Below are 144,179 nucleotides of genomic sequence, written 5' to 3' on the forward strand. Positions count from 1 at the left end.
TTCCTTCTCGTGTGTCTTTTTCTAACACAGAGGTTGGAAATCTAGAACCATGTTTCCTAGTCTTTCTTGCAGCTGGATTTCTAATTGTGAATTAGGGTCGACTAATTATACGCATTTGCGTCAGACTGGAAGTCAGAATTGAAGCAAAATCCACCTTGCCGTTGATTTCGCTGGAACCATTGGCAAACACGATTGTGGAGACACTGGGGCTTTTGGTCACTAATTTAATGGGTGCTAAGAGATAGTCAGAAGGGGGGTGACAGGCACTTCTTACTTCTCACATTTCAGGGACAGCAGTGTGTTCTCAGTCATTCCTTACAGCGGCAGCCTCCTGATTTCCGAGCTTCACGGCAGTGGCAGCTATGGAACCAAGTCAGCTCCTCCAGCTTTCCAAACAATGCAGTAAACACCTGCTTCTCTCTGTTCATTGCCTTTCTGCCTAAAATAGCTAGAGTGGTTTCTGTTTCCTGCAACTGAACCCTGCTGATACACACTGTTTTCCTTATTTCCCACTAACTGCTGGTCTTTGCAACTGCCAACACTTCAACTGATCCTTTAAGCTCTAAAATGAAAGTCTGAATACCCCCGTTCACTCCCTATCTCTCTTACCCAGCTTTATTTTTCTCCATAGTATTTATTACTGTCACTCAAAGATGATTTATTGGTTGACTGTCCATCCCTGCTGGAACAAGGACTTAGTTTTGTTCGTATCTGTACAGTTTCCTAACACTTAGAGAACACAATGGAGAGTGTCCAATGAGTGAATCTTTTCTTAACAGAACACTACTACTAAATTAATGTATCAGTAATAGACTCATCAACAATATACCCTCAATAACACCTCCTCATGAAGCTTCCACTTGGGTTTAGAAAATCCTCAAAGAACACAAAATGGTATCTGTTCTCTGGATCTTGGCATTAAATTTAGGGTGACTAACTCCTCCCAGCTTGCCTGAGACTTTCTCAGTTTCACCACTAAAGCCCCCCCACCCCACCCCACCCCACCCCCGGCCCAGTCCCCTGATCCCAGGGCTCCTTCAGTCCTGGGCAAACCAAGATGATTGGTGACCCTAATTAAATTCATGAGATGCTACAGAAAGGCATTTGGAATCACATTACTTTAAATCAACCTTGCACATAAAAGTTTGCAAACATCAATCTATTCAACCAGCCTGTGTCTTCATTCCCAGATCACAGCCGTGTTGCTGTGACCCCTGAAGCCATGGGGTGAAATTTGAGCAAAGGCTTGGAGTTGTAATTTGCACTTTTACTAAGATTCCTGTTTGCCTCTACCCTGGATGTGTTGGAGCTCAGCCTATGAATATGAAATGAAATCTCTTCTGTATTCCATTGTTACATTAAGACCACGATACGTGAACTTCCCAGAGAAAAAGGTACTGCAGGATTTATCGCATTAGATCCGAGTTTATAACCTCTTTGGGAGTCAGAACAGTGAACTCCACAGAGACGATTTATCAACGTTATTTCTAGGAGTGAATAAGGGCTTAGCCATCCCTAATCCAAAGGAACTCATCTCCTTTAGCTGCTAACATTATCCTGAAACTTCAGACAGCGCGTTCAAGCATAGAACTTGCTGATTCGAAATGTCATCACCTTTCAGCTGGTGCCTTGGGGAGAATTTGGAGAACATGAGCATCCTCAGATCTAGGCCCCAAGCTTTTGGTGGATGGAACATCTTGGGTATTCTCCTTCCCTGAGGATTCATGTGGATGGGTGTTGGGGTGTTTCAATTTTGAAACGTTCTTCTCAACCAAAACGGAAACTGAGAGATGCAGTCGCTCTGGAATTTTTTGCACCTGCAAAAACAGTTGTGTTATTACAATCAACTGTTGGTTGCTGCGCAGGCCATGGCATGTGATGGTGGTGTTTCTCCAGCCACGCGTGTAAGGGGTTCACCGAGCGGTGCTTGCACAATCCCGGCACAACACATTCCCCGGAGCCAGCATTCTCCATTCCCGTGTGTTTACAGAGCAGCTACAGAGCAAATGACCCAACTTCCAAAGAGCAGCTTTGCTTAGAGGAACAGAAGTGCACATGCAGCTTTCCGTCTAATGAAATTGGTCAAAGGACTCCAGAAAATGTTTTTCGGACTGTGTGCACTCTGAAATGTCCTGCATCTTGCTCCTTCCACAGCATGACTCAAGTTCTTGGACAGACTTAACATTTCTGCTAAAACCAGCTATTAGGCCTGGCCACTTCCTTCCTTCCAGGCACTATTTTCAGTAGCAGAGACACGGAGCCCCTGCACCTGTTGTTAGCACAGCCACAGAAGGAAACGCTACAAACCCTCATTTGCCCCCACAGCACAGCCAGGGATGCCCGAGCTGCAGCGGGGGGACGGGGTCAGTGTCCAGAAGGGCGCGCTGGGGCCCAGAGGCCAGGCAGCCTCAGGGTGTTAACATTTCACCCAGCACCTTCTTGGCACGCCGTGGGGCTCCTCTCCAGGTCTGGGGCTGGCCACGTTCCCGAGTCCCAGCCCTGTCCTTTTGACACAGGAATGGTCGATCTCTTAGGAGGAGGAGGAGATTCTGGGGGTGACTGCCAACCTTGTTCCTCATGTTGGGATGCAGGCATGACTGAGACACAGCCCCGAGAAGCCTACAGTCCCGTGGGCTGTGACACTCTTGGGAAGGGGTCCACTGTGGCCCGGGAACAGACGCAGAGCTGGCTCCCGGTGCCCTTGGCTGGTCAGATTCGCCTCCCGCTGGCTCTGATCATCGTGGCTCTGGGTACACCACTGGATGGAATTTTAGGATGAGGTAACTGAACACCACCAGGTAAAAACCAGTTTCTGTTTCCATTCTCTTTCCAAACCGAAACTGGTACTGAGACGGCATGCCAGGGACCCTTCTCGGCTACCTCGCTGCAAACCTCTTCCTCGCCTGCTCTTTGTCTTTCTTCAGTAGAAATTTGGCAGAAGAGTGGGGTTCTTATTTTCACCTTTTATCTGAGTCTGTTGGTCCACAGCTAGAATAACAGGGGCTTTTAAAACCTAATGAATTCAACGTTCAAAGAATAGCCTCAAGCAAATGGAATGTCTAATGTTCCCTCTCTCTGGTTTAGGGCAGGAGGCCATTGGGGCTTAACGTCTTTTTCATTCACATGCAAAATATTTCCAAAAGCACAAGTTTTAAAATTCAGAATGCTGAGACCAAATCTCTAATCTTCCTCATTCTTAAAATTTTTATCTCCTTAGTGGGTACCTGATAGTTTAGTATACTTTAGAAGTGAGGAGCAAAAAAGGGATACTGTTTGGGGGGGTTTGATGTCCAATGGATTTGTGTGGATTTCTTTCCATGTGTATTTCTTCTCCTCTATAAATACATTTGAACAGACTAAACACCTCCTTTGGCAGTCACTTCATCAAAACATTGAAAAAATGCTACGGTTGAGCATGGATTTATTTAGATACTTGCAAATGGTGTTCTGGAAGCCTTGTGCAGTTGGAGGATGTGCTGGGTTCTCTCGGCCTTCTGACTGGGAGAAAGATCCTGTCACTGGATTCACAGCTCATAGCTGTACACTGTTTCTGTTATCAGGGGAGAGCCCTGGATGCTGGCTGCAGAGAATGGAGATTATTGTTCCAGAAGTCGTTCCATCAAACTTGCTACTTAGACACACACACACACACACACAGCCTGTCATAAAAGCCTATCAGCTCACACAGACGCTAGCCAAACGGAGCACATGTCCCTTGTACTTCCTCTAACTGACAACAACAAGGTCTGAGGCTTGAGTCCCTGAGATGCCCCATCTCATTTGCTTTTCTTCCTCATGTCAACCCCCACCATTGTTTTCCTACGCAACTGGCTAGTAACACTTAGAAACAATACAGCCTTCCTCAGAAAGAATTTAAACAGGATTCTGTTTTCCACGGCCATGGATGATTATCTTTGGGACTTCAATTGTGCATTTCCAAATCCTGAACTTTCTTTCACCTGGTCAGGTTCTGGAAGTCTTGGTTACAACCACAGAGGTGGGGGACGCAAGCGGGGGTGGCGCAGAGCTGCGCAAAGGGGCAGGATGTGAGCTGGCTCCTCAGAGAAGCAAGCTGGGAAGAGAGAAGGGGACGGGGACCAGGAGCGACCCACAACCCAGTGACTGCCAGGCCACGTGGCTTAGGGCCACGTTCTGCTACGATTTTTTTTTTTAATTTATTTTAAAATGGGAGGACCAAATAAAAGGACTTAGATACAAGTCACAGAGAGCTGGACTCCTCTACTTAGGACTCTGAAGACGAGTAGGTTCTCTGGGACTTTTTTCACTAAGAAAGTGAGGCTCACCCATGAAATTGAGGTAAACACACGGTCCACAAAGTGCTCCTCGCAGAAGCAGTCAACCATCCAGATGTGGCATTTCAACACATCAACCAGGAAAATGCTTCAGTTAATTTCCGTTCAGAGCTGGATAATGTTATGACCACTCATTATGTCTGTAGCCACACATGGAGAAAAGCATAAAAACAGCTCACTGTCCTTTCATTGAAGGAACCTTTTCAAAAATTAACTTGGCAATCTCCTCCACAACCCTGGAGGTAGCAGACAGGCAGCTAAGCCTCAGTTTTCGGATTTTGTAGACATCTCGGAAGCAGGAGAGGTCAGCGCAGTGGCTTTGCCAAGGTCAGGGATACACCTTGAAATGACAAATGGGTGATGGAGTCTGGAGTTTTCTCATGCAAAAAGACATGTCCTATGTACTGAGGGCAGCTTCTCGGTCTAAGGGTCAGGTCCTGGAATGAGGACTGATGTAGACTAGGAACCCAACAGGTACCTCCTGTTACTGAAAACGTCTTGCCCTTGGGCCTGGTGTGTGACATAAATACAAAATTTTTGGGGGCGCCTGGGTGGCTCAGTAGGTTAAGCGTCCATCTTTGGCTCAGGTCATGATCTCAGTTTGTGAGTTCGAGCCCCGTGTCGGGCTCTGTGCTGACAGCTCAGAGCCTGGAGCCCACTTCAGATTCTGTGTCTCCCTCTCTCCCTGCCTCTCCCATGCTCACACTCTGTCTCTCAATAATAAATAAACTTTCTTAAAAATTTTTTTTTTAAAAATACAAAATTTTTGTCTTATGTATAAGCCTATGGGGAAGAACAGGAAAAGCACAGAGGTGGAGAAGCAGAGGGGGGAGCACGTAAATGACTGCCTCCACAGTCACACCAGACTTGGGCTTCATTCGTGCCCTTGATTACTACCCATGTGACCTTGAGTAAAGGCATTTTAAAAGTCACCATTTCTTCCATGTGAGATGGAGAGAAGTCCCTATCCTGGACACAACCTCGATGAGTGAGAAAGGGAACTCCTGTAAAACACGCAGCCTGGCACCTGGCTCACGGTGAGCATTCGAGAGAAGAGGCCATTTGGTCCTCAAGGTTAAGAACCCCCCGGGGTTTCTCGTGGTTGAAATGGGAGAAAGTTTTGATGCCCAAGAAGCAACGATACTTGGCCAGCCCTGTCCCATGGTGATGCTCCCAAGTAGACACAGACAAAGTCAGGCATGATGCCCATTAAAAATTTAACTATATATCATATTCATTTATTATCAATCCACAGGATAATTTGATTGCTACATGAGCTCATAAAAGCTTTTTCACCTTTACAAAATTAAAAAAAAAATGTGCCACAAGGATGTAATAACAACTGCTGATAAACAAGAAAAGGAATCTTAAAATTATAAATTTGCTGTAGAAAAGATAAAAAACAATTATATTTTCTTTAGAATTTTACCTTGAATAAAATATTCCCCTGTATAAAAAATAAAAAAGCTTGCTCTGGTTAGAATTAGAATATTTTTGTCTTCAAATCTGGGAATTTGCATAATATCTCCATGATAGTTTTCCTCTGTACCGCGTGGCATTCAAGCACAGCAGATTAGATTTTCTTTCTCTTTCTTTCTTTTTTTTTTTTTTTAAAGCAGTCTTAAAAATGGGACATCTGTGGAGAAGCTCTTTTTCTTCTTCTCCTCCTCAGGGATGCGGAACACAGCCTCTGTGGGGAGGACAAGGAGGAAAGGAAGTGGAGGGGACGGGCCGGGAGGCAGGACACAAAGGGCCGCGAAGGGGGAACGCTGAAATGTGCCGTGAAATAGAGCAAGATCACAAGAAGAAGGTCTATCTGTAAGTGCTTTAAGATAAGGTGCAGAAGCAGACTGCAACGTCGCTAGTGCTGCCCTATGTACATATTCACAAGAATACAAAATTCCAGCTAGTTCACATTTTCTCATCCGTTCTGAGGCATCCATTCCACTGTGCTGGCCTTGACCGCAGGCAATGCAGCACCGCGCTGCCCGTGTGGGTGTTGGTCCTATGACGTCCTTGAACTTGAGGGAGCAGCCCTGGGAGATCCAGCAGGCTCTAGAGACACGCGTCTACCAATGGGCTGGAGTCCTGAGTTAAAAAAGAAGCTCCAGTACTGGAGTTGGACACAGCAATCAATGTTCTATTGTCAAGGCTTTTTCCCTTAGATTTGTCTAAGATAGGTGTCAGAGAGAAAAATAAAATACAAACAAACAACAAAACACAGCCAAGACATCCCAACAACCACCGGGGGAAGTCAAAGGCTTAACAGCTCTTGACGCGGGCCTGGGTGATATCTGACGTTTTCTTGATGACGCTGGCCCGCGTCTCCCGGTCTGGCCGACTGCTGCTGGGCGCTGGGGTCACGGAGGGCGGGAGGGGGAGGTCTGGTAAAGTGGGCCACGAGCTGTTGTAAGGCACCGGACAGCTCTCCTCTTTGATGGTGACCTGGAGGTCAGGTTTGTTGGAAGTAACGAAGGTCGCCATGCTGGGCAGCAGGTAGGTGCTTCGTGTCCCCATGTTGCTGAGGTACTGTTTGCCTTCAATGTTCCTCTTCCGCCAGTGTGGTCGTCCCTTGCAAAGAAAAATAATCGAGAGATACATCTTTTTTCTTTGCCTTCCACCGAACGGCTTTCTATAAAGAGGCACCACTGTTCCCACGTGTCGGTGTGTTAAATGAATTTCTTAAGAGGCGTGGAATGAACAGAAGCTTAGCATCTCGACAGCCCTCAACTGACATCCATACCCAGCTATTCACATCCCAAGCAATGGTTTCTCTTCCCTTTTTATCAATTCCCATTTGCTACCTCCCAGAAAAAACAGGCAAGACTGTTCTATGAAGGCAGGAAAACAAGGCAGCAACTTGGGTTTCTGGTTCCCCTCTCCTCCAACCACCCAGCCTGATCATTCGGTTAGGTTTTAGGTCATCATGGCTGGTCTGTCATAGAGACTTGGTTCCTCACTCCTGGCCCAATCCAATCTTTGAGTCAATCTGCGTTTTCAGAGAAAGGGAAGTGAGGAACTCGGAGGGTAGAAGCCCTTCCGTTGTCTTCAAATGGGTATAGCTTAGAGCTCCAGTGTGACGAGCAAACAGGGGGCCTCCAAGGTGGCTTCGCTCAGAGGATGAGCTGGAATTTCTGACCTTGAAGAAACAGGGTTGGCATGTGAGCATCTACGCTTCCTGTCTTTGCAGAATTCCTGGACTCTATTTGAAGTATTTAGTACACTGGGAAATGACGAATTAAAAACAACCATTAGTCGGTCAGTCTCTCTACCTCAAATACAGACACAAAGCAGGCCCTTAGCAGGAATGCTTTCCATCACATTACAGCCGTTTCCTGCCATTGTGTGAGCCCAGCCTCGAGCAGGGAAATGGGAAGCAGGCGACTGGGAATCCAAACTGAACACACATCTAGCCTCGGCGCCGGATCACAGAGAGAGGGGACTCCAGGTAAAGGTGCCGATACATTTGCTTATTAGCACTTTCTGACAGTTACTTCCGGTCACTGCTCTTGGCCACTTGGACGTTCTATTTCTGCGGCTGAACTGGGATGTTTATAGTGGTGAGAATATCAACAGTTCCTGGCCTCCACTTGAGTTTCCTTTTCCTGCCGTCATAGCCTCTTTTTCTAATAGTAACATCTCACTCTCTTGCCTCCCGTTCAGGTCCCAAAGCTTAAATTTAGAATTCAAAATCCAAAAGTGTGGTCAATTTCATGTTATGTATATTTTAAGACACACACACACACACACACACACACACACACAATCCTCCAGGAAAACTCATGATCAAACGCAGAGCAGCTTAACCAGCAGCCGGGACACCGAGGTGCTGGATGGGAATGGGAATGGCTTCCCACAGCGTAGAGCAGCTTAACCAGCAGCCGGGACACCGAGGTGCTGGATGGGAATGGGAATGGCTTCCCACAGCGTCGGTTGGAGCCGAGTGGCGGCCGCCATGCTTACCTCGGCGCTCTCTTCATCACTGGGCACACTATCGGTAGTTTCGCTTTCTGTTCACAGAGAGAAAAACACAGGGCCATCATTCCTGCCGCTCCAACTGTCGTGAGGCTCAGGCAGTATTTGAAAAATATTATCAGCACTTCTTTTTTTTTTCCCCAAAAGAAATGGGTCAGCGAACTCATCTTCAACCCCTTTGTAAAGTTAAGCACTTGGGACTCGGGAGACATTGCAGTGGATTTTATGTCTCTGATTTTGGCCCTCCCGAGAAAAGTTTTAGAGTTGGGGGGTAGCTCCCTTTCTGGGGGCCAGGCTATGTTTTCTCATGGCCGCTGCCTCCCAGGATGGGGTGTTGGTCCCCAGGATGCCAATCTGCTCTCCGCTCCCTGCTGCGTCTGCCTCACCCCCTTTCCTCAGGGCTGATCCATCCACGCACCCCACTCGTGCTTTCTTTCCATCCTTGTCAGTTCACTCGAGTCCCGACTCAGAGCCTTCCTGGATTACCCCCACTTACTTGGATCTGGTCCTTCACCTCATGTCCCTTTCGTACTTCTATGTTGGGTTTATAAAGTTACATTTCCCACCCGGGTTACTGTGGTGGACAGATGCTAGGGGGGCTCCCATGATCCTCATCTCCTTCCTGGTGTTTACTTGCTCGTTGGGATTCCCTCCTCTGGAGCGTAGGTGGGACCTGAGACTTGGTTTGAAGCAACAGAACACAGTGAGCGATGGGATGTGTGTGGTTACGTTAAGGAGGACCGAATGCTGTCCCGTGAGGAGACTTTCTCCCTGGCTGGCTTTGAGGAAGCCATGTTGGGAAGGTTTGCATGACCAAAAAGTAAGAGCTGCTTCCAGCCAACAGCCAGCAAGAAACCGAAGTTCTCAGTTTGCCAACCTGCAAAGAACTACATTCCCCCCCCCCCACCCCAAACCATGTGAGCTTGGAAGAAGACTCTCCCCACCACTTCCGTCCTCAGACGAGCTAGCAGCCCTGGATCGCACCTTGGCCACAGGTCTGTGCAGGCAATATGCTGAGCAAAGAACCCCACTAAGCCATGCCTGCGCTCCTGACCCTCAGAAACTGGGGCGGGATAATGGATGTGTGTTGTTTTAAGCCACTGAGTCTGTGGTTATGTTGTTGTGCAGCGACAGATAACCAATTAGGTTGCCATCCCAATTCAGTCTGCCAGCTGTGAGACACACAGCAGGTTACTCAATTTCACAAAATGCAGCTTCCTCATCTGTAAAACAGGAGTCCTGACATCTTCCAAAGAGGATTGAGTGATGAATCAGCGAGAGGATATGTGGGAAAAGGCCTACCACAGGGCCTGGCCCACAGCATACACTCAATAAACGATAGCACACCTTTATCCTGAGTTCATCAGCCTTGCTCAACACTGGATTTGCACAACACGTAGATTAACACAGTCAAAGTCAATAGCAAGTGATTGATCACACATCACCTGTGCATACAGGATTTTTTTAAAGAAAGAAAAAAAATTAAACTAAAATGTTGAAAAATTATTTAAAATTTATTTAAAAATAATAAAATTAAAATAAATAATTAATTGATTAAATTTTTAGGTAAAAAAAAAAATTTCGTTTTTAAATAAAAAAATGATGGCGTGCGGCTCTTCAGTGTTCGCAGCATGGAGAAACGAAAGCACAGAGGGCAGAGAAATATACTGACCCTTAGAGATCTCGGAGTCAGGGTCATTCATTTACAGACAAGGCCTAGAGAACGCACAACAATGTACTTTTCTAGAGAGCTGTGTCAGCCGTGCTGGTGTCTTTGCACGTGGGTCTTGTTCAGCCCTGACTGAGATCGTCAGTCGGGGAGCAGCTCCTATTACCATACCGCCCCCCCCCCCCCCCCCCCCCCCCGCTTATGCAGAAAAGCTCATGTGTTCTAGCACCTTCTACCTCTTTCCATCCTAAATCTACTGAGGGACTGGCCTCCAGTCTCACATCTGGCGGGTGGCACAGCCAGGACCCCGATGGCTCCAGCCCAGACGAAGCCTTTTCACCCACCCGGAGCACCGGCCACAGAGCAGGATCTCGATGAAGTCAAGGTTAAAGAAGAAACGGATGAACTGGGCCACAGGTTCATTCATTCCTTAACCAGACAAATCAAGAATGTTGACCACATTGGGCCCACCCTGGAGCCTTTTTACACCTAGATCAGCCACTGTCCTCCAGTGACTGTCCCCCAGCCCCCCACCCCCAGGGCCTGAGTGATCCCCGAGGGCTGACCAGGAGCAACTACATAGGCTACGGGCCTCTCCTCTCCTCAGACTGACAAGACTTCCCTCCCCAACTGGGAGCAACAGCCACCGGGACAAGGCCGGGCCTCGGCCGCTAACGACGCTGGCTGGCAACACCAGGCACAAGAAACGTTTCCACACAAAAACAAGTTAAAAACAACAAAAAAGGAAAATTCCCCTGCTCACGGAACCCTTGGGCTAGCTCGGTCTCCCGAGGAGGCAGGACTCAGTATTGCCACTCCCAAGAAGAATGAGGAACAGAGATGTTGAGAAACCTGCCAGAGTTGTGGCCTGAGTCAGCACAGAAGAGAGAAAACAAAACTGTGCGTCTGAGCCCAGGGCCCCGGGCACCGAACGCAGCAGCCCTGCTTCCTGAAGCTCTCCTGCTCCTCCAGCTGAAATTTCAAGATCCCCTTTCCATTTTTAGGCTTAGCTTTCTTTGTGCTCCAAAGCCAAGGTTTCTCTTCCTTTCCTACATGTCTAGACCCCTTTTGCTCCTAAGTACCCTCCCTAAATGCCATCATCTTCGGTTCCTTTCCCCTTGAAATAAGAAGAAACAGATGCCAACAGGCATGTGTCGGGGGCTGGAGATATGTGAAAATGAGCAGTTACCACCAAGGTTCCGGGATTCCGCCACAGCCCGAGCCCCAGCTGCGGGACAGGTTGGAAGGCAGACCCTGGGGAGACTCCTTGGGAAGACCTCGCAGAGACCATGACCACCATCAGAATGTTAACTGCCTTTAAGTACCCAGTTTTCAACTGCAGGGAGACGGTCTGAGACAAGAAAAGACATACGTGTTCTGAACTTAATGCAAATGTCAGTGGAGAGCATGGTTTCTAGATTAAGATCACTTCTGAAGTAACTCCATTTCATAACACTATATAACAACAGCTCCATAATAGCAAGCTGGGATTTTTTAGTTGTCTAAAAGAATGGCCTTGAGTGCCTTTTACCTAGGAGCAGATGGATGCGTGAAGCTCCAGCCTGGGGACCCGAGACCCTTCTCTCTGGAATAACTACAGCTCTACTGGCTGCCCCAAATCACCAGCTCACAGTGTCTTTGAGGTGCACACAGGCCCATTTTCCTCTGTTTCCTTGGTTTTCCACACCATTAACATTCTCAAGACCCCCCCCCTTTTTTTTAATGTTTATTTTTTGAGAGAGAGAAAGAGAAAGAGAGAGTGCATGAGCAGGGGAGGGGCAGAGAGAGAAGGAGACACAGAATCTGAAGCAGGCTCCAGGCTCTTGAGCTGTCAGCACAGAGCCCGATGCAGGGCTCGAACTCACAATCCATGAGATCATGACTTGAGCCGAAGTCAGACACTTAACTGACTGAGCCACCCAGGCACCCTGAGATCCTTTTGTATGTGACAAATGTGTTCATTGGAGCTAATGCTTCTGGGTCAATGCTACTGCCCAATATCAGCCTGTACTGTTATTTTGTTTTCCCTTTTGATTAGTCTGGATTAATACAATGGAATAAAAAAAATTGGGAGTTGCTTGACCAGCACTAGTGACTAAGTACGTGCAGGGGTTCCTGGGTGGCTCAGTCAGTTGGGCGTCTGACTTTTTGGCTCAGGCCATGATCTCATGGTTTGTGGGTTCGAGCCCCACGTCGGGCTCTGCGCTGACAGCTCAGAGCCTGGAGCCTGCTTCAGATTCTGTGTCTCCTTCTCTCTCTGCCCCTCCCCCACTTGTGCTCTGTCTCTGTCTCTCAAAAAAAAAATTAAAAAAAAAATTTAAATAAAGTACGTGCAGAGCGGTAACAGGTTCGTGAGTAGCTCATTTCAACACGGTGGTCCCAGTTTCCCTGAAAGTGACTGGTGAGAGGGAAGGGGGTCAACCCTTGGGTAGGCTGATCTCTGAGGTTCTTCTTCCAGAGCTGTGGTTCTAGGATGATACTAGTCTTGGGTTCCCACTCCACTTTAGCACAGTTTTTACTGTCCAAACACCTCAGGAACATTATGGGGAGGAAAACAGTATGTCTTTACACAATATGTGCCATGTGCAATCATGCAATATGTGTAATGTTAAAGCCTTTTTGCATGCTGATACCCTGGTACATTTTCTGGAAGGCTCTTATTCCATAAGCTTTATTAATAAGATTGACAAGGATTTCTTTCCCTCCATCCTTTGCTCAACTCCCTGGAAAGCTCAATCAAAAGATTCAAATCAGAGTGTTCTTAATTTCAAAGCACTTTTATCTTTGCCCCACCCAACCAAATGCAAGCCTACTATGGTTTCCTTAAGGAAGTCTTCACTGCCAGTTCCAGGTCAATAGGCAATTTCCATTCTCTTGGTTATAACCAATCAATCCTTTGTATTATATTCTCTTCTCTAACTCTTCTCCATCCTCTCGTCCAGCCCTCCACAAAATATTGCTATGGCTTTCTTTTACTAAACCATCAATTACCTAATAAAATCCTGGTGCCATAGATACATCATGCAAGGCGCCACTTTATAATAAACCTTTAAATATAAAATGACCGTCCTCCAGAGTTTCCCAAGGTTGGTCTTTGGGATTATCTCTCCCCAGGGTGAAAGTTTTAAGAATCCAGCAAGAATTTTATATTGTCTTCAAACATCCAACACAAGTACCTCCACTCGAAGAAACCACCTCTTTTCTTGCTCGCCACAAAATTTAGACAGACTTGCAAAACTGAATGTGGTTTTGTAATACTACTGGATTAGATTTCAGTGATCAGTGAGGGTAAAAAAATAATAAACAACAGCCTCCGAATACCAGTTTCCTAAACAAGTGAATGAAAATGGTTGGAGGAAGTCGACAGTTGAATTCCAGTCCAAACAAAGGAATCTTATCATGAAAACACAAACAGCCTATCTGGGGAACAGAAAATAAGAAGAGTGAATTACAACCAAAAAGCTGCCTCTCCTAGCAGAAAGCTGTAAAACTCCTGTCAAAAAGACTTAAACCAGCCACCATCCGTAACAGGTACATTTCACGTCTGTAAGCTCCAGAAAAGCAGCCGTGATGAAACATTTTGGCTCTAGCCAATGAGCCTCACTCCAAAAGGTTCTGGAGAATTCAGACAATAAAAACAATGGAAAGAACCGAAGGCCAGACAGAAAAGCCAGGCTCCAACAACACCCCCCCAGCTGCCTGCCAGCCTGCACTGGAATCCTTCTTTTCAAATCTATGCAAAGATCCTGAAAAGGGTAATGAAATTTTCATTTCTCTCTGCACGGATCAGCTGTCCTTGGGATTCTTCTGCTAAGGCAAAATGCCACCGAGGGAAGAATAGCAAGAAAATGTCTTTCCGGAATCCTCAAGAAGTCTTCGGAAAGTCTTCAACAGATAAACAGAAACATCTATTCTAAAACTACGACCCTTAGGGGCGCCTGGGTGGCGCAGTCGGTTAAGCGTCCGACTTCAGCCAGGTCACGATCTCGCGGTCCGTGAGTTCGAGCCCCGCGTCGGGCTCTGGGCTGATGGCTCAGAGCCTGGAGCCTGTTTCCGATTCTGTGTCTCCCTCTCTCTCTGCCCCTCCCCCGTTCATGCTCTGTCTCTGTCCCAAAAATAAATAAACGTTGAAAAAAAAAATAAAAAATAAAACTACGACCCTTAAAACAACAAACCCACGGGGTGGAATAATGCCTGTAGCTCATGATATAGAAGAAAGTCACTCGTTTTTAGCCATAGCTATGTAAATATAAGCAAAGTAACCTAGTGTTATCTGAGCTGTAAAATTAAGGCATAAACATGCTGTTTGTTCTGCGTCTTCGGTGGGTCCTTGAGATCAGGGCTGTGGGTGCACACTGAACGGAAGAACCCTGTGCAGCTGTCCAGAGCAGCATAACAGGGGAGGGCGGGCAGGGTGGGGGGGGGGCAGTTAAGAACAGGCTTTGGGCACCAGCCACATGTAGGTGGACTCTATCTGTTTTACCAGTTGTTCGTCCCCGGACACGCTGCTTTACCCACACTGGCCTGAGTTTTGTCATTTTTAAAGAGGGAATAAGGATGATACCCAGGCTGACAGGGTTATTCTCATAATTAAACAAGTCAGCTGATACCAGGCCGTTAGCCCAGTTCCCGGGGCACGAGAAACTTGCAGCAAATAGTAGTTATTCTTCCTGGGGCCTGGCAAAGACCATAAAGGCACATGCAGGGGCTCAAAATGTGACAAATAAATAATGACAAGCTTATCCGGTTTGACAGATTAGAAGGTTCTTGTAGGCAAGGTTTGATCTCACATTCATTGTATGTTCTTAGCACAGAAGAAAGGTAGGCCCTTGAGGGCATTAAAGGAAACAAGCCAATCACAAGAGGAGGAATACCGTTTGATTCCACGCACATGAGGTACCCCCAACAGTAGCCAAGTTCACAGAAGCAGAATGCAGAATGGCGGTCGCTCTTGGTGGGCTGGGGGGAGGGGACCGGGGACTTCGTGCTTAATGGGGACAGAGTTTCAGTTTTGCGAGATGAACAAGTTCTGGAGACCGATGGCGGGGATGGCGACGACACAACACTGTGAAGGCACTTACCGCCGCTGCAATGTGCACTTAAAGGTAGCAAAAATGGTCAGTTCTGTGTTACGTCTATTTAGCCACGATTTTAAAACATAAGAAAAAAAAAAAAAAAAAAAAAAAAACCAAACAAACCCAGAAAGTTGATGTTCAGGAACTAAAAGGTTAGGTTAGTGGCTGATAATTCACAAGGAACCTGTCATGATCAACCCAATTCCAACACGACTGTGTGTCAGTCACGGGAGCAGCATCGTAACTAAAGGACACTGGGAAGGACTCCTCAACATTTATGAGCTGACTGTAGTTATTCATGATAGGACCTCTGCTTTCTTTTTGTAATGTTTGCAAGCAGTAACATCGACTCAGGATTTATATTTCCTAAATATAACCAAGTGCCCCCCAAATTAAACAGAGATCATCAGAGAGTATAAGATGATGTAATGTTGGCAGAGAAAGGACTCATCGGTTTGTTCTGTAAGGATCGAAGAACCAACTGAAACTCGTTCTAATCCTATGACTGTCTGAGTCTATTCCTGGGTCATTATGTGGCCCTTCTCTGGGGAATCAGATACCTGGCCTGATTAGAAGCTCTACTAAATTGAAAAAGAAGGGGAAAATATGTGGAAACAAGTAAACTTGCCGGAGTGGAATGAAGGTCCAGGACTCAAGGTTGAGTTCAAGTCCTGACCCAAACCCTCACTGGCCACGTGACCTAGAATAAGTGTTTCACTTGTAAAAATGAAGGAGCTGGAAGAAATGGTCCCTGAGGTTCTATCCAGTTTTTGGTCAAACTCAGATTCCACCGAACACACCCTTCCAGATTTCTGCAAACAAAATAGCCTTAGATGTACTACTTCTCCAAAGAAATAGTATTTGTTAGTCATGCACAAAGATGTTATGGGCGATCAAGTAAAGAAACGCTATGGCCATGACTTCTGGGAACAAAAGTACCCAAGGAGATGTTCATTGAGACAATAAAGCCAGAATAATTCCCAAGACGGAGGAGAGATCCTCTGCTGTGTGGAGGGTGGGTGGCCCCACCCTGAAGGGCTGCCCCACCTTGATCTGTGCCCAGTTCCAAAGCTCCCCTCCTGCCCCCTTACCTGCATAGGAAGACACGGGGGAAATCTGCAGAGGGTAGAGCTCGCTCATGCTGACCGGCTGTTCGTCACTCTCGGTGGTCACCTCTACAACCTGGCAAATGTCCGGAGGATTAGTGACAATCTCTTGATCCTCGATGTTGCTGTCCAGATGTGACTGTCCTACAACTTCAAAGAAAAGACAGCCATCAGGCGCCGATGCCCGATTCACGATTCTAACGTGTGCTCTCAAGAAAGAAAACCTTCCCCCAAAAAGCTGAATGGTCAGGAGTCAGATTCTCAGTCACCACATGTCATCGGCCAAGAAACTGAAGGACAGCTTTAGCTTTGGGTTAATGTCTCCAGAGAAGCAGCTTGCCAGTAACCTGGCTCCCCAGGGCTATTTCCAGCATGCTGGCCAATGGTGCTTACATGTGGCAATGTCCCAAACTCAATCCAATCACAGCCAAGCCTGCAGGACTGGAGGCTGCAACCAGACCTAGCCCCAGGGCCAGAAAGACAGTGCTTTGAACTTGACCCATTTCTTTCCTCTGTTCTTGCTCCGAAGGAAGCTGTTGTGCCATTTTCCAGGTCCTGGGTCCAGAGAGATATTACCAAATGTTATTATTAAGGAGAAAGGACCACCAAAATCCACTCCATTGTGTCATGTCCAGCTGTGGGTGCTCTGTTCACACTCCCAGCCCCTTCCTACCCTGCAGGCAACATGACCACTGGATGGAATATCTGAACAGTGGAACAGAATGGTTTCCCCAGCCCAACACACATTGGTAGCACCAGCTCCCCAGAACACTGACAAGATGATTTCCAACCACCTTGCCTCTGAATCCTGCCTCAACTTCCTTTTAATCAAATCTTTTAGTTTGAGGTCATTATAGAGTCACGTATAGTTGGAAGAAGTAATAGAGAGATCCTGTGTGCCCTTTATCCAGTTTCCTCCAATGCAAGCATCTTGCAAGATTATAGTACAATTCCTGGGGCGCCTGGTGGCTCAGTCGGTTAAGCATCTGACTCTTGGTTTCAGCTCAGGTCATGATCTCATGGTTCACGAGTTCGAGCCCCACATCAGGCTCTGCACTAATCATGCAGAGCCTGCTTGGGCTTCTCTCTCCCCCCTCTCTTTCTGCTCCTACCCCACTGGCACGCTCTCTCTCAAAATAAATAAACTTAAAAAAATTAAAATTTAAGACTACAGTACAATACCAGGATACCGACACTGATAACATTCTATGCATCTTGTTCAGATTTCCTCAGTCTTCCTGTGCGTGCGTGTGTGTGTGTGTGCGTGTACACACACACACACACGCAATTAGCTTTCTGCAATTTTATCACTTATGGAGTTTCATGTTTGCCAGCACAATCAAAATACAAAACACGTCCATCATCACAAGTATCTCCTACATTACTCTTTTATATCTACCTTCCTTCAGCCTCTCTTCCCCATGATCTCTAACCCCTGACATCCACTAACCTGTCCCCCATTTCCATAATTTTTGTCATTTCAAGGATGTTTCATAAATGAGCTCACACAGTAACCTTTTTATATTGGCTTTTTATTCAGTATAATTCCCTAGAGATTCACCTAAGTTGCTGTGGATACCAACAGTTGGTTCCTGTTCACTGCCGAGTAATATTCCCTGGTGTGGATATAGCACAGTCTGTTTAACTCTCCAGCCACGGAAGGAAGAGAGGAAAGGCACCCAAGAGGCTGGGGAAGGAGGCCGTTTTCGTGTTTTGGCTGTTACAAATAAGGCTGCTATGAATATGCGTGTTCAGGTTTTATATGAACCTAAGTTTCCATCCCTCTGGGATAAAAGCCCAAGACTGCAATTGCTGGGTCGTATGGTAACTTCATGTTTCATTCTACAAGGAACTGCCAAACTCTGGCTTGACGTGGCTGTACTGTTTCCCATTCCCACCAGCAATGTATGGATGACCTCATTTATGCACATTCTCGTCCGCTTCTGGCGTGGCCACTATTTTTCTGTCAGCCACTCTGATAGGTGTGCAGTGGTATCTTACTGTGGTTTTAATTTGAATGTCCCTAACGCCCTCCCCTACTTTCAAACAGAACTGACCTTAGACTTCTGTTGGCAACTGACTGGATGAAATATCCCTGAAAACCACCACCAATAAACCCATGGAAATAACAAAGGAATAACAGTGTTTTCCCAAGGGCCTCAAAATACTTTGCCGTCACAGTCAATGTTTTACTCGTGTAAGCTATTTTAACATTTCCACCCACGACCATCATCCTATGATCAACTAAGAAACTAACTCAGGCACAGAGAGGTAGACTGACTTCTCCAAAGTCACACAGTTTGTGGATTATGTACGGTGTCCATGTCCCTCGCATCTTCCCGACCATCAGGGTAGGCAAGAAGGCCGCCGTGTTCCAATCTTCTTGAGAAGTTTGCCATCATGGACAAATGCTTGTTTTAACCGCGCAAAGTATTTTCATTGCTCCGGTATTTTTGTTTAGAAATGAGTTCCTGTTTTAATTGCTTTTTTTGGAGGGAGATGAAATGACCAGCCCGACGTAGGGAGAACATGACCTGATTCTACTCGGAGAAGGCTTGAGAAGGGAGTGAGAATTCTCGGGTTCTGGAAGGAAGAGAGGAAAAGCACGCACGAGGCTGGGGAAGGAGATTTGGGGATGTGATAACCATCCACAAAGCCACAGCATTCAGAAGGGAAGGGAAATGGAATGTTGTCGAAGTTCTCCTGGAGGGGATAAAATTAAAGAAGAGGAAGGCAGACTATATATGGCAGGCAGACTCCCCAATTCTTATTTTATCTTTGGACTATCCTATTTGAGCAGGAAAGCATCAATTATGCAGTTCACCAGACACAGACTGAGTGCTGACACCGACCTCTCTCGAGTTTCTTCCGCCTCTTCTCACACAAAATGGCAGGAAAACGAGATTTCCCAAGTCCTAAAACCAGTCAGCAGATAGAAGCCAAACGGGGCGTGTGTACGAGGAGGGCTGGCTACAAGTAATACCCTGCACACTAAGGCAATTAGGCTCTTCTATGAATTAGATTTCCATCGAAGCCACGTTAACTTCCAATACTCCAAAATTCAATTCTCTCTCGCAATGTCATTGCAAATAGACGGCAAGCGAGCTGGGACTGTACCCAATGGCAGCAGCTCAAAAGCCTTCCTCTCTACAACAGCCCCGCAAACTCTCTGACCAGGAACTCTCGCCCTCCCAGCTTTTGCCCAGAATGCCCGACTCAGTCATTCAACATACGGAAGATTTGCTGAGCACCTACTTCGTAGGACAACTTGTCACATACTGGGGAGGGGCAGGACATGACCGAGCCAGCAAGGGCCTGGTTTGTGAGCTGTCTCGTAGGGCTCCTGGTCAGCACAGAAGGCTCGAGAGGTGAAGTTTAGGACAGTGTGAAAAGAAAAGACAGTAGAGAATTTTCTCCCAGTGGGAAGGATCAAAGGCTTCAGTGAGGCAGTAACACGGGTTGGAAGGGGAAGGTGAACAACAGGCAGCATTCAGAATGCCTCTGTCTTTCTGGAGCCTTTTCCTGACCATCCAGAACTGTCTGACCTCCCCTTCCAGAGCGCCCCTCACTCGCGGTCCCCACTGCTCGGCCAACACTAACAACATGACATGACCTGGAGACACTTCCTGACGTTCTGCCTCCTACTGCAAGTTAATTCTTTATGTCTCCTTTTAACTTTTTATTTGGATGCGTCATCTTCGCCACCAAATTGTGGCTCCTGAGAGAGCCGAGAACTGGGATTAGAACTTTGCGTATCAAGTCGTAGCCCAGGCTCGTGGCTGATGTCTGAGAGCAGCTGGTGAATTTCTGCTAAACAAAGAGATGAATGAACACGCAAGGCTCACCGACTGGAGCCGGAGTCCCAGAGGAGACCATGGCCGCTTGCAAAGGCCGGATGTGACAATGAATGTTTCCTAGCAAATGTCAGGACTTCTGGCGAGCCGGGCTTTTTAGAACGTAGATGAAATGATGAAGATAGGGCGGGCCATGGTTGCCAGAAGCTGGGGGTAAGGGGAGGAAATGCTTAGGGGTAATAAAATGTCGCAGGTCTTGAATATAGTGGAGGTTACACAACTGAGTGCACCGGCCAAGAAGAGGTTAATTGTACATTATTTCACTTAATATCTGAACATCATTGAGGTCCCAACCCGTAAGGTTCCAGCCCAAAAGAGAAACAGGAAAATCTCAACATCTGAGATGCTCTTTGGATGTGCTTTAGGCACAACCCCTAATCAACTGACCAATCTCTGTCTCTGTGTCTCTCTCCTGAGTTCCCCAAACCACTAGCCTTTGCCCCCAGTAACACCGACTCCTGACTCCTGACACCTGAAAAGAGGGGCAAGTAGCAGAACTGTTAGCAACCCCTAAGGCAAATAAAGTCACAAGTGGCACCCTGCTAGGCACCTGAATATCCTCTCTGATAAGTAATCGTACAAAGCCTAAGGCTTCCCAAGCACTTATCTTTGCCTTTCCCACTCACCCTGTACGTCCCATCTATAAGTCTCCACAGCCCCATGAGGAAGGCACAATTACTGTCCCCATTCTAGACACGAGGAAAAGGCATCATGAAGAGTTAAATATTAATTTGAAGCCAGACAGCCAGTAAGTGGCAAAACCAGCCATCAGATTCCACTTTCCCTGACCCCAAGGCTCAACTCAAGTACTCCCCGATATGGTCTCCCCAGCTAAGAGAGCTCAGGAAATTCTGACCGGGCGCCTCTGGCTTCCTAATAAGCCCATCTGAGGATAAAAACTTACGCATCTCACCTTAATGAGACTCTGGGCTCATAACCAGCAGTGGAATTGCTTTTCAACAGCTCTATATTGGGTGCCAAGGAAACTCTCCAATGGTTGGAGGGGCTTGAAATCCACCAAGCTTCTCCAGCACACCAGGGAAAGAGTCCCCCACAGCAATGTAATTTTATCTGGACCTAGTTGCTAAGAATTACAACAATATTATTCGTGGCTGGTTACTGATGAGCCAGTGTGGTTCCTTAAAGGGTCATCCCAACTTTATTAACAATTGTTGACTTAGTGGAGGGCTCCACCTGAGAACACAGTTGCCCCCATGCCTCACAGAAAGCTCTTAATAGCAGAGACTATTAGAAATGAAAACAAGGGCCTCTGAAGGCGGGGAGGCTGGGTCCTACCACTTTATAACTAAAGAAAGCTGAAACCCAGAGAGGCCAGACAAGTAACCGCCAAGGTCACCTAGGTAGCTGCAGGGACGAGAATAAAGCTAATTAGGGGAGGGGGGCACCTGGGTGACCCAGTCAGTTAAGCATCAGACTCTGCGCTGACAGTATGGAGACGACCTGGGATTCTCTCTCTCTCTCTCTCTCTCCCCCTGTCTCTGCCCCTCCCTCACTCCCGCTGTCTCTGTCTCCCTCAAAATAAGTAAATGAAACGTTAAAGCGTATCAGAGGGCACAGAAAATCAGGCCATCAGCGTGGTATTATGGAGAGAAATTTCTTCTTGGTCCTGTCTGAAAGTCTGAGAACTGAAACTGTTAATATTAGCTGCGACGATGAGGCACAGATTGGAGGCTACTTTTCTTACTCAGATCTTACTTAATCACAATATTATTTTACCACCTTCTAACTACACAGTGACTTTTCCACTAGGCTCATTTTGTGCTCTCAACAACCCCGTGAGGTAGGCAGGATCAGTATTATTATTTCTACCTTATATTTGAGGACATGGAGTCTCAGAGAGGTTAGGGAGTTTGCCCAAGGTCATGTGGCAAATAAATAAATAAAATAAAAAATCTGCAGAAGGAGGTCTAAAACCCAAGTCTTTCTAATCTAGGGTGTGTGTGTGTGTGTGTGTGTGTGTGTGTGTGTATGAATAAAATGCAGGCATGATCTGGGACAGATGTCCAAGAGCAATGGTGGGAAAGACCGTCACTACAGGGTTAATAACTTCAGAGAATGGAGTTCTGTCCTCGCACAGGCCAGACGGACCCCCTGCAGCCTGCACCCACCTCAACCGGTTGACGTAGGTCAGGGTGAAGCACGAGGGTGACGGGGCCGAGAAAACAGCACCACACGTTACCATCAAGGGGAGCAAATACTCCGCCCCAATAAAATCTCAGGAGAGTTGATCAACACATCACGAGGGTCACCAGTCTGGGAGCAGAAATGTGGGTGAGACGTGCCGGGGTAGCAGCTTACGCTTCCCAGCCGAACTGCCAAACGTCCGTTTCTTTCTGTGCTGCGCTGACAGAGCCCTAAGGGGCGCGCCACAGTGACAAAGCCAGAGCCACCTCGCTTGCACGCTGGACAGGCACGTGGAAGTCACAACATGCTGAATCATTCAAGTTCAAAACCAAATACATGGGGCGCCTGGGTGGCTCCGTCCGTTAAGCCTCCAACTTCGGCTCAGGTCATGATCTCGCGGTTCGTGGGTTCGAGCCCCGCGGCGGGCTCTGTGCTGACGGCTCGGAGCCTGGAGCCTGCTTCGGATTCTGTGCCTCCCTCTCTCCCTCCCTCTCTGTCCCTCCCCCGCTCACACTCTGTCTCTACGTCTCTCAAAAATAAACATTCAAAGTATATATACAAATAAAAGGGGTGGGCAAGGACCAGGTCACCAGGACTCTGTGGAGACAAGAGAGACTCAGATCTTCGTCTTGGGGACAATGGTGACATGGTGAGACTGGCATTGTTTTTTTAAAAAGTCACTCTGTGTGGAGAATGAATGGGGCGGGGGCGGAATGGAACCAGAGCGCTGCGACAGCAAAGGTGACTGGGACTGGTATCAGAAATAGAAAGAAGGGGCCGGATTTGAGAAACCCGAGGAGCTGATGATGGTTAATTATAAATGAGGTGGGAGTGGCAAGGCAGAGGGGAAGGTGAGAAACCTTTAGCCTCATGAAAGGATGGCAGGTTTCTTGGGCAAATCAAAACTTCTTAAGGTTGTGAAAAGACACAGCTCAGACTACTGCCGGAACTCTGCACGCTCATGGTGACGGAGAGTGTCCCGCACAGGCCCATCTCTGTGACCAGGCTTTTCCAGGCCGGGTCCACCGGAGAAAAATAAGGTGCACTATGGGTTCTGGGTCTGGGTTCGCGTCTCACGTGGGGTTTCATGTTGCTCTGCGTTTTCTAGTCCTAACAGAACCGGATGCCTTGTCTCGTGAGGGGGTGAACAGCTCAGCCCTCCCAGAAACAGGCAGGAGGCGCAGCCCCCCCCCCCCCACCCCGAGAAGGAGCACGGAAGACCTTCACTCCCTCTCCCTTGCCAGGGAATGCCTTCCACCTAAAGGTCCACCTCACGGAGCCCCTGAGAGGCTCAGCTGGTTAAGCATCCAACGTGTGATCTCAGTTCAGGTCAGGATCTCACAGTTAGTGAGTTCGAGCCCTGCGTCCGGCTCTACACTGACCGCTCGGAACCTGCTTGGGATTCTGTCTCTCCCTCTCTCTGCTCCTTCCCCTCTTGCACACACTCTCTCTCTCTCTCTCTCTCTATATATATATATATGAATAAATAAACTTTTAAAAATATGGAAAAAAATAAAGAGCCATCTCAAGCTATTATTTATCTTGTTGATGAAGTTTTGTTTTTTTTTTTTTTACATCTTAAGCACCAGGAAAAACAGAAAACAAAAGAAGGGTGAGCAAAGGAGCTGGGAAAAGATGAAGACATAATTCTACCGCCTAGCACCACCTTTGGTCGACCTCAAAGCATTAGGAATTCTGGTGCCAGAGGCTGCCAACCTTGAGTCATAACCATGAGGTCCTCGTGGGGACCCACGTCGCGAATCTGTTCTCTTCCAACGCAGGTCCTTCCTGGTGATACCTGAGCTCCTAAGCTTGTCCAAAAGAGCTACCAAGCTTTGCTTCCAAAGCCAGTCAAATTTGGAAGCAATTACCAAAAGAAGTACATACATCCCATAAGGTGCATTTGGGCAGACAAAATCCAGACAAAATTCAAATTACATTGTTTCCTAATTGTTATTCGTGACTAAGGGTTGCTGGATTTACTTTGGAGCCATGAATAGCCTCCTCTGTTACAGGGCAATCTTTGCTTTATTGAAGGGTGGGGTTACCTTTTATCAAGAAACACAATGGGGTTGTAAAGCACTGCCTGGGCAAGTCAGACAGAATGTCCGCACCTGCAAACTTTTTACACTGGCCCGGAGATGATTTCAATACAGCTCAGCAAAAGCGCTGCTAACCTGGGCAAGATGCCAGGGGGTATTGTCAGAACAATTCAACATGTTGCTGGCGTCTTCCGCTTCCTAAAAACAGAAGTCCTCCCCCCCTCCCCCACCCCACAAGACAGAATTCAATGCTAAAGAAAAGTAAAAATAAAAATAAAGGAGTTTTTTCCCCCCCACTCCTTAAAAGGAAAGCAGGGGTGGGTATTTGGGCTATCTTATACGCTAACCTGTGTGTTTAATCAGACAGGAGAGATGGAACATTAAAAGACAAATCCTGGGGCGCCTGGGTGGCTCGGTCGGTTGAGCGTCTGACTTCAGCTCAGTTCATGATCTCACAGTTGGTGAGCTCGAGCCCCACATCGGGCTCCCTGCCGTCAGCCTGTTGGCGTGGAGCCTGCTTCGGATTCTGCGTGTGTGTGTGTGTGTGTGTGTGTGTGTGTGTGTGTGTGTGTCTCTCCACCCCGCCCCCCGCCCCCCAATTACTCCCTCTTTCCCTCAAAAAAAATAAATAAGTAAAAAGACAAATCTTAAGTATTGAGACACTGTGCTCCCTTTTGCTGTGCACCACTAGGCACATCTGAAAGTGCATTCAGCAGTTATGGACAAGAAGGCAAGCCCAGGACCCAGCCTGCCGATGGCCACAAGTGTGCGTGTGCCTGTAAGCCTGCGTGTAACTAACCGTTATCATCTCTGGCAACAATAAAAGTCAAACAGAACAGCAATCAAGCAAGAGTCCCTGCGTCCGGGCCACGGTCCGTTCCCCGTTTCTCCTTCTCCACACTGAACTGGATTCACTTACAATAACCTCTACCCTGTCTGGAATAAAAATGTACTGGGTGGCTGGCCTCCACTGACTTGACGTATTGATTTTCAATCTATTTCCCTACCTAAGAGCTTACAGACAGTGTAAAAAATTGCTCTCATATCAAGTACTCATTTCAGTTCCCAATTTTAACCCTATCAACATAATGCTTATAAAAGTAGAATGAAAACATCTGGAAGTTTTCCTCATGGTGCCTAAACACAAAACTGGAATGAACCCCGGGTTTAGAAACAAATGAACTGAACGCGAGAAACGGTGTCAGTTTTCCATAAAGCGTTTTTAAAAGGTTAAGAGAAACCGAATCTCTCAAATTCCACAGTGGCCTCGGAATCAGAATCCCTGTGTCTCTCACCTCCGTCCACAAGTCACACAGGCTGGGAATGGCTAATTAATGATACGTGGGAGTGGAGACCAAAAAAAATCTGTGAAGGGTTTAAAAGTGGAGACAGAGCTACTGTTAACAAGGATCACCAATCACCCATTCCTTTAAAATGCTTGTATGGACCCACTTGGTATATTATTATACACCGTTGTGAGGGCCACCAACGAATTAAAGATATTCAAACTCCTTTTACTGCGTCCATTATTATTTTATTATTAGGCCAAGGAAGAGACTCATGTAATCAAGTTCTACACCAAACCGGGCCTCCAGTCTTTGCCCGGAAGTAAGGAAGTAATGACTCATTAAATTAGCACCAGCCCCTAGAGCACTAATCCTACCGAAAGGGCAAAGAACAATCAACCTGACAGAGAATTTACATGCCAAAGACTCAACCAAATGTTTAAGGGGGGAAAAAAGGCCAGAAAAACCCCTCTGATACCACTCCGGCTTTTGTTTGCCATTTTATCTGAGGCTGAATTCACCACATAAATGAAGGGTAGCGCAAAACCCACCAGCTCCCTGGAAATAGCTGAATCTTAAGAAAAAGTGCCTGGAGTCTTGGCAAATTAGCTTGTTGTTGCTGTTTCTTTTTAAAGGGCTCAATGGGGAAGGCTTTCCAGAGACCGCCTGCCTGCCGAGGAAGGGAAGCCTGGCAGGCAGGGCCATTATCTGCCCTGATACAGCGAGCTCACAACATATGCTCCCGTCCTTCCTTCACACTGCACTCTGCCAAAGCCCGCAGCGTTCAGGGGAGTCCCTGCATACATCATCCTACTTCCCAGTCGCCAGAACCCAGGGGGAAGGAGGGGCGAGTGACATTTACAGCATCCATCCGTAGCCTCCCATCAGTACTCGGCTAAGGATCCAGAAACGAAGGTACCTGGACAGGAGGTTTGCTCTCATGGTTCTGCGTGATCTCACTGGTTCTTACCGGCATCAGAAGCCCTGACAGGCTACAAAATGGAGAAGAGTTTAAGGGACGCAAAGGCGCCTGAGGGCAAAGCCTGGTTGTGGATTCTGGGGCTGGAGCTGGAAGACAAGGTCACGGGCCTCCACTCCTGCACAGAACCCCCACCGTCCACTCAGTGCAGTGGCCCAGTGGGACTTGGTTGAGATGAAATTCACACTGGTCACCTTCCTGCTGAAAACCCTCCAAGGGGTGGCGTTTACATTGCAGGTGTATGTAAAACGGTTGTGCACTTTACTGTCTGTTATACTTCAAGATAAAAATATATATACATATTTGGGGTGCCTGGGTGGCTCAATCGGTTAGGCGTCCGACTCTTGGTTTCAGTTCAGGTCATGACCTCACAGTTCATGGGTTCGAGCCCCGCATCGGGCTCTGTGCTGACAGCTCGGAGCCTGGAGCCTGCTTCGGGTTCTGTGTCTCCCTCTCTCTCTGCCCCTCCCCCACTCGCACTTTGTCTCTCTCTCAAAAATAAATAAACATTAAAAAAATTTTTTTAAATTAAATAAAATAATAAAAATTTAAAAATAAGTATTTTTTGAAACATACTCTCTGGCAGTTTGGGAATAAGATCCAGAGTCCTTCCCATGGCCTGCACAGGCCCCCAGGAGCCTACCCTGTGTCCCCCTCTGATGGGGGGGGGGACGTTCGGCCCCTCTGGATTTCCTCCTAGTCCTCCAAGTGGGTTCCTACACTGAGGTCCGTGTCCGACAGTTCTGGGGCCCGCCCCACGCGGCCCCTCCTCACCCACCCACTGCAGAGGAAATGCCACTCCTTCACGAAGCCCCCAATCTAAATTCGGCCCCGGATATTCCCTCTTGTTCTTTTCTTTGCAGCATTCTTCTCAAATGCGAGCGCCGTAGATATCTGTGGCGCTATGTGGTGACTGACCGTCCTTCCACAGAGACTGTCCTGCCCCCCAACCTATGTCTAGCTCGGAGTCTGGTATACAGAAGGCGCTCAAGAATCTCTGTGGAATCAAAGTGTGCCCTCTGACAACAGGTCTCTGTGCCTCAGTTCCTTCATTTGTAAGAACGAGCACCGCTTGTATGGGAGGTATGCCAGGGAGCAGGGGCAGAGAGGACCCACGAGGACAGTCTTCCCTCTCCTGGGTCCCAAGTTAAATGAATAACACTTTTGCCCACGTGACCGCTTACTGAAAGATGGAGAACTGCTGATCGTGAGCCACTGGGAGAAAAAAAAAAAAAAAACCCATTTCACCTACCGGACTCTCCGGGGAAGTCACTCTTGAGGCTGACCCATCGCAAGCTCCTTTATCTGACCTCGGAGGTCTTTCTTTTTCAGCCCTGAAATCTAGCGGCTGGAACTTTGCGTTTTCAGATGGTTCCAAGACCTCCTCCCCCTGACTATGTTATTTCAAATCACGTTTTACAAACTTCAGACCCCGGGGGGCTGCTTGTGTGTATGAAAAATGAGATGTCAAAACAGTTTACCTATGATGTTCACCGTACTATCCACTTCATTTTTTATAGCTGAAGTCAGGACGGCATACTCAGGAGAAAGATCACTTACTCCATTACTAAGCCCCAAAGATGACTCAACTGGTTCTTGCTAGGAAGAAGAAAAGAAAAAAGAATTGAGAACACTTCCTTTTCCCTCCTTTTTCTTAGCTTCAACTCTACCCTCTGTCTATTTCTTTAACGCTAGGGTCATGTTCGTCTCCTGAACGCGTTCCCTGCTCATTTAAATCAGCCTGAAGCTAAAGAAGCATGTTTCTGCATAGACGAGACCTACCACGTACGGCCTTCTCTTCTTTTCCTTCTAGGAAAGGGTCCCAGCAAGCTGGTTTGTGTTTATGAAATGCTTACACCTGTAGAGGACGGTCTGGGGGTTGAGCAGGGCTGCGTAACTGTCTGGGTACCATGTGCCTAGCTGCTAGATCTTCCTTCTCTGAGAGACGGGGTGCTCAAGAGGGCGAACTCCTGGCTTTCTAAGGGGAGGAATCATGCCACGTCTTCTGCAATTATTTCCGAGGAAAAGGTCCGCCTCAACCATTGCGCCAAGAACAGGAACCCAGGGGACTCTGTGAACGACTTCTCCTCAGGTAAGGTTTGCCCTGGGCCCTGGTCACCTGAGCACCCTGCTCTGGGCCGGTGGCAGACAACACGGGCCAGACAAAGTGGAAGGCTTCCTCCCCGCCACAGGAGTCCAGTGGGGCAACCCCACGCCCAGGGCTTACACGTAAATGCCTTTCGAGTGAGTGAACGTCCTGGGCCGCCCGAGAGGCTACTTGTTCATGCTATTGAAACAATGCAACAAATTCCTTTTCCTTAGTGTAGCTCTCCATTCTGCTTTATTCAAGCCCACCGGAGCCCTCCGACCTCTGAGAAAGCCAACCAACTTTGGGGGAGCCAGTGCTGAGGTACCTATGGACTTTCAGCATTTTGATGAGACAGCTTTTCCTCAAGGTCAGGTTGCATGTGCATCTATGATCAATCGAGCCAGACAAAAAAAAAAAAGCCACACAGGACAACCCCTTTGGGAAACCAGAATGAAGAGTGGGGGCAGAAAGAACACAAGACGGGAGCAGAAGGTCATCAGAGATAGACATGCCTGTGCTTTGAAAAATCCAGAGTGGTGGCACGTCCAAGGCATGCCGACTAGTCTTACCCATTTATTTACATGCTACCTGGAATCAGGGATGAACACCCCCTCCCCAAAAGTCTTAGGGAAGGAGGAAGAAATTAACCTCTTCCTTCATGACCCCACCTGGCAGACTCCCACCATGGTAACTCACTCTAACCTCGAAGGCACCACCTCACCACGTAGCTCAGTCCTAATAAACTTCCATGCTGCACGGCCGACAAGAGGCCCCAAAGGGCAAACAGGAGAAGGGCCCAGGATAGTCCCCCCTGGCACAGTCTTACCCCTTTCTCCCTTTCTCCTGCAGCGCCTTGCATCTCCCCCTTTGTACAAGTCCAAACAGGAACTCTGCCCGTTCTGGGGAACACTCGCTTGCCTGTGACACGAGTCTCCATCGTTTCTCTTCCTTTACTGCCAAACTCCTGAACAGGTGTCTGCCTTTCCCACCGTGGCCTCCTCACCCGTACCCTTGTTAGAGCCTGGGGTGGGGCCACCACCCCAGCCGCGGGCTCAAGCTCCCGGCTCCTGAGGGGCCGGGAGGACACGCGTGTTGTCTGTCAGGCTTTGCGGTCACACGGACCTGGGCTCAAAGCCTGGTTCCTCCACCTTGTACTGGATGCAGGACCTCATTTAACCCTCTTCAAGCCTCTTCTAGGGCACTGTAGACAGCTGTAAGCTGAGGACAATAAGGGACCCATGTCCCAGGGATGATGTGAAAATTAAATGAGACAAATATGCCCCTAGCACTTAGCATCAAATAAATGCTTTCTATTATTCAAGATCACCAATACAACTGCTCGCGACTGCAATGACCTGTCCTTAAGTCCCGTCCCTCAACCCCACACTCCGACATCCAACTGGGGGGAACGCACTATCCCTCCTGACAATGTGACCGTCTGGTGTTAATCCCCCAGCTTCTGACGCCACCTGCCTCTCTCGCTGCTTTCTCGGCGGCCCCCTTTCCACATCTCCCTCCCTGGCCACGCCCCTCTATCCATTCTTCCGCAATTGCCCAAAAGGAACTATGTGCAGAACATCTTAAGGAACTAGGAAAGGAACTGCTAATCTTTATGGCTCTCTTAGGTTGTCAAGTTATTTTTTACTCACTCTGCTTCTAGGTTGCTTATAAAAGTAATGAGGCAGCCAGACGTGCATAGATTTAAAGACCTAAATTATTCTGATCTCAGCTGAAGGCCTCTCAAGTGCTTCGCATGATCTACAGTTTAATTAGTGGCAAGTGATACTTCTATCAACTTTACACTTGAGAAAACTATGACTCAGAGACTAAATTAATTTTCCAAGATCACACTACTTTTAGCCTAAGGAGATACAAGAACCGAACTCCGTCTTTGGTCACGCAACATGATCCTATTCCAGGAGCTTTCTGTCTTAATCAACCCTGCGCTAATCCCCACAGAGATTCAGACAGAAGTATTTTCAACACTGTGTTACTTCCCGCCCCATCCCTACCCTGTGTCCCGCGCTACGTCTCTAACGCAACAAACAGCACGCTCTTCCAACGGAGATGAGTCAGACTATTTCGAACATCCTACTTCAGAAATGCCCTGTTACTTTTGAAATCTTCAGCGCAAACCATGTCGCTGGTATCATCACTCTGGAAGGACAGTAAGAGTACACTGTAGAGTGAGATGTAGCCAGCGCCTGTCCGGAAGGTCTCCACGCAGGGCGCAAAACAAAGGGATCTTCACTGTACTTAGTCAAACCTAAACTATATACTTTTAAAAAAAGGCGGGGGAGGCACCTGGGTGGCTCACTCAGTTAAGCCTCTGACTTCAGCTCAGTGATGTCATGATCTCATGGTCTGTGAGTTCGAGCCCTGCATCCGGCTCTGTGCTGACAGCTCAGAGCCCGGAACCTGCTTCAGATTCTGTGTCTCCCTCTCTCTCTCTCTGCCTTTCCCCGGCTCATGCTCTCTCGCTCTCTCTCAGAAATAAACAAACATTAACAAATTTTTTTTTAAAAAGCAAAGGAGTCAAACTAAGCAAGGGGGTGCACAGTTCTCTATGGAACACGTGCATAGAGGTCTTTGTCCAGCATCTCCTGGTCCCATATGGTGCCCCATGCCTGCCCTGTCCCCTGCCTTGCTGTACCATCTCAGGGCCAGATAAATCCTGAACCAGCCTCCTCTTTCAGTTCCCTTTCTTAGTTTAGAGATAGGCTGTCCTGTGAATCAGCTAGTTTTGGTTTCCAACCTGCCCCAAAGAAAATCAAAGATTATGCTTAGGTTCAGACCCCTCCACGGTGCATTCACTCTGCCAAATATTTATGCCCAAGAACCTTTTTTCTCAGTATAGAATCTAAAGTTTGGTCTGCAGTTGAAAGGGATTTTAGGCAAAAGCAAACTGTCACAAGAGAGAGTGCGAGGGCAGGGGCCGTCCTCTTTAGACCTCTAAAGTAACACATCTTTGGTTGGTCTCAAAAGCTGTACTTGCTGGAGGGGTTTGGGGATGGACCGAGTCAGAGGCCAGCAAGGGGCACTCAGCCCTTTGCTCCATGCCAGTTCCATCTCATTCCTGTGCCACAGCCCCTTGTCCAGACGTCCCTCTCCTCGAGGCCAAATACAATGGCCGTATGACCATTTCCATGGGCAATCCAGCCCCCGACTGCCAGAAATGCCCGAATTCATCTGTACAAAGCCTGTCTCCTGGACGCCACATTGAAGGACATCTCTGGGTCTCTCTACTACCTAAAATTTCAGGTTGATGGCTGGGCTCCATAAATGCCCAGGGGACTCCACACTCCACACCATGAAGCCGCTAAGAGCAGGAACTCTAATAAACAGGTTGACGCCTCCCGCGCAGTCCTACGACACCTTCCTTCCTTCCCTAGAACTAGAACTTCCCTCGAATTTCATTCTCTTCCTACTCTCACTGCAACCTCCCTTTGACTTCTCTCCTTGGCTCCCTTTTCTCTTCGTCTTGTCCTTGGGTTTCTGCTTTCATCTCATACAGCTCCTCCTTGGAGAAGACATCTGTTGTCAAGGCCTCCAGTGTCGTTCTTGAGTACATGACCACACTCCTGCGCTCCCACGCTTACCTGAGCTCTGGGGCCTGCTAGATCCGACTTTTCTACCTGACACTGGCTGCAGAGGGGTCTCTGTCATCTCAGATTCAACGCGTCCCAAGTTAAACTCACCCTCTTCTCCACAAAACATGCTCCACTCCCAACATTCCCTTCTGTCTTAATAAGGGAAGACAGACAGGACTGGACTCAGGGTCTGGACTCAGGGTCTCCTCTCTGACCCACTCCTGTCTTCACCCTCTACCTCCCGTCCAAACTCTCCTCCTCTCCGTTCCAACTGCCACCACCTTCATCTACACTTGCCCAGTGTGGTCTCCTCTCCTCCGTTCCTTCCTACTCCCAAATATCAACTCCATCGTGCTCTGATCTTACCCCAGGAGTTCAACCATGCCTTGTTGCACAACATCATCCAGAGAGGTTATTCAACCCCCCAGCCTTGGCACTGTGCTCTGAGCGGTACCCTCGAGAGCTATCAAGAGTGGGAGGAGGCACCTGGGGCAAGCCCTCTCCCCTGCTCCATCCAGGGCAGCTCTCATTACCTGTTCAAGTGGGTTGTCAGCCTGTGTTTTCACCTGATTAAGGTTTAAAAACTGAAGACCTCTTCTGACCAAGGAAGGGATAGCTCCAGTATCAGCCTGCCAGGTGGTCTTCGGACAGTGACAAGGGAGCATGTTGGTTTTAATCCAGCTCAAGTCACCGTTAGAGCCAACAGCTCGGTTAGAAAGTTGTGCTAGGGGTGCCTGGGTGGCTCACTTGGTTAAGCATCCGACTCTCGGTCTTGGCTCAGGTCAGGATCTAACAACGGTTTGTGAGTTCGAGCCCAACATCGGGCTCCGTGCTGACAGCGAGGAGCCTGCTTGGGATTCTCCCTCTCCCTCTTGCTGCCCTCCCCCACTCGCTCTCTCTGTCTCTCTCACAAAAATAAGGAAATAAATTTAAAAAAAATAAAGAAAGAAAGTTGTGCTAAAAACAGGGGCACCTGGGTGGCTCAGTCAGTTAAAGCGTCTGACTTCAGCTCAGCTCGTGATCTCGCGGTTCGTGAGTTCGAGCCCCGCGTCGGGCTCTGTGCTGACAGCTCAGAGCCTGCAGCCTGCTTCGGATTCTGCATCTCCTCTCTCTGCCCCTCCCTCACTTGCGCTGTCTCTCTCAAAATAAATAAACATTAGAAAAAATGTTTTTAAAAAAAACCAAATACCTGCTTTTCTGTAACTTCTACCCAGAGGTCTGCAGTCAGAACTAATACAGACCAGGCCTGGTCTTGACCAAGTGGCTTTAGAGGAACCTCCTCAAATATAGTTCCCATCATAGCACCAATGCTTTGATCTGGAAGCACTTTACAGTTTCAAAGCATGTCTGTTTCATCTGCAAACAATCCAGTGAGGCAGGAAGTATTAATTTCTAATCCTCCTCACCCACAGTCTTTGTTTCCCACTGTTGCCTCACACAGACTCCTGCTCTAATTAAGCCAGTTTCCTGACTCATCCAGGGAACACCAAACAGCAACTCTGACTTCCCGGCCTTCGTTTGATGCTCCTGGTGCCGGGGATTGACGACCATTTTATTTGATCCCTGCCCCAAAGCCTGGCTCGGGTCCCACAGCTTCTGAAAGGCCAAGAGGCACCAGGTGTGGTGAAAGAGTGTGGGTTCCAAAGCTAGAGCGACCCGGATTCAAATCCCAGTTTCAAAAGCCGTGCTACCTTAGGGAAATTACTCACCCCCCTGTGCTTCCATTTCCTCATAACCTGCCCATCACAGGGAGAGCTCAATGACATAATAAGTAGAGCTCAGAACTTGGTAGAACCTGGCTCTAAAATGTCAGCTACCACCCCCCTGTTTACCCACTTCTCTCCTTATTGATCTTGGCCTTGTGATGTTTTTGAAACGCATATACGCACTGAGGATGCGCAACACAGTATTGCTCACTACTGTGTGTCTCAGTCTTGCTTCCTTAGATGGTTACCTCCACTCAGGCAAGGCCTGGTTCCAGGAAAACACGGTCCACTGAGCTCAGAGCATACATATTCACAAAGAGAACATTGAGGAACATCGAGGCAGAGTTTCTGCACCTACTGCGTAGCCGATGGGCCTCAGTTTCCCAGTGTCAGGGAAGCTCCTGGCTGAGAGAACACAGAGCAAGGACAGAAACTGCCTGACCTACCCAAGAAAGATGCTGACACTTAGCCCACACGTTCAAAACATCATTTGCTAGTTAAGACTTCAACTTGAACTCAATGAAGACGGGAAGGAGCCTGTCTCAATAGCAAATTCTCCTTCCCGGTTACTAGACACAAGGCAAACTTTCTCTGTGCAAGAAACCTATCTGGCCTACCCAGGTGTACACTGCACAGGACACATTAACTCAGAGCTCAGGCACTGTGACAAAAGTAACGTATTAACAGCTCAGTAAGGATAAAGCCCTTGAACTGTACGATTCCGGGCAACCTGGAGAGTTAACTTCGGAAACAATCTACACAAACGTTTCAGGAAACACACTGGCTTTGGCAGTCATGAGCCACAGAACTTGGGAAGGTTACTGGCCTTATCTATACTCTGCTGCTACACTGTGGGACAGGCGCAAGCAGATTTAAGTTCAAAAGGTAGGCTGTGCTTACGGCTGATGAATCGCCTGCCTTCTGCCGAAGGAACAAGGTCTGTCTGAGGGACAAGTCTCAGGTATTAGCCATACCGTCATCAGTGGAAGACTGCACAGTATGCACTTGGCTGGGATAGAACCTCACCTACACAGCTGCACGTAAGAGGAAAGCTCTTTCTCGCTCCCCTGGACCACTATGGCCACACCTTGCCCGGGGCCGTCCCTTCCACAACTGAGCGGCCATATGGAAGATACCGCCATTGCTGACGTGACTGAAGACGTCTTCTCTGATGAGAACAGCAAGGGTCATCAATTCTAAGAAGCGCATCTCCACAGCCCTAAAATAGGATTGCCTGGTAATCAATTGTGGGCCATGGTTTCACTGCAAGCAGTTTTTCTTGCTTGGAAATACCTAAGATAATGGCGTATCATATAATCACTGGCGTCTGTTTTTCGATGGAGTATGGTAGGTATGTTTGAGCAAGGTTTATTGAAAGTGAACATCTGTTACTCCCTTCTTATTGTCTATTAACAGAGATTTTGAAATTAAATCTGCGTTGCAATGTAAACCCCCCCCGCTCCCACCTCACACCTTGTATTTATTTGTGCATCTATTTAGTGATCAAATATGTATTAAGTATCTGTTCCCTACCAGGCACTGAGCTAGATGCTATGAAAACAGTGAAGATATGACAGTCATACCTAAGATTGTAGCAAATTCTTCAAACTCACATATTTGTGGGGAAGTTCAACCTTTCTGACTCAACAACATTAATTAAAATGTAGGCCCTAAAAAAAAAAAAAAAATCCAAACTCCGGGAAACTTCAAACTAATGACTAGGTTTTATCAACTGCAAGGAAAAATAAATTTTTTTAAAGTGATGTTAAGGAAGATCTATATGTTAAAAAACACTTGTAAGACATACCACCAACCAAAGTGTGTGAACTGTATACGGATTCTAATTCAAGTAAACAGACTGTACAAAAATTACATCATTTAAGAAACAACTGGGAATCTGAACACTCACCAGATATTTGATGCGCTTGAGGAATTACTGTTAATTTTTCAGATGCAATAATGATACTGTGTTGATAACAATTTTTAAAGAGTGCCCATATTTGGAAAGTATATCCTGAAATAGTTATGGGGGGAAAATGATATGATGTGGATTCTGCTTCAGAATAGTGAGCTGAACCATATAAAATGGTTTTTGGGAATCAAAAATGGCTATCTATGGGGCACTGGGGTGGCTCAGTCGGTTGAGCATCCGACTTTAGCTCAGGTCATGATCTCACCGTTCATGAGTTCGAGCTACATATCAGGTTCACTGCTGTCAGCACGGAGCCCACTCTGGATCCTCTGTCCCCCTTTCTCTCTGTCCCTCCCCCACTTGCACTCTCTCTTTCAAAAATAAACCTTTAAAAAAAATGGTTGCCTGAAATCTGCAATTTCATATGGGATGGGGGGGGAAGTGATGGGGCCACGACTGAAATTAAAGGGCCATGAGCTGATTAATGTGGAAATTAGGGTGATGGTTGCAGAGTAAATTTTACTCAGTTGTCTCCTTCCTGTGTGGATAAACATTTTCTACAATAAATAGTTAAAACTGGGGCACCTGGGTGGTTCAGTCAGTTAAGCTTCCAACTTCGGCTCAGGTCATGATCTTGCGGTCCGTGAGTTCAAGCCCCGTATCAGGCTCTGTGCTGACCTCTCAGAGCCTGGAGGCTGCTTCGGATTCTGTGTCTCCCTTGCTCTCTGCCCCTCCCCTGCTCATGCTCTGTCCGTCTCTCAAAAAATGAATTGTTTAAAAAAAATTTTTTTAAGTTAAAACAAAATTAGGTCTTAGTACCACTCTGTATTCAAAATAAGTCAGAAAGTAAAAATATTTAGAGTGAAACTGGAGGTTGCCTAAAATACACTGCCTAAAATGTTTGTCTTCCACTGTGAATGGAAGGTGAGTATGTCCAACACTTTAACAGTTTATCTCAGCTTCCCCTCAAAGTCCATCTACCTTCACAAGATTAACTTTATAGCAGAAGTAAATAGTCTTGTTTTCTTTTTCTTTCTATTTTACTAACTGGCTTGCTTTTAAACATCGTGCTGGGGGCACCTGGGTGGCGCAGTCGGTTAAGCGTCCGACTTCAGCCAGGTCACGATCTCGCGATCCGTGAGTTCGAGCCCCGCGTCAGGCTCTGGGCTGATGGCTCAGAGCCTGGAGCCTGTTTCCGATTCTGTGTCTCCCTCTCTCTCTGCCCCTCCCCCGTTCATGCTCTGTCTCTCTCTGTCCCAAAAATAAATAAACGTTGAAAAAAAAAAATTTTTTTTTTAAAAATAAAAAAATAAAAAAAAAATAAACATCGTGCTGTCTGGACACTCTGGATTTTTTCTTTGACAGTGATTCTGGGTTAGGAATCAGAATACTTGGCATCACCTTTAAGGTCAGTTCTAAATGACCATGTGACTTCGGCCACATGACCTACACAGCCTTTGGGCCCACGTCACTCTACTCCCTCTAGCCTCAGTTTCTCTACCTGCAAACGGAGTGCAGTGAACCCTAAGACAATCTTCTCTTCGATGGTCTATAGGCCTGGGAATGTAGTGTCTGCTCCTTGCTTGTCGACTGAAACTCATCCTCCATTTTCCGGGGACATCTGGCTCTTCTCTGGCTATTTAACAAGGGCTACGCAATCTAGGCACAAAGATCCTCGGGCCACAGGGGATTCCAGACTACACAGCCTACTGAAAAGCTCACACACACAAACACACCCCTATGGAAAACCCCTGGGAGTCCTGAGAAGTAGTTCTGGGCCGGGGGAGGTTACAGAAAGAATCTCCTGAGAACCACACTAACAGGGTGTTCCAATGGGCCACTGTGCCCCCAACCTAACGGCCTGTCATGGAATATACACATAATGTATAGATGCTACATTTTAATATAAGTCTATAATACTTAATATACATTACATATATTTAATAGCCTAAAAATATGCTTCATGTGATCAGATAGTAGCTGGTTGCTGGAGCTCAGCTGAAACTAAGTGACCAGCTGGCAACAGTCTTGGGGACCAGATGGAGGCTGGAGTCCAGCTCAGTGTGAATTTGTGACTTCATTCATAAACTGCTCAGTGGAATTGCATTAAGCAGGGGATATGCGTGCTGGAGTCTACACGAGGGGACATGCCAAAGAGGATACATGAAAAGCACATAAAACACGACAGCCAAAGAAGAAAGGTTAAATACTTCACAGAGATCCCATGACTTGTTTTCATGAGACACAATAGGAATCATTAATACGGTCACAACTTTGGCTTTCTCTCTGAACAACCAAAGATTACCTTGATATGCTTCACTCTGTCTTCTTTTTCTGTCTTTGGTTTCTTTCCTGTGGCAACAAATAGAATAGTTTTGAATTAACTCATGAAGAACGTACAGGGAAGACATTTCCCCTCAATTCTTTCTGAAACTCTCACTGAACCTGTACATGTTTTAATCTACACGTGGCAAAATTCCAAATGTTTCTTTGACTGTCTTTGGTGACCGGACAGTCACTTTCCCCAGCCAGGTAAAGGCAGGACCATCATCCACAGTGTGAACTACTGTTCCATCCTTGGAGTGACTACAGATGTGGAAATAACGAAATCACAATGGTACTACAATATATACTCAGTGATCACGGTTTTCATCAGTAAATTTCTTTATCTACCTTTCTTAGAAGGTCTTTCAGACAACGGCAACATCCGGTATACTCTGAAGGCATTGTTTCCTTTCTTTATACTTTTATCCTTGACTTCTTCAATGTCAGGCAAGGAGTTCATGGCACATCGAAAATTCGCCTTCCATGTTTTTGGATCAGGTTTATCTACTCCTGGTTGATGCTTTCCTAACAAAAGAGCCAAAAGAATGAAGGTTAAGAAAAAGAGGGGAAGGGGTGCCTGGGTGACTCAGTCAGTTGAGCGCCCGACTTCAGCTCAGGTCACGATCTCATGGTTTGTGAGTTCGAGCCCCGCGTCAGGTTCTGTGCGGACAGCTCAGAGCCTGGAGCCTTCTAAGGATTCTGTCTCTGTCTCTCTGCCCTCCCCACCCCTCTCAAAAATAAATATTAAAAAAAATTATTAAAAAAAAGAAAAAGAGGGGGAAAATATAGAGTAGAAATGCCTGGAAACACAGGAATGCTGGCTAGGTAGTGCAGAGAACCCTTTTAATTCCAGGCTCTACTTACAGCGGCCAACCATCCTGGTTTGCCTGGGACTGGGACTGAATTCCTGGGATGTGAGAATTTTTGTTTTAAAATATGGACAGGGGGCGCCTGGGTGGCGCAGTCAGTTAAGCGTCCGACTTCAGCCAGGTCACGATCTCGCGGTCCGGGAGTTCGAGCCCCATGTCAGGCTCTGGGCTGATGGCTCAGAGCCTGGAGCCTGTTTCCGATTCTGTGTCTCCCTCTCTCTCTGCCCCTCCCCCGTTCATGCTCTGTCTCTCTCTGTCCCAAAAATAAATAAACGTTGAAAAAAAAAATTAAAAAAAAAATAATAATAAATAAATAAATAAATAAATAAATAAATAAAATCTGGACAGTCCTGGGAAAACTGGGACAAACTGGTCACTCTGGCTCTACCAAACAGCTTGAGAAAACCCTCATAACGGTAGAAGAAAGGAGAATCAAGGTACGTAACAGAGAAGGCTGGAAGGCCAGGAGGCCAACAAACCCAGATAACTGGAGTGTCTCTTTTTCATCTGACTCAAATATTAATCAGAACGTCGATTCCTGTAAATAGCTCCCTACTGAAATTTTGTTATAAAATGTCCAACTCTTGATTTCGGCCCAGGTCACGATCTCACAGTTCATGGGACTGAGCCCCGCGTTGGGCTCTGTTCTGAAAGCATGGAGTCTGCTTGGGATTCTCTCTCTCCCTCCCTCCCTCCCTCCCTCTCTCTCTCTCTCTCTATGCCCTTTCCTCGCTCTCTCTTTCTCTCTCACAATAAATAAATAAACTTTAATAAATAAATATATATATCCTTGACTACCCTTTGGAGAGATAAATCCAACTCAACCTTACCTGCCAGAACAAATAAGTTCTATATTCCCCTGGTGCACACCTAGTGCGCCATAGTCAGAATCCCACATTTACAGGAAATTTAAGGACTAAGTTTCCCCAGCACGGGCACAGCATCACTTCTGAATGATGAAGTGTGTACCCCACGTGTCCTGGATGTGCCTGGGGACACGTCACCAGCTTTTCAGAGCTATCTTCACGAAGCCATAAGCCATATATGTGCAGTGAGAAAAAAAACACAAAACGATGGTTAACACTGTATTACTGTAAAATCGAGATTTGCTAAGAGAATAGAATGTCAATGTTCTCACCAAAAACAAAAATTAAAGGTAAATATGAGAAGTGATGGGTGGGTTCATTAATGTGATGGGAGGGAATCCTTTCACGGTGCATACATCAAATCATCACATTGCATGCCTTAAATATCTCACAATTTTATTTGTCAATCTATACCTCAATTTAGGAAAAACGGGGTGCCTGGGTGGCTCAGTCGGTTGAGCATCCGACTTCGGCTCAGGTCATGATCTCACGGTTCGTGAGTTCGAGCCCTGCATCGGGCTCTGTGCCGATGGCTCAGAGCCCGGAGCCTGCTTCAGATGCTGTGTCTCCCTCTCTCTCTGACCCTCCCCCACACATACTCTGTCTCTGTCTGTCTCTCTCTCGAGAATAAATAAACATTAAAAAAGAGAGAAAGAAAGAAAGAAAGAAAAAGAAGACATGTAAGCAACAACCAACAACAGCGTCTGCCTCTAGAGACGATGCGGGGCGTTTGCTACCTGTGTGGATGGCCCAGTTTCTAAAGAGTGGTGCATCTTTTTCCACATCCCACCCATGTCTAGCCGCATGCATCCAAGGGATCTGGAAAATCTTCTTTTCCTGAAAAACAAAAGCGAAAAAGCAACTGCAACCACGGGGTTCAGGCCACCTTTGCGGGAGGTTTGTAAGTCGTGGCTAGTAAGATTCTCTACTAAGTGTCACTGGGTTTGCTAAGTGTCTGCAGTAAAATCCACCCGTAAACGCACCTCCCCACCGGGCCCCAAATCTTGATGGCCTAATCGGGAAAGATTCAGAGTCATGTGGAGTCTGGCAGCATAGGAATGTACTCCAAGGTCAACGTGATGGTCTGGGGATATGCCAATGCGTTCTGTTACCTGCGTCATTTTTCCTTAAAGGACCACATATTAACTGGTCACTGACTGCAACTTCTAAAGCTTATTATTACCATTGGTTTCCATCATTTGCCAAAGAGGAACTCTGGTTGCCTTAGGCAAATTAAAAAGTAGGCAAATTTCCAAAATGACACCCATTTGTGCTGCTAAAAGGGAAATCAGGGTTATCTGGGGTCACTGGCACAGAGACTAACTACCTCAATCTACTGTGTAGCCAACAGAAATCGAAGATGTGGTCTAATGTCCTAACCCCTAAGTGTCTACTGCCCTGCAAGGAACATCAAGATGTACAAACAAAGACGTATTGAGTGTGCAGAGATGATACTACTTTTCTGGAGAAGTCTCTCGGTGCAATTCTCACAGTAGACCCCTTCCACCTCTCTTACAGCCCGAGAGGCAACTCAGAATAGCTGGAATCAACCCTGGCAAACACAGGATTAGAAACCAGAGCTTTGGGAACAAAGCCATGCCCGTGACTGGACAGGACCAGCAATTATTGTGTTCCCCTGGCACTTTACATCTGACTGTCCACGTGTTCCCATGGTCTCAGTTTTGTTCTCTGTGAGAACCTACGGAGCTCCACATGTTATTATTTCTCTTTCACAGTTGAGGAAACTGAGCAACAGAATTACATTCTATAGCCAAGGAAATTACTGTAGTGTCTGAATTCAAAACCACGTCACGTGATCCCACAATCACTTAATCACATCACACATTGTCTCCCAGTGGTCAGATTCAGATTTCCAATCCTATGACGCATCTGTTGTCTTGGATTCTGTGGAAACGAAGCCCAGGAAAACTATATTTTTTGAAGCCCTAAAGGTAGTTCTGGTAGTTTCTAGGTATGGAGATCCCTGCACAATACACTGGGGAAGGGAAGAAGATGTCAGTAGGGATTTTCCACCACCTTGGTTTCATACAACGAAAGACAGAAAGGGTCCCAACTGACCCAAAAGGGACTCAGTGCCTCTCTATAGAGCCAATCACAAAGCCTGAACTAAAAATATTTCAGAACATTTGAGAGTTCCCCAAAACCTGTTAAAATTAAAAAGAACTGAAAGTCAGAGGCTTTTCATAAACCCCTCCTTGTTCATTCTGTATCATCCACCGAGATTGCATGGTTTCAGGTTAGCTGTCTCCAAAGGGCAGTGATGAGCAAAGGTCTGAGTGAAATTTTATTTTTTAATGTAGATGAAAATCAGAGGGCAAAATCATTTTAATGTCATTTTTGATGTTCACATGAAAATGGAAAAAAAAAGAAAAGAAATGTATTTCAGTGAAAGAACTTCTCCTCAAGAGAACAACCAGAATCCAAAGGCTTATGCTTAAAGACCTAAACCCTTCATGGAATTTGCTGTTGCACCTTTCTGTAGGTCCAAGGAGTTCTGGAGGTCAGTCACCCAAGCTGAAATCTATCTCATTAAGCACAAAGGATTCTGGTATATAGATCTTCTCAAGCATTTGTGTCCATGCAGGCACGCGCGTGCACACACACACACACACACACACCCTACCAAACCTAGTACCACAGAAATTATGCCCAAATCACAAAACCACAAACATAATGACTAAACCTAGCAATTATCCACCATGGATCCCTAGATCCTCTTTAATAGGCAAAGAGTCTGAATGGACCTTTGTTGAAAGCAGATAAATAACATGGCCAATAAGCACATAAAGACCCCTAGCATCACCAATCATTAGGCCAATGCAAATCAAAACAACAATGAGATACCACTTCCTACCCCAGGATGGCCAGATAAAATCAAAAAACAAGTAGTAAGTTATTGGTAAGGATGTGGAGAAACTGGAACCCTCACACATTGCTGGTGGGAATGTCAAATAGGGTAGACACAGTAGAAATCAGTTTGGCTAGTCCTCAAAAAGTTAAACACAGAGTTCCCACATGACCCAGTAATTTCACTCAAAAAAAAATCACAAACCGGTGTTCAAACAAATATTTATACATGAATGTTCAAAACAGTGCTACTCACAACAGCCAAATGTCCATCAACTGATGAATGGATAAAGAAAATATTGTACATGCATCAAATGGAATATTATTCAGCCACAAAAAGGAATGTACTATTGACACAAGCTACAACATGAATGAACCTTGAACATTACACTAAGTGAAAGAAGCCTTCTACAAAAGGCCGCCTATTGAATGGCTCCATTTATATGAAATGACCAGAAAAGGCGAATCCAAAGAGACAGAAAGCAGACTAGTTGATGCCTTGCACAAGGAAAGGATTTGCAGTGCCTTGCAATGGAAAGTGACTGCTTAATGGGCACAGTGTCGTCCTCTTGGGGTGATGAAAATTCTGGAATTGTAGTGACGATGGTTGTGTAACATTGTGAGTATACTTAATGCCACTGAACTGTACATTTTAAAATGGTTAAAGTGGTAAATTAAAAAAAATACATGTAACTTTTTTAAAGTGTATTTATTTACTTTGAGATAGAGCGTGAGTGGAGGAGGGGCAGAGAGAAAGGGAGAGAGAATCCTAAGCAGGCTCTATGCTGTCAGGCTCTATGCTGTGATGAAAATTCTGGAATTGTAGTGACGATGGTTGTGTAACATTGTGAGTATACTTAATGCCACTGAATTGTACATTTTAAAATGGTTAAAGTGGTAAATTAAAAAAAAATACATGTAACTTTTTTAAAGTGTATTTATTTACTTTGAGATAGAGTGTGAGTGGAGGAGGGGCAGAGAGAAAGGGAGAGAGAATCCTAAGCAGGCTCTATGCTGTCAGCACAGAGCCCAATGAGGAGCTTGATCTCACAAACCATGAGATCATGACCTGAGTTGAGATCAAGAGTTGGACACTTACCCAGCTAAGCCACCCAAGTATCCCCAAAAAACTACATGTTACTTTTAACTACTTTTTCCTGTTGCAAAAAATAAACAACTAATAAACATATCACATATATCTTTTTTTTTAAAGACTATGTTAAAAGATAAAGAAGGGGAGATTCATTTTAAAACTGGAAGAGATTCTGGGGGCACCTGGGTGGCTCAGTCAGTTGAGCACCCGACTTCGCCTCAGATCATGATCTCGTGGCTTGTGAGTTTGAGCCCCGCATTGGGCTCTGTGCTGACATCTCAGAACCTGGAGCCTGCTTTGGATTCTGTGTCTCCCTCTCTCTCTGCCCCTCTCCCACTCATACTCGCTCTCTCTCTTTCTCAAAAATAAAAACATTAAAAAAAAATGTAACGCACTGGAAGAGATTCTGACGAGTAAACATTCTGGTCATAGATCTTTATGTCCCAAAGGTGATAATGACATTGCTCCATGTCTGTGTAGACTCTGGGACATCAGTACTTGCTATGAGAAGCCCTGAGTGTCCCATCCACATAGGATGTGCCTACCATGTATGGAAGGATGGCATGTTACAGACTCTACCAGTGCTTATACAGAGAGAGGACTCTGCCTACCTACCTGAGGGCAAGAGGGAGAAGCACTGCTTGAACTGAGAAGAACATTTAAGATTACCTTGAGTAATGCAGAACAAACATACCTTGGCCCCAAGTGGAAACTAGCTCATTTAACTTCCTCTGCTTCTTCTCTCCTCCACTGTCTATAAGATGTTCCAATCTACTCTGCTGTTTTTGTTTGGACTCCTTACCTTGATCTGAGGTGGACTGATATTTATATAAACACAAGCCTGCTTGTGAATGAAAGGATAAGGTCTGAAACTACCTAGGGACACCGTACGCTTGGAGAGTGGCCTTGGCCCCGGGGTCCAGGTAGGTCTCCCACATGAAATGAGAACTCCAAGAACCAGAGTGGGAATCAATCAGAGCTACAAAGCAAACAATGAGCCTGGATGTGGCTGCCTCCTTCCCTCCTCAAAAAATGGCCCAGAGAAACCACAAACAAGCGTTTGGACCAATCCAGAAATGACCTGGTCTCTTCCACAAGTCAATGGCAAAAAGGGAAAAAAAGGAGGAGCTACCGTTCATTATCATGACAATCAGGAGACACTTCGAATCAGACCAACCAAACACAACCTGTGAGCCTTCTCTGGATTCTGACTGAACAAATAAACTGTAGAAACACATTTTGGGAATAGTCGAGGCATTTCGGATATGGACGGTGCAGTGATGATGTTAAAAAATTACGATTAATTATGATTTATTTATGGTTATACAATTGATAATGGTATGGTGAACATATAGAAAATGGTTTTAAGTCTTATACATGTATGCTGTCAGGGAGTTGCTTTCAAATACCACACACACACACAAATTTTTTAAATGTTAACAATTGTTGGGGCATCTGGATGGCTCAGTTGGTTGAGAGCCTGACTTTGGCTCAGGACATGATCTCGCGGTTCGTGAGTTTGAGCCCCACATCAGGTTGCTGTCAGCCAGCTGTCAGCGTGCAGCCTGCTTCTATCTTCTGCCTCCCCCTCTCTCTCTGCCCTCCCCGCTCGTGCTCGCTCTCTCAAAAATAAATAAGACATTTTTAACAAATGTTAATAATGGTTACATCTAGAGGCGAGTTTTAAAACTACACGGGATTTTGCTACACTCTTCTCTCTAGCCATTATACCATTTAAACCTACTGTGTATGTGTGCAAATGCTCCTAATAAAAAGTGACGGGACCTGGGGTGCCTGGGTGGCTCAGTCCGTTGAGTGTCCCACTCTTAATTTCAGCTCAGGTCATGATCCCAGGGTTGTGGGATCGAGCCCCCCAGAGGGCTCCATGCTGACTATGGAGCCTACTTAAGATTCTCTCTTTTCCTCTGCCCCTCCCCCTCCTCTTTCTACACAAATATCAAAAAAAAGTAACGGGCGGGAGGGAGGCCCAGCACCCAGCCAGCGAGCAGTAACAACCGAGACCTTCCTGGCCTGCCCTCCAGGGCCTTCCAGCACGGAGTACCCCCCCATCAACGCCAACACATTCTGAACAACGCAGCTAAGGCCTAAGTGAGTAACAGAGCCCCACGGACAGGGCCGTTTTCTAAGAGTCCCCACCAGTCTTCAGCAGGAGAAGAGATTTTATGACGACCTCAAGCCACAGAACGCAAGCAGGAATTTCAGGCAGAATGCTTGTGAAGGAGAAGGAAAGAACAGCAAGGTCTCAAATATTTAGGTGGGCAGACGAATGCCAAAGCCTAAGTTAGCAGAAACCTAGACAAAGATGTCCCGAGGAGGTGGAGGTACGGAGAGAAAAGGTCCTGATGCCACCCGAGGTGCACAGTGCCGGTGACAGCCCTGCCTGAGCACACAGACAACCTTGCAGATGCTCTGCCCAGGCGGGTGGGCGGCCCGAATGACCGGTCCCCAGGGCGCACGTGGCCTCCTGTGCCTCAGAGGCCTCACTGCGGCAGCCACGGCCCGCTCAGGCGGAGGGCCAGCAGGGGGGCCAGACGAGGCGGCCGAGGGGTCTCCTTTCCCGCTCCGCCAGGGAAGAGAACTCACAAGCCAGGAGCCAGCTGAGCGGAGCTCAACAGGGAGGGCCACCTGACAGGGGTGGAGCGTTCGCTGCACAGAGAAGAATCCATTTCCTTTGCGGTCCTCTCTCAGGAAAATCACCGACGAAGTAGATGGAAGAAAAGGTGTCGCGGTGGAGTCCCAGTGAGGAAGCAGTCCCAAGAGGGTGGATTTGCTTCTCACAGGCTGTCCCCAAACTGCCATAGACGGGGCAGCGTATAGCCCAGGACCGTGCTGGAGGCCGGAAACCCAGGGCCAAGAGGTCAGCAGGGTCGCATCTCCTTCAGAGGCTGTAAGGACAGTCCTCCCTTGACACGTTCAGCTTCGGGTGGGGTCAGGCGCTCCTTGGCTTAGTGGATCCGTCTCTCCAATCTCTGCCTCTGTCTTCACTCCGTCTTCTGCTCTGTGTGGGTCTTCTCCTCTCCGCCTCTTCTATGGACACTTGTCACCGCACTGGCCCAGCTGGATCTCATCTTGAGATCTTTAACTCTTCCCAAAGACCCTTTCTCCCAGCAAGGACACGTCCACAGGTTCCGGGGGTAAGGAAGTGGATATATGGTTTGCAGGGGGGCAGGGGTGGGGGCACAATTCAGCCCTACTAAAAGGACAGTTCACTGCACCATATCAAATGCCTCCTCATACAGGGGACGCAATGACACGTGAAGTTTGCTATTGCATCAAACCAGCCAAACTGGTGGGTATATTTTTGTACGAGGAAAAAAAAAAAAAAAGTACTTCTCTTCAGAAATCAGAAATCAGGAACTTCTGTGTTAATTTCATACTCTGATCAATATAGGCAAAGTTACTTGTTCTTTAAAACGTACTCCTACCAGGGTGCCGGGGTGGTTCCGTTGGGTAAGCCTCCAACTTCCGCTCAGGTCATGATCTCACAGCTCATGAGTCTGAGCCCTACGTCGGGCTCTGTGCTGACAGCTCGGAGCCTGGAGGCTGCTTTGGATTCCGTGTCTCCCTCTCTCTCTGTCCCTCCACTACCAGCTCTCTGTCTCTGTCTCTGTCTCTCTCAAAGATGAATAAACATTAAAAAAAATTTTTTTTAATATAATCCTACTTAATGACTCTGCACCTTGGCTTCCTGGTCTGTAAAACGGAAAACCTAACAGTATCTACCCCATTGTGGGGATTACGTGAGTTCATGCACGTATCTTGCTTAAAGGAGTAGCTGTTGTTACTATTATTATTGAGTACCCCACATTTCTTCAACTCTCCTCGATGACAGACTCCCCTCTCCTTATAATTCCACTTGTGCCCCTGCTGGCCACGGAGGCCAAGGCCCAACCTGATTTATTTGGAGCAGGCTAATTACAAAACCCCTCCAGGATACAAATCTAAAACGCTAGAGATACAGCAAGCCTAGAAAAACATTTTATTTGCCATGCGACGTTAAGATACACGACAGCTCCCATGAAGTGGACATATGGTTTACTTAAGTGATTTCTATTTACTTTTTACCCCACCTTGTTTCAGAAAGGAGCCACTGAAACTGATGCGCTCAAATACAATACATTTAAAATAAGTGAACAAAAAAAGTGGATGAGGAAAAAAGAAATAAGGCTTGACAGCTATCTGAAAAGCAAAGATGAAGCCAGGAGTGATCTTAGTCAACACAATCATGCTGTAGTATCCTGCACACTTGTGAGAAGAGGGCCACAATCAGGCTCTAAGCACTCAACCATGTGATAAAAGATGAAGCCTGACCAGCTGAATTATTCATTGGGTCCTTAAGATTAAAATGAGTGGGGAGGCAGAAGAGAAAAAGGAAATTTACTCAGAAGAACTGAGATATTCCTGGTAGGGGGAGAGAAACTTCTCTCTTGGGCCCTCTGAAAGACAGCGTGATATGTTAGATGCTTTTCTAGCTGTTAACTATATATTTTCAGGTGTTCTTTATTTTGACATCCGCTCTCTTCCTGATTCACTCCCAACAGGTAGGATCAATTAGATTGAGAGTTTGGGGTTGATAAAGTCAGAGAGTATTTATGTATATGTGTGGGTTGTAAACGACAGACTACTTTTTTAGGACAAGTAGGCACACGGTGTTTCACAATAAAAAGAAAAGACAGGGGCACTTGGGTGACTCAGCTGGTTAAGTGTCCGACTCTTGGTTTCGGCTCAGGTCATGATCTTGCTGTCTCGTAGGTCAGAGCCCCACATCGGGCTCTGTGCTGGCAGTGCAAGGCCAGCTTGCGATTCTCTCTCTCTTGCCCTTTCTCTCTGCCCCTCCCCCACTCATACTGTCTCTGTCTCTCAACAATAAATAAATAAACTTAAAAAAAAAAGAAAGAGATGTTTTTAAAGACAAAACCAAGAGTCTTCTCCATAGAGAATACTGAGAAGAAAGCCAATATGCCCCATTCCCAATGTAAAACCCAAGAATTTCCACGTCCTCTGATCCTAGAAAGCCAGGAGAAGCGAGAGAAAAATTCAGAGAAGGAAGAGGGTAAGAATCATTAAAGAAAAACACAGATCATTTTGGGTGGGTTGGTTTTGTAATTAACAAGCATCAGATTCTGAACACAAGGAATACAATTTTACTTTCTGGCAGTCTATGTGTATGTGGTTTTAGTAAGGACCCCCTCCTCCTCCTCTTCCTCCTCCTCCTCTCTCTCTGTCTCTCTGTCTCTCTGTCTCTCTGTCTCTCTCTCTCTCTCTCTCTCTCACACACACACACACACACACACACAAGCACCAAACACACTTACCTTGTTAAGCCACTTCAGCCCCGGTATTGTATTTGAATTTATCTGTTCCTCCAGCCATGGGCGCATTCGCATCCTTTCCACGGGCATGGTACCCTTCTGCAAAGAGAAGCACAGTTATTAGGCAATTCTGCCACTGCCTGCCATGTCTGCACTAGAAAGTTCTAGACCCCTGCCTGACCGTCCTCCACGATCCCCCTCCTTTGCCCAAAACCACGCAGCTGATGTGTACATGGGGACTGGAGGGCTAGGGCGGGCACTGGGGGCTCTGCATCGAGCCCACCTGCCCACCCTGGGCACGCTTACTCCGCAGGAGCCGGCTCAGTGGGTCAGTGGTTTGAGCCAGGCCTGCTCTTGGCGGAGACGGTTCCAGGGACGTAGGACGCCTGGGCTGGCAGAAATTCTGCGGGCTCAAAGGCCCGGACAGCCCTGAGTGACCTGGCCTAACGCAAGGTCTTAAGCCCCCCGCCCCAACCTGGCCGTGTTTATAGCAGACGCCTTCCGTGTATTACCAGGCCGGTAATGGGAGGACCGGTATCTTACAAATACCTCTGGGCATTATCCTTCTAAGAGCCCAGGAGGGACAGGGCAAAACCGTTGTGGGTAAGAGTTCTTAGAACCAATTCGTTGCTCCTGGGAATCTGGGCTGCCAAAATGCTTTGAAGCCCCGATCTTTGCACTTTAAAGCCTAAAAGAATCAGTTCACTTGGCTCCAAGGTCTTTCACCAGCGAGCTCTCCCGTTCGGACATATGCTGTCGGCTTCCGGGGCACAGCAGCGTCTTGCTCTGGCTTCTGCTCTGCGCTCACTCATGCATTCTCTTGCCCCCTCCCTCATCGGTCTTCCTTTACAAGTGTGCACGGCACCCCACCCCCCTGCCCTGAGACCACCCTCCCCTTCCCTCTGCAAACAGCTGCATGGTCTCAGCGCGGTTCCTCTACCGGCCCACATAAGGCCTCTCTCCCCTCCTTCCAGACACCTTTCTAGATACTCTTTCTTCCCTTGCCCACTTAAAACATCCAGAGTGGAATCACTAACAAAGTACTGCCTGCCACTCCTGCATCCTGTTTGCACACCAATCTAAATTTGAGATGGGATTCAAAAGCAAAGAGGAGGCCAACTCAAGCCCCCACTCTATAAAGCTTCACGGGCAGTGTGACATTATCCTCTTTTCAACCCTTCGTGGCATCTTCCTTCTTTTACTCATTTCCTCCTCCAAAAATGAGCTCTGAAAATTCTACCGAGATGAATTTGCATTGAGATGGGCGAAGTTTCAGTTACACTCTCTTGCAGCTTGCTGAGGACTTCTCTCCTCTGTGCCTCCCCCAGCTCATCCCAGAGTGCAAGCATCACCACGTGAACCAGGTGGGACCGCGCCCTTGGCCTCTCGAGCCTAATTACATTCTAGAACCTGCATTTCCCTTGCACATCTCTCCCAGTTCAGATGCACTCACGGTTGCAGATGCCTCGGGCTCTGCTCTCTCAACACACCGTGCTCTCTGCTCCTCCCTCCCCTGCCTTGTCCATCCTGACCCAGCCTCCAAGACCCTTCTGCCCTCCTCCTCCACGGGCCTCCCCGAACCACTCCAGCCTGAATAAATCCCTCCCCTCCCCGACTTCCCCAACAGTCACTGATCTTACGCTGCTGCTCGTTTGAGAATTAAACATTGCTTTAGGGCGGCTCTCTGCTGTCTTTATTCTTATCCAACTCTTACCTTAACTATAAACTTTCCCACTGCATACCCGCCCTCTCCCTGACCAACCCGTAAATTCTTTGAGAGGAGGAATTCTACCTCTCATAAGTCTTTTATATTCCTACAAAGCCAGAACGCTGCCTTCCACGCAGGAGATGTTCAAACAAGATCCAGGCCAGCTCGAAAGGTGGCCAGGCTGGGCTGCCATCGCAGATTGGCCCCCATCCGCTCCCGTGGAGGCTCTGGGCCACTCTTTGAGACACGTAACAGGAGCCGCAGGGACAGGCCCAAAGGAGCTCCCAACACAGCGGTTCTTAATGGCCCTGAAGTCACTCCACTCGCTTTCATTCATCCACCCACTCAGAGACATTTATTGAGAACGATACTCCAGGAACAGGAAAAGGTAAGACATCCTCTAGCATCTAGAACTCCCAGCCGAACAGGAAACAGGTAAGAAGACATTTCCATACCAAATGAAGAGTCCTGGGTACCGAATGATACTAGGAAGCAGTCAGCAAGAGAGAGGGTGCCAGACACAGGCTGGTCCCGCGGGGCCTAGAAAACCATGCCTGGGCCTGTGGCCATCATCCCAAGACTGAAGGGGAAACTGGAGACTGATGCAGATAAATGCCATGATCCATTTTGTTAACAGGAAAGGTAAGAGTGGATTACAGAATGCAGACCAGCGCTCACCAGCCTTAATGTGCACACAAATCTTCATTTGGAAGATGAAGCCCTGTGAGTCTATGTTTCTTTTTTTAATTTTATTTATTTATGCTGAGAGAGAGAGAGAGAGAGAGAGAGAGAGAGAGAGAGAGAATGAGCAGGGGAGGGGCAGACAGAGAGGGAGACAGAGAATCCCGAGCAGGCTCCGTGCTGTCAGCACACAGAGCCCGACGCAGCACTTAAACTCATGAACCGTGAGATCGTGACCTGAGCCATGATCAAGAGTCGGACACTTAACTGACTGAGCCACCCAGGCACCCGTGATTCCATTTTTCTAATAAACTCTTGGGTCCTGGAATCAGACTCGAAGGAGCAAGGCTCTAGATTGCCTTTTACTTTTAATTATCAGCCACCTGCTCTTCTGTGACTTCCTGCACAGTCTGGTCCTTCTGACAGGCAGACCTCCTCCACCGGTCTTAGCGTCTCAGGTTGTGGTTCATCCCTTATTCATTCACATTCTGCACCTTCCTAACAAACCTCACGCTATTACTTACCGAGCCAAAATGCTATGGAAATTACACATGTAAAACATTTTCTAAATCTTTAATCAGGACTGTCATTAATCATAAGCAGGTCTGTAGGAAAGGCAAACACATGCAAGTATTGCCTTATCAGAGTAGGACAAACTCTGTGACAAAGGGCTTCACTTGGGCCGCCTGGGTGGCTCAGTCGGTTAAGCATCCGACTTCAGCTCAGGTCACGATCTCCCAGTTTGCGGGTTCGAGCCCCACATCAGGCTCTGTGCGGACAGCTCAGAGCCTGGAGCCTGCTTCGGATTCTGTGCCTCCCTCTCTCTCTGCCCCTCTCACACTCTCTCTTAAAAAAAAAAAAATAAACAAACATTAAAAAAAATTTTTTAAAGGGTTTCACTTATTTCAGTTTCTATGTTTTGTTATGTTTTAAACAGCTAGGACATGGGGCGCCTGGGTGGCGCAGTCGGTTAAGCGTCCGACTTCAGCCAGGTCACAATCTCGCGGTCCGTGAGTTCGAGCCCCGCATCGGGCTCTGGGCTGATGGCTCAGAGCCTGGAGCCTGTTTCCGATTCTGTGTCTCCCTCTCTCTCTGCCCCTCCCCCGTTCATGCTCTGTCTCTCTCTGTCCCAAAAATAAATAAACGCTGAAAAAAAAAAATTTAAAAAAAACAAAACAAAACAAAACAAAAAAAAACAGCTAGGACATCCCTGATGTTAAACAAGAAAGACCTGATCCTTTTACCTGAAGATACTTCCTCTATTTATACTTGATTTTATAGCCCGGCCCCACTTCCCCCACTAAAAAAGTAATGAATTACCAGTGGTGTTGCCACATGATACGGAAGAAAACAGGTGTTATTGACACAGATTTCCCATGACGATCAGAAGTTGAGTGTGCACCCTGACTTCTGTGAAAGAAGCAAAAGTAGAATTCTCTTCTGGGCTTAGCCCCAGAAACTCATCATTTAGTGTGAACTAAAAATAAATTATACTTCTAGAGATTAAAAGGCAGGGATGACAGTCACAGAGGGTCAGAGACTGAATACGGAGAAAAGATGCTTACTCGGCATGTATTTTCCAGCTTCTGTCCAGGAAATTCACAGTGACAGATTGGTCTTCCTTCTGTAAGGCAAGTTTCCCGTAGGCACCAGTTCCCATGGCCCATATGAAACTCTAACAGAGTTGAGGAAGGCACAGGACTGGTTAGAAAAGACACAGAGGGGCTATTTTTGTCAAGAAAACCAAAGTATGCCAGAAATCAACACACTTGTGTTCCAGTCCTGACTTTGCCATTATTAGCGGGTGCCCTTGCACTAGTCACTCAAACCCTCCGGTCCACACTTCGATCATCTAGGAAAATGAAGAGGTTTCAAAAAGATAATATGCCAAGTTATCCATGACTCCAGGAATCCTTTTGTAACATGAAGGCTCATCATCTGATGTATCTTTTTTTGGTAAGCTTCTATCTATTCTTGTACACTGGGTTGTTTTTAAAAGTGAAATGCTGGGGTGCCTGGGTGGCTCAGTCGGTTGAACGTCTGACTTTGGCTCAGGTCACGATCTCGCAGTTGGCGAGTTTGAGCCCCTCGCCAGGCTCTGTGCCGACAGCTCAGAGCCTGGAGCCTGCTTCGGATTCTGGGTCTCCCTCTCTCTCTGCCCCTCCCCCACTCATGCTCGCTCTCTCTCTCTCTCTCTCTCTCTGTGTGTCTCAAAAATAAACATTAAAAAAATTTTTTTAATTTAAAAGTGAAACGCTGAAGTCTTGAGGTTCCATTAACCTAAAATACAGAGCATCTACCATCAAGCCCGACAAAAGGCACTTTCTAAAGCCACCTATCATTATACCTTCTAGATACGGGGTTGGTCTCATCTTCAAAACCATGGAATCAGCCTATAAATCAGTTCAGTACATGGCGGGTATTTAGGGCACCGCGATGCTGCATAAACGCAAACAAGCTATTTCCTGGAACACAGTGACTGAACTCATAGCAAGTGAACAGCCCCCATGAAGATGACACTGTTATGGTCCTGCTTAGGGCCATTAACAGTGATCTTAAATTTTAACCTGAATCACTGAAGTTTGGATCTTGGAATGGTAACAGAAATGGCTACTATTTACTGAGCACATACTATATGCCAAGTCTTAAAACCAGAGTTTTCTAGGAGTTCCTCATGTAATTTTTATAACCCTGGAAGGCAGGGACTTTAAAATTACATATCACAGATGAGAGGACAGGTAAAGGAACTGTTCAACGCAACCCGCTGGTAAGTAGGAGAGCCAAGGCTCTCATTCATGTCTCTCTGAAATGCCCAGATTCAGAAACCCTAACACCTGCTTTTTTTCTTACTCTAGAAAGCACTCAGTTATGATGGTCTTTTAACCGTTCTACGTACTGAGCCTTTCCCAACCCCTGTCTGCTTTGCATACCACTGACATATTAAATTTCCTAAAATACCACTTAAATCATGTTAATGTTCTTTTCTAGAGACTTCTAAACATCCCTGCTGGATTTAAGATAATAAAATCCTTGGCTGAGTGGAGGAGGGGTGCACTTCTGATAATGACAAAATGGGTAATTCAGACCTAACTCCCAAGGTGAATAACAAGAAAACCTGTACAAAACATGTGTGTGTGTGTGTGTTTTTAATCCGTTCAGAAGAATCAGAGAGCTAACAAGGTAGTAAAGAATTAGGACGGCAGGGTCTGGGAGAAGAATGAAACCCGGGAAGGTAAGCCTGATGTTTGGGGCACTCTTTTCCCAGCCTGGGGGCATCTGCTGACCCCAGAACTAGGGGGATAAAAACTGAAGATCAGGACCCAACTAGGAAAAGGGAGTCCTGGAAACCACACACACACACACACACACACACACACACACACACACACACACAGAAGCTTGTTTGGGATAAAACTAAATGGAAAGAGACTGACCTCAGAGACTGAAGCCTAGCTCTGAATCACCTCAATCCCTGTGCAAATTAAAATGATCTGGAACTCCCAGAAGCAAATGTAAATTATATCTTGAGGAAGACAACATCATCCTAGGATTTATATTATCTCTGGAGTTTTTCATACGCAACGGTGAGCGTTCAATCAATCTGGCTGAGAACACAAGGATAAATAAAAAATCAATGAAATATGGACAACAAAAAGAGACCCACAGGGATTCTGACACAGGTCTTTCACAGATACAACGGAGACGCAGATACCAAAAGTTTTCAGACACAGTCTTTAAAACAAGAATGCCTAACTTGTTCAAGGAAATAAAAACAAGACAGAAAATGTTCGCAAAAACCTAGAACCTAAAAAAGAAATTCTAAAACTAAAGGGCAAGGGCACCTGGGTGGCCCATTCAGTTAAGCACTGATTAACTTGATTTTGGCTCAGGTTTGCGGGTTCGAGCCCTGACTCATGGTTTGCGGGTTCGAGCCCTGACTTGGATTCTGTGCTAACAGTGTGGAGCCTGCTTGGGATTCTCCCTCTCTCCCTCTCTCTGCCCCCGCTTTTCAAAATCAGTAAATAACTCAAAAAAATAAAAAAATAAAACTAAAGAGCAAATAATTAAAATTAAGAACTCAACAGACGGGTGTACCAACATATTAGACATCATAAAAAAAAAAAATCAGTGAACCAGAACAGAAGTCAGAAGGAAATAAACAGAATGAAGCACTTAGAGGCAGAAGAGTGGAGAATGTTACAAAGAACATAAAATCCATAGGAGATTCTATTTTAGATCTAAAAAGATGTAAAACATGGGCAGTTTGTAGTTCCACGAAGACACGAGAAAGAATGAGGCAAAAAGCGATGTTTGGAGACCATGACCAATTATCTTAATAACTTGCTACAAACCCCAAACAGACAAACACGAATGAAACCACACCTAAGCATACTATAGTATGTTTGCTGAAAACCAAAACTATAGCGAAAAATCTTAAAAAGAGCTGGGGGAGGGGGTGGGGGGAGGGTGGGGAATGGGCATCACCTTTAAAGAGCAAAGAACAACACCCCCAAGACCCAGAAGCCTTACAGTTACTACTACTCAACAGAAACCAGGGAAGACAGAAGACAATGGAAAGGTGTCTCTAAAAGTACTGAAAGAAACAGCTATTTTTAAAAGTTTATAGACGGCGAGTATTTCCTTCAAGAATGAAGTGGAAATAAAAGCATCTTCACTCAGAGAAAAACAGAGCGTTTCCACCAGCAGCCCCACAGCTCATCTCCCAGTTGCAAGGGCACAGGAGATAGGTCAAAACTGGGGAGCAGGGAAGTCAGGAGGGTTGGTGTTGTTCAGCTAGCTAACATCAGGGCTTCAGCATGAGTCCGTGTCGCAGAAGCTGACCGCAGCAATGCTCCATCCCATTTCTTCTGCAGCTGAGACATGTATTTGTCACCTAACAGCCCTCCCTACGTAACCATGTGCCCACCCCTCTTACCAACCTATGGGAGGGTTACCCCCCTCACAAAAGCTAGCTCAACTCTCTTTTCATCCACTAACCTTCCCTCACAGCTCTATGGCAGCTCGTGTGGGCAGTATCCAGTCGTCCAGTGTATCAACAAATACTTATTACACATGTTATTGCAGGGAACTCTGCTAAATGCTATGGTCGACTCAGAGACATGTGAGGCATGATCACTACCCTCAAGGAATTAGTAAGTTAACTGGGGGTATGTGACATAAATCATATAAAGCTACCTAATAATACTATAATTATAATAATAAAAGACTGCAATGGAGATCAGAAGGCAGTATATGATTAATTGCCAACTATGCGAACCAGTTTCACGAGGAATATATAAATCATTACTGGATGGGTTTGTAAGGGAAAGCTGTGCGGCAAAGGGAGTACTTATAGGATGGGGAAGAATCGCCTAGGCAAAGTGGCAAGCAAGCCTGGCAAAGGTGAAGTTGGTAGAAACAGCCAAGGTCAGGACCGGGGAAGATGTGTTTGCTGCCGTGGGCGGAGCAACTGACTTAGACACCACCGTGGGTGGAGCTTCGTGCGAGTCCGCGAGCAGGTGAGCAGCGTGGGCTGGCTGGTTTGCAGAAATCATCACGAACCCACACACCGGCCCTAATAAGTTAAATATTGTTGTCCCCGTTTTAGAGAGGGGAAAAAGCATAGCTTGAGAAAGTAACTTAAAAAAAAAGAAAAAAGAAAATCATGTCCGAGTCACCCAAGCCCCTTTGAACCCCCTATTGCCCAGCTTGTTTAGAGGCTATAAGACTGCTGAGCGCCTGCTTGAGACTAGCCGTGACCCAAGCAGCACCCATACGGGGGCAAACTGAAGCAAGGAGAAGAGCCCGAGCTGCTTCTCTGGTCCGAAATGGTGGCTATGGGAATGCAAGGGAAATAAAGCCAAGTGACAATACAGGTGTTAAGAATGTAATAGCAATTTGTACTAGTAAGTTTTTCTGCACATCTGGTAATCTTTCCCCAGATTGCAAGCTCCTCTTGCATGATAGTCTACACCCCTCACATTGACTTTTGTACCTTTTTGGCAAAAGTTAATTTCCAGTTCAAAATTATGTGAGTTGAGAGAGCTGAAAGCTGGAGTTGAAAACTGAAAATTATCACCATCATCACCATCATTATCCCCGTCACCCATTGAAGTGCTTCCTAGGAATCAGACACTAAGCCAGGGGCTTCTCATGCATGATTTCATTGAATCTGCAAACAAACTATAGGAGGTATAGTATCTTAGCTCCTGTTTTCCAGATGAGGAAATGAAGCTGGTCACCAAGCTGCAGAGCTATTAAGTGGTAAAGCTGGGATTCAAATCCAAAGATGTCAAAAGCCTCTAGACCAGTGTTTTTCAAACACTGGGTCACGAAATCAACTTACTGGATTAAGATCAGCAATTTTAATGTAGGTGAACACAGAACACAAACTCTGAGAGTCCCCCAAATAAGAGTAAGCTTGTTTTCTTGGAATTTTTGTTTCAATTTTCAATTATATTATACTGGTACCATGGTCAAAAAGAGTATAAAAAGCAGGGGCACCCGGGTGGCTCCAGTCTGTGGAGCGTCCGACTTCGGCTCAGGTCATGATCTCACGGTTCATGAGTTCAAGCCCCACATCGGGCTCTCTGCTGTCATTGCCAGCCTGCTTCAGATCTGCTGTTGCCCACCCCCCTCTCTGCACCTCCCCCACTTGTGCTCTCTCTCTCTCTCTCTCTCAAAAATAAACATTTAAAATAAAGTATAAAAAGCATTACACTGGGCAGAACCACTCCCCAGGTGTGCACACAGATGTGTGTGAGCATGTGGCGGGGTGGGGGGGTGCGGCGAGGGGAGAAGGGGAAGGTCATGTGGAAAGCAGGAAGCAGAAGAAAAGGATATAGCAAACCTTAGAACCAGAAGGACTCCCGGAAGACAGAGAAATTTAACAGCAAGTACCCGGTATGAAAACAACCACGTGAGTGATTATTACAATGGATATAAATAATCAGAGTGAGGTAACAGGACTCCGTATCTGAAGGCGGGGCTGGAGGCCCACCCATTTGGCCATACTCGGTACTCAGTGCTTCTCTGCCTACAGTATTCAAATCACTCTGCATAGGCCAGTGGGGCCCCAGAGGATGAAGTCCAACAACTACCACTCAGGAAATCAGGAAGACGTGTTAACACTGGGATGAGTGCTGGACACAGAAAAAACATGCCTCTCAGTGGACATGTTATCTGCACCAATGCGAAACCAATTTCGAAACGTTTTGTTAAATGTCAGGAGACGGACACCTGGGTGGCTCAGTCGGTTGAGTGTCCGGCTCTTGGTTTCAGCTCACACTTGGTGAGTTGAGCCCTGCGTTGGACTCTGTGCCGACAGTGCGGAGCCTGCTTGAGGTTCTCTCTCTCTCCCGATCTCTCTGCCCCTCCCCTGCTTGCTGTCTCGCTCTCTCAAAATTAATAAATAAACATTAAAAGAATAAATAAACTTCAGGAGAGTTAATACACAATGGCAATCAAAGCAACTGTGTGATATCACTCATCACTGATGTAATCCTTATTTCGTGCACTTGGCTGTTTCCTTTTATCGAACTTTCGAAAGATGCGTGTCATAGATTCATTTAATAATTTTAGTTTCTAGCCCAGTTTTTCTCAAGGTTTTTAAGCAATTCAACCATGAATTCTCCTACTATGTGGATTTTTCAGGAACTCAACCTTGAACGATGGGGCAGGATTACTGGGAAAGGCTCTCCTTGAGGTATCATAAACCATAGTTACATTTTTCTATACTATTCCATTCTCCTATACCAGATCCCCAAACTGCCTGTGCACATTATTACCTAGGGAATTAAAAAAGCAAACAAACGAACAAACAAAAAGACTCCTTGGCCCCATCTTAGACTCACTGCAATAGCATTTCCAAGTTCTTCTTGTTATCCTAGGGCAATTTGAATACGCAGCTAAGTGTAGGTATCACTGTCATTCAGTACCCATAAGCTCCACGGCCTTCCGGATTCCATATGTTTAACAAACATCTCCAAATGAGTCATAGGAAAATGAGGGCGCCAATGACGAGTAGCTTTCATCATGAATGGAATATGAATGCACATGAAATTAAAATTCGAAAATGCCTTTAAATATCACTGAACAAGTTGCCCACGCTGAGAATCACCCAAATTACGGTTTTGCATATCTGCCACCCTACCCACAATTTTTTTCTTGGACATGTTTTCTGTATCCTTTAGAGAAGATATTACCATAGCTACTTGACAAAAACTTCCCTGTCTTTGACCACAAGCTGGTCTGGGACCTGAAACAGTGGGACTGAGCCTCTGATAGTAACTTGCACTGCACCACTTCAACCGAAACTGACTTCTGGCCTCCACCTGGGTGCTCGAAAGACACCAAAATATACGACTGGTTTTCCGTCCTGCAGGTGAGCCAACGGTCATTCTAGGAAACGGTTCTCAATGCAGCCCAAAGCAATCAGGAAGTCCTCCATCCAGAGAGAGCAAGCCTTGAGAAACACGGACCGTGCTCCGTGTATGCAAACGTGCGCTTTTCGGAGAGGGGGCACAGAACCCTGCCGTCCATCTCTGCCCAAGGAGCCCTGCTCCCCGGGCCCCTCTCCCCAGAGCACCTTCTCCGGCCCCGTTCTCTGCCCAACCCAGCTGCCCCAGCGCTTCTCCACTGCAGATGGGTCTCACTTCCTCCCTCCTGTTTGCTCAGGCGCCACAAACCCATGCTTGGGCTGAATGATGCCCAGTCCTGACCATCCACGACACCTCACCTGAGCATGCAGATTCCTGCACATCTTTTTTGCTTCTCCCTCATCAGCTCCTGTGGCTGTTCCCCACAGGAGCAATCGGAGATCTTTCCATCTTCACGCTACCGAATTCACTTCCACACCCATCAATTCCGGCAAAGGGTCTTGCCTCTAACCTCAGGGAGGAAAACAGAAGCCACCAGGCTCTTTCTGAATTTCTGACTCCCCTCCCTCTTCAAACTTATCTGGACTTCCGTGACCTCCTTTCTCCCTTCTCTACACCGGGCAGGTGGTAATGCCGCTCTCTGCAAGGGGAATACGGAAGGTTTAAGAGGAGAAATAGGGGCGCCTGGGTGGCTCAGTCGGTTAAGCGTCCGACTTCAGCCAGGTCACGATCTCGCGGTCCGGGAGTTCGAGCCCCGCGTCGGGCTCTGGGCGGATGGCTCAGAGCCTGGAGGCTGTTTCCGATTCTGTGTCTCCCTCTCTCTCTGCCCCTCCCCCGTTCATGCTCTGTCTCTCTCTGTCTCAAAAATGAATAAACGTTAAAAAAAAAAAATTTAAAAAAAAAAATAAAAGAGGAGAAATATTGAGATTGGTTTTGGGTCTACTGGCTTTGGGATATCTTTGGGATATCGGGGGGAAAAAAAGTGTTGGGTGGGCAATTCGATCCATGGGGTTAGAGCTCAGGAGAAAGACCTAGCCTGAAAATAGCCATCCACCCCTATACAGCTAGTTCAAATGCCATTCCTTCTACAAAGCCTATCTTTACCAAATCCTGCCTCCAATATATATCCTCTGCTCCTGTCAAGCTGGAACCTTGTGTTTACGTCGCCACGTATCTTAACATGTAGATCTGTGTAGCCTTGCACTTTACATCCCAGCAGGCACCTGCCAGGCCTATCCAGCCATTCGGGACACGTTCTGTATCTACACAGTCCGACAAGGGAGCCATCAGCCACGTGTGGCTACTGAACACCTGAAATGTGGCCAGTGTGAATGAGGAACCATTTGTCCCCAAACAAAGACACATAGTTTCAAGGCCACTTCCAGTTTTCCAAATCACAGTGAGTAGTCAGGTGGCTGGTAAAAACAAAATATCTGCCTAGGACACCCTGGTGGGGTTTTTGAAGAGGCAGGTTAGCCACCTGACGTTGAAACTGTTCTATTTTGAGAAGAGCCTGGGTTGTTTTTTTTTTTGTTCGGTTTTATTTTCTTGTTTGGTTTTGTTTTTTGTGTGTGTGGTTTTGTTTTTTGTTTTGTTGGGTTGTTTTTTTGTTTTGTTTTGTTTTGTTTTGTTTTTGAGAGAAGACTGACTCACACTCTATAAGCTTAATCACCTTTGGGGAGGCAACCTGTTGGTTAAGTGAAGGGAGCTTCTGTGTAATTCTTATCCCTGTTTGGACTTGCTAAGCCCTTGAACACACCAGCAGCTGGCAGGTACCGAGCACACAGTATCCCATGCTACACTCCAAGGCCACGAACAATAGCTGATGAGTATTATGTGCTTAACACTGTCAGGCAAGTTCCCAGCTTGTTAGGAGTATTAGTTCTCTCGATTCACCACGATCCTGTAAGGTAGGCGCTGCTAAAATCCCCATTTTACAGATGAGGAAACTGAGACACAGAAGGTTAATAAGTAACTTGCCCAAGGTCCCAGAGCTACTGGGTGGTTGAGTTCAGATTTAAACAGATGGAGTCTTCGGCCCTTACGTGGTCTTTGGACCATGAGGCCAAACTGGGGTCCACATAAAGAGGCATGGAGGGCCCAGCGCCTCCCAGTCTGCACGGAGAGCCTGCGCTGAAGGGGCTCCCAGCCAGGGCTGAGAGAGCCGGCAGCTCCAGCTGTCCTCGTTGGGCCGGATGCGTAGACTGCAGCTCTCGGCCTCCAGTGCCCAGCACCACCCCCATCGATTCACACTTCCTGCCCCTCGTAGTACCTTCCTGGCTGGTGGAAACCAGTGAGACCAACTGCATATCCTGTCCGGCCAGACCTTTATTTCTGTAATGTGTACTAGGAAAACAGTATTTCCCCACTCCAAAATAAAACTGTCTTGCCGCCTTCCACCCCTCCCACTCCTCTTTAAGAAAGCAACAGAGGAGAACCAGAGGGTTTGCTCTCTGTCTGTCCGTCCCTGGGTGTATTCTCCAGTTGTTTCTGCTTCTGCCACACGGCAGGGTCACCTGGCCCAGAGCACAGGCCACCTGGGTCCTGGGGCGGTCCTCAGAAAGAAGGGGAGGAAGAAAGTGCACCCTGCCCAGCCTATAACTGCTCAGCCCCAAGAACTATTTCAGGAGCGCAAAAAAAGCCCCTCTTGGACAAGCTGTGCTCCAACGCCGCGATGGACGTTTCGCGTTAACATTTTTGTAAGGTACCGAAACCACTATGGTGGTCAACATTTGGGGTATTTGTCAGTTTCTATCCCCTCAGTGTGCATGAAGAGCAATTGTGGGCCGTGAGGGCATTTTGCTTCTCCCTTATTTTTAGCATTAGGAGCTCTGGGGAGGGCCAGACGTGTAAACGCCACGCCAAGCCCGCATACATCTCCCCGCACCCTGTTTGTCCTACACCCCTCCGCACCAACTCCCTTCTCTCTTGGAATTGAGGGCCAGTTTTATTTTATTTTTTTTTTTAATTTTTTTTTTCAACGTTTATTTATTTTTGGGACAGAGAGAGACAGAGCATGAACGGGGGAAGAGCAGAGAGAGAGGGAGACACAGAATCGGAAACAGGCTCCAGGCTCTGAGCCATCAGCCCAGAGCCTGACGCGGGGCTCGAACTCCCGGACCGCGAGATCGTGACCTGGCTGAAGTCGGACGCTTAACCGACTGCGCCACCCAGGCGCCCCTGAGGGCCAGTTTTAAATCTACCCTTCCCCAACAGCTTTCCCTGACCATTACAGGTTCAACTATTACCACAGCAGTCATTCTGTTCATACTGATAGGGCGGCTTCAAGGAATAGTTGGATGTTAACAATAACTGATCTTGTCTGACTCTTGGCTAACTAATTTGACCTAGAACTTCCTAATAAATGATTATGATCTCCACGGGGCCTAGCACTGTCTTTATTTGTCAGCGAGTAGGACGGTGCCACGATGCAGGATTGACTGGCACAATGACTCAGGGACAGCACGGCCACCCTTGAGCAGAGTGGAGATCAGGGAAGGCCTTGGAGGCTCCTTTGTCCACCAAGGTGGGCAAGGGGTGAGCCTGTCGCTAGGGCTACATCCTTATCACCATGCCCTAGATGAGGCTAGGACTGGGGAGTTGTGACCCTGAGTGAGAAATCCCCCCGCCATTCCCCTAAAAACTCATAAATCTCTTTGTCTCCACCACTTTCTCCACAACTGTAGGGGCCACTCAGGTCTAGGAGTATTTCACTCGGCAAGACAGCCTCTCCCCAGGGCAAAGCGTTAGGAACCAAACGCAAAGGGTAGCAGAGCCCCACATCCCTAGGCCTCAGTTTTCTCATCTGTAAAATGGGGCTAACTTCCTTAGGGTTTGTGGTAGCACTAAGATGTGTAAAGTGCCTGGCCTACTATCTGATCAACAGTGGGTGTTTAATAATTAATAGTTTCCGCAGACACAAATATTCGGTCAAGGATTATTCGATGGAGCATTATCTACAAAGCAAAAACTTTACATTGATCCAAATACCAGACAGTAGGGAGATGGTTAAATAACATGTGGTGGACTCAAATAATGAAACAGTGTGACTCTGGAAGGGTATTTCCTTTGTATGGGATGATGATCAGAAGATATACGTTAATATAGAGTTACTACATGTAATTATATGTCCCATAGATTTTTATATGTTCTATGTAAGTGTATGTATGTTAACATAGTTCAGAATATAATACAAGCTAAAAAGTGAAAAAAAAAGCAGGGAGCAGAGGTCATTTTTCGATTATCAGGGCAACACGCTTCCCGGATGTGCTGGTCCGTGGGCAGCGTCCCCATGGCTGCTGAGCCCGGGCGCTGACACAGGGCTCTCTTGATGACAGCCAGACCTCATGCTCCACAAGGACTCCAGCCGACTCTCTCAGAGGCCAGCACCGCCTAGTACGGGACTGACAATGCACACCAAGACACAACTGTCTGGCCTGGAACTGGGTGGCTAGGGGCCAGGGGAGCCCCCCACCCCAGGGGCACCAGACCAGGTGAGGACGGTTGCCCAACGGTGAGTAAAAAGCTGTAATACGTTACAGCATAGGGTGTCTTGAGGGGCACAGTCCCCATGGGGCCTCGTAAAGTCACATGCTAATGAGTGCCATCCTGTGTTCATTCCAAGTCCTGAAAAGCCTTAATGTCGGCAGAGTACTCTAGTTTTGGATTTGAGAAGAAGTAGAATATGGCAATAATGAACTTCTCAAAGCTACAGAGGTTCCTTCTATCCTCCCTCCCTCCTCCCCCACTCCATGAATGATTGAGTCCAAAAGTCCATTAGGTGGAATGGAGTAAAGCAGATGTACTGTGTTGAATGGGGTTTCCCCCCAAATTCACATCCACCCAGAACCTGTGAATGTAACCTTATTTGGAAATAGGGTCTTGACAGATATAATCAAGTTATAGCAAGGTGATACTAGATTGATTAGGATGGGCCCTAAATCCAAGAGGACTGGTGTCCTTACAAGAAGAGGGAAATCTGGACACAGACACACACAGAGGAGGAGGCCAGATGAAGACAGAGACAGGGATGGGGGCGATGCGATGGGTCTACAAGCCAAAGAACGCCAAGGACTCCCAGCCACCACCAAAGCGAGGAAAGAAGCATGGAGCAGATTCTCCCTTAGAGCCCCCGGAAGGAACCAACTCTGCCAACACCCTGATTTCAGACTTCCAGCCTCCAGAACCGGGAGACAATACGTTTCTGTTGTATAAGCCACCCAGCCTGTGGTACTTTGTTATGGTCCTAATGATCTGAAGACATTAGGAGAGCGGAACAGAGGCATGCTAGTGAGGACTACTGGCATAAAGAGGGTGTCCCCTTGGGTGGAAGGAGGTGCTGGCCAGGTGGGGCAATGAGGATAGACACGGGGACAGTGGGGGACAGCAGCCCAGAGTGGGGTGTCAGGGTCCAAGTGGGGTGAGTGGGCTCCTGTCCAGGGACAGCAGTCTTGTCTGGGAGCACAGAAGCCTAAGGAATGAGACGGGGAGGGCAACTTCATTGCAGTGGGGCGGCTGAAGGGATGTGAGTTTAGATACACGCAGGCAACTGAGTAAATTAATTAATACAGTAGGGGAAATGGAAGCCAGGTTTCTCACTTTTGGAGAAGGAAGTTCAAACAGAGAAAGAAGTCTAGAATAATCTTGGGTGTTGGAATAGAATAAGGACTGAGTTCATATATCTCAATAAACACAGAAATAAATATAGATGTAAAAATATGTGTGTGTACATATATACACGTACATACAAATATGTGTATGTACACGTAGTACACTATTCCCTAACCCTGCCCACTACGAGGGTCTGGGGGCAGCAATACACCACTGGTGATAAGCACACATAACACCCAAATCGTGGTTTCTAAATACCACTCTCCACTAAAAGGAATCAGGGCTTCTTGGAAACATGGCTGATTGCAGGTCTAGGGCAGGGAAAGCAGAAGACGAGACGGAACCATCCTGGGGGGGTCAGAAAGTAAGGACGTGTCCAAAGAACACCGAGAACATCAAGAGAACAGGACGATCCACATGAAGGCTCCCAGCGGCCAATCGGAGACAATCTGAATGTCAAAACAATGACAAAAGCGTGTTACAGTCCATTGGATAAAATAGGAATCAGTGAAAAATAGAGAGGAGGAAGCTTTTCTACAAAGCAGCAGGGCAGGTAGTAAGTGTGGAAAGAGTATGGAACTAAAAATCACCATGCAGCAGCTATCAGAGAAGTAATTCTGCTGCCAGGAAACATCAGTGGATGCTAAAACCAGTGAGTTAAAAGGCTGGTGAGAAATGGGACCCTTACACGGTCTCGAAGGACATCCCACAAAATATCTACCACAAAGGAAAAAAAGAATAACCAAAGAGAAGCCTGACAAATACCTCCTCGGCCAAATGGTTGAATGAACATCACGAAGAAAGGAACACAGCACAGTCACTCACCACCGGAGAGGACGCAATGAGGAAAGAGCACCACGTCTGTGATATTCCTGCATAAACTCCGTAGCCTAAATCTGACCGCGAGTGAACTGTCACCAAGCCCCACCTGATGGGTTATCTATACGGTAACAGGCTCGTAACTGTCAAAAATGTCAAGATCACAGACGTTACGGGAAGATTAAGGAGACATGACCCCTGAGCCTGAATCGGATCCCTGTGCCATGGGGTCACTGTTAAGATCACTGGCCAACCCGGATGGGGTCTGTGGCTCAGGTGGCGCTAAGGGTAACGGCCTGATTCGAACAGGGGCGCTGCGGTCATTCATGTTAGAGAGGACCCTTGTTTGCAGGAAGATACGCTCAAGCATTCGGGAGTGACGGGACGTCCTGCTGGCAAGTTACTCTCCAAAGGTTCAGAAAAGCAGTTCTCTGTAGTGTTCTTGCAACGTTAGTGCAAGTCTGAAATGAGCTGCAAGGAAAAAGCCTCGGCCAGAAAGACCAGAGCAAAGTACATAAGTGATTTACAGTCCAGAGGGGGAAACAGCAGCAAACACGGCATTTTTCTGCAAATACAACAAATTCTAGAAAATTCCCTCTCTGGTGCTTCAATGAAACTGCTGGAGTTTTGTTTTTTGTGGTTTTTTGTTTTTTGTTTTTTCAATCCAGGCACCACGACAGGATTAACTACACACATCAGTCACGTTACGCAACGAGGCAACAATGATCTTAACGAGAAGCCTGGAAGCTTCATTTCCTGGGGAAGACGAGGGATGATGGTCCATAACTCATTTAAATTGCAGGTTGTCTGGAAAACCAGAAGCGACCAAGGGCCAGTGTGCACATGTGAGAGAAGGCTCTCAGCGTTCAGCATGAAACATATGCCTCCTAATCTTTGTGCTAATATTTAACAGCAGTTATCAGTTCTCTCAACTTGGAAACACGAGGGTGGTTTCCCAGAGACACTGCCTCACCCGTTGGGTGAAGTTAGCGGCCAAGGAAAGCAGTCAGAAGCGCCCACTGCCTTTTTTCAGATACGCGGCATTCAGAGGCCCCACACCACCACGTTCTCTGGAGGACACTTCAGGCCAGCTCTTGGTTGTCACCCGGTGGCCCCCAAAGCTGGCATTCCCAGCCGGGCTTCATCCCTGCTGTGAGGACGGCTCCCCCCTCCCTCAGTCTGTCAGGCACTTGGCTCGAGAAACACCCACCATGAGTAAGGGTTTTGCTTCCTGTTTCTCATTTGCAATTTTTCCTCATCTTGCAGAATTCGGAAGCCTGAATAACCTTCAGTTCTACTTGCTCGAACTTGGCGGAACATTTCACTAACTACTTTGGCCCCAGAGTACTGAGCAGAGCGCATATTTACTATTCTCCAGGAGAGTAACTCGAACACTGTGGGGATAGAAAGTGCCACGACCGTAGGTCGGGAACAATTCCTTCCTTCAGCACAGTCAGGACCGAGCAGCTCTGTGAGCTCGGCCCCGCCCTCCAACCCCAATCTGGTAGCTACCCTGCAGCCAGAACACCCCTGTAAAAGCACAGATACGATCCGTTCAGAGCCCCTTGTTCCACAGGCCCGGCTCTGGTGTCATCTCCCTCCATTGTCCTTACTCCCAGCACCTCCAGTGGCGGGTCTGTCCCCCGGGCCTCCTTCCCGGTCTCAAGAGCAAGACCGTCCCCTTTCACTGAGTAACCTCACACGCGTCCCGTCTTAGCTCCGAGACCACTTCCTCAACAAGCCTCCCTAAGTCTCTGAAGGTCAGGCCAGGCCCCCGAATCTGTCTGCCCGACTTGACGAGAATCTCCACGAGGCCCGAGACCCTATCTGCCCGCTCACCACTCTGTACCCAGGTCCTAGGGTATGGCAAAGGCCGAGGCTCGATAAAGAAACCACCAATATACTGCAGATGCTGGGCATCAGCGATGATGAAAGGGGGAACAGAGAGGCACTCGCGAACTAGTAAAAGAAGGCTGTACACAAGCAATTACGACCAGGAAACAATGATTTGCCATCATAAAAAGATGCATATAAAGGCTGTGGGGAATCGCATCTAAGAAAGCTGTAAGATAGACCTTTTTAAAATAAATACCTTTGGGGCGCCTGGGTGGCTTGGTCGGTTAAGCGTCCGACTTCGGCTCGGGTCATGATCTCACGGTCCGTGAGTTCGAGCCCCGCGTCGGGCTCTGTGCTGACAGCTCAGAGCCTGGAGCCTGTTTCAGATTCTGTGTCTCCCTTTCTCTCTGCCCCTCCCCTGTTCATGCTCTGTCTCTCTCTGTCTCAAAAATAAATAAATGTTAAAAAAAGAAATTAAAAAAATAATAATAATAAAATAAATAAATACCTTTAAAATAAAATACCTTTTTGATTTCTTATCAACAATGTTTCAAGTCACCTTAGGGTGGTCTAGATATAACCTAGAACCTCGTTTATTTTAAAGCCGTATACAGGAGAACTCACTGGAAACTTACTGACGTCCATCAGCACCAAACTGCTCATTACCAAGAACTCACAGACGGTCAGGATGGCGACCAAATCATGGATTGTCCAAAATGGAACAATTCTCTCTCTCTTCTTTTTTTTTTAAGTTCTATTTATTTTGAGAGAAGGCGCTAGCAAGGGAGGGGCAGAGAGAGAGGGGGAAGTCCCAAGCAGGCACCACACCCATCATGCAGAGCCTGACGCGGGGCTTGGACTCACAAACCATGAGATCATGACCTGAGCTGAAACCAGGAGTGGGATGCTTAACCAACTGAGCTACCCAGGTGCCCCCAAAATGGAACGCTTCGAAGTGTAAATGGGGCCTTATAAATAGTCATACCTTGCCTCTAACCAGATGTAAAGAGGAACTGCCCCTAGGAAAACCAGGATGCGGGGCTGTTCCGCTTATAGGAGATAGCTGCTCTTTTATTCAAAATCCTTAGACCAGATAGGTTTCAGAACTCAGCAGTATGGGGATATCAGAAATATGGTGCATATACCCTATAGAACAAGAACACCCCCAGCAATATCTAGAGAACCCCTTAATCCGCACAGTAATATTCTGCAGTAAAACGTGAACATTCACACTGATTGGGATTAGTGAAAGCTACGAATAGCTCTGTGCCAATTCAGGGCAGACCATCCTGCCAAATGAGTCATGACAAAAACTTTCAGTTTTCAGGGTTTTTGGGATTGCAAATAAGGGATGCGGGCTCTGTAATTAATTTCAAGTTATTTCTATCCTTGGAATATATTAGCGTTCCCACGTCACACAAGGAAATCAGCATCTTCTTCCTTAAGCTGTACTTACGTTATAAATTAATCTGGCACACACTCTACTTAAATTAGTGAATAATAGCATATTTTTGTCCTGAAATCGAAAAGTTTAATGCAAACTTCCTTTGCATGAAAGTAGGATATTTTTATAACATTTGAAATCTTAAGTAACCACTTAAAAATTATTATTGCCTTTATGCTACATCTACCTAGCAATATGGATATGTTTCTCCTTTTCCGATCTAATGTATAAAATATTTATTTATAAAATAAGAAAAGCCTTAAATAGAGATTCAAATTTCTCTCAGGGGTGCCTGGGTGGCTCAGTTGGTTCAGCATCTGACGTCAGCTCAGATCCTGATCTCACGGTTCCAGAGTTCAGGCCCCGCGTCAGGCTCTGTGCTGACAGTGTGGAGCTTCAGATTCTCTGTCTCCCCTTTCTCTACCTGTCCCACACTTGCTCTCTCTCTCTCTCTCTCTCTCAAAATAAATAAATAAACATTTTTTAAAAATTTCTTTTGGGCACCTGGGTGGCTCAGTCGGTTAAGCGTCCGACTTCAGCTCAGGTCACGATCTCATGGGCCGTGAGTTCGAGCCCCACGTCGGGCTCTGGGCTGATGGCTCAGAGCCTGGAGCCTGCTTCCGATTCTGTGTCTTCCTCTCTCTCTGCCCCTCCCCCGTTCATGCTCTGTCTCTGTCTCAAAAATAAATAAAACGTTAAAAAAATTTTTTTTTTTAATTTCTTTCAAACATCCTCCCTAGGGTTCCTTTACAATGACAATAGTAATGACATTGTTCCTTCTCCTATAGCATTTTAAACATTTCATTTCCACAATTAAATTTATTACCAAAAATAATTTTATGAGTACCAAGTTAGAGCAAGTTTATTTATTTTGTTTTTGTTTATTTATTTATTTGTTTCGTTTTGAGTGGAGTATGAGTGGGTACACGAACCATTCTCCCATTTCACAGAAGCCCTACTGCTCTGTGGCCACCATCTTGGGAAACACAAGGACTAAATACCTACAGTGGCACAAATGCAAACTGACTCAAAGAATTGTCTGGAAAGTTTACCTGCACCATTTTTAAAAATCACTTAAAACCATTTTGAATGAAAGCACAGATATCATTGCAATGTGAGAAGTACAATACACACTGGGTTGCTCGGGGTCTGTGGAATGTGGGCAGAAATTCAGTTCACAGATCCGTGGGCACATGTGAAGAAAGCAAACACACTAAGGCTAACAACGGTCAAGGTGAAGACCTCCCAGAGACCTTCCCCCCATAAGGGCCAAAGCACTTATATCAGTGTTTACATTTACTGACTTGAATTGTGCATAAATATATGCATTTTTGGAGGCATTTTTTTGGCCTCCAAAAAAAACCACTCTTCTGATTTTTCAGATCACGATGGTGGTAGGGATATCCATAGAGCACCCGTGATGCACCTGCTATTAAAGTCTATGCTTTATACACATGATCTCATTAACTCTCACAGTAACCCTATGAGGTAAGCACTCTAATCATTACCATTTGAGGAAGAAGAAGCTATGGCTTCGCCCTGGCCCGAGCTGATTCCCCATCACAGCTCCACTATAATGAGAACCGAGTGTCCACAAGTAGGCTTCAACCTTGAGTGGACAGTGCTCATCTATGCGTGCCCTTTGGGCCCTCAGACATAAATGCTAGAAAGCTGGTGTCCAAGCTTCACTTGGATACCGCGCTGGTTCTGACAGCTGCTTCCACAAGTCAGGAACATTTCGGGAACGTGAGCGTTAAAGTCACCCTGGGGGCTGCAGATCAGAAAGGAAGCACACAGCCACAGTTGTCGCATTTCCCAACACTTTCTGTTTCATTTGCTCTTTGCTCTGAGGGAGGTGCAATGAAGAATACAAATCACCCACAAGCAAGGATGGAACAAGATAAGTGAGCTGTCTGGGGCTTTTTCTAAATGAGGAAGTCTTCTGACCCTGTATGACCCCAGGGCTGCAATGATGACAACACTTTGGGGGGAGGGGGTGTGATCTATCCCACCAGGTCCACCAGCAAAGATAAACATGGGTTTTAAACCTGGAGTCCCTAAGACCGAACTTTGTAAAACCTTCGCCTCCATCCGACCCCGTCCCTCTGGTGATGTTGGCAACCTCATGATGGCAGGAGGCAAGGGGACAATGAGGTTACAAGGGTAGGAGGTTTAATCCCGCCTCCAGCCTTTTTTAGCCTGCAGAATGAGGCAGGGGAGAACTGAGGAAAGTGGCCACTGAACTATACAGTTTCCTTAGGAACGTACAGACCATTAGGCACCTGGGTGACTCAGTCGGTTAAGCGTCCAACTCTTGGTTTTGGCTCAGGTCACAACCTCAGAGTTGGAGAGTTGGAGCCCCACACCGGGCTCTGCACTGACAGTGCGGAGCCTACTTGGGATTCCCTCTCTCCTCTCTCTCTCTTTCTCTCTCTCTCTCTCTCTCTCTCTCGTCCCTACCATGCTTGCTTTCTCTCAAAATAAATAAGTAAACTTAAAAAATAAAAAGAATGTACAGACCAAAGGTTTTGGTTCAGGGAAATCATTCTGCACCTATCCTTTCTAATGCATCAAGAACGAGGGTTCAAGAGATTATATCCATACCTAGGGATTCATCGAAGGAAGGGGCTCATCACAGCATCACGTTGTTAATTTTCTCACACCGGCTGCTGTGGAAGTAACAGAGCACAAAAGGCAACAGTGTGCAATGTGGAGTCTGGCTGAGATGCTGGGTTCCAAATCCTAGCTCAATCATTCAATAGCTGCGTGACGGACAGGTAGCTGACCCTATCTGTTCTCTCCTTTGCAAGGAGTAGGTGAAGAAACACGTAAAACATCTAGAATAACTCTTTATAGCTCACATGGGTTATGGTATAAAAAGGTATAAAATTTCCAGACAGCAGCTTGGCTATAGGTATCAAAAATTTTAAGTGGCATCCTTTGACCCAGCCACGTCGCTTCTAGGAATGTTTCCCAAGCAATTTAAACAATCATGTGTGAGATGTGTAGTCTTAAAAAAAAAAAAAAAAAAACTGTAATAATCATGAAATCTGTTGCAAATACAAAGATAATATTCTTTCTTGTAAAAAAAAAAAAAGGCTGTGTGCAGATAAATTATTTCCCAGATACATCTGAATTATGAAAATCTAAGAACAGTTTTAAATCCATCACCTTTTTTGAGTATTTTCCAGAAGAACTCATAGAAGGTGATACGGACCTAAAAGGGCAGAAATCACGCTGTGACTACTGGTCGTGTTCCGGACGCCAGTACCTAGATGGCATCCAATTCTGCAATTCAGCAAAGCGAGAATCATGGACAGATTTCAAAGCATATGGACTCCGGCTCGTACTGCATGTTCAAACCTTCTTTCCATATGGAAAACAGGAAAACAAGCGACCCTAATTTTCCCTTAATCAGCATGTCCTCTGAGCACTGCCTTTGCAGAACAGGAGTAACACTCGGAAAGGCACAGCATCTCCTTTCGGGACTTAAGAGCTCGCTTAAGACTGCCTCTCTTTCCATGGATACGTTGGTGGCCGTGAAGCCACCCATTTAGGCCAGCCCAAAAAAGGCATCGCGTAGTCCTCAAGGGACGCCAGGAATGTAGGAGAGACATTTAATAAGACAGTGCACGTGAGAAAAGTGTGAACAACAAAGTGGGTAAATGAGACACACACACTAGCTCGGGGAGAAGGAGCAGGGCAGGGAGTCAGGCAGGACCTGAATTCCCTGAATTGTTTTTTCTTTTTTTTTTTTTTAAGTTTATTTATTTATTTTGAGGGGGAGGGGAGGGGAGGGGAGGGGCAGAGAGAGGGGAGAGAGAGAGAGAGAGAGAGAGAGAGAGAGAGAGAGAGAGAGAGAGAATCCCAAGCGGGCTCTGTGCTGGTGACACACAGAGCCCGGACTCGAAGGACAGAATCCCAGGACTCTGGAATCATGACCCAAGCCAACATAAAGAGTCACATGCTCAACCTGACAGAGCCACCCAGGCGCCCCTCCCTGAATGGCTGTTACCACTCAAGTCCTCTTCACTCAGCAGACCAACAATGGGTGTGTTTTGACACACTGTGGATACAGCAAAGACAAAGGGAAAGGGGCGGGAGGAAGGAAGAGAGGGCCGTGCTTTCGGTGCTTAGCTCTGAAAAGGCAAGTTAACAGGGATTTTCAGAAGGACCAGCCTACTGGAACCTTCTAAGAAAACCTATCTGCATAAAATGACACAACTGTTTGCTGCCATCTGATTTCAAATCCATTACTGGCAGACTGTGATGAAAATCAACGCCTTCCCCAAAAACAGTTGCCTGGAAATGATTTGCTCTGCAAACGGCTGACTTTGAAGGGCACTGTCTATCTTTCCCCCTGGCTGAGAATAAATACTTCCCTCCCTCGGTCTACATCCACAGGCTGTGCCTGGACAGTCTCCTTCCTGCTGCCACTTTTCCTTTGAAGATCTTCTTTGAGTTGTCCCCTCAGCCAGTAAGCTCTCAACAAAGGTATTACTATGGGGATGATGATGACGATCTGCTATTATCATCATTATTACAGAGCCATTCAATTCAGCTCTTTATGTTCAAATCAGGTGGAGACCTAACACATAACCAACTCCGGCACTGGAGCATTCATGAGTTTGCTTCCATCGATAAGGTATCCTGATGGCCAATGAATTCCATTAGCGTCGAGCCAAAACTGCTACCCAGTCTAAGTACAGAAATACCCCTGAGCCAAGAACAAATATGTCTCCACCAGCTGCAGAACGGTCTTCAAATATTTCTAAACAACACTTCCTGGACAAGTTCCGGATCGAACCGGAAGCTGAATCTGGTGCCCACTGTGTGGTCACCATTCCCTCCTCCTGCCAACCCCTCCCAGGGCCATACTGGTTGCCTTCCCTCTCCTTGCTGAAGCAGGATGAGCTCCGCAGCTTAGGTTTGGTGCCGAGCACATGTGGATCCGAACCTCACCACTCACAACCTGTTAACTTCTCCAGATCTCGGGTTCCTCATCTATAAATAGAGATCTTAAAGGCGACGTGGCGACATCTCTGAGCAAGAGCTAGATGAGGAGGAAGACGGGATGACTGCTTTGGCCTCCTCTAAGACGTCCCCCCGCAAAATTTCAAACATGGAGCCAGGCCTCCATCCAGTAGAGTGGACAAAGACAGATTCTCTCACAAAGGAGCGGGGGAGTACCCAGGGTCCATCTTCCGGGATACTAGCACGGTCCCCACCGTGCACAGTGGCGGCCAGATTAATCTTCCGAACCATTGTCTCCCCTGGCACAAAATCCTTCAGCGGCTCCATGAGGCCCACGGAATAAAATCTGGGCCATAACTCAGCCTGTCCTACCTTTCAGGCTTCATATCCCACCGCCTCCTCCCAAAGCTCACAGCTTCACGAACTTGAAAACAGGCATATCCCTGTATAAAGTCCTTGTGAGCAGGAATCTCATCTTATTCATCTTTAAACCTTCACAAGTATCAAGCACAGTGCCTTGCAAATAACGATATGCAGTAATTAGTAATTATTTATTGATCGGTGTTGGGGAAGGTCATGGAAAAGACGAGACCGCCAGCTGACCTGTGAGCGGGACCTCACCAATAGGAGGCTCCTCGCCCCCTCCTCTGTCCTTGGAATGTGGCTTCTGCTTGCCTTTCCTGCTCCCAGAAGCTCCTCCAAGGACACAGCCTTGAGATGGTGATGTCATGGTGAGAACACCTGCATGGTATACTGACTGAACCCAGTTAAGGCCTCTATGTAAACTTCGAAGGTCTGGCGGGCAGGTGCAGGGATCTAATCATCTTGCTGCAGCCAAGACAAGCCTCACAGGAAGTGCCCTTTGCTTATTAAAACTGCCACCTACCTCCTCCCTCATCTGTCTCTGCCCTCTGAGTTCAGGGGCCAATTCCAGATTATACCAGGGAAGCTCGCGAGAAGGTTGCAAACCAGGGATAAGAAAGTGGAAAAATCCCTCCCGGAGAACCCACGGTTGGCATGGATTGGGGAGGAAAAAACAGATGATATGAACTATGTGATGTGATGGAAAAAACTTACTATGAATAAGTGGTAAGTAAGTAGGGGGAAAACTGACTGCGAAAAGCATGCGACATAAAGAAGAATAATTTTGCTACGTTCGTGACATTTTCCAGATAAATCGAGCTCAGTATGTTAACAAACTTTTGAAATATATTTACTCAACTTTTCATTTAAAAAATCCTGGGGCGCCTGGGTGGCTGAGTCGGTTGAGCGTCCGACTTCGGCTCCGGTCATGATCTCACGGTCTATGGGTTCGAGCCCCGCATCGGGCTCCGTGCTGACGGCTCAGAGCCTACTTCAGGTTGCGTCTCCCTCTCTCTGCCTCTCCCCCACTCTCACTTTGTCTCATGCTGTCTCTCAAAAATAAATAAATGTAAAAAAAAATTTTTTTAATAAAATAATTTTATTGGAGCACCTGGGTGGCTCAGTCAGTTGAGCGTCCGACTTCAGCTCACATCATGAATTTAAGCCCCACGTCGGACTCTCTGCTGTCAATGCAAAGCCCACTGCGGATCCTCTTGTCTCCCTGTCTCTCTCTGTCCCTTCCCTGCTCTCACTGTCCCTCTCTCTCAAAAAGTAAATAACATTTAGGGGCACCTGGGTGGCTCAGCCAGGTAAGCAGCTGACTCTTGGATCCAGCTCAGGTGATTATCTCACGGTTCGTGGGTTCAAGCCCTGCATCGGGCTCTGTGCTGACAGTGGGAACCCTGCTTGGGATTCTCTGTCTCCCTCTCTCTCTGCCCCTCCCTGCTCTGTCTCTCTGTCTCTCTCTCTCTCTCTCTCTCTCTCTCTCTCTCTCTTCAAAAAAATAAATAAACATTAAAAAAAAAATCTTACCAAGCCAGGTACTCTAAAAAGCCCTATGTGCCAAGCGCAATGACCAGCTTGGACGGGGGGTGATACAAAGGTGATGAGGGCATGATCTCCATCCTCAGAGTTGACACAGCAGTGATGGACTCAGGCACATAAGCAACCAACTCCAAAATGAGGCATCTCGTCCTGAAGGTGACTCTAGGGAAACAAACTGATGACGGTGGAACTTTCGACGGGGCACTTCAGGATGTCTTCCATCCCATGACAACTCAACAGCAGCATTCAACACCACCGGCTCCTGGTTCGCTCTCTGCAACAGACTCCCCCACCCTCAACGCCATCTCATTAGCTTCACAAGAATGTGCCCCTGAGTTTTATAAAGGTGACTTTTTTGTGGAGGGCATTCCGGGGGTGTTTTACTGGGAAAAACCCAGAAGAGCTAACTCTGGGAGACTTCAAAGAAGAGGGGCCATCTGAACTGGGCTTGGAGAGATCAGAGATCCTCAGGTGAAAAGAAAGGAAGAACATTCCAGACAAGAGGAAGAACAACAACAGAGGCAAGAGGGAGGAAGTGTACGTGGCAGGATTGAACCGGTAACAGGGAGAGGCTGTGCCACAGGGAAAGGGTAGAAGCGGGAGAGACACAGCCGGAAAGCCCGTCCAAGACTGGCTAATTAACAGAGAGCCATTTGTTCGTGCACCTTAACAAGGGTCCCTGTTGACCGATGAGGGGAAACACCCCATACACCCCTGGGCACACGTGAACATGGCTGGTGTGCTTTCCACCTGCTGTCCCGTCCTGTTCTTTCCTAGGCAACACAGCACACGAGCCCTGCTAGCTCTAAGGTACTACACGGGCCCGTGGGTGGATGGGAGATAACAAACGGAGAACTAGGTCAATCATTACAATTTAATTCAACCAATATTTATCGAGTGCTGGGTGTACGCGAGTCATTTTGCTGAGCCCTGAGGAACCCATGACGGTACTCCAAAGTTTATCATCAGAGTCGAGAAGGCAGCCATGAATAACAGATGCAGAATGTGATATCTGTAATATAACCCAGAAAAATCTAAGGCCTTTGAATAAGATCTTCAAACCTTATCCCTCCAATGAAGCGGAGAGCCCAGCAAATCTCCATCATGCTATCAGTGCAGCCAGTCAACCAAGCTGACGTGGCCTCCACACCCGATGGTGCTGCCATTTTGGCTTCAGCCGTGCGGAGGGAATGCAGATGGGAAGGGGTCTCAGCGAGGTGCAGCCAAGACCACCAGTTTCCTCTGGGCTTCCCAAGTGCCCGTAGTTTGGGCTTGACCCTAACGATCCATGCCCCAGCCCTTCCATGGCCTTCCGTGGGCGTAACTCAGAGACCGTGAACGAGCATACCTCACACCTGGACAGGGAGGAGCCTCCTAAGCCACAAGCCAGTCTCACCACCCAGGGGAGAGCAAGATCCCCATCACACGTGAGCCAACAGGACGCCCGTCCTGAAAACTTCCGCTGTGCTCATGCATGGTTTCGGGGCACCTCACCATCCAGTCTCTCGGTGCTCCAACTTGGGTCTCTCATCCATATTAAGGACAACGGTCTACTGTGGACCTGTGCATAATCCCTTCCCTGTCTTTATAAACCAAACCAAAACAAACAAAAGAGAGTACAAAAAAATATTTTCATGCCTGTGCATTACTTCCTCTTAGAAACGTATCAAAGCACCCCAAAGATAGGCCTGGTTATCATCAAAAACACAATCTGGCCCCTTCTGCAAGGCCCACGGTGCGTAGGAATGACCAATGCATGCCCCCTTACATCTCCTGTCAAAAGCGACAGGCTCTCGGCCCTGCCACCCCCGGGCCACAGTAATTACCTACCGTTTTCCAAAACGTAAGGGGAAAATGTTCCCAATCCTTTCAATCACCTTCCACCCCCCCCCCCCCCGAAAACTTGCTCTGTCCTCAAAACAAAGCCTTTCTCTACTGGGAAACATGGGAGCACAGAACTTGAGGTAGCTGTGGCCGCCCAGACTGTCCCTGTCACTCCCAGGATCCATCTAACCCCACCACATCAGACCACGCCCCATGTGCCAAGAACGGAAGGACTTTTCAACCCATCTCACCTTTGCTCTTCCTCTTCTGTCAACCAAAGATGCCCCGCTCGCCCTTTGGCCACCAGTCGACACTGCCATCGGCCATCGTCTTTCTGGCAGGTGGGAAGTAGGGAGTGAAGCACACCCCGTTTCGCTGGCCAAAGACACAGCGCCTTGGGCTTGCTATGCTTTTATGAAGCACACATTTCATTCTTTCTGTCACTACAGATGGTTATCTACACGCCTGTCTCTCTAAGTAAATGATAAGCTCTTTGAGAACACGAAATTGTCAATTTTACATCTCCGCAGCCCAGTTCAAAAATGTCTCCCGAAGGAATTAAATCTCCTGAGAGTTTCCTTTAAAATACGTGCTTGCAGGGGCGCCTGGGTGGCTCAGTCGGTTAAGCGTCCGACTTCAGCTCAGGTCATGATCTCGCGGTCCGTGAGTTCAAGCCCCGCATCGGGCTCGGTGCTGACAGCTCGGAGCCTGGAGCCTGCTTCAGATTCTGTGTCTCCCTCTCTCTCTGACCCTCCCCCGTTCATGCTCTCTCTCTGTCTCAAAAATAAATAAATGTTAAAAAAAAAAATTTTTTTTTTAATTTTTTTTTAAAAATAAAATAAAATACGTGCTTGCAGAAAGGGGTCTTCAACTTGATTTCGTCATTATCATATTTGTTTTCCTAGTACTTGAGGCTAATTTTGAGGACTTTTTTTTAAAGCCTGGGTCCCACACCAGAGGGAATATAAGTTTCCCCCCTCTGCCTTACGTCAGAGACATTATGTATCTTCTTCCCAATTATTTTACAATTCACTCTTAGTTATGATCCATATGTTATCTTGCCAGGTCGTGTGATTTAATGAAAACCAACTCTGCACAAGGATCAGGTGAGATGAAAAATTTGAGCACAACATAAAAGCAACCCAACAATAAATTTGCTATTGTACAGTTGTGGTATTTCACTGAATTTCCTCATCCACTGTAGCTCTCGTAAGAACAAATAAATGGTTCCTCATTTGGTCGATAATTCACAACAAATACACAAATGTGTTCATTTTCCTTTACAGATCTGTTATTAGAGCAATAAATTTGTCTTCATCCACACAAGTAGTAGTAGTAAACCATTATTGGATGTATTATATTTAAATGCTCATGCTCCAAATGCTATTCTAAGGCTGCTTTTACTCAATTTTATTTTCATGTTTATTTATTTATTTGGCGAGAGAGAAACAGAGAGCAAGTGGGAGAGGGGCAGAGAGAGGGGGAGACAGAGGATCCCAAGCAGGCTCCAGGCTGTCCGCACACAGCCCGATGCGGGGCTCGAACCCACAAACGGCCAGATCGTGACAGGCTACTTTCACTCACTTTTATCCTCATACCACAATGGTGATGAACCTGTGAGCAGCCACGACAATTAATTCACTACCATATTCAGGCACTGCTGTGCTTCCTCCAACCAGAAATCTTAGAATTCAAAGTACAACACACAAAAAAAGTTAATTCTTTACTATAGAGTCCAACAAAACATACCAAGTACTTCATCTGGCCACCAGATCCTGGGCAGGTCACTTGATTTCTCCAGCTAAAAAACCGATGGAGCAGACTATAATCTCTAAGGAAACTTCCAATTCTAGTATTATATGAGATTAAGTACTTTTATCTGATTCCCTATTTACCAATCCACCCAAATTTACTTCCTACAACATAATTTAATTCCTCAATAGGTGCTTTATCAACAATGTTGCTTTTACAACATCGCAAAAAAATTTTTTAACTTCCTTTTAATGTTGATTTATTTTTGAGAGAGAGACAGAGAGCAGGCAGGGGAGGGGCAGAGAGAGAGGGAGACACAGAATCCGAAGCAGGCTCCAGGCTCTGAGCTGTCAGCCCAGAGCCTGACGCGGGGCTCGAACTCACGAAGGGCAAGATCGTGACCTGGCTGAAGTCGGACGCTTAACCCAACAGAGCCACTGAGGCACGCCATCATGACAAAATTTTTTAAATGACTTTGTGCCGTATGGTACTCACACTATGAAGATGGGGGAATGATTATCAGTTCTGAAGACCATCTAGCATGTCATTTGGGAACCCACAAAAAGAATGACATAATCCTACAACTCAGCAACAAAAAAACCAAATAACTGATTCAAAAATGGGCAAAGGATTTAAGCAGATATTTCTCCAAAGGAAATCTACAAATAATGAAGCACATGAAAAGATGCTCAACACCACCACCTAGTAGGGAAATGCAAATCAGAAGCCCAAGGAGATACTGTTTCACATCCATCAGGAGGGCTATAGAAAGAAAGAAAGAAAGAAAGAAAGAAAGAAAGAAAGAAAGAAAGAAAGAAGAAAGAAAGAAAGAAAGAAAGAAAGAAAGAAAGAAAGAAAGAAAGAAAGAAAAACAGAAAATAACAAATGTTGGCCAGGATGTGGAGAAACTGGAACCTTCATGCATTACTAGAAGGGCGTAAAATGGAATTGCCACTGTGGACAAGTTGGGTGGTTTGTCAAAATTTTGAAACCTGGAATTACCAGATGATCCACTGCATTGAAAGAATGGAAAGCAGGAACCAGGCCTGATACTTTTTACAGGAATGATTACTGCTGCTAAATGGTAATAATAACAATCCAGGCAACAGATGGACGGAAAAACAAAATGTGGGACTATTACTCAGTCTTAAAAAGGTATGAAGTTCTGGCACATGCTACAACACAGATGAACCTGGAAAGCACTCTAAGTGGGGAAAAAAAAAAAAACAGTCACAAAAGGACAAATATTGTAGGATTCCACGTATATGAGGTAGCTAGAGTGATCAAATTCATAGATAGAAAGTACGATGGTTGTTGCCAGGGGCTGAGGGCAGCGGGGTTCTTGTTCACTCAGTACAGAGTTTCTGGGCGCCTGGATGGCTCAGGTAGTTAAGCATCTGACTTCAGCTCAGGTCATGAGCTCGCGATTCGTGAGTTCGAGCCCAGCATCAGGGTCTGTGCTAATAGCTCACAGCCTGGAGCCTGCTTCAGATTCTGTGTCTCCCTCTCTCTGCCCCTCCCCTGCTCCTGCTCTGTCTCTCTCAAAATTAAGTAAACATTAAAAAAAATAAAAACAAAAATAGGCACAGAGTTTCTGTTGGAGATATTAGTAAGTCCTTGGGTGGACAGTGATGACACCTGCGAACACTGTAAACGCACTTAACGCCACTGGATTATATGCTTAAAGAGGTTTGTAACGGTACATAACTTTTACCACAATAAAAAGAAATAAGAAGGCAGGCATTTGTGAATTCACTGCTTACTCCACTATTGCCTTTGGTCCCATCATGCATGACAGTTAGTCTTTGATTCCAGGCAACTTGAAGTATTGACTGGCCACATGCACACGTGCGCGCATGTGTGTAACTGTGTGCACACACACACACATGCACACACCCAAAGAATGAGAGAGCAAGAGAGGCAAAATGAGGATTTTCAAATTTTAGTAAGGGCCAACTTCCCCTTCATGGCGAGGATACCTCAAACCAAGTGAGGACAAAGCCTCTCCTGGACGTACAAAGAAAGGGCTAGATTCTCCCAGCACCGACCTCCGGGGCGAGAGCACAGCAGTAAAATTTATTAGCAGCACTGCTGGCTACGGGGTCTACCTTGAGGGAAAAGGAAGTAGACGGCGGAGATAGCTATCAGGACTTACCCACATGGTTTTCCTGAATGACAAAAGACACCAGACAACAGTTGAATTCTACACGCCAAACGAAATGTGAAAGAACCGTGGAAAAACGACAGTAACGACAAAGCAGTATGTTGTTCTATGCCTAGGATAGAAGAATCTGTCTTTTAGAAAATAAAATGGATACGCCCGGCCAAAATTTTGTCATATTAGCACTGTTGCTTCCCCTACAATCTGAGCCGACGCCACATGGCCCATGGAGGACTCTCGAAGGTCCAAGACACATGTCCAAGAGCACCTTCCAGAACTGGGGTCTTAGACGCCTGACTGCTTGACTGTGTTTTATCTAGCTGTTAAAATTAGCTATATCCTTACAGCTATATCCTCATGGCGATATCCTCTGCCTAGCTACCTCAAATCCAAGCTCATTACTTTTTTACCTTTTTGCACCTCCCTCTCCACAGAGTTAGCACTGAGTCAATAGCTGTGAAACACGTCACTCAATGATCAAAATAGTCCATTGCTCCGGTGGAATAGCTCATCTCAACCCAAATTGCAACCTGACTTTAAAGAAATTTAAAAAAAGGGGGGGGGGGGCGCCTGGGTGGCTCAGTCGGTTGGGCGTCCGACTTTGGCTCAGGTCACGATCTCACGTTCCATGAGTTCGAGCCCCACGTCGGGCTCTGTGCTGACAGCTCAGAGCCTGGAGCCTGCTTCAGATTCTGTGTCTCGCTCTTTCTCTCTCCTCCCCCGCTCATGCTCTGTCTCTCTCTTTTCAAAAATAAATAAACGTTAAAAAAATTTTTTTAAAAACACGTTTTTAAGACCTAATGTATGAAAAGCACCTGTAAGAGAGGCAAATCCTCTCCTACACTATTTAAAATTCATCCAGACTTCTCGAATCACCAGTATGACCAATTATTTACAACTCACACCCAAAAGTGGAAATAGCAGTTCATCTACATTCCCTACAGGGGCCTCCTTTGCAGGAGCCCCATTTCTACTTTTACCCTATAATGGAAGAAAGAAAGGAGGGCAATGCTGTCGGTGTTGGTCCCTGGGAACACCCAGGACACCCCACAAGTCCACAGTGTCCTTCTGGGGCAACAGCTTCCCTTCTGACTTCTCTGTCTCCAGTCTATCCTGAGGAGCTTAACTTTCAAGGTCAGCTAAACAATGCACATTGAGTTAAGTTTTCCCATATGAACAAAATCCCAACATTCCCCAAAAAGAGTCCATAAAGATTTACCTTCAGGATTACTATTTTAAAGTGAGATTATACTTTCCTGTTCTTCTGTCAGTTGCAAATCCCCAAACCTACTAGAATTCACTTAAAACTAATCTACAGTGTTTTCATTGGAAGAAAGCAATCAGAAAAGCTCGGACCCACTGAGCAGCTGGGAATTTCTTTGCTGAAGGTTTGGTTTAGTCTTTATTTTTCTAGCTGCTGGCCCTGCTAACATGATTCAGTGAAGGTCGTATTTAATCTCGCAGAGAAAAGCTACCTAAGCAGTTCTTTGGTAGGCTTCAGTAAAAATAAATTGCCTTGGCTCTGTGGAGAAGTCTGTTGCTTCAAACCAACAATGATAGTCAAAGGGAACAAATGAAGGCAACTGTAAAATACTGTACTTGATTTCAAAAGAATTTCACCGCATATACATTATGGCTAAGTGTCTGTTAATAATAAAGTTATCGTCAATGACTAACCCACCAAGAAAGTAGCAGCTCCCAAATACGCATCTCCAGTTTATCAGTGAGCGTAGCTTATTTACATGTACAGAAAGCTGTTAGTATACTCATCAGAACTTCAATGTCAAAGAAAGGGACAGGGCGCCTGGGTGGCTCAGTCGGTTAAGCGTCCGACTCTTGATTTCAACTCAGGTCGTGATCTCATCATTCATGGGATTGGGCCCCGTGTCCGGCTCCACGCTTAAAGCAGGAAGCCTGCTTGGGATTCTCTCTCCCTCTCTCTGCCCTTCCCCTGCTAGTGCACGTGCACGCACGCCCTCTTTTCAAATAAATAAATAAACATTTTTTAAAAAGAAGAAAGGGACTGGTAAGATTTTTGTCAAGTCCTGGGTACAAAGGAAGAAAAAAAACCACAGTTTTTCACCTTCAAAATGTTGAACACCTAATACAAAGTGACAAATCCTAATGCAAAGTGACAAATCTCAACGTTTATGTGCTCAATACATATGCCATTTGGTTTTGAACACAAAGTAGACAGATCTATGTCGCCCATTCCAAACTGGAATTCAGCCTTGTGAGCTAACCTTTGCTTCAGGGCTGAAAATCAAACCAACAAATATTTATCTAGTTCTTACTGCGTATCAAGTACTGGTGGGGAATGCAAAGAAATATAACACGATCCCTAGCTCACAAATAATTTGCCATGTAGGTGTTATAAGTGGAAAAACCCAAGGAATCAACTATTCTCTTAACAGTTCCAGAGGCTAGAAAAGATTCAAGGTGTTTGTGACTGATCGCCATGGAATGGTACATATGGCAGGTGACCTCTAAAGAAACTTGGAGCGGTTTACTACCTTAGGCTGAAGAGATCGGGGTGGTGGGGGGGGGGGGGGGGAAGGGAGTTGCAAGCAGTTATCACCAAATGACCAAATCACCAAAAGGACCACTCGAATCTGCTCTCCCTCAGTCTTCTTAGGTTTAGTCCTTGGATTACAACTTTTCCCCATACTTCCCCCTTCACACCTTGCTTCATTTCCTAATCCTGCACCACCTAACGTGACAGCCACACGTGGCTACTGCACTCTTGAAACGTGACCAGGCTAAATTCGGATGTGCCACACAGGTTTGTGAAAGACACGCTGAATCTTGAAGATTCAGTATGCAAAAAAAACAAAACCAAAAACAACAAACCAAATGACCTCATTAATAATTTCATATGAACCCCATGTTGAAATGGTAATATTTTGGACATCCTAACCTAAATAAAATATTACGGAAGTTAATTTCACCGCTTTCTTTTTACTTTCCTGACATGGCTACTAGAAAATGAAAAATTACGCACGTGGCTCATGTGTTATTTGTATTGGACAGTGTTGTCCTAATCAATACTTTTCTCTTTTTCAAGCTATGCTTTGGTATTCTGCCTCTGAAGTGGTAATGGTGGCACCCGTTAACAATTCAAAATTTGTAACAATCCAAAAATATCTCCAGTAGCTACAAAGGGATCGGAACTAAGTTTTTTCTCAGACACAAATTAGGGATTTGGAGGATTCTGCCGTTGTGAAAAGTCTTCAGTCACACTCTGAGTCATAGCAAAAGTCGTTCTCCAATAAAGGGTGTTGTGTGAGGAAATAAAACTTCCCTGGATTCTTCAGTGCTTCTGTGAGACACTTTAGCCACCCAGGACACAGGAATGTATGCAATATAAAGATAGAGAATGTATGGGATATAAAGATAGGGGATGTTTTTGGATTTTTTTTTTTCAGGTTAGTTAACATACCGTGTGGTCTTTGCTTCAGGAGTAGAACCCAGTGATTCACCTCTTACATACGACACCCAGAGCTCATCCCCAAAAGTGCCCTCCAAGATAGGGAATGTTCGCATCCACTTCCCCTAGAAACACTTTATTTTTCACACGCCATGAAAATTGGATCTGTAGCCATTCGTCTAAATGAATTGCTCTGATCCAATAGGACAATTTAACCCTTATCTGCTCAAGAGGGCCAAAGGGATACAGCCTAGACTAGGTCCCTGGGTTAAGTTCCCAGGGTGCCAGGACATTACAAAAGGAATGAAACCCAGATCTTAGAACACCTCGAGAAAAAAAAACCTTACATTCCAAAAGGTTAGGATTAGAACCCTGAATCCTTTCCATTCCCTCTCAAAGGAGCAAAGGTGGTTGTTGTTGGGTCCCCGCCCCCCGTCTGTTTTTCCCTTGGCTGAGGAGACGGATGGTTGCTCTGATGTCACCTACAGAGTGTAGCCCACACCCACGTTCCACCTGTTTTCCCAGCATCACCGGAGGCTCTGGGTATGGGTGATTATCACTGCAACATCATTCTGGCTGTTGTCCTGGCCATAGAGATGGATAAAGAATTCTTCGACCCCAGTGTCTTGTTTCTGCAGCATTCACATACAGAAAAGACATATCTGCGAAGTGGGGTAACATCTCTGACCCTCCCCGGTTTTTGACAAAACAGCGGGCCCCACCCTCACCGAGGAGCTGTCAATCTCAGTGACTTCAAGTAACAAGAGCTGAATCCAGACAAGGGCATCTCTCAGCCCTGGCTGGGAGAGCCCAGATTCTAGAGCCTGGCTCCAAACGTCAAGGCAGAAAGAGCTCAAGAATGGCCAAGTCCACATACAACATCCCCCTCGGTCGTGTCCTGATCTTACATTTATCAGAGATGACATCAGAGGGGACACTACAGAGTCGTCTTGAGAATATTTTTCTGGTTATAGAAGCCAATGGTGCTGTTACCTTAATTTGCAAAACACAAGTGTTTCAAGTGGGGAAAAAAGCCAAACACCCTCAATCCCACCATCAAAATATTTTCTTCTAGTTTTTTTCTTTAGTGATGTATATACAAATACACACACACATTTTTTTAATGGAATTAGAGTCACCATTCAGTATCTCTTTTTCTCCACTCAACATTCCTCACAAGCATTTTTCCATCATTAAATGCAAAAAACATGAATTTTCCAAGCTATCTGTACTCACTGTCTGGATGTGCCATAATTCACTTACATGTATTCCCACTGTTGGGTATTTAGGTTGTTTCCAAATTCTCACTATGACAAAAGCTAATTCAATAAACATGCTTGTACATAAATCTTTGTCCCATTTCTGGTTTCTCCACGTGACTAGGTTCCTAGAAGTGGCATTACTGGAACAGAGAGTTTAACATCTTTAAAGCTTCAAGCATGTAACACCAGATAGAATTCCAGAAACTTCCTTGCCGTGTCCAATCCCAATTGCAATACAGAGTGCTTAGTTTCCAAATCAGTGACCTGCCGGACCCAGCTTCGGCACGCATAGCTCAGGCTTAACGTGGGTCAGTTATTCCTTTGGGAAACACCGAAGTAGCCCGTTCTGATTTCCTGATCCCCGATGACCTCCTACAACCCGACAAGAATAAAACAGCAGCAAGGAAGACCAGCATGGGGCTAAGAGAGCTATTACAACATGTCTAAAAATTTTTATCACCGTGTATCTTCCTCTCGGGGGTCCATGGTTGTCTCCAAAGGCAATTTTCGATGGAGTCTGAGGTCTCGAGTGGGGGTGTCAATGCCTCCAAGTGCTCTGGCTCCAGCACTACGACCTCCAAGGTGGCTTCAACCACGCCCAAGTGGTAACTGTCCACAACCTCTTGTGCGCTTGCCTGAAGTCGCCTGATGCCCTAGCGGTTCTCCCATCAGACTTAACCTTCCCCAGGATAAAAAGCCTTCATTCCAAAGTCGGATGTGGACGGTCCTCCAGTACTTCAACTTACCCTTGAGTCAGTATCCATGAACTACCAACTTGCTCCTTGCCACCCCAAAACCCCTTCAGTGATATGTGCAGACAGACAGAAAATCCACCTGCCTGATTCCTTCTTCTCTCTCTCTCTCTCTCTCTCTCTCCCACACGAGAATTCAGGAGGCACGATTCCACCCTACACCTATTCTCTTTTTCATCCCCTCACCGCCCCCCCCAAAACCATCACCTTCCAATTCCCTCCCACTCCCATCCCATCCATCCGTGCACCCACTGCACCCTACCCAGGTGCTGGGACACTGTTCTCCCCAGTGTTAATTTTCCTCACCCTGTTCAGTAATTCTAGGGTAAGGAGGAAAAAAAAAAAAAAGCTCTCTTCAAAAATAACACGTTAGATATTGCTGGAAAAAAAAAAGCCATCTGTATGCAGTCCCTTCTCACTCAAAAATGTCAATCTCATGAAATGGGAAAGTCAGCAGGATTCTAAGAGTATGGGGCCAGGACAGTGTATTCTATCTATAAAACATTTCTTTAGATCGTGCACAAACCTGACATTTATTAGCTCAAATGAAATTGGAAGCTCATCTTTCCTTCCATCACACTGAGTGTGCAAGCGTAGCAACAGATTGCTAAGTACGCCTGAAAAGAAATTATTTATGAAGATTATACAGCAAGTAGTTAACTCTCAAAAAATATTGCTTTAATGAAAACTGGCCAGAACTTCATCACACAAAATCCCAGACGAAGATATCTCGTTGAACTACATCAGCCTTGCCCTTGAGATAAACATGCTCAGAATCCCTCCTCAGAAAGAATTGCACAAGCCGTGTTTCTCATAAAAATGGGGAGAATGAGGCCTGCATAGGGCAGGAGGCAGCGGGGACATTTTTGCTGGACTCAAGTTTTGTTTATCAACGCCGAACACCAGCAGAGGTTCTGTGCTAGTTTCAGAACTCAGAAAACCTAAGGGGCCAGGAGTTTGTCTTAAAAAAGGCTGTCTGGGGTCTAAAACGTCAAGGTTCTCTACTTCGGGCTGAAATGAGATCAACCAGACTGGATGCTATTTCTCCCAAGTCAGTCAGGAGTTCTGACCAGAAGTCTTCTACAGTTCTGAATAATAAAAACAGAAATCCAAGTCTTCCTAAGGAAACACGATTTATTTCATAGACAGAGGGAGAAAATCATTTAAAAAGGATGCTCGAAGGTGCTGCCCAAGGGGCCTCGCGGAGTCCTCTCCAGTGAAAACTGTATTATCTTATTCATTATATTATAGAAATTATAATAGAAATTATATAGAAATTATAGAGCATATAGAGCTTGGTGCCTGAGGGCTGGATTTCCTGCTTGGGTTTTTCCCTAGGTATTTTATATAAAATATTGGCTTCAGGTTTAAATCTGGAACCTATGGATAATTTATCAATCTTTAAAAAAAAAAAAAAATCAAGATTTATCCAAACTTCCTCACTTTCATTCCTACCAGCCACCCCCTTGAGGGCCAACCCTCAACCCTACCTTGGACAGACATTGTGCACCAAATATTGATCTCACTCAGGAGAAAAGTAGGGCACATAGGGGGCAAACGGGCAGAAAGCCCTGACCTCCGACCCTATGTGAGAAGAATATGGTATCCCATACAGATGAAAAGAACTGATTTTATTATAGTAAAATTTTATTATATATTTTTATTATATATTTTATTTTATAATATATGACTTTATTATATATTATTATATAAAATATATAGTATAATAATATATGTAATAGTAACTAACACTTCTTAGCAGTTATATTATTTTTATGTATTACTTTATATACCTTAAAAATTTTTTAATATTTATTTTTGGGGGGGGGGCAGAAGAGGGAGAAACAGAGAGAGAGGGAGACACATCATATGAAGCAGGCTCCAGGCTCTGAGCTGTCAGCACAGAGCCCAGTGCAGGGCTCGAGTCCACAAACCGTGACATCATGACCCTGGATGCTTAACCAGTTGAGCCACCCAGGTGCCCCTACTTTATATACTTTTACATATATATACTGTCTATTTTATTTATTTTCCCATACATAGTGTTGGGTACGCAGTAAGCATTCAATGAATGAAAGTTAACCAGCTCCCATTAAAGGTGTTACAGCAAAATGCTAAAATTAGCTAGGGGCATACCTGTAATAAAAATAATGAATTTTTAAAGAGTGTGAAGCAATGGTGAAGAAAATTCAGACCAAAGCATACTGAGCCTGAGAAGATTTATAACATATGTGGGGGTGGGGGGGGGGGGGGGGCGCGAGGCGGGGAGAAAGGTTGGGGGGAGAGAGAAAGACATCAGTCCAATCACTGTTATTTCCATATCATTTGGTCTCCATGGATACCATCTAACTTCTCTTCTGACAGGAAAAAATTCACTGACATTATATTTCACTGTTAAATTCTTTGGTGCTTTACATAAAATAGCTATTCTGTGTTTAATTCCTTGCCATTACCCATATTATACTCTCAGGAGAAGTAAATCCCTTTTTGCTGAAAATTCTGTAGGAGAATGCCAGTATTTAATCCACAGTCTTGATTTCCTGGCTTTTTCACATTAATAATAATGACGGAATTCTGAAAGTTAATGCCTCACACATTTGTAGACTGCTGTAACTTATACAACCTTCTTTCATACACAGTATCTCATCTGTTCCCCAAAGCAACCCTATCAGATATGCAGTTAAGTATTATTATCACCTTCCATAGAACTAACCCCAAAAGGCAATCACTGTTATTTATCTTTTCGTTGTGTTATTACCAGCTCACCAACTACAAGCAATTTCTCAAGAAGGTAAAGGAAGTTGTCTTCCTGTTCCCAGTTGAACTCAGGGAGCCTAGCACAGTGTCTGACACATAGTGAATGTCTCACGAATATTTATTAAATGAATAAATAAAGTCCTTTATCTTCTCTGAGTCCTTTTTGGGATAAAGCACAAAACAGAACCATGTCCCAGATACCCCATTTAGAGTTCTGTTCTCTATCAAAAGGAAATTGTGTGAAAATGCTCTCGAAACCACAGAGCTTATATTCGATAATCCTAAGAATAAAAGTACAATGTCCTTGCAAAAGTACCATGAAACAACGATGGATGCACATCTCAAGTTAAACATCCAAAGTCTCAAATTTTCCACGACTAGTTGTAAGTTTAACACCCTCAACTAGCTTTATCATATTGAATATTTGCCTAATACAGCACTTCAGAAAGCACAGTAAGAGAAGAGTGGGGCCATAGTTCACAGAGCTGCGCTTAGCACAACCATTTCTTTGCCACAATTTGCTTCCAATTTAACTACAAACTCTTACTTTCGATTACGGTGACATTTTTACAGGTAAGTAAGTCTGAACTAGGCAAAATTATCTTGAACTTTTGAAGATCAAAAGAAAAAAAGACAACTCGCGTTGGATGAAATATATAAATGTTTAATATTAAGAAGGAATTACAAGCCATCACAGAACAGGGCTCCTGAATCTAAGAGGCCAGAATCTAACTTCTTACACAACAGGCTGTTATAAATTATAATCATTCACTAATAACAGCGACATTCCGGACTTTGCCACATCAATCGATAGATGTTCCAAGATTACCCCTTAGCAATGCCAGTTTAATTTCTAAACATTCCATCTCCGAGGTTTCCTTAGAAAAGACAAGTTTTTCCAAGACTTTTTAGGTTTCTATGTCCATCCCTCTCCCGTCCAAAAAAGGAAGGATGGGCGTTGAGAAAAGGAGAGAATCCTGAATCTGCGTGAAAGCTGCCGTGAAACAGGGATCACCCTCAAGGTCCTGGCAAGGAAGCGCGCGTCTAACATCAAGACGATCCACCTTTCGAACTCAAGTCTGTCACCAGACCCCTTCCTGCACCTGCCCTGAAAGCACCAAAAAGTGCAGGCTCCTAAGTTCCAATGTTACTTGCAATCGGGCTGAAAACTAATAAATGACTGCAGGCTTGACAGCAACCTTGGTGATTCCTGAAAATCCACAACAGGAAATGTAACTATCCTCCACCCTCCCTAGCCATTCATCAAAAGCAGACCGAGTCACAGCAACAGGGAGGCCAGTGGCGGAAGGCAAATGCCAGCACTTTTCCTCATTTAGAAACACTGCCTTCTTCCCAACCGGTAACCAAGGACGAGGAGCACAACCCACCGCCCGCACCGGAGGGAGGGGCTGAGGAGGGACGGAGCGGGTAACATGTCCCCAAGTTCCAAACACTCTACTCTGGGACTGAAAATGAGTGCTAGCCACGCCGCTAAAATGTGGCAACCTCGCCTGCCAGTCCCAGGGGGCACATCTGCAGCCGGTGACCGAGGCTTCTGCCTACAACCACGGACCCGGGCGCCTCACCTGGTGCCCGGAACACTGTCTTTGCGCCCGGCTCGGGCTGCCAGCCTCCTCCCCTTCTCCCCCTCTAACCGGGCAAGGGGGTAGGGCGGCAAACGTACCAAGACGTGGGGCCAAAGACAGATGCCGGCGCGTCCTGGCGAGGGGCTGAGTTACCTCCAGAGGCCCTTCGAACTTGCGGAGGCTTCCCGAGCCCCTCTCGCGGGCCGGCCCCCAGGCCGGGGCACTGAGCGCGGCCGCAGGCGGGCGGGCGCCACGATTGGCCGAGGCGGGCAGCGCTCGGTGGGCGAGCCCGGCCCGCGAGGCGGAAAGGAAGTGGCGGCCACGGCCGTGCACCAACCACGTTCGGCCGGCGGGCGAATGCCACTCGGCGCCCAGAGCGGGGTCGGAGGGCGCGGGGCGGGCACTCGCGTCCCCACCCCGCCGCGGCCCGCGCGCCCCAGGACCCCCAGGGGACGCCCGCCCCCACGCCTGCCAGCAGGGCGCCGCTCGGTCCCCGGAGGCTCCCCGCCCCCACCTCGCCCGCTCCGTAGCCGAGGCAGGTCAGGCCCAGCGCGCCAGGCCGGCCCGGGGGCGCCTGCGGGGACCCGGAGGCGCCCGGCGCTAGGCCGCGGCCGGGGCGGATGACCCCTTCCGCGCGGCGCCCTACCGGGACGCGCCGCCGGAACCCCCCGCGCGCCTGGACAAGTGCAGTGACAAAGCCCCAGGGCCAGGCCGGACGCTGGCCGGCGGGAAGGAGGACGCGGCGTCCCTCCGGAGCGGCGGTGGCGGCAGCGGCCCAGCTCCCGGGAAGCCGGGCGTGCCGGCCAGGCCCGGCGCCCACGCCCGCTCGGAGCCCGCCCGCCGCCCCCCCGGCCGCTGGCACCCGACGCCCGCGACCGTTCCCCGAGTCCCGCGGGCCGGCGAGCCCTGGGACCGCCGCGGGGCGCCCCACCAAGTTTCCTTTGGCCGCGGCGCCAGGCGCCTCTCCCGGCCGGGGCGCGGGGCGCAGGCAGCCGGGTGGACGGCGGGCTCCGGCTTATTCACGCTGGAGCTGCCCGGAGAGAGGCGCCGCCGCCGGACACCGTGAAGGACCCGCTCCCCTCCTTCGGATCTGGTGGCCACGGCGTCTGTAAACACACACACACGCACACACATGCACACGGTAATTTTGTTTTAAAAGGAGGCCCCACTCCGGCGGACCTGCACCCACACACACAACACCTGGGGCGCAGAATCACACAGAGCAGGTCTGTGTCCATGGAGCCAACCTCTCCGCATCTGCAAATCCAAAAGTGAAATTAAACCTCCACCAACCTCCTCCTCCTCCTCCTCCCTCTCTACCTCCTCCTCCTCCTTGCAGCCTCAGCAGCCCCAGTAGCAGCAGCAACAGCAGCAGAACCTGCTTCCCCTAAAATCAGATGATCCGTAAGAGCTCCGACTGTTCCTCCAAAAATCGGCATTAATATTTATGAACCCCAGCATTCTCCGTCTGCAAAACACTGTGTCAAACCATCAGGACACGCGCACACACACATCCCCTCCAGTCCTCACAAACATGCCCTCGAGAAAAACACACACGCACAGTCACAACTATTATTTGAAAAAATGTTACCTCTCAGTGTGCTTTTTCACACTACCAATACAATTCCGCAAGGTTTAAGTGTTGCTAGGGTGTGTGAAATGGAAATGAAAGCCCGTCAGTTGAATAATCGCAGGAGCAAAACTAAAAGTTACTCCCCGGCTTGCCTGAGAACAGTCCAGATCGAAAGCAAAACAAGGAGAGGAAACTGCGAAGAGCTGAGGCTGGAAATCCCCCCACCCCCCGCCCTCCTCCCTGCCTGGCTCCCTCCCTCCCTCCCTCGCCTCCCTCCCTCCCTCGCCTCCCCCCTCCGCCCTCCTCCCTCCGCCCTTCCTCCCCAGTGTTTGTTTCAAGCTTGTGCAACCCGGAGGTGGAGGCGGAGGGAGGGCGCGAGCGGCCGGGCCGGGAGGTGCGGAAGTTCGCCGCGGCTGTTCATTGGCAGGCCGAGCCGCTTTCATCATTTCTCGGAAAAGTCAATTTCATTTTCACTTCCCCACGGCGCGGCGGCGGGAGCAACAAGCGGCTGCTCGTGAGTCTGCCGTTGGCACACCGGGACGCTCACACTCGCCGCGCTCACACTCGAGGCGGGGTGGGGGGACGTGGGGGTCCCGGGGCGACCGGGAGACCGCTTCGTTTCAGGGCCGAAGCTCGCGGCTGTAGGAGAGGAGAGCAGGTACCCGACGCTCCCTCCATCCTCAGGGTTACCTGAAGGTTGGGAAGGAAGGAGGAGGAGGGCGGCAGGGGGAGCCAAGGGGCTCTTGCCAGCCTGTTGGTGGGGCAGGTGTCAGTGGTGTTTAGAACCAATGTGTTCAGAGCGGATGAAAATTCACTCTGCAACGCCGCCCGCCTCAAAGGAATAAAAGGAACTGACGAGACAGCAATACTTAGATATTAATTCAAGAACTGGGCCAGCGAGGACTTGGCGACCTTAACCTTATTTGAACCCTCATCAGTGGTTGAGGGTGGAACCATTTGAAGGATGCTGCCATCTCGGGCACCACCTGGCGCTCTGTTTGGGGGCGATAAGGAAGGCCTTCCCCTAGTCCGTCAACAGCAGCACACTCCAGACTGAGTTCTCGCCAGTGCAACAGAAGTTACCTAATGCAGGATGAGATGCGCGAGGGTGTGAATTAATTGTATTTCAAGATGTCTTCATCGTGGCTGGTCCAGGAGAGAAGCTTTGTACTGTGGCACTTCCAGCCAGATTCAAATCCGGCCTCTTTTAACTTATTAGCTGGGCATGCTCCCTCTTGTTGCATAACCTAAGGCCTTAGTTTTCAATGCTGTGAAATGGGGATAAATGATAAAATGCAAGAATACAGGTACAGCACCTGTCACCTTCAGGGTGTGTTAGTTCAGACTAATACAGTTCATTTGGGACCTACCACTTTTGGGGACTTTGCTTTCAAGTTTATTTATTTTGAGGAGGGGGGGAGGGAGGGAGAAAGAACGAGTGGGGGGAGGGTCAGAGAGAGGAGGCGCAGAGGATTCCAAGAGAGCAGGCTTGGTGCTGACAGCAGAACAATCCATGAGATTGTGACCTGAGCCAAAGTCAGAGGCTTAACCTGCTGAGCCACCCAGGCGCCGGGGAGGGGTGGGGGTGGGGGTGGGGGGGTCCTTTGCTTTAAAAGCATCAATTCTCATCTAATTATACCTGTTTCTTCCCCCAGGTGCAGTTTAATCAGCTTCTCCCAAACTGATCTGCCTAACAAAGAAAGACCCTTCCTGGGAGGCCATAGTTATGTACAGGCAAACACTTTTCTAAAAACATAACTCCAACATCCCTCTTTGCCACAGAAGTATTGAGTTCTAGGGACTGGAAAAAGAAAGCATCTGAAGACGCCTGTGTGGTTAGGCGACAGCCAGCCGAGTGTTTAGGATTCTGTCTTCTACGTGATCTCAGCAATAGATACACACATTCCTTCTCATCCTCTCGCCTCTAATACCATCTGCCATAGCTACTCGCTTTCACATAACAGTGACCACGACAGGCAGTTGGAGTCGTCCTATACAGAGTATGTAGGGCGGTTGTCACTCTTTGCCCACCTACAGACCCAAGTTAAAAACCCCAGCATCCATTCAATCGGTAGCATCCTGCTGGCTTGTTACTACTCCCAAATCCGGACCCGGCCCTCCCCATCTGCCCTGTATTCCCTTCATTCAGTGATGAACCCGCCTCCAGCTGTGCTCCCAGGTTGTGCTCCTCCGGGCTAGCAGCCACACTACTGTCCAATTAAGTAGAAAATCAACTCCAAATAAAGCGCGTTCCAACCCTAACTCCACCCCTCAAAAACCTCTCCCAGCCTTCAGAATAAAATCCGTATTATTTAACAAAACATATAAAATCAGTATAATCTGACACCAAAGTCCTTTCCCAGCCCCATTTCCTGCTCCAGGGCCCCACAAGCCCTTGGCAAACCAGCTGCCACTCCTGGTTGTGAAACAACAGAGCCATCCTCTTGTTTGTTGTTTTATGCTGAGCATGGTGCCCTGCACGCAGGTGCTCAAATAAATGCTTGTGAATGAATAATCCCTTGCCCTTTTGTTTCTCATGAAATATTTTAGACTCCATCAGAGTCTTTTATTAACATGCGGTGACCGATACTCGTTGTACAGAATGCCGAAGAGTTGAAAGAAAAACATAAGCCACCTGGAATCTCAGCGGTCGGGAACTGAGGTGCTGATGTTTTTATGTATTTCCTTCTCGTAATTTTTCTAAAGGGCTGTTTCCAGCCTTCACCGACTCCGTCTCTCTGTGCCATGTAGCAGTGCCCATCCGGGTGCCTGGGTGACTTCCCTCTGTCCTGTTCTATTTCCTGGCTGGCTCCTCTTCTGCGGCCAGCCCCCTAAAGTACGGTGTTTCCAGACATTCCATCCTAAACCCTTCTATTTTCTCATTCCGCGTGCTTTCTCTTTGAGTGCTCTCACTCATGCCCACAGCTTCAGATATCTCTATTTGGTAATAGCTCCAAAGTGTATAGCTTCTGACGTCTGGGTGATTTACCTCCTAGATGTTCCTCGGGTTCAACAAATCATGCATGTCTAAAACTAAACTCATCACATCTTTCCCAACAACCTTGTATATGTGTCACCTCACTGACCCTCCAGGAAACTGGCAGAGATCACTGACTCCTGCCTTTCCTGAGCCCCCCCTGGAGCTCCCTGAGGCATGGGTACTGTTTCCAATTTTTCAGGCCCTTAGACACATAAAGCATAGAATGAATTTCACTCAGTTCTTATGACCTTGATGACGTATCACTGCAGACAAAAGTTTAAATACGCCCCCAAAGTCCACATGGTATTGATATACACAGTCAGGAAATATTTCTCAGCTCTTTGATGAGATACATACAGTCACAAACCTCTGTGGAAAAGGGATCGATATAGCGAAATGCAACCTTTCTGAAAGTCTCTGAAAAAGTAACCTTTGCCATACTGAAGAACTCTGACCAAACACCTAGGTCTAATGCAAAAACCACTGTTCAAGCAATCTTCTATAATGAAACCAGAGTGATCTCCTGAGTGAGGCATGTTAATATTGCACCGGTGGAATAGAACCTCCTAAAAGAAGATCCACCTGCACGCATTAGGAGTAATTTCTCTTCAAGGAAGTTAAGTAAGAGCAGTGATCAGCTGGACACATAGTGATTGATCTCTCCTTTCAAATGGGTTTTTAATTTATTTTTCTACCAAGAATAGTTTCATAAAATAATCATTCAAGTAACAGACTTTATTAAGTGCCCACAAACTTTTCACAGCACTGGGACTACAGCACTGAACCCAAACCATTGGAAACCTCTGCCTCCCAGGAAGGTGTCTTAGAGTCTAGTAAATTGGCATGTTAGTTTCCACTATATCATCCCAGTATCCCAGCATCACCTCCACCTATCATCACAGCTTTTAGAACTGTATATTAGAGTTAAGAACATGGAATATGATGGCTTACTCACTAAAGTGTTGAGTATGGTTAGGATCAAATCAGTAGCCCATGATCCATCTGTCAATTGATGTCCCAATTTTCTCCACCATATCACTGATCCCACTCTGTCCTGGCCACAGAGGCTCTCCTCCACGGTGTTATTCAGGGGATTATAAAATCCTAGGAAATGAGTGTTCCACACTTGCAAGAGCAGTTGGCTCATACAGACCCATAGACTACAGTTCTGCGCTCCAGAAAGTATTATTGTGAAGTCTACACTGAATAAATATACAGTCAAGTTAGATTTTAGTTGAGACAGAACGGTAAGGACATTGAAAAAGCCTTCTATCAAAGCTCAAGGATCAGAGCATCAAATCGGAGAAATTCTTGACTATTACCTCACGTAATTGTTCATCCCATGTTACTGGAAACTCCGAAATGAGGTTCATTTTATTGCAATTATTCTCTGAAAATCATGAATTTAAATTGGGCCATATATTGCCCATTCCTTCGTAATAAATATTAATTTTGTCCTGCTAGGGTGTGTGTGTGTATCTGTGTGTATATCGGCGGGGGGGGGGGGGGGGAGATTTTCTTGTCTAGAAGGAAAGCTTACAATTTTGAAAACTTCATAAATTGTTTTTTGCTAAAACGTCTCTGTTCCATCCCAAATAGCTTTGAAATATCCATTACTATATCCAAATGATAAAGTAGTACTTTCCTTTTTTAAACTCGTAAGGAAAAGGGGTCCATAACTCTGCCTTGAAGTTCTTTAGAAAGAACTACTATAATAGTTTCAAGTGCTAAAAATATTTTGAACAAATGCATTTCAAATTTTTAACATAAATTCAGCAAACCACAAGATTCACTGGGTCCGGATCATTTGGCGAATTTTCTGTTAGTTTCCTCTCTTTCTCTGCAAGTTTCTCACAGCCTGTGAAGCTTGATGCCAGTGTGTTCTCTTTCTCCCCAAACTTCCTAGCGTTGCAAATGACGCACTTTCACTGTTTGAAAATGTTTGGAAGTTTGCCAGTCAGAAAGACAGAAGAGTGTCATAAAACAAAGGATTGAGAGTATTTCTAAGTCTCTGACTTCCTTGGGGAAAACAAAAAAAAAAGTCATCTCCACTAAATCCAAAAGTACATGACAATTCACACCGGCTCCTGGTGCTGCCTCCTTAGCCTCTGATGTGAGTCGGTGACATTTCCCGCCCATGTGTGCCCAGCCCTGCCATGCCCCCGGTACTGAGAGCTGCCGTGAAGGAAGTAGGAACAAGACAAGCCCTGGCTCTCCCGGACCTTACATTCCAGTGGGGGTGACGTCAACAGACAAACCAACCAATAACATAGTTACAGATTTGTATTGGTGTTCTGAGGGAAATAAGCAAGAGCTCCCCCTGAAAACACTGGCAGAATCTAGGTGGTCAGGGAAGGTTCCCCTGAGAAAATGGCTTGAAGGTATTCGTTTCCTGGGGTTGCCATTACAAAGGACCATACACTGGGCAACTTAAATAACAGCACTGTATTGTCTCACAGTTAGGAAGCTGGTAGTTCAAGATCCAGGTGTCACAGGGTCGGTTCCTTGTGAGGCCGACGGAGGGATTTGCTCCATGCCTCCTGCCTTCCGGTGCTTTGCCAGGACTCTTGGGCCTTCTTTGGCTTGCAAATGATCTCTGATCTCTGCCTTCATCTTCGCCAGGTGTTCTCTGGGGAATGCACCTGAGTCCAAACTTCTTTTTATCAGGACACCAGTCGTTGGATTCGGGGCCCACCCTACTCCAGGATGATCTCATCTTCAATTACATCGGCAAGGACCTGTTTCCACATAAGGTCGCATTTTGAGTACTGAAGGTTATGACTTCCACAAATGAATGGAGTGGCGGACACAATTCAACACGTAACAGGTACCAATTATGCGCTGAAGCCGTTGGGCAGAGGAAAGAGTGGGGGACTAAGGCCCTAAGAAGCAAAAGGGTCTGGCATATTCTGGGAATGGAAGAAATGTGTGACTTCAGAGTTATAAATGAGGGAAAGAAGGCCCTGGGCAGAGGCAAGGTGAGCAGACACCAGATGGAGAAGTTTGGACTTTATTCTGCCATCAATGGGAAGATTTCCACAGGTTCTGTGTGGTTTTAAAAGGTCATGTTATAAACTTCCCGATTGTCGCCTCAACAGTGAAATGCAAGGATTTCTTAATTTGTTGGTTTCTAAGGAGAATTTACAACTGTTTTCTCATTGCCCTCTCCCTTATATGTTGAATTTGCTAAGGAGATACAACACATTTATGATCTCCGAAACAGTTTTGTCTTTTTATATTCATTTTTAATTCCTCAGTTAAAATATTTATTTCCTGTTATGGGGCGCCTGGGTGGCTCAGTTGGTTAAGAGTCCGACTCTTGATTTCAGCTCAGGTCTTGATCTCATGTTCATAGGATTGAGCCCCACATCGGGCTCCATGCTGTCAGCACTGAATCTGCTTGGGATTCTCTCTCCTTTTCTGTCTGGCCCTGTCTCTCTGTCTCTCTGTCTCTCTGTCTCTCTCTCTCAAAATAAATAATATAAACATTTTTTAAAAAGCAAAAAAATATTTATTTCCTGTTAACTTTCTCTCTGATTTTCATCTGCAAAAATAAAATAAGTTTTTTCTTCATTCTCTTTACCCCTCAAGAAACTTCCCTTAAGGAAGAGGGAAAAAGAGAAGAAATATTCAACTGAGGTAATTTCCTCAGACTGTTTTGAGTGAACAGTGATCATTTTCAGAGGTTCGGTCACCACAAAATCAATATTCATTCCAAAGTTCAGTGGCTCCAAATGTATTCAAGTTTTTTGATTTCCAAAAATTTTCAGATCTTTTTCTTCTGTCAGAAACTCCATGTGTAATAAATCGTTTTCACAAAACTGAATTTTTGTTGGCAGAACAATCAGCATAAGTAAAACTCCATGGTTTGCCTTGAACGTCTTGTAAGTTGAAAGCAAATGTTGGTTTAAACAGCCCATCACGTATTTTCTCAACCTCAAGCTGTGGATCTTGGTTTCTGCACTACTCCCTCCTTGATGACCGAAAAAGGTCCACTTTTTTCTGTTTTACATACTGAGGTTCTGGGTAAGATTCCACTTAGGGAAAAGGTTCTGTTGCTTTAAAAAAAATTTTTTTTTTCATTTAAAAACTAAGCCACAAAAACTGTCTGTTCGTTTTATTTCATTTTCAGACAACTGGAGATAAGAGAGAAAACACAACCAACCATGAGTGGAAAGGCGTTCAGATTGAAGGAGAGAAAGAAATACGGATACCAAGCGACAGAGGCAGTTGTACGCATTGATAGAGTGGAACCAGCCACATGAGAGGTACCCACATATAAGGTCATCATCAACGTGCTCAATTGTCTCCCGTTTTTCTTTGTTTTTCTTTCCCATCTTTGATAAGAACTTCTCATCTTTGCAGTGATGCAGAACCAACAGAATCATGACCTCTTGTTTCCATGTATGCAGTTGAGGTCATGCTTTTATGACACCTTTGGGCAAAACTTTTTCCCTCATTGAGAAACTGGAGAAACATTACCACAATCCTGTCATCTTTCACAAGACTTATCCGTGTGTTCCCACATATAAACTGTTCCTTTTGTTGGTATTTTTGCTTATGATGAACTTAAGATAAATAGGATAGTAAGAAATATTTGTGCCGCATTGAGGGTAAAAAGAAAATGGGTTTTTTTAATGTTTATTTTTGCGAGAGAGAGAGACAGACAGAGTGTGAGCAGGGGAAGGGCACAGAGGGAGACACGGAATGCGCAGCAGGCTCCCGGCTCTGAGCTGTCAGCACAGAGCCCGACGGCGAGACCGTGACCTGAGCCGGAGTCAGAAGTTTACCCGACTGAGCCACCCAGCTCCCTGATGTTTTATATGCACAGTATAACCACCCCAAAGATATCTTTATTAAATAAGACCAAACAGAACCACATCGAAACATTAACAGTGGTTGTCTCTGAGTGATGGAACTATGGCTAATTTTTTTTCCTGTGGAAAAATGAACATTTTTAAGAATAGATTTTACTTTTATTAAAGTAATATTTTAAATAATATTTAATAGGCAATTTCAGAAAATTATTTCTTGATATATGATCTTTATATAAATAACTTGTAAGTTTTAGCTAGCATAGTACTTCAAAAAAGAAAGCACTGATTAATAGACCTTATATTTTACACTACAGTCTTTTAAGAATTTTTGAACTATGTCTCTTTAAGTTACACGGAAGATGATTCTTCCTACAAATGTTATGTAGTTTCTCCTAATCTTTTATTTTATCAAAACATTCATTTTTTTTTTTAATTTTTTTTTCAACGTTTTTTATTTTTGGGACAGAGATAGAGCATGAACGGGGGAGGGGCAGAGAGAGAGGGAGACACAGAATCGGAAACAGGCTCCAGGCTCCGAGCCATCAGCCCAGAGCCTGACGCGGGGCTCGAACTCACGGACCGCGAGATCGTGACCTGGCTGAAGTCGGACGCTTAACCGACTGCGCCACCCAGGCGCCCCAAAAACATTCATTTTTAAAAACACATCTGTGTGGCCAACAGGCACATGAAAAGATGCTCAACGTCGCTCCTCATCAGGGAAATACAAATCAAAACCACACTCAGATATCACCTCACGCCAGTCAGGGTGGCCAAAATGAACAAATCAGGAGACTATAGATGCTGGTGAGGATGTGGAGAAACGGGAACCCTCTTGCACTGTTGGTGGGAATGCAAATTGGTGCAGCCGCTCTGGAAAGCAGTGTGGAGGTTCCCCAGAAAATTAAAAATAGACCTACCCTATGACCCAGCAATAGCACTGCTAGGAATTTATCCAAGGGATACAGGAGTACTGATGCATAGGGGCACTTGTACCCCAATGTTCATAGCAGCACTGTCAACAATAGCCAAATTATGGAAAAAGCCTAAATGTCCATCAACGTATGAATGGATAAAGAAATTGTGGTTTATATACACAATGGAATACTACTTGGCAATGAGAAAGAATGAAATATGGCCTTTTGTAGCAACATGGATGGAACTGGAGAGTGTTATGCTAAGTGAAATAAGTCCTACAGAAAAAGACAGATACCATATGTTTTCACTCTTATGTGGATCCTGAGAAACTTACCAGAAGACCATGGGGGAGGGAAAAAAAAAAAGGTTAGAGAGGGAGGGAGCCAAAACATAAGAGACTCTTAAAAACGGAGAATAAACTGAGGGTTAATGGGAAGTGGGAGGGAGGGGAGGGTGGGTGATGGGCACTGAGGAGGGCACCTGTTGGGATGAGCACTGGGTGTTGTATGGAAACCAATTTGACAATAAATTTCATATTTAAAAAAAAAAAAGAAATCTAAAACACATCTGTGTTTTTATCTTAGTTCAAACATTGACTCTCCGAATGAACATGTAAAAACAAACTTATAAATCACTGTGTGTCCAGATCAATAGCTATTCATAAGTAATACATCTCATGATCATTAATATTTAAATAAACTTTGGCTTTGATTCACATTATGTTCTAAATATGCTATTTGAGAAAGAAAACGAATTAAGAGAAATCTGTAACAACTAAAGTATCTTTTCTGTAAGTTTTTATTTCACTTATATGCAGATTTCAGTTAGTATATTGTTAGCAATCAAATTCAAATTCTTAGATCTCAAATATGAATGGGGACTCTAAGAAAAATATCCAACTTTTATGTTAAATTTGTTCTTTTTGCATTTCGTCTTTCTGGCACTTTCGTATTTAGTCATCCTATTTCCTATTCTGCTTGCTCAGTTTCCACATACGACCAGATCAGCAGAAGGGGAGAGAAAACATCTCATTTGAGGGCAGTGAAGGAAAGAATCGCTGTTCCTTTTTCTTTCCCTCCCCCTGCCCACCACACACACACACACACACACACACATGCACACACAGTAGAGAAGGGTTCTCTGCATACAGATGCTCATTTGGAACTCAGAAATATTTTACCATAGAAAAAATAAGAAACTATAACAATGTAAGTATATCGTTTACCTTCATTCTGGGTTAAAATAAGAATTTGTGGGGGCCTGGGAATCCAGTCTTGTAACATTATACACATGGGAAATTTTCGTTCTGAAATCTAAATAGCTGTTTTCCAAGGAAATTGTTAGAGCACATTGGACTGGGTAGGTCTAGGACCACCTGCCGTCTGCAGGGCTGCGCTCTGCAATTTGGAAGAGACCAGGAGGAAAGAGGCGTGGTTCCTGATCTCAAGGCCTGTGCTGGCTACACTGGGAGACAGGGCCCACAATGAAATGATTATTTCAAGACAGAAATGCTATGTGGCTCTGCTCCCAGGTAACATTTTAATACATTTATTTACCTGTTTGTTCAGCAAACAGGTTCAGCGTGCTTCTTGACTCTAATTATCTCTCTCGTTTTTATATTTTACATGCTGTTTTCTAATGTAAGTATTACATGATTATAGTAGAAAATTTGAGCAATACAGACCTATTTGTGGTGACAAAACTGGAAAGGGCTTGACTCTCTATCGGTAACTAAATGATTGAATAGACCATAGTTGATCCATTCTAGGGGATGTTATGCACAAATAAAAAAGAACACATTAAAACTTTCTGGAGACTGGAATGTGTTTTAAAGAATGAAAACCAGGATGCAAAGCAGTGTTCCTATTAGGATCTCAGCTTTGCAAAGACAACAGTGACCCCCTTGTCCCCCCCAAAAAAATGTTTGAATTCAAAAGGATAAAGGTATATATACAAAGCTGTTGATACTGGTCACCTTGAGGACAAGAGGGTTACTAATTTTTTCTTAATCTTTGTATGGAGAAAAAAAATGGTAATTTTAAAATGAAAATCTGGAAATACAGAGCAGTTTAAAGAGAAAAATTAAAATCACTTTGATTTCGGATTTCTGTTTTGTTAAGGTAGCGTGTGTGTGTGTGTGTGTGTGTGTGAACTACCCTGGATAATTAATTATAAATAGATTTTCTCTTGACTGTCACTCCAAGGGCCTTCTGCCAAAAGGGCTTTAATCCAAAGCCACCAATAGACCCACACTGGAGACACTTTTAAGCAGGCAGTCACATCAGTTCCCTTTGAGATCTGCCTACTCTCCCTGTGGGAATGGCCCATCTTAGCCCTTTCTGTATGTCTCTCCTCCCTAAATGGAAAGGAAGATACGTAAAAATGTGGGAATAAAGGGTGTTGTCCTCACTCCAGCATGAGCCCTACTCTCATTAAGTGTTCTCCGCTTTATACTGATGAACCCTCCAACATCATCTTAAAGAACCAGCATGGCTTCCCACCAGGCCGGCTGGAGGTACTCACAGGAAGGAAGCAAGCAAGTAATGGAGTCTGGCCCACTAAATACATTTTAAGAAAATGCTGTATTCATTTCTGCTCAATACTACTTGTAAGTCCACGATACTAATTCAGTGGCCTCAGAAAAAGTGAATCGCTTAGTCCAGTTTTCTCTGTACTTCTGAAGGATTATTCACCAGGAGACAGGTGTCCATTGTATCAACATGACACTTTCATCAGCCCAAAAATGAACAATTCCAGATAGTAGACAACAAAGCATAGCCAAGACTACCAAAGGAAAGGCTCAGAAGACTTCCAGAGGTAGTAGGATTTGAGCTGTACCTTAAAGAATAGATTAAAAATAGAGTGATTAAAAGTGTGTGTGTGTGTGTGTGCGTGTGTGTGTGTGGTTAATAGCTGGCTTTAAAAAGCCTTGACAGAAGCTTTCAGACTTTAAAATGTCCTCTCATCCCACAGAGAACACCCATCTAACAAACTCATCTGGTCCTATAGTCCAAGCTAGCTTTGTGTTTAAACCAAAGGAATTGTATTGAATTGCACATTAAATGTATTGGTAGAGTTAGGAAATTAGCCTTTTCCATCAAAAATTAGAGATGGGGGTGGGAAGGAAGACTCCTAGATCCAACATGTGGAAGAAACATGTGTATTTACTAAGATCTCTAAGTCAGATCTTCAGCCTCTAAAACTGTAGATGGAAAACTGTTTTCTTGCGATACTTTAACTGATTCCTTACAAATGAAAGAGAAAAGTTAGTCACTGATCAGTGCCTGGAGACGTGAATTTCTTGGATCCTCTTAGGGCACGCAGCAGGAGGGAGGCTGATACGATGATGGAGGTGAACCTATTCATCGTCATGTTCAGGACGTAGAGAAGAGTCCCCTCAACCTATTTGTCAACTCAGCATGCCACTCACAAGTCACTTTGATTATAAGTCTGTGTCTTCCATGATACCAAACAGCTGGTAGAAACCAAAGAAGAAAATAGCTAATGTCCAGATGTTTAGCCTGTGCTCATGCAGGCAAACACCTGTGCACCAACTTAGTATTTCTATCCAGATGTGTGATGCTGTGTGCTCTGATCCTCCCACTATATGCTTTATTTCTTCCCATTAGCCAACATGAAGCCCAAATTAGGTTAAAATTCAATTTACCTCCAAGTTTAGGCTTTAATTAAACAAAATAAAGGAATTCTAGGAATCCATAATATGGTGAGTCATGTTTTCTGTGATAAAAATGTGAAAGACTCCTAAGTTTAGAAGAGCAGAGTAAGGACATACCCACCCAACCACCTTCTGTCAAAATCCACCAAGAAATTTCAGGAAGAATAGGTAGCAGAAATGTATATCCATCACTAGGAAACTAAGTGGTATCCATACCCACAACATATAAACAGATTTTGGAAAGAGGAATAACAAAGAGCAAGGAGCAAAGTCCAAGCAAAGAGAAGGAACATTAGACCTTAACGCCTGCAAAGAGAGTTGGAGGGATCTCTATGGGAAGTGAGCTCATTTTCCATACAGAACCCAGAAAAGATACCGGAACAGGAAAAAACTGGGCAGGGGCAGCAGGATTAAATTAAAAGTCCAAATAAGGCGCAGTTAGATCCCTACAGTTATCCACCCTTATGTCACCAAACAGTGACATATAGACAGCCTCAGCAGAAAACCAACTGTTCCCCCGACAGTTTGCCTCAGTGAAGACCACCAGTGTATTAGCTCATGCCCAAAGAACTCCTGGTGGGGTCAGCGTTTTGGTACCTTAATCTTAAGAGTGAACACTTTAGGGCGCCTGGGTGGCTCAGTGGGTCAAGAGTCTGACTTCAGCTCAGGTCATGATCTCACGGTTTGTGAGTTTGAGCCCCATGTCGGGCTCTGTGCTGACAGCTCGGAGCCTGGAGCTTGCTTCTCCTCTCTCTGCCCCTCCCCAACTTGTGCTCTGTCTCTCTATGTCTCTCAAAAACTAAATAAATGTAAAAAAAATTTTTTTTAATTAATAAAAGAGTGAACACTTTAACATAACCACAGTGAAAACAAACAGAATAACGAATTCCTGCAGCAAAGATGATGCAGGAAAGGAAACTAAAAAAAAAAAAACAAAAACTTGCATTAACATCATTAAGGATATGAGAAAAGATATTGCCTGTATAAACTAGGAGCAATGATATAAAAAGGAACCATTAAAGAACCAGAAAATGTTCCTAGGAATTGAAAATGAGACAGAATTTTAAAAATTTTATAGAATAATTGGAAGATAAAGTCAAACAGATGTCACATAAAGTGTAATAAAATAAGAGAGAAATGGAAAATAGGAGAAAAAAACGAAAACTGAGTGTTCAATCAAAGAGATCCAATATCTAGTAGAAATTCCAGAAAATGAAAATTAAGATAACAGTGGACAGAAAATTAGTAAAAGCATAAGAACATCCCTCAGGACATTTTAAGGAACATGATTTTCCCAATTTAAAAAGCACCCCCACTGTCTAGCACAATATGTGAAGGAAGATATGTGCAGATCTGTATCAAGTTTATCATCACAATAAAGAACTAAAAAGACAGTTTGGTAATGAAAAAGTAACAAGGACTATACTTGACTTCCTACAGCCAGCAACCAGAAACCTGGACAAAACATGAAAAACAACTGTTTTCAGGCATTGAGGGTTACACAGGACTAGAACCCTTAAGGAAAAGGAAACAAAAAAGTGAGCACTGTGCTGTCTGTTGGAGGCAATTTCCACACCACAGTTGCAGTGATGTGGGGGGTGGGGAGTTGGGGGGGAGGGGAGCAGGGAGTGGGGCAAACAGAACAGAACCAGGAAAAGGAGTAAGGAAACAAATAGGAGAGGTCAGAGAGGCTGAGGGGCTGGGAGTTGTGAGGCAGAGTTCTCAAAAAAGAGCTAGTTATATAGAAAAATGGTCCAGAAATTTGTATGGTCCCCTTTAGTGTTTGCTGAGTACTGAACCAGGCATGTGGAAACCAGTACTCCAAAATGCTAGACAAAGAATGACTGGCAAACTAAATATTCGCAGAGCTCACACAGACCTTGGCATTGACCAAATCTCCAACAGGCAGAATGGAGAAGTCTTACTGATCATCCAAGGCATTTATGCCTCTTAGGTAAGGCTGAACAATCCCTGGAGTAAAGGCTATTTTCTGTATGTCTTAGCAAAGCTTAAAAACAAGTCTTAAAGGGATAAAGCTGATATCCAAGTAAAACTACTTGCTCAAGCAAAGCCAAAAACTTATTAAGGTAAGACAAAAAGCAAAATCCAGATATTCAACAACACAAAATACACAATGTCTACAATCTAACTAAAAATTACTAAACACGTCAAGATGTAAGAAAATATGACCCGTAATCAAAGGGAGAAAAAACTAAGCAACAAGAACAGACACAAATAAAAGCCACAGATGATGGAACCAGTAGATAAGGATTTTTTGAAGCTATTATAATTGTGAACACATACTTAAAGGAAAATATGAACCTAAAGAGGAAATACACGGGAGATATCAAGAAGAATCAAACGAAATTTCTAGGATAAAAAGAAAGTTCACCTAGATGAACCCAGACCCAGATCTTGACATCCAAATCCATTCTCCAATAGAAGAAACCAGGGCTCCTTGTAAAAATGTCAGAGTCTAGGGCTGAGGCAGGGAATATACAAGATGAGCCTGGTGTCAGAAGGTAAGGATGTCCTCAAAAAATAAAATGATGGAGATATGTCAAAGGGACACAGGAGCCAAATGAAAGCCCTATATCTGAACAATTTTAACAAAACAAAAAATGAAGAAATACTGGATTATAACAAAAGTATAAAATAAATATCTATGAGTCCACACAGACACAAATCAATGATAAATAAATTAATGCAAATAACTCATATAGAAGAATTTCAAATAATTTTATGTAGTTACTTCTCCCTCAGAGATGTAGGGCATAGCTCTCTTACCCCTTAAGTGTCTTCCTTCCAATGAGTACAGGATGGAAATAAGGGGGAAAATAACTTTATAGTGGAAAAACCAGAAAAACACTACCTCAGTCAGGTAATCAAAATTACCATCATGGGTGATAAGTCATGTTAATAGCATATACTCTTAATACAATGCGATGAGAATGGCACTTTACCTCTGTGGTCTTCCTCTCCAAAACCCATAACTCCAATGTGGCAGGCAAAATAATGGCCCCCAATATGTTCACCTTTCAAAGCCCAGAACCTGTGAATATATTACCTATGACTTTACAGATGAGATTAAGGGTACAGACTTTAGATGGAGAGATTAGGGACGCCTGGGTGGCTCAGTCGGTTAAGCGGCCAACTTCAGCTCAGGTCATGATCTCGCGGTCCGTGAGTTCGAGCCCTGCATCGTTCTCTGTGCTGACAGCTCAGAGCCTGGAGCCTGTTTCAGATTCTGTGTCTCCCTCTCTCTGACCCTCCCCCGTTCATGCTCTGTCTCTCTCTGTCTCAAAAATAAATAAACGTTAAAAAAAAAATTTTAGACGGAGAGATTATCCTGGATTACCTGGCTATACCCAATCTAATTGTAGGAGTCCTTAAAAGTGGAGACCCTCTCCTGGCTCTGTAGTCAGGAGACAAAGAGAAAGATGTGACAGTGGAAAAAGAGTCAGAGGTATGGAAGGGTCAGAGAGCTGCTAGGTTTGTAGATGGAGGAAGAAACCACCAGCCAAGAAATTGTAGACGGCCTCTAGAAGCTGCAAAAGACAAGGACACAGAGTCTCCGAAGAGCTGCCAGGGAGGGTCACAGCCATGCTGACATCTTGATTTGGGTCCAGGGAGACCCATGTCAGACTTCTGACATCCAGAATTGTCAAGAAATACATTTGTGCTATTCAAACCACTAAATCTGGAGTAATCTGTTACCACCGCATTAAAGAACACACACATTAAATCCAACCATGAGAAAAAAACATCAGACAATCCCAAACTGAGCAGCATTCCACAAAATACCTCATCAAAACTGTCGAGACCATCAAAAACAAAGAAAGTCTGAGAAACTATCACAGCCTAGATGAGGTTAGGGAGACGTGATACATGTGATGATTTAACGTAATAGGACCTGTAATGTAGTATCCTAGATGGGAAAAAGGACACTGGATAAAAACTAAGGAAATGTGAATGAAGTACGACTTCAGTTAATAGTAATGCATCAATGTTGGTTCACTATGTAACAAATGTACCACAGTAATAGAAAAGGATATTAACAAGAAGGGAAACTGCATAAGGAGTGTACAGGAACACTCTGTACTATCTTTGCAAATTTTTTGTAAATCCAAAAATCTTCTAAAATAAAAGTTCTTTTTAAAAATATTCACTGGGTAGGATTAGCAGCAGCAGTTTAGATACAGAAGACAAGGCAATATGAAATCATAGCAATAAAACCTATCCAAAATTAAGCACAGAGATTTAGAAAAATACAGAAAGAAGAAATAAACAGGGACCGAGTGATCCTTGGGAAAATGCAAAGCAATCTGACACATGCATAACTGAAGCCCCAGAAAGAGGAGAAGGGAGGCCAGAAAAAAATTTTTGAAGAAATAATGACCCCCAACTTTCTAAGTTTGATGAAATCCACAGATGTAAGAGACTCAGCAAACCCTAAGGAAAACAAACAAACAAAAAAACACAGTAAAGCATATTATAATCAAGTTCTGAAAACACATGATAAAGAGAAAAATCTTAAGATTCATATTACATAGAAGAAAAATGTTATGTAGAGAAGAACAAAAATAAAGAAGAAAGCAGACTTCTCATCAGAATTTTGCAAGCCCAGAAGGCAACGGTACCAGTTAGTAATCAGATTGATGAATTCAATATAAAAAGCAGCAAAAGCATAATTAAACAATTGGAACTACAACTAAAAAGCTTCTGCACAGCAGGAAACCATCCAGAAAATGAAAAGGCAACCTACTGAATGGGAGAAAATAATCACAAATCATATTTGGTCAGAAGCTAATATCCAAACTATATAAAGAATTCCCATAACTCAATAGAAAAATAAAATCAAGCCCATTTAAAAATGGGCAGAAGATCTGAACATTTTCTTCCAAAGAAAATACACATATGGACAACAGACACATGAAAAAATGCTCTACATCATTAATCATCAGGGAAATGCAAATCAAAACCACAATGAGATATCACCTCACACTCATTAGGATGGCTAGTATTAAAAAGACAAGAGCTAACAAGTGTTGGCAAGGATGCGTAGAAAAGGGAACCCTGGTGCACTGCTGGTGGGAATACAAACTGGTGCAGCTGCTCTGGACAACAGTTCAGTGGTTCCTCAAAAAATTAAAAATATATGAGCACTGGGTGTCACACATAGGGGATGAATCACTGGAAACTACTTCCGAAGCCATTATAGCACTATATGCTAACTTGGATGTAAAATAAATACATACATACATACATACATACATACATAAAAATTAAAAAAACAAACATCCAAAAAAAATAAAAAATACAGGGGCACCTGGGTGGCTCAGTCCATTGGGCATCTAACTTTCGATTTCAGCTCAGGTCATGATCTCATGGTTCCTGGGTTCAGGCCCCACATCTGGCTCTGTGCTGACAGTGCGAAGCCTGCTTGGGATTTTCTCTCTCTCCCTGTCTGCCCCTCCCGTGTTCTCTCTCTCACTCTCGCTCTCTAAATAAATAAATAAATAAATAAATAAATAAATAAAACTTATTTGAAAAATTCAAAATAGAACTACCATATGATCCAGGAATTCCACATCTGGGAATTTATCTGAAGAAAATTAAAACAAACTCAGAAAGATATGTAAACCCTCACGTTCATTGCAGCATTATTTACAATAGCCAAGATATGGAAACAACTTAAGTATCTGTCAATGAATGAATAGATGAGGAAATTATGGTACGTATACAATGGAATACTATTTATCCACTAAAGAGAATGAAATCCTGCCATTTGCAACTACACGGATGCACCTCGAGAGCATTATCGTAAGTGAAATAAGTCAGACAGAGAAGGAAAAATACTATATGATCTCTCTTATATGTGGAGTCTAAAATAAAACAAAAAGCAAGCTCACAGATACAGAGAACAAACTGGTGATTGACAGAGTCATGGTATGGGAGTTGGAAGACATAGGTGAACTGTTCTTTGTTTGTTTAAATAAATAAAGTGACATTTTAAAAACCAGAAAATGGAAATCAAAAATTCTTAAATGATATTGTAAAACAATAAGAAGAAAATATCTTGGAATGGGTAAAATCAAAATCCTGGAAATCATCAAATAAAAAATTAATAAATTTAACTACATATAAATATTTTTAAGTTCAACAGGAAAAAATATGAACAAAATAATAAGACAAATAGCAAACTGAAAACAAATATTTGCAACATATAAAACAAGGTCTTTATGAAATAGAAAATAAGTAAGATTTCTTCCAGTCTACTTAGAAAAAGATAAAAACTCCAATAGAAAATTGGCATATGCATAAACAGATATTTCAGAGAAAAAATGGGTACTTGATATGTAAAAACAGCTGCAGCTGCAGCTATAACTAAATAAATGATCATTTGGGGCGCCTGGGTGGCGCAGTCGGTTAAGCGTCCGACTTCAGCCAGTTCACGATCTCGCGGTCCGGGAGTTCGAGCCCCGCGTCGGGCTCTGGGCTGATGGCCCAGAGCCTGGAGCCTGTTTCCGATTCTGTGTCTCCCTCTCTCTCTGGCCCTCCCCCGTTCATGCTCTGTCTCTCTCTGTCCCAAAAATAAATAAACGTTGAAAAAAAAAATTTTTTTTTTAAATAAATAAATGATCATTAAAATAAGAATTTTTGATGAATGATCTTGGCAAAGATCAAAAGACCTGATAGGAAATAATTTTTTGCAAGTTCAAGGTAAACAGATGCTCCTACACACTGGTTGTAGGACAGAAAATTGGTTGCAACCCCTTTGGAGGGCGACTTGATGATGTATACCTTAACGTAAACTTCATGTACCCTTTAATCCAGCATCTCTGGATATGGATATTCATTGTATTACCATCTCGGTAGATATAAACTAGGGCATGAGGTACTCAAGGCAGTATTGTTATTAATATAAAAACACTAAACTAGATTGTAAACTAAAACTTAAAAAATAAAAGCATGAACACAAAACTGAGGTGAACACAAAACTCAGAACTCAGTTAAAAAGACAAGATTTACTTACTAGAATCAATTAGGAAATAATTCTAGGGCAATGTGTCAACCTGCACGTTGCATGGAGGCCAATTATACTGCCGATCCCCTAGAGTAACCTTTTGAAAGAGACAGAGTCCACTGTCATAATGGGTTAAATAGTGGCCCCCAAAAAGGCATGGTCATGTCCTAACACTCCAAACCTGTGACTATGATCTTACTAGAACCTGGGCCTTTGAAGACATGGTTAAGTTAAGGATCTTGAAATGAGATCACTTGGGATTACCCCGGTGGGCCTACATCAAAGACAAGTGTCGGTAATGAAAGACAGAAGAGGAGAAGACCCACGGACAGAGCAAAAAGTATTGTGAAGACAAAGACAGAGACTGCACCACTTGTGGTACAAAAGCCAAAGAATGCTGGGGGCACCAGAAACGGAAAGAGGCAAGGAAGGATTCTCCTGCAGGGCCTTTGGAGGCCAAGAACTATGGTCATTTTTATGCTTCCACCATATATATAATATGACTAACCATGGATTAACCACCCCTGCCTTTCAAGGTACGCAAAATCAAAGAGATGTAGGAGTTTACCCTCAACTGTCTACGTTATCTCGTTTAATACCCAGATTCTGGGTTGGTTAGAGTGTTATCGTGCTTCATCCCAACTTTATGGGCCTCCGTGGTCCCATGTGGGGTTCTGGGTGATTTGTCCCCTTTCCAAGTTGACAAATTGTCAATATCAGACAAATTTCTGACTCTTTGGCATTTTTCATATCTTTATTTCTACTCAATGCCAGGGAAGATCAAGAGATTGGGAGAAAATGGAATGGCACACACAGACTAGTTTTTGCTTTGTTTTTTCTCTCTATACCTACAGACAGTTTTTTAAATGTTTTTGATATATGAATACTTTTTCTTTTGAATTTTTTTTTAACGTTTATTTATTTTTGAGACAGAGAGAGACAGAGCATGAACGCGGCAGGGTCAGAGAGAGGGAGACACAGAATCCGAAGCAGGCTCCAGGCTCTGAGCTGTCAGCACAGAGCCCGATGCGGGGCTCGAACTCACGGACCGTGAGATCATGACCCGAGCCGAAGTCGGACGCTTAACCAACCAAGCCACCAAGGCGCCCCTGATATATGAATACTTTTAATGAGGACAACTAAATAGATGACATGTGTTTTCAGGGCAACAATAAGGCCATCGATCTTGAGACCTTAATCAGCAAAAACATCTTAGCTGTTTCATGTGGCTCAACAAAAATATGAATACACACACGCCAACCACCCCCGTACCTACATATCCTATCACTGAGTCATTAACAAAACATAAACGTTCACTTTCATGATATGATCGGATCGATTTTTCATAGAATGACCCATTTTTATGAGAGACTTAGGCCAAACCAATATTCCCAGCTTTTTGACCACCAAAGAAGGAAGGAAGTTGTACAGAACTAGAATTTACTGAGTAAATACTACGTACCAGGCCCCTCTGCTAGATGCTGAAACACCCTATCATCCTGATAGGTCATTCCCTTTGAGGTTGAGGATCGAATTCCGTTTTGGTATTTTACCATCTCTGCCTGGTCTGCTGGAGAAGGTGCCTTCCTGTTATCTCTGCTTCTCCTTTGGTTTCCTGACAGTCCATTCTGGACTCAGATGCACCCGAGTGTTATTAAAATAGATCCTGTCACTTTCCTGCCTAATCCCCTCCAGGCATTTCCCATAGCAATTAGAATAAAATCCACCCTCCCTTCAATGGCCTACAAAACTTCTGCATGCGGTCTGGCCCCTCCCCTACTTAGCTCTCTCTCACTTCATCTGGGACTACCCTCTCTCCCACTCACTCACTCACTGTGCCTTAGCGCAGGGGGTGGCAAACTTCCACTGGCAAACAGCTGACCACCTGCTTTTGTACAGCCCCTGAGCTAAATACGGTTTTTACACATTTACAAGGTTGGGAAAAAATCAAAAGAAGAACAATGTTTGGTGACACGTGAAAATGATATGCAATTCCAATATCAGGGTCCATAAGTAAGGTTTTCTTGGAACAGAGCCATGCCTATTCGTGTATGTCTTATTCAGGGGGGCTTTCAAGCTACAAAGGGCTGAGTAGCTGCAATTAAGACTGAACAACTGGGGGTGCCTGGGTGGCTCAGTCTGCTAAACGTCTGACTGGCCTCAGGTCATGATCTCCTGGTTTGTGAGTTTGAGCCCCGCCTGGGGTTCTCTGCTGTCAGCACAGAATTCTCTTCGGATCCTCTGTCCCCCTCTCTCCCCGTCCCTCCCCCGCTGGTGCTTACTCTATCAAGATAAATAAACAAAAAGACTGAACAGCTCACCTATTATTTATGTACCAGGTGGTCCTTTGCAAGAAAAGTTTGCTGAACCCTGCTTTAGTCACATCTTTCTCTTTCTAAGACTTGCCCTGTTCATTCCTTCCTCAGGGCTTTCTATTTCCTGTTCCCTCCTCCCGGAATGTTCTCCAGCTCCTACATGGTTGGTTTATTCTCATAAGTTCTCATTGTCATGGACAAAACCCGCAGAAAGTCACGTACCATTAGATTGTATCTCTCACCTGGGAAAGGGCCAGTCTCCGATCCCTGGATAGAGAGCCTGGATTTCAGTTTTGTTGTTTGGTTTTTTTCCTATCTGGAAGCAGCAAGGAAACGGAATAAGCAGCTTTCTGGGGGCTCTGAGCTCCATCGACATGGTGATTCCCTCTGCAGTCAGTGTGAATGATGGCCTTCATCTGTCGCAGCCGGGATTCTAAGTAGCTGGGGGAGAGACCGTGTGTCCCATCTTCCAGCCTCGAGGGAACGAAGGAGGCTTCAGAGACTCCTCTGGTGCCATGTGGGCCACACCTCCATCCCAATATAGCCAGCAAAGCAGGTGCACAACCCAGAATTCTTGGTGTGATTTGTAGACGTGGAAATGCAAAGAAGGAGTTAAAATATTATCTTCACTGGGTTGCAAAGATATTACAGCACGCTGGTACACAGGAGACAGCAGCCCCCTGGATGACGGGTAAATAACTTTAGTATGCGGTGTAGTCAAAGCGCACGGATCTTAGATCAAGGGACCCCCCTCTCTTCGTATCAGTTGCAGGACAGGACAAGTCGTTGGCCCGCTCTGAGCCAGCTTCCCCTTCTGTAAAATATCAACTTGCCTAATCCTCTTTCAGGTTCGTAAGGATCAAAGGAGAAAACGTTTGTCACACTGCTTCGCCAACTAAATCTTACAGAATAGCAAGTATTTCACGAGCCCTCTCTGAACAGCCTAGAACAAGACAGCATCTTCCGCTTCATAAATCCCACGGGGACAACTCTCACCGTCTCGGGCGTATTTTAAGCCTTTTTAATTAAATTGATATGTCCTTAAGTGTATCATGTTGTGCTTAAAATAGATAAAGAAAAGATACATAGGAGACTTGAGGGCGAGTCGGGGCTGAAAGTGCAAATACGCTGTGTGAGATTCAGGGGGCAGTCTGCCTGAGGTGGAGATAAGGAAGGGAGATTCTGAAAAGGAAAGCCACAGAGATAACAGATCAAGGTCAAGTGGGGAGAGAAACGCACGATACCTTCTCTCACATTTATGTGGCAGTTTTAATTTAAACACAATATATTTCTCAAAGCACTTCGGCGAAGGGGGTGTGCCTCGGGAACCGTTTCAGTGTAACTGAGTTACCGAATGCCACGGGGAGCCTTCCCACGGAACCAAGGGAACCTTCGAATTGGCATTTAGAGGAAAATGCAATAAATCCATACACGGGGCGGGGGGTGGGGGGCAGTGCTGGGCCAAGAGCTGGTTTTAACACAAACCCGTATGTCTGCCACAGCCTGTGTGAGGGCCCCGTCCCTGGGGTCGGGAGACGTGGGTCCGAGTGGACACTCCGGCCGTGTGAAGCTGCCCTCTGGGAGCCAGCTTTCTCAGCTGTGAAACTGGGACAACACGTTCTATGGTTCAGGGTTGTGGGGAGGAGACAGAAGCACGTAAAGCTGTTGCTCCTTTCCAACCGGCCGGGTCGGTGCCTGTACAGATGTACGCCTCGTTAAAATCATACCTTCGCTAGGTTGCAAAGACACCAGCGTCAAAGCATAGCCAGGTACCAGAAGCCGATGAATCCCGTCTGAGGTCCTGGAGATTATTCGCGAGAGGAGCACGGCAAGAATAGACAGAATGATCTGCTTCTTCAGGTGCCAAGGGCGCAGCGGGGACCTTCACTCGCCTGAAGAGCGAAGGGTCTGGAGTCTGCCTGAGACAATCCGCACGAAGGCCAGGGCCACAGGAATTGTTCAGCACGGGGCCCCAGGCCTAGGGAAAGAGCCCCGACTGTGGTCAAGAAGGGAAGCCAAAGCCCGAGCTGAAAAAGCTGAGCCGAGCACCGGGCTGGAAGGGTAAGAGCAGGCCACCACCCAGGAGAGGCCTGAGCAGGTACACAGACGGCTGAGGACGGAGGGCAGCGCCAGGGTGCGGCAGGGGGCTCGCCCTTCCACTGCCACTACAGACCCAGCCGACGCTGCAAGGTGAGTAACCCTTACCGCCCACCGGCACCCACACCCGCCCACACCTTCCCGGACGGACCCTTGCTCAGCTGTCTGTCACACCCCAGCGGCGTCCACAGCCCTGCTCTTTTCCTCACCTGGAAAGAACAAGAGAACAAAGTGGCAGCAGAGGTTGGGGCAGGTGAGAGGCTGCTCACCCTGCCGGCAGTGGTAAGTGAGCAAGGAAAAACTCCAGGCCCCCGGCAGCCCGGAAGGTCCGCCCGGTAGAGACGGAAGGGGCAAGTTCATGCATCCAAAGCCAATCCTCTCACCCAGCTTCAAACCCCACTCCCTCGGCCCGCATCTCTACAACAACTCACCAGGCATCTTTAAAGGCTTGGAGGTGGTGACAGACCAACTCCACAGACCTGGGGCCCAGCTCGGGCACCCGCAACCCCCCACCTCACCTTCCCCTCCTGAGCACCAGCACCAACCGGCAGATAAGATTAGCACGTGGCAGCTCGATATCACCAGCCGATGGAGAGAAGACAATTTTGGATTCCCAACAATGCATAAAACAATGGGGGGTGTAAATACTAGACATTTTTCAAGACGTTGTGTAATCTTTCATACAGACGTACTTTGAGAATTTCCAAGAAAATACAGCACGTAGCATTTCTCGAGCTTTCTTGTGCTAATCCAGAATGTCATCAGCTGAATCATGTCCCCTTCCAAACGCATATGTTGAAGCCTGAACCTCTGGCACCTCAGAATGTAACTGTATTTGGAGACAGGGCCTTTATTTATTTATTTTTTTTAAGTTTCCTTACCTATTTCGAGAGAGAGGGAGAAAGAGCGTGAATTGGGGCAGGGGCAGAGAGAGGCAGAGAGAGATGATCCCAGGCAGGCTCCACACTGCCAGCACAGAGCCTGACATGGGGCTCGAACCCATGAATCCTGAGATCATGACCGGACCCGAAATCAAGAGTCGGACGCTTAACCAACTGAGCTACCTGGCACCCCTCGAGACAGGGCCTTTAAAGAGGCAATTAAGTTAAAGTGACTGATGTCTTTATAAAAAAGAGGGCATTAGAACACAGACAGAGAAAGATAACAAACAGGTCCATGCACAGAGATGACCATCTGAACACAAAGCGAGAAGATAGTTATTACAAGCCCAGGACGGAGGCCTCAGAAGACACCAACCTTGCCAACAGCTGGATCTCAGACTAAGCTGAGACTATAGCTAAGCTGGAACTAAGTTTCTCGGAGGAGGTTTGCAACCCTGGGAAGGCGGAAGTGACGTGGCCGCCATGGTTGTAGCAGAAGGTCCGCGTAAGGTCCGCACTGGGGCAGCTCACACACAACAACGTGTGCATCTGCACGGTCACCGCTTCTCCAGCTTCTCTGAATCCTGGTTAGGTTGTGAATAACTCCCTGACGACGTGCACCAGCTCTTCTGCAGGTGGGCTTCATCATGGAAGTTGGAGGACGGGAGCCATGAGAGACCAGGGTGGGACATATGGGTCCCCTCGATCTGCGCAGGCTCCGGTTGTACCTGCCCCCCTCGCCCCCCCGCCAGCCCCGCTTCGCCTCCTTCTTCCGCTGGTGAAGCTTGCCCGTCTCGCCGACTTCAGTCCCAAGTCTTGGACGCGGGGACCACAGATTGCAGACTGCTTAACCAGCTCCCATAATCATGTACATTCTAATCCCGACAATAAACTCCTTGTTTCGCTCAAAGTGGTTTTGCTTCTCCAATCAAACCTTAATTGATACAGATTTTGGAACCAGAGTGGGTGCTGCTGTAATAAAAACCTAAAACATGTGCACTGGCTTTGGGACTGGCCTTGAAAAGTCTGTCAGCAAAGACTTAAATAAACATGAGGAAAGTATTATTGGAATCTGGAAGGAAGGAGACATTTTTATGTAGTGGTGTAGGGAAGTTTAGCCACATGGACACCCATGGTAACCTGGAAAATAGAAAATGGACCCATGAGCCTGAGATCTGGCTGAGGAAATTTCCAGGCACAGTGTTGAAAGTGGCACCTGACCTCTTCAGCTGCCTGCGATAAACTGAGAGTTACAAAGATAAGCTAAAGAATAAACAGTTAAATATAAAGGTGACAGGACGTGGCTGAGTTTGAAAACAAAATGGCTTCTCATTCCCAGATGGCAAACCTAAAATTAAGAAATGGCTTCTGGGGGCGCCTGGGTGGCTCAGTTGGGTAAGCTTCCGAGTCTTGGTTTCAGCTCAGGTCATGATCTCATGGTTCCTGAGATCGAGCCCAGTGTGCTATCAGCAGAGAATTTTCTCCTTGGGATTCTCTCTCCCTCTCTCTCTGCCCCTCACCTGCTTGAGCACATGCGTGCTCTCTCTCTCAAAATAAATAAATAAATAAATAAACTTTAAAAAAAAAAAAAAGAAGAAGAAGAAAAAGAAAAAAATGGTTTCTGGGTCTGGTTCCAGTAAAGATAGATTTAGCAGATTCTATAGTCTCCCTCCCACTGGTTACATCTGAAAACCCTAAACAGAATACATAAAGCAACTAAGGAGTCCCCTGAAGGGAAATCACAGCAGGGGTGTCCGGGAGGGAAATAAACAACCCCAAGAAAGACCAACAGCCTGGTGTGTGTTTCCTTCCACATCTCGGGACAACCTGCAACCCAAAACAGCTTAAGTTGCACAGACAGAAAAAGATCCAAGAGACACCCTTTCTTTCTGATCAAAAGAATAGGGAGGGGAATCCCTGCATGAAAGAGAAAAGAGATTTAGGAGGGAAAACCTCAGATTTTGTTTCCTTCCAACCTGTCCTGCTTCCATAAGGCACTGGGTTTGGGGGAGGGGATGAGTGTATTTTGCTTGTGGGAGAAGTATGGGTCATTGTGGCCAGAGCACAGACTGTGGCAGACCATATCACCAAAAGATGACCATAACAGTATTTCCCATCCCACCCGCGTTTTTGGCAGTGTGATCTTATCATCTCCCATTAAGAAGTGGGATCCATATCTCTTCTCCTTAAATCAAGCCCTATAATTGTGCGAGATAACTACTTTTTGTTGTTTTATGCCACTAAAGTTGGGGTGGTTTGTTACACGGCACTAGGTAACTGGAAGAGGGACCATAAAACAACTGTCCGGGTTTCTTGTTCATCAGCTCTTGGACTTTCTTCAAGTCTATTGTCCTCTCTCCCACTTGGAACAGCCAACCCTGCATACTGACCGGCAAAGCAGGAAGGAGGGTCTGTCATGACTTGGGGATACGAAGGCTAGACTGGTCAGAAGCTTAGCAGCCCCTTGTGAAAGTGAGAAAGAGTAATGAGCATAATCATTGCAATTATCACACTACAGAAATCTAAAGAAATGTTGTGGAAAATACAGAATAAACAATAAATGGAAGAAAGTCAGAAAAAGAGGGGCACCTGGGTGGCTCAGTCAGTTGAGCGTCCGACTTCAGCTCAGGTCATGATCTCGTGGTTCATGGGTTCGAGCCCCATGTCAGGCTCTGTGCTGACAGCTCAGAGCCTGGAGCCTGCTTCGGATTCTGTGTCTCCCTCTCTTTCTGCCCCTCCCCCGCTCATGCTCTGTCTCTCTCTGTCTCAAAAATAAATATAAACATTAAAAAGAAAGTCAGAAAAAGAAAGGAGGAAATAAAAGGGACATGCCAAGAGCATAGGAAAAATAGATGCAGGGTCAGAGAAATAGGGGGGAAGAGATAAGGATTACGAGGTGAGAGATAGAAAATGAGGATGGAGACCAAGCACAACATCTGATGCTTGACAGGTATGCTGAAAAGACCCGCTGAAGGCGTACAGACATGTGCGGAGCCCCGAGACAGCCATGGTGTTGTGCAAAAAAACGTACTAGCACTTTACAGCATGTAATCCTTACTTCCCCGAAAAAGTGAACAAAAAGAAAAAAAAAAGTCCCAGCTGGACTAATGTCTACTGATCTTACATCTTTACTCTCAGAACAGTAACATTCAAGTAGGTTATTTTCTATCCAGAATACAAAACTATGAGCTTTGGGGAGGGGACGTAAAATCTTAAGCGTATTAGAGGGAGAGACTTTATAAGGATGACTCTGTTTTCAACGGCACAGACAAGATTGGTAGAACCTACTGAATGATGGAAGTTGGCTTCCTGACCTCTGTTAGGATGTTGATCATTTAAGGAATAAAGCATACCATACCATTAAATAAACCATGCTGAAAGAAGATGGAAGTCATAATAGAGGTAGCAAAAAATAACAAAGTAAGCAATATGGTAGAAACCAAAAGTCTATAGAATGTGGCCCCAATTTACAAAAAAGACACCAAACCAAAGACGCATGTTCTTTCCTCTCTATACCCCTTGAATGAGAGGGAATTATTCTGCCACTCTCAGATGGATCCCAAGAGAAGATAACATAATCTGGCTTTATTTCTGGTAGCCCCCTGGTTTGAGAGGGCTTTTGACCAAACATTCCCACCAGTGTGCTTGGGCAAATGGGTCACAGGTGAGCCGAAATATTGAGCCCCAGATCTCTTGGGGTGGCCATGTGCAGCCCTAGGCATTTATCCCAGCATGCAATATACAAATCTTTTCTATCATTATTTTCTATATGTGTCCAGTGAGGTGAAGAAAGTTGAGAGACAGGGTTGTAGTTGAGTTCATTATTTTATTGGTAAGGCCTTCTTGTAGGTAACTAGTATATGCATAATCTACCCCGATTCCAACCTAGTTAAGGAGAAGGGAAATCCTCCCAGTTAAGAAGTAAATTCAAACTACTTTACTGTCCACTTGGAACCCTCCCTCCAGCCTGGGCTTTAGTCCCAAATTCACACGGGGAGGAGCAGACTAAGGTCCAGGGGAAGGGTAATAGAGTAAAGGCCCATTGGTCACTGACCGGCTAAGTGACCTTGGGCAAATTACAAATATCATCTAATGAAATCCCTTTGCTGCATCAATGAGGAAACCTCGACTGGGGTTAAACAGCTCAAAATATCAAAGCTATGGCTAGTGCTAACACTGAGACTAGAACCCCCATTCTCTCCAATGCCCGTATGCAGCTGCTATTGCCCTTGAATCAGACTACTGCCCTACATACCACAAGTAAATCACCCATTCGAACGAAAGAAAAGAACACCATGCCCCCTGTCACTAAGAGGAACCAGAAGGGCTGCGGTCCAAGAAGACTGGCTGGCCACCAGGCGGGATGGGCAAAATGGGCAAAGGGCCTTGGCACGCTCATCACATTTAAAGATCAGAGTTCTGCTTTGCTGATTCAGAACCCCCAGAGGTGTTTGCGTCATGGGAGGACAGACTCACACCAGCTATCCCCCACGGCCCGAAATATAAACCAGAACACCAACTTATTACTTTATAAGGAGGAATAGGTCTTCCCAAAGACTATTTACTCCCCCTTCAGCAGCCCCTTCCAATCATCCAGGTCTTTCGGGGCTACCCCGTGAGCAGGAAATCAGAGCACCCCAGACTGAGTGCAACCTGAAGCATCCTGACCACAATAGGGGATCTGTGACTGCCACTCCCTTCTCTCGGCTCATCCCCGCTGCCAGATTCCCCTGTCTAGCTCCTTGCTTGAGAGGGTGTCTTATTGACAGTCCTCCTTCCCCAGATGGAGCAAACGCTACCCTGACTTCACCCCCTATCTTTTGATACTTCCTCGCTTAGTCCCAGCGGTTAACTTTAACCCCCAAGTTGCGTCTTATTGTTGTCACCCCCATGTACCGGCTGCAGGATCTGCTAAGAGCAATGCCTAGCACCCGGTTTGGGTGCCACCCAAAGAATTCTCATCAACCATATTTTGGAAAATCACGAAGGTTAACACACGTTATAGTTGCTCGTGTGATATTTTCAGCCCTATGGCACATGGGGCCGATTTTGCTGCACTGAAACACTTAAGCATCATCTCCCCACTTCTTCTCACCCCCCTCCCTTAGTCCACTTTCCTTTTTTCTTCTTCTTCTTCTTTTTTATTCTTTTGGCCACTTTTCTCCTCCATATTTACCCATGGCACTCACGCACAACTATTAGCTATGCTGACAAGTGGCCTCCATTCCTTGTGGAGAACAGCAGAGACGAAATCCTTGCTTTTGCTGCAGAGCTCCATTGCCGGTTCTTGGCCATGAGACTTCTTGGAGCCTCAGTTTCCTCACCTGCAAAATGGTGACAGTCACTTTTGTCACCTGTCTTCTTCACAAGGTTGCTGTGAAATTCAAACAAGATAATATAGCTAAAAATACTGTGAAAGCCTTGGCAAGCCGCACAAACGGTAAGGAAAACAGGCAGTAATTTGCAACACAAATAATTAGGCATTCATGTTCATTCATGTAAATGTGGCTTTGTTCCCTTCTTGTATCTAATTAAATCCAGAGAAATGTCAGGTGTAAAATTCTTAGGGGCCAGGATTACATTTTTGCAGGGCCAGAGAAATATGCCCTCAAATGCCTTGGAAATACAATTAATTTGGTTGCCTATGCTTTAGGATTAAAGCTTTATCTGGAATTCTTATGGCTTTTAATCTTTCCAACCATTTTGATGCTAATGGAGGAAAGTTCAGCAGGGATGAATATTCTAAATATATATTACTTTGTTTAATGAGTATCTTCATTAATAGTTATGGCTCGTCACGTGACCGGCTTTTTCGAAAGCGAGAGTAGGCGGATGGCAAGCGAACCCTGGTGCTTGCTTGGAGAAGAAAATTTGGAGACCCAAATAAGTACATTTAATTAGAGATTTCACATGGAATAATGGCGGGATGCAGGCAAATTTCACCCTGCCACAGCGGGGGGTGTGTGTGTGTGTGTGTGTGCGCGCGCGCGAGGGTTTTGTCCTGGGGTGTAACATTTCCAAGGCCCTCGTTCACCGGAGCCCGTTTCGCCCCACTGCATAGATGCTTTTGCAGCTGCTGTAAGGTGTAGAGATTTCATTTTCAACACAGAATATTCTAGAGCTCCTCTAATAACCTGCAGCTGTTCGACCACTCGGGGCAAGAGGTTGAATGTTGTGCGTTGTCCCTGGAGCTACTTCAAAACCAAAGCAAAATATTTTCCACTTCCAAGAATCAGTGAAGGGCCACAGATCAGTGGAATTTTAAATATTTCTCCAATGAAGCCCCAGACCTATAGGGTCAGTTCTGAAGGTGGGAAGGAAGGGACCACAAGTTAGTAGAATTACTCTTAAAAAAAAAGCTGTTCTTGAGATGACAAAGCTCTCCGTTTAGAACAGCCTTCAGCCCTCTCTCTGAATCAGGAAACACCTGCAAGCAGGGGAGTACAAAGCCCCCATTCCCTCCAGGCAAAGTGAGGGGGAAAGGTTTGTGGATTTTTCTGTGCTGTTATCCAACCGTCAACATCTGGAAGCGAATGACTGCTGCTAAACAAGTGGCACACGTAGAGGATAGACGGTGAATTCTTAGCTGAATGAATGAATTGGTGAACACCATACATTTAATGACATTGTAACTTTAAGGAGGATTTCCTTTATAAAATTCCATCTGTCTGAGTTTGAGTTTTTCCTTCAAATTCTAAAAATACATGGATGCAAGGTTGTCACAGCTCTCAGGGAGGGGCCTCCATAGATGGGGGGGAGGGAGGGAGAGTGTACCTGCTTGGCAAGCCAGATTGGCTGAACCAAACATGACTTGACCAGCTAGATTAGTGGAACCAATGGGATGAGAGAGGTCCCACCAGATATCCCTGGTATCCTCTGTCCTTTTCTATCCACGCATTTTAGGAGCAGCCATTAGACCCTGGATTACTGCTAGGCTAACATTTTTTTTCTTTTCCAGTTGTTCAGGATTGACCACACTAGGGTTGGTTACATTCCAAATACATGCACCAGATACCTATAACACTAAGTTAAAACAATGGTGTTTAGTTATGTTCTGGAGGAATATTGGGGTGTGCTTGCTTCGGCAGCCCATACCCTGAAATAGGAATATTGGGGTCATGGTTATAGATTCTAGAATTAGGAAAAAAAATAACGGGTATGGTTGCCATTGTCTTCTGGTATCTCATCAACCCCTCTGTCGTGCTTTTGTTTCTGTCATAAAAATAGAATAGAAACAAAATACCAAGGTCTTGTTTTTGCCCCTGGAGAGTCATATTGATCCATTTAATTTTTCTCCTCCCAGATGAGACCCAGGTGGCAAGGGGCAACTTTCAGAAAAATACTTACTTTCCACCAAACCAAGATGTCCTTGACCAAGGTGACCCTTGGGGCCTCGGACGCCAGGTTACAAGAGAATATTTGGTGCACAGAAATGCTACAGCTGACTCCGCCTCTCTCCTCATCCCAAAACCTCAGGCCCTTATTCAGAAGAAGAGACCCTGGGGTTTGTCATGTTGTAATGTTCACAGGAAACCAGATGTGGGTCTGATAAAGCCAACCTTGCTGGATTTTCTCAGCAAGAAAGTGAGTGCGGTGAGTGCTAGCTAGTGTATCCGTGTTCCCTCAGTGCCACCCAGCCTACAGACACGGTGGTGGGAGAGCCTGCAGTGTCTCCCAGAGCTGGATACCGGGGTCCCAAGAGCAAATGTCTTATCTCAGAGCTGTGACTCAGAGGCACGTGGAGAGGGTCTTCGTCTTGCTGCATTTGCCCAAGAGCTGAAGAGCCTTTTACAGTAGAGTCCTTCAACCATAAAAGGAGTGACAGCTGGGGATCCTTGCGAGGCACACTAAGTGGATACAGAAAAGAAGGGCAATGGAGCAGGGAAAAGGGCACATTCCTCCGTCTACTCCCCTGCTCTGTACCTAACCTCATAGCCTCACCCAGATCACAGGCCACCACACTCTTTGGTCTCCTGCTTAACGATACCTTTGTTACGCTGAACGGTTGATCCAACCTGGAACTGCTTGCCTTTTCTTCTCTCTGCACCTCTGACGCCTCTGAGCTGCTTTCTCGTGTGATCACTATGGTACAGATGGAACCCAACCACGTTGCGGTGCCTCTCTTTTCAGCTTCTTTTCATTACGGAGTTTTTCCTCCTAACACATTTGAGGGTGCGGTGCACAAACATACATGTGAAATTCTTGTCGGTCTGAATTGAGAAGGAGGAAGCATCAAAGATGTCCCAGTTTTGAATATGCGGCCATCAGCAGAGCCTGCAGGGGGCCTCGACCAGAAAAAGTGAGCCTCTGTGCATTCCATCACCTTCGTAGTCCCTTCTTCCAGTCACTCCTGTGAGCTCAGACTGATGACCAGTCCTTAAAGACCATCCTTGAGTGAAACTGAGATACTAAGGTACAGTTTTTAAGTGTGGACTTTCCTATTCAGGACCTCCCAAGTCATTCCTGTCCCACCCCACTCGGGGGAGTGTGGATAGATGCACTTACTAAAACGGTGAGGCAAGTGCCCACAGCTGGCCGAGCTGAGCTGTTTCTGAAGCTCAGAGCAGCTATGACTCATGCCTCCTACAGTCCGTTAACTTCTCACTCTGACTCCTACAAACCCACTTATTTTCAAATTTGCTCAATAACTGTGACATTCAAAGGCAACCTGCTCCATGCACAAGATACTGAGAAAACACACAGTGAGAGCTGAAGGTCCACAGGAGAAATGATGACCACGGAACGAGGACTGTTTTCTTGGACTGTGGGTGGTGCGATATAGCGGCTAATAAGATACAGCAGCAAGTTTTAGGACATGCGCCGTCCTGCCCAATTAAGGGAATGCAATCATCCTAACTGGTGATTTTCAGGAAGTCACTCCAGATTTTAATTGAATTTGCAGGCTCCTGCACGATGAGGAACGTAATACTCTGGTGTCCAAGGCAGACTGAGCGGGTAAGAGTGAGCGAAAATGGTTTGGGGCCACAAAACAGTGATGTTCAAACATATTCTCCCTGTGACACTTCCAGGACCTGTTGCCAAAGTCACAAAAGGAAAGTTCAAAAAAAGAAAAAAATTCAGAGAAGGTTCTAGTCTTTCTGGCATGGCTCCAACTGCCAGGGCAATAAAAAATACAACGAATGCATAAAGCAGATTTGCAGCTGCCCTGAAGAGACGCTTTGGGGAAGAAATGACAAAAAGAAATCACCAGTTTCGTGCAGAGTCACCAAGTAGTCACCGAGCTGCTTCAACTCCTCCCGTCCTTCCAGGTGATACCGTGAATTTAAAGGGGTCTTAGTTATACATCCATTTCTGAGTTGCATCCCACACCTGCCTATATGTAATCGGAGTCCAGGGACTGCAAAAACCTCCAATACTTTGCAAAAAGGAAATATTTAACAGATTCATTCAACAAGTATCTGTTGAGTGCCTACCATGTTTCAGCACAAAGATACAAGGAATTATGCTAACAATAGTTGGTGTGGGTACCAGCCCCATAGAATTAACCATTGAACGATTCGTGGGAACCCCAAAGATACATATTCAACACGAACCCACGTTAAAATTGTAACTCATTGTCTACGTTGTGGATTTTTTTTTATTTATGTCTTTGCATTAGAAGTTAGATCAACACGGACCACAGCCTTTCACTTCACGCTGAGGTCTGGGTGCCGACATGCGACTCTCACCAGAAGGAGCACGGGATGTCTGTCAGAGCAACTCCTTCACCTCATATTTAAACCTGACCTCATTGTCTTCCCTCCAAATCCGTATGGCAGCTGGTGGCAGTCCATCACCCAAATCCAAACCTGTGAATCACTCTTCGCTTCCTCTGGTCCCTCACTTCCAAGCCCCGATCAGTCATTACATCACATTACTTCAACCTTTTAAGCAAGACTCAAAAGCCATACTTGACCTCTTCTGTAGACATCATACCAGGTATTCGTGGATGGGCACCATTATTACCACCCCAATTTATAGATGAACAAACAGAACTGAAGACGTTAAATAAGTTGCCCAAGGTCGCACCATAGCGCACGGCAAAGCCAATATTCAAGCTCAAGTCTCTCCCATTCCGAAGACCAGGAGTCATAAGCCCCGTGTCTCTAATTTAGCAATCACTGCCCTGGTTTAAGCTTCATCTCTTCTTCTGTCCTCTTTCTGTCTCTCTGCCTTCACTCTCTTCTTTCCCCAGTTCCTTTTTTACCTTCATTATATATATTTTTTAATGTTTATTTATTTTTGACAGAGAGAGAGAGAGAGAGACAGAGACAGAGCATGAGTGGGGGGAGGGGCAGAGAGAAGGAGACACAGAATCTGAAGCAGGCGCTAGGCTCTGAGCCACCAGCACAGAGCCCGATGTGAGGCCCGAACTCACGGACCATGAGATCACGACCTGAGCCGAAGTCGGAAGCTTAACTGACTGAGCCACCCAGGCACCCCACCTTTATTATATTTTTTAACAGTCAAGTGTATAAAGGTATAATATGTAAAAATAAAATCAATCTACCCCTCTTCAGTACAGTGTTAACAATAAACCCAATTTCTTTAATAATAGAAGACTGTTTAGGTTATCTGTTTCTTCTTGAGTGAGCTTTAATAGTTTGTGGGGTTTTTTTCCAATATATGCGTGCATTATATCTAGCTATCAGAGTTATTGGCATAAAGTTGAAGACAATACTTCTTTTTTTTTTTTTTAATTTTTTTTTCAACGTTTATTTATTTTTGGGACAGAGAGAGACAGAGCATGAACGGGGGAGGGGCAGAGAGAGAGGGAGACACAGAATCGGAAGCAGGCTCCAGGCTCTGAGCCATCAGCCCAGAACCTGACTCGGGGCTCGAACTCACGGACCGCGAGATCGTGACCTGGCTGAAGTCGGACGCTCAACCGACTGAGCCACCCAGGCGCCCCTCTTTTTTGTCCTTTATCTGTAGTGATTTCCCCTTTCGTTCCTAACATTGCTCCTTTGTATGTTTGTTGTATTTCTTCTTCTTCATCAGTCCAGCTAGAGGTTTTATCAATTTTATGGATTTTTTTCGAAGAAACAGTTTTTTGTTTTATCTATTTTCTCTATTCCCCTCCCCCACCCTGTTTTCTAGTACATTGATTTTTGCTCTTATTTTTGTTGTTTTTTTCTTCTGCTTGGTTTGGACATAATTTGTTCTTGTCTTTTAGGTTTTATCTTAGGGTGAAAGCTTAGGTTAATAATTTGAGAACTTCCTTCCCAAAATAAGCTTTTAGTGCCATAAATTTCCCTGTAAGCCCCGCTTTCCCTGCATCATAGAAATTTGATATGTATGTCATATAAATCCATTCATATTATCATTTTGTTATGATTTTAATTGATTAAATTACAATTTTTCCTCCTTTCCCTTGTGATTTCTTCTTTAACATAGGTTATTTAGACAGGTGTTGATTAATATTCTTTCTGTTATTGATTCATAGCTTAATTTTAGGTGATAAGAAAACTTACCTTGTAAGAATTTCTGCATTCCATGCTTTTCTCCTCAAAAGTACACTCTAGGGCGACTGGGTGGCTCAGTCGGTTAAGTGTCTGACTTTGGCTCAGGTCATGATCTTATTGAGTTTGAGCCCCGCGTCGGGTTCTGTGTTGACAGCTCAGAGCCTAGAGCTGCTTTGGATTCTGTGTCTCCCTCTCTCTCTGCCCCTCCCCCAGTAGCAATCTGTCTCTCTGTCTCTCTCAAAAATAAACATTAAAAAAAAAGTACACTCTAAATGAAGAATATCTCTCCACATTGCTGTGGAGTGATCCCCAGAATACAGTGTGAAAAAAAGCAAGGTAGAAATACAACTTTCTTTTTATCTTAAGACCTTTATTTTACCTTAATACCTTTTACCTTAATACCTTTTAAAAAAAAAAACAAACATATACATCAGAGTGAGACACAGAATCCAAAAGCAGGCTCCAGGCTCCAAGTTGTCAGCACAGAGCCCAGAGTGGGGCTCAAACTCATGAACCGTGAGATCATGATCTCAGCCAAAGCTGGACGCTTAACTGACTGAGCCACCCAGCCGCCCCCAACTTGTATATGTTTTTAAGTGGAAGGATAAACCACAAAATTAATAAACAAAATGATTCCCTATAGAATGGATTGAAGGAACCACTTAGACATGAAGGATAGAAATTAGAGTTTTTCAAATACGACTTGTTTTGTAGGTTTTACTTTAGAAGCATGATTATAAAACAAGATTGAATTAGAGTAAGAGGAAAAAAAGAAAATTCTTAAAACAAAAAATAATATGCTCACAAAATCATACGGACCTGCAAAATGGTTTTTCCACAATGCTTTGTATTTGCTTATAAAAAGAAACAAGGGCTCCCTTTAAACCTTCTTAAAAGAAGTATTGTGCCTCAACTTGATCAACTAGTTTTTGTCTAGGAGCCGGAGTATAAAAAGGGAAATATAAACCCTAAATCTTATATATATCTTGTGAATGTTTGTTTATATTTTTGAGAGAGAGAGAGAGAGAGAGCAAGTTGGGAGAAGGCAGAGAGACAGGGAGACACAGAATCCAAAGCAGGCTCCAGGCTCTGAGCCGTCAGCACAGAGCCCGACGCGGGGCTTGAACTCACGAGCCGAAGTGTGAGATCATGACCTGAGCCAAAGTCAGATGCTCAACTGACTGAGCTACCCAGGTGCCCCTAAACCCTAAATCTTAAAGAAGACATTTTGTAATGAGAAATACCTATTCGCTTATCCTTCTCGAGTAAAAATTGTAAATTTTTATTTTTTGTAAAGAAAGGAAGTCTAACTATATCATTTCTCTACTAAGAACCCTCAAGGACCCCCCGCTGCTGACTTATTCAATAAGTGTGATACACATGCCCTTGGTGGTATATGAGATGACTAAGTCATCCGTGGATAAATATTTTCTAAATTTTTACCATGTATTGTAAAGTGTCCTAGAAAAATAAAACTAGCATGGCAAAACTGATTTCAGGGACATTACACTAAGCAAGATAAGGAAAAAGTGAGCTGATGTTAATAGTTAATAAATACCGTTACAGAGACAACATGGCTAAAAATTTGAAAAGGTTGGGGGAAAAAAGAAGATGTTTTGGAAATGGTGGTTGACAAGATGAAATTCAAGTTTTTCCACGTGGCACACGGGTGCTGATCTCCAACCTCATTTCTTGCCAGTTCTTGCCCAGCATTTTATGCCTCAGTAACAAACACCAAATATCAGTGGTTTTCCACTCCCCAAACTGTGTCTGGCCTTCCCATGCCTCTCCTTTTCTTCTCACCCGCCCTCCCAGATTAGCCTTTCAAACAGCTTTCAGGCAGATTGTACATCTATACTTCTGTTACAACTGCACCTACCCGCAGTGTGCGGTAATGAGGTCTTTGTATGTTTTTAACCCACAGGGTTATGAGCTCCTGAGGGCAAGGATTGTTTTATTCACCTTTGTATCCCCAGTGCCAGCACAGTGATTGTTAACTCAAAATTGTCTTGCATAAAACCTAGAGTCAGCATGGAATATGCTTAGTCATAAAATGGCAGCGCTTTTATTGAATTTCTCCTACATGGAAGGCAGGGTAACAGACCATTGGAATCAAAGTAGAACAAAAATAAACCCCTTTAGGTGGCTTATAATGATCTCATTTAATCTTCACAATGCTTTTATGAGTCAGGAATTATTCTCTATCTTACAGATGGGAAATTTGAGGCTCAGAGTAGCAGCAATATAGCATGAAGGTTAGAAGAATAGGGTCCAAGGGGCACCTGGGGGGGCTCAGTTGGTTAACAATGACCTTTAAAAAGCCTACATACAGATCCATTCAATAGCTCTGAATGGGTTAGTCAGCCTCTCTAAACCCGGGTTTCCTCTACTGTGAAATGGAATAATAATAACAATATCTACCTCTCAGGGTTGTTTTCAGGGTTAAGTGAGATGGTGTTGATAAGGCAGCTTGCACAGTGCATATACACATATATTAAACTTATGTATATATACATATCACATTTCAAAATGTGTATCTATCTCTATATATCATAATAATTATGCCATAATATAAAAAAGACGTGTGGCTTGATGGTCTGCCTCAATAATAGAAGATGTAAATAAATTACATCCACAAATAATTTAAAAGCAACTTAAAATCTTTGTATCACCTTTGAAAATGCCATAGAGGATTTCATCCATAACACATAATAAAATGTCTGTAATATCCTCCACATCTAGCATGAATCTGCCCCAAACCCTGCTGATCAAAGCGTGTACCTCCAATCTTTGTCTCCCTACGTCTTAACCTTTCCCCCCTCCACCCCCCCACCCCCCCCACCCCCCGCCAAAGAAAACAAAACAAAACTCTCTCTTCAAACACGGCCTGTGCTGGCTCTTTTTCTTTCCATCTCTCTCATTTCCCCTGCCAAATCCATTCTTCCCCCCAAGTAACTTGCTGCCCTTTCCACTGTAAATCAGTTTTGCTGTGAACCTAAAACGGTTCTAAAAAAAATCAAGTCTATATTTTTAAAAAGCCCTCAGAACTTTCTCAGTTCTGAGTGGTCTGGCGTGGTCTGGGCAAAACTGGCTGTGTGGTTCAGTAGAGGAAGAAAATAATAACGGCTAGCCTTTTTTGGACCTCCCCCACCCCTTAATTTTACCCTGATCTGTCAGGTAGGGCCCAGTTACCAAGATGGCAAGGACAGGCTTTACCTTCATTGGGCAGGAGAGGAGACCCTATAAATATGTTACCTTTTCTTTCCATGTGTCATTAAGTTACCCTCCCCAAATCACATGCTTAGTAATGGAGGAGGTAGCGTTTCTCTCTGACTCCAAAGCCCACGGTCTTTGCAAACCCCACGAGGATAAGATACTAGATTATTAAAAGCAGAGTTGTCTCAAACAACAGCAACGGAGCACAGACCAGCGGCTGAAATTTTGTTCAGTATCTTGACTGTGATAGTGGTTACATAAATGTATATGTGCTAAAATTCATTGAACATATTCCCCCCAAAAAGTCCATTTCACTCTGAGATGATTGAAGAAGAGGAGGAGGCGGAGGAGGAGGAGGAGGACGGGGAGGAGGGAGAGGAGGATGAGGGAGGAGGGGGAGGGGGAGGAGACAAGACAAAGTTGTTTCAACACTTAGATAATTTCTCCCAACCAACGTGAATAAAATTGAAACCAACCCCAAAATCAGAAAGTGAAAAGTCTAGGCTGTCTCTCCTCTCGAGGAGAGTCATACGGAGGATCAAGTTGTGACCAACAAAGGCTCCTGTTACCTTCCACTTCCCTACTGAGATCTGCGCCCCTTGCCTGATCCTCCCCTGCAAGCCTGGGTACAAGGCGCCCATGGGCTCACGCTGCCCTCCTCCCAAGTGCACAGGACCTGCTGTGGGCAACGTCCAGACCCACCGCCTTGCGATTCCTGCCCTGGGCAGCTGTGCCCATTCTACAACTAGAGCCCCGATCCATTTATCAAAACTCATTTCCTGGACGTGAGGTTTTGCCTACAGCTCACTGGCATAGCAGGAAAATCTGCTGTACTCACCGAATGGACCCAAGAATGATGGGATGAGATAGAAGTATCAGTCAGGGGCAGACAGATAATGGGGAGATTTGGGGCAGGGAGGCTTTCACAACATTCCACTCATTCCTTGTAGGTCCTGCCCATTCTGGCCTCAAAATATAAACAAGCCACCACAGAAAGATGTTGTTCCTTTTCTTAAAAGTCTTCAGAATAGTGAGGGAGGCTGTATGTGGGGGGCGTGTGTGGGGGGGGGGGCGGGGGGAAGGTCTACGAGAACTCTCTGGACCTTCTGCTCAATTTTGCTGTGAACATGAAAATGCTCTAAAAAATAAAGCCTATAGGGGCACCTGGGTGGCTCAGTCGGTTAAGCGTCCGACTTCAGCTCAGGTCTTGATCTCACGGTTCGTGGGTTCGAGCCCCACATCGGGCTCTGTGCTGACAGCTCGGAGCCCGCAGCCTGTTTCGGATTCTGTCCCCGGCTCTCTCTGCCCCTCCCCTGCCTGTGCTCTGTCTCTCTGTCTCTAAAATAAATAAACATTTAAAAAATAAATAAATAAAGCCTATAAAAAAAGAAGTCTTGGGCGCCTGGGTGGCTCAGTCGGTTAAGCGTCCGACTTCAGCTCAGGTCATGATCTCGCGGTCCGTGAGTTCGAGCCCCGTGTCGGGCTCTGTGCTGACAGCTCAGAGCCTGGAGCCTGTTTCAGATTCTGTGTCTCCCTCTCTCTGACCCTCCCCCGTTCATGCTCTGTCTCAAAAATAAATAAACGTTAAAAAAAAATTATAAAAAGTAAATAAATAAATAAATAAATAAATAAATAAATAAATAAATAAAAGAAGTCTTTAGAGCCTTCTCAGTATCTATGCTGTGTCACAATTCTTCAGCCAGTCTGGGGAAAACTGACTTTATTATTCAGTAGAGTAATAACAAAACGGTAACAGCCAGGATTTTCGGAACTTTTATCGTATGACAAGTTCTGAGTGTTTCACATGTATTTTCTTGTTTGATTCTCTAACAATCCTAAGAGGTAGATACTATTTTTGTTAAACATCTATTCATGTTAAGAATGAATTTTGGGAGACAGAGAGAGACAGAGCATGGGTAGGGGAGGGGCAGAGAGAGAGAGAGGGAGACACAGAATCCGAAGCAGGCTCCAGGCTCCCGGCGGTCAGCATAGAGCCGGATGCAGGGCTTGAACCCACAGACCGTCAGGAGCCACGTGCTGTGGCAGATATGGAAATGTGCCACCCAGGCGCCTGGTGGTGTGGCTCACCCGTCGGGCGGGGGGGAGGGGGGGCGGACGGAGCAGAGTAGTCAGCCTTCTGCTGTCACAGATGTAGGTCGGCCTGGCCATTTCAGCTCAGCGCAGGACACCGACTGTCCAGAGTTCCCTGCAGGGGTGGTGACTGGGGCTGCGTCAGACCCGCGTCCCATTCCTACCCCTTCCTCCACCCAGGCCTGCTTCTGCAGAGCTTTCGTAAGTGCTGATCCTCAGTAAACATCCTGTACCCCAAAGTCTGTATCAGCGTCGTTTCAGGAAGACTCAACTTACAACAGTGGCCAGAGGTCACTCGGCAGTTAAGTGACGCAGTGAGTCCAACCCTGACAGTCTGAGGCTCTTAAGCAGTGTGATGCGCTGCTTCTGAATGTGAAAACAAACAGAACGTCGATAGCAATGGTTGAAACCCTTACCTGGAATATCAGAAGCTTTGTTTTTAATTCTTTATAATGGCTTTATTGAGATATAATGCACATAACATACAATTCACCTTTTTCTAGTATACACAAAGTATTTTTAGTATATTCACAAAGCTGTGCAACCATCACCACCATCTAATTCCAAACATTTCATCACCCCAAAAAGAAACCCTGTACCCACGAGCAATCTCTCCCCATTTTCTTTATTTGGTTCCCCTAAACAAGAATTTATGTAGTTAACCTGTTTTTGTGGGTTCGATATCTGTTTACTATCATCAAAGGTACATACTTTCCTAATTTGACTCTCTCTTAAAGTATCAAAGCCATAAACGTGTTAAAATTTTGCTCTATAGTCTCACTCCTGGGAATTTATTCTTTTAAAAAATTATAAAAGACAGGGGAGGGGAATCAAATGTTTTGCTGCAGTGTAGTTTATACAACAACAACAACAACAAACTGGAAACAACTTTGTCCATCCTGGAGATTGGTGAACTAAATCGCGGCACTTTTAACAAAATGGAATATTATGCATCCACTGAAGACCGAACAGCGACAAGGAAAATGTCTGGTATAATACTAACCATAGAGGCAGAATGCAAAATTATTATCTACAACTATGTAAAATATGTACATATGGATAAAGATCAAAAGGAAATGGGGAAAAATGAAACAGTCGCTACAACAGGATGTTGGCACTGTGAATTATTTTTATTCTTCTGAGTTCCTTTATTATGTCAACATGTGGCCCCTACAATAAGTTAGAGTTGGAGAGAAATATGCATGTATCCACTCTTGCCAGTGAAACTGTTCCGAGAGAGGGAGGTGGCTTAACATACAATTCTCATTAAGAGCAAAGACTTTGGAGTTGCACGGACTTGGATTTTAATCCTGGCTCTGATACTTCTGAGATGTGACTTGAGACCCTGACCTAAGCTCTGCAAGCCTCATCGTCCACAACTGTTAACAGGGGCTAATACTATCTACTTCATAGGGCCATTGTGAGGTATCAGTGACTACTACTTAATAAATGGAAGATACTGCTAGTTTTTGCTCCATTAGTAATGGTGGGGAGACTGACGGTTGTGGGGCTGGCAAAGGAACAGGGAGTAGGGGGTAGAGGTTTTAGTTCACGAAAATACTACTAACACTGCAAACCTCGAATGGCAATATAACTCTACCCTGAATACATAGGCAGAGGACCTTCCATCATCCCTATCAGTTGATTACTCCAAACTAAGCTAAGTGAACGTGGCTTCAAGGGAGAGCTGGGGTTGCAGGCATCATTCTTTCTTAGCTGGGGACACCTAGAAATCTGTACCTATAAGATACTCATCAATGTGCTGGTTGAAAACTTCATCAAAGAAAAGTCAAGTACTGCTGAATTTGTGGGACTCATTTAACAAGGACTACAAAGACCTCCCAACTATTCTCATTGTTGTATTTGTTGACATAAGCATCATCAATAACAAAGAGCCACTGTGGCTTGTTAAGCAAGTCCTATCCTATCCGTCTTTGTCTGGTACGGAGGGCTGTGCCTCCCTTGTACACAGGACACAAGCCCAGCCTCTCCTGCCCACTCAAGGACTCAGTTCCTCTTTTTTATGCTTCCATGTGTCCTCTCCTCTCATCCACATATAAACCTGCCGTAGCATATCCCACCTTAATAAAAAACAAAAATCCAGGGCCCCTGGGTGGCTCAGTGGGTTAAGCATCTGACTCTTGATTTCAGCTCAGGCCATGATCTCACGGTTCATGAGATCGAGCCCCAAATCGGGCTCTGTGCTGACAGTGTGGAGCTTGCTTGGGATTCTCTCTCTCTCTCTCTCTCTCTCCCTCTCTTGCTGCCTCTCCCCTGTTCTCCTTCTCAAAATGAAAAATAAAAATAAAATAAAAAAATAAAAACCCTCACTTTATCCCATAATCCCTTCTAGATAAGACCCATTTCTCTGCTTCCCTTTACAGCAAAACTCCTAGAAAGAGAACAGAGGAATTCCTAAAATTACTAAAGCTGAGTGACAGGAATATGGTATGTTATTCTTGCCACTTTTTTTAACTAAAAAAGTGTGTTGAGCTACAATTGAAACACAGCAAATTGTATATTTATCATATGTACAGTTTAACAATGTGCAATTATTTCATAGTATACAACCATTATGTATTTATATGTGCAATTTAATAATAATATATGCGTTTACACGGATTGTTCATTGTTGTTATATACAAACAAAATTATTTTTTTATATATTGGTCTTGTAGCCTACAACCTTTAGAAATTTTTTGTAGGTTCCAAGGGATTTTCTACATAGACCAAAGGTTGGGAAAGAATGGCCCGTGGGCCAAATGTGGTCTGATGCTTGATTTTTAGGTAAAGTTTTTCTGGAACACAGACACATTCATTGGCTCTATATTGTCTATGGCTGGTTTTGCATTACAATGGCAAGGTTGAATGGTTACAACAAAGACCAGATAGATAAGCATATCATTTGCAAATAAAGACAGTTTTGTTTGTATAACTAACTTTTAGCACAGTGCTGAACAAAAGTGATGAAAACATTCTTGTCCTGTTCTCGATCTTAGAGGAAAAGCCTTTATTGTATCACTAGTAAGTATGATGTTAATATAGATTTTTTGTAAAGGTTCCTCTACGACTAGTTTCCTGAGAGTTTTTAACATGAATGGATGTGGGATTTTGTCAAATGCTTTTTCTATTTCTATTAAGACTGTCACAGCTTTAAAAAGTTGTTGGTTTTGTTTTTTTTTTAAACACAGTGAATTACCTCAATGAATTTCAAATGCTAAACCAATCTGGCATTCCTAATAAACCCCAGTTGGTCACGACGTCTTATTGTTTTGGATGCAATTTGCTGAAGTTTGAATTGGAATTTTTTCATTTACATTCACAAGGGATATTGATCTGGAGTTTTCTTTACCTATAATGTCTTTAGTTTGGGTGTCAGGGTAATGCTGGCTGAAAAACAATTCCGCCTTTCCAACGTTCGGAAGGCATTTGTGTAGAGTAGTATTATCTCTTTAGTAAATGTTTGGTAAAACTCACTGATGAAGTCATGTGGACTCGAAGTTTTCTTCATGAAAAGGTTTCAGTCCCAAATTAAATTCTTTAGTACAAAAAGAGCAATTAGGATATCTCTTTCTGATTGGGCTTTTGTCATTTGTTGTGTCTTTCAAAGAATTGTCCCTTTCGTCTAACTTGTTGGATTTACTGGCATAAAATTGTTCATGATGTTCCTCATCATACTTTTAATATCAGTAGAAAATGTAGCGATGCTAACCCTGATGTTGATAATTCGCGTCATCTATTTTTTTTTCCTGATCTTTCTAGCTAAAAATACATCAATTTTATTGGTGTTTTCATTGACTTCCTCTATCGCTTTTTTCTATTTTATTGATTTGTGCTATAATTTTTTTTTAATTCAACTTACTTTGGTTTTAATTTGCTCTTCTTTTTCTAGTGTCTTAAAGTGGAAGCTGAGGTTAATAACTTAAGATCTTCCTTCTTTTCTTATATAGTCATTTAATTCAATAAATTTCTTTTTACATATTATTTCAGGGTAATCCAGTGCATTTTATATGATGCCTTTTTAGTTTTATTTCTTTTTCATTCATTTTTGAGAGAGAGAGAGAGAGAGAGACAGAGACAGAATCCCAAGCAGGCTCCAGGCTTCAAGCTGTCAGCACAGAGCCCGTCGTGGGGCTCGAACCCACAAGCCGTTAGAGCATGACCTGACCCAAAGTCGAACACTTAACAGACTGAGCCACCAAGCGCTCCCATTTTTATTTCTTTTAAAATACCTTTTCACTTTCCTTTTGATTTATTCTTTAACCATTTGTTATTTAGATTACAAATATTTGAGGATTTTCCAGTGATCTTTCTGTCATTGATTTCTAACTTAATTTTATGGTAGTCAGAGAACTACTTTGTATGAACTGAATCTTTTAGAATTTATTTGGAATTATTTAATGGACAAGAATATTGCCCATGTTGGTATATGTTCCATGTACATTTTAGAAGTATGTGTATTGTATCATATTTAGGTTAAATATTTTATGACTGTCAAGTAGGTTAATTTGATTGATAGTGTTTATTTTTGGGACAGAGAGAGACAGAGCATGAACGGGGGAGGGGCAGAGAGAGAGGGAGACACAGAATCGGAAACAGGCTCCAGGCTCCGAGCCATCAGCCCAGAGCCTGACGCGGGGCTCGAACTCACGGACCGTGAGATCGTGACCTGGCTGAAGTCGGACGCTTTAACCGACTGTGCCACCCAGGCGCCCCAATAGTGTTCACATCACATATTATCTTAGTGCTTTGTCTTGATGAATGCCTTCCTGACAAATTATAAATTTATCATTATGGAATTACATTTTTATCTATGGTAACATCCTTTGCTCTGAAGTTTACTTTATCTGATATTAATACAGCCATACTTTCTTTTGATTAGGATTAACATGGTAAATATTTTTTCATTATTTTATTGTTAATCTATTTAAAAAAATTTTTTTTCCAACGTTTTTTATTTATTTTTGGGACAGAGCGAGACAGAGCATGAACGGGGGAGGGGCAGAGAGAGAGGGAGACACAGAATCGGAAACAGGCTCCAGGCTCTGAGCCATCAGCCCAGAGCCCGACTTGGGGCTCGAACCCACGGACCGTGAGATCGTGACCTGGCTGAAGTCGGACGCTTAACCGACTGCGCCACCCAGGCGCCCCTATTGTTAATCTATTTATATCTTTGCATTTGAAATGTGATTCTTGTAGGTAACATATGATTGAGTCCAAATTAGCATGCCCCCAAACAAATTCTACTTCATCCATTCTGAAAATCTCTATGTTAAATTTAGACCATTTACATTTAATTTGATTACTTATATGGTTATGTTCATATTTATCATTTTTCTGTGTTTTCAATTTGTCCCATCAGTTTTTCCACTTTTTCTTTTATTTCAGCCTTCTTTTAATTTTATTAAGTATTTTCTATGATTTAATTTGATCTGCTTTGTTAGTTTATTAGATATAACTGTTTTATTATTTTTGTGGTTGCTTTAGACATCTGAACTTACCACAGTCTGTCTTCAAGTGATATTATACCATCTTATATATAAGAATCTAAAAATAACACACTTTCGGGTGCCTGGGTGGCTCAGTCAGTTAGGCAGTCAACTTCAACTCAGGTCATGATCTCATGGTCTGTGGGTTCGAGCCCTGTGTCTGGCTCTGTGTTGACAGCTCAGAGCCTGGAGCCTGCTTCCGATTCTGTGTCTCCCTCTCCCTCTGCCCCTTCCCTGCTTGCTCTCTGTCTCTTTCTCAAATAATAAACATTAAAAAAATTTTTTTTTAAATAACATACTTCCATTTCTCCCCTCCTAACCTTTCTGCTATAATTATCACATAGTTTCGTTTTATACATGTTGTAGCCCTGTATTACAGTTATTTTTGTTAACAGTCAGCTATTTTTTAACAAGGTTTAAATACTTTTAAAAATCTTACATATTTACCCATGTAGTTCCCTTGTCTGGTGCTTTTCCTGGCTTTGCTTACATCCACCTTTCCAACTGGTATCATTCATCTTCCTTCTCTTCGAAGGGCTACCCCTACTATTTCTTGTGATGTGAGTCTGCTGGTGATGATTCTTTCAGCTTTTGCACATCCAAAAAAAACCTTTGTCACACTTTCATATTTCAAAGATAGATTTGCCAGGTACAGAATTCCAGGCAATCTTAAAAAAAATTTTTTTGCGGCGGGGGGTGGGACGCACCTGGGTGGCTCAGTCGGTTAAGCATCTGACTTCACCTCAGGTCATGATCTTGCAGTTCGTGGGCTCAAGCCCCACGGCGGGCTCCGTGCTGACAGCTTGGAGCCCGGAGCCTGCTTCGGATTCTGTGTCTCCCTTTCTCTCTGCTCCTCCCCCGCCCTCTCTCCCTCTCTCAAAAATCAATAAACATTAAAAAAAAAATTTAATAAATAAATAAATAAAAATTTTTATTACCTTAAAAATGCTGTTCCACTGTTTTATTCCTTGCATTATTTCTGGCAAGAAATATGCTGTCATCCTCATCTTTGTTCTACTGTGTGTAATATGTATATATTAGGGTTTTTAAGGGTCTGGGGAGAGTAGGGAGTGACTGCTAAGAGGTCTCTTTTGGGGGTCATGAAATGCTCTGAAGTGGTGACGTCTGCACAATCCTGTGAATATATTATATGAAAACGATGGAATTGTCCACTTTTTAAAGGGTAAATTTTACAGTATATGAAATATATTGCAACAACAACAAAATAAAATATAAGCCACATCTTGTTACTCTCTTGCACGAAACCCTACAATGATTTCCCATCACACTTAAAATAAAATGCAAAGTCTTAGCCAGCAGGACCCTGTGCGATCTGGCCCTTGGTTTCCTCTGCAATGTGTTTGCCCATTACTAGCATCATCTCTCATGTGTGCTGGCCACTCTGTCCAAACTGCTATTCCCTGGCCCTCCCTGCCCCAGGGCCTTTGGACTTACTATTTCCTTGTTTGAAATGTTCTTCTCCAAGAAGCGAGTATGGCTCCCTTCCTCGCTTTATTCTAGAACCTACTCACTATCTCTAAAAGACCTTCCCTTGCCATCCTGTCTAAACGAATAGTACTATCATTTCCTAGTTCTTTATCTGAGATTATTTGTCTTCCCAGCACCTACCATTGTCTGTCATTATATAATTTGTCCATTTGTTTCCTGTCTGTTTCTCACTCCTTACTAGAATGTGAACTGTATGAGGGAAGAGACTGTCTTGTTTTTGTTATATTCCCATACCTATTTTTGGTGTCTGGGACCTAACAGGTGTGCAGAATTTATTTAGTTAAAGTTATATTTATTTATAAATATATTTATTTATGTTTATATTTATTTACTTATATTTATTTATAAAGTTAAATAATGAAGAGAATAACGTGCATGGGGGGGTGAAGAATATTTGAAATGAAAAAAATGACTTTAACTGCTTCTTCTTTCTATGGGAGCATGACATCATTTATATTAGTTAGAAAATAAGGCTCACATTCACTTAGAATAGAAAGGGAAGAAAAGACTCAAAATTTCAAAACCTTTGTCAGCGCTATGGGGTGGATGACCTAATATAAGACCCTTGATTAGCAGGTCATATTAATACAATTTTGTATATGCAAAGGTAAAGTCCAAGGCTGAGATGGGAGTATAGGGCTAAATTGTTCTGTATGATAAAGAATAAAGGGGCTCCTGGGTGGCTCAGGCAGGTAAGTGTCCGGCTCTTGATTTTGGGCCAGGTCATGATCTCACGGTTCATGGGTTCAAGCCCCGTGTGGAGCTCTCATTGACAGTGTGGATCCTGCTTCGGATTCTCTCTCTCTCTCTCTCTCTCTCTCTCTCTCCCTCTCTCTCTGCCCCCCTCCCCTTCTTGTACACATGCACACACATGCTTTTTCTCTCTCAAAATTAAAAAAGAAAAAAAAGATTAAAAATGTCATTTCCTCGGAGAGTTCGAAGGAAAAGAGGCTCAAGAAATAAAAACTTAGGCTCCACACACTTGGAAAAGATAGGGGAGACATGTTACCTGGGAGCTGGAGAATAAGAGGTCTGGTAAGAATCTGGCAACATAAAGCACAGCGTCCCCCCACGGAGGCTGAGAGAGCAAGTTAGGTGAGAACAAGAACTCCAAGCCAGGGTGTCCTTGGCAAGTGGCAGGAACCTTAGGAACTGGATCCCAATTTTACTCAAAAAGTGACTACAGCTGTCCTATCTCAAGAATGAAAAGAGCAATGTATAAATACAACCTCAATTATCTTCCTTTCCACCTTTTAAGAAACTGATGGAAACTGGGGCGCCTGGGTGGCGCAGTCGGTTAAGCGTCCGACTTCAGCCAGGTCACGATCTCGCGGTCCGTGAGTTCGAGCCCCGCGTCGGGCTCTGGGCTGATGGCTCAGAGCCTGGAGCCTGTTTCCGATTCTGTGTCTCCCTCTCTCTCTGCCCCTCCCCCGTTCATGCTCTGTCTCTCTCTGTTCCAAAAAAAATAAATAAACGTTGAAAAAAAAAATTAAAAAAAAAAAAAAGAAACTGATGGAAACAAATAATCAAGGTCTCCTCTTTGGAAAAAAAACACAATTTGGTGTGCATCATGCCCCCTGGGGTTGTGCAGTGAAGAGTGCGAGGTTGTGCAATAATGTTAAATAAATAATAGAAGATGAGGCTTCCAACTCTGCTAAGGGCTTTATTAGAGAGGATGCAGATTTGAGCATCTCACCACTAAAACAAAGTCAAGTGTTGGAGTCTTACTCACTCTTACCCTAGGCTATTCCTATTAGGAAAGGATTTATTAAGATATTCTATTGTTTTGGATAGGACATGAATTAGTCTTAATTTGACATTGAATTAAATTGACATTCAGTTACCCTTAATTTAAAAATAATGCATTTAACAGTACTGTTTTAATTCTTTTTCTAATTCCTAACTACTTAGGAACATGTATAAAACAAAATACACAGGAGAGCAAAGAGTAATTCTATTTAAATCCGTTTTCCCCCCACTTTGGAAACAGAGCACAGAACAGCGATCCTTTTATGACCCACCCCTAACATTTAGATACAAAATTATCTTGTAATCTTGAAGAAAGGTCGAGGTGACCACGCTGACCCACCTAAGTCCAGCCATCCTGAGTTGGATGACACTCCAGAAGCAATACTCCAAGTTTTACAGTCCTAT

General features: G+C 45.3%; 1 protein-coding gene and 1 long non-coding RNA gene across 13 annotated transcripts; one reads left to right on the top strand and one right to left on the bottom strand.

The window, feature by feature from the left end:
- Positions 1-5,522: 5,522 nt before the first annotated feature.
- IRF2 (interferon regulatory factor 2) lies at positions 5,523-93,748 on the bottom strand. 5 transcript variants are annotated; one of them, XM_030312105.1, is made up of 10 exons: positions 54,919-55,066; positions 53,050-53,159; positions 49,099-49,194; positions 40,539-40,638; positions 38,415-38,591; positions 38,047-38,093; positions 27,926-28,043; positions 16,124-16,288; positions 8,277-8,323; positions 5,523-6,884 (listed from the first exon to the last, which is right to left on the bottom strand). In XM_030312105.1, the coding sequence occupies exons 2-10, from the start codon at positions 53,149-53,151 to the stop codon at positions 6,576-6,578; spliced, it is 1,161 nt and encodes a 386-aa protein (XP_030167965.1). In that variant the 5' UTR covers positions 53,152-53,159; positions 54,919-55,066; the 3' UTR covers positions 5,523-6,575. The 5 variants fall into 5 exon arrangements, with proteins under 5 accessions (XP_030167965.1, XP_030167966.1, XP_032448695.1 ...); XM_030312106.1 differs by lacking the exons at positions 53,050-53,159; positions 54,919-55,066 and adding an exon at positions 93,566-93,748; XM_032592804.1 differs by lacking the exons at positions 53,050-53,159; positions 54,919-55,066 and adding an exon at positions 93,175-93,228.
- Positions 93,749-93,878: 130 nt separating this feature from the next.
- Positions 93,879-116,687, top strand: LOC115511772. 8 transcript variants are annotated; one of them, XR_004343496.1, is made up of 4 exons: positions 94,077-94,205; positions 95,203-99,354; positions 100,660-100,795; positions 116,126-116,687. It is a non-coding gene; the product is annotated as an uncharacterized LOC115511772 (long non-coding RNA). The 8 variants fall into 8 exon arrangements; XR_004343495.1 differs by lacking the exon at positions 116,126-116,687 and adding an exon at positions 113,896-113,927; XR_004343494.1 differs by lacking the exon at positions 116,126-116,687 and adding an exon at positions 100,893-101,218.
- The last annotated feature ends 27,492 nt before the right edge of the window (positions 116,688-144,179 follow it).

This window comes from Lynx canadensis, chromosome B1, assembly GCF_007474595.2.
Source record: "Lynx canadensis isolate LIC74 chromosome B1, mLynCan4.pri.v2, whole genome shotgun sequence".
Classification (NCBI taxonomy): domain Eukaryota; kingdom Metazoa; phylum Chordata; class Mammalia; order Carnivora; family Felidae; genus Lynx; species Lynx canadensis.

What these genes read in the sequence shown, in the direction of transcription:
- IRF2 (XM_030312105.1), bottom strand. Translation starts at nt 53,151, where the DNA reads ATGGGCCATGGGAACTGGTGCCTACGGGAAACTTGCCTTACAGAAGGA. An exon ending in GGCTGAAGTGGCTTAACAAG is followed by an intron (nt 40,639 to 49,098) that starts GTAAGTGTGTTT and finishes TTTGTTTTTCAG; the next exon opens with GAAAAGAAGATTTTCCAGAT. An exon ending in CCCCGTGTCTTCCTATGCAG is followed by an intron (nt 8,324 to 16,123) that starts GTAAGGGGGCAG and finishes CTCTGTGAACAG; the next exon opens with AAAGCGAAACTACCGATAGT.